The 132324-nt window shown below is 45.5% G+C and overlaps 5 protein-coding genes across 5 annotated transcripts; 2 read left to right on the top strand and 3 right to left on the bottom strand.

Moving 5' to 3' along the window:
- Positions 1-739: 739 nt before the first annotated feature.
- Positions 740-6768, bottom strand: LOC146058559 (arachidonate 12-lipoxygenase, 12R-type-like). Its single transcript, XM_083170843.1, has 5 exons — positions 6758-6768; positions 5371-5549; positions 1794-1999; positions 1385-1450; positions 740-842 (listed from the first exon to the last, which is right to left on the bottom strand). Exons 2-5 carry the CDS (start codon positions 5515-5517, stop codon positions 740-742), a joined length of 522 nt encoding a protein of 173 aa, XP_083026969.1. The 5' UTR covers positions 5518-5549; positions 6758-6768.
- Positions 6769-23232: 16464 nt separating this feature from the next.
- LOC146058053 (polyunsaturated fatty acid lipoxygenase ALOX15B-like) lies at positions 23233-52355 on the bottom strand. The gene is made up of 15 exons (XM_083170016.1): positions 52144-52355; positions 46086-46299; positions 44222-44426; positions 43804-43885; positions 42125-42247; positions 29754-29854; positions 28218-28390; positions 27964-28110; positions 27387-27590; positions 26499-26585; positions 26164-26333; positions 25592-25713; positions 24834-24934; positions 24000-24170; positions 23233-23540 (listed from the first exon to the last, which is right to left on the bottom strand). Exons 2-15 carry the CDS (start codon positions 46230-46232, stop codon positions 23361-23363), a joined length of 2013 nt encoding a protein of 670 aa, XP_083026142.1. The 5' UTR covers positions 46233-46299; positions 52144-52355; the 3' UTR covers positions 23233-23360.
- An 8665-nt stretch (positions 52356-61020) lies between these two features.
- LOC146058052 (hydroperoxide isomerase ALOXE3-like) lies at positions 61021-70182 on the top strand. Its single transcript, XM_083170015.1, has 14 exons — positions 61021-61199; positions 62161-62365; positions 62904-62985; positions 63533-63655; positions 64206-64306; positions 64502-64674; positions 64766-64912; positions 66976-67179; positions 67876-67962; positions 68109-68278; positions 68489-68610; positions 68801-68901; positions 69496-69666; positions 69847-70182. The coding sequence occupies exons 1-14, from the start codon at positions 61053-61055 to the stop codon at positions 70024-70026; spliced, it is 2013 nt and encodes a 670-aa protein (XP_083026141.1). The 5' UTR covers positions 61021-61052; the 3' UTR covers positions 70027-70182.
- An 18915-nt stretch (positions 70183-89097) lies between these two features.
- LOC146058054 (hydroperoxide isomerase ALOXE3-like) lies at positions 89098-102665 on the bottom strand. Its single transcript, XM_083170017.1, has 15 exons — positions 102562-102665; positions 99809-99987; positions 97684-97888; positions 97273-97354; positions 96606-96728; positions 95865-95965; positions 95487-95659; positions 95217-95363; positions 92081-92284; positions 91392-91478; positions 91053-91222; positions 90730-90851; positions 90439-90539; positions 89617-89787; positions 89098-89427 (listed from the first exon to the last, which is right to left on the bottom strand). Exons 2-15 carry the CDS (start codon positions 99953-99955, stop codon positions 89248-89250), a joined length of 2013 nt encoding a protein of 670 aa, XP_083026143.1. The 5' UTR covers positions 99956-99987; positions 102562-102665; the 3' UTR covers positions 89098-89247.
- Positions 102666-111322: 8657 nt separating this feature from the next.
- On the top strand, positions 111323-131531 carry LOC146058050 (polyunsaturated fatty acid lipoxygenase ALOX15B-like). Its single transcript, XM_083170013.1, has 15 exons — positions 111323-111340; positions 114205-114383; positions 117395-117599; positions 118225-118306; positions 120346-120468; positions 120839-120939; positions 121166-121338; positions 121581-121727; positions 125036-125239; positions 126053-126139; positions 126309-126478; positions 127089-127210; positions 127488-127588; positions 129455-129625; positions 131334-131531. Exons 2-15 carry the CDS (start codon positions 114237-114239, stop codon positions 131511-131513), a joined length of 2013 nt encoding a protein of 670 aa, XP_083026139.1. The 5' UTR covers positions 111323-111340; positions 114205-114236; the 3' UTR covers positions 131514-131531.
- The last annotated feature ends 793 nt before the right edge of the window (positions 131532-132324 follow it).

The raw sequence follows: 132324 nt of genomic DNA, 5'->3' as shown, positions 1-132324 counted from the left end.
CATTATCTTGGCAGACAGTGGTTGTTTTAGGGGGAGGGCAGTGCACCAACACCAACACATGCCCCCTGTCATTAAACACTAGTGAAAAACATAATAATGTGTATGGGTGGAGGCAGAAGCAGCCTGATCTGTGTCCCACACAGGGACGTAACTATCGGTGTGCCAGTTGTGCCTTGCCCACAGTGCATTTGCACTGTGGGCACACCATCTGGCAGCACCGTTTACCCACCACTGGCTTCTAGCAGCTGAACTACAATGATGAGCTGAGAGACAGGAGGAGAGCGCAGCGCTGAACGCACTCATACTCCATTCTCGGATGACATTTCAATTATGTATAATGGGCATCACGGTGTATGGCATATGTATAATGGGCATCACAGTGTGTGACCTATGTATAATGGACTCATTATACATAGGCCACACACCGTGATGCCCATTATACATTTGCCACACACAGTGATGCTCAATATACAGTACATATGTGGCTCTCTCTGTGTCCCCGCTGTCACTCTGTCTGTTGTCACTCTTTCTGTCCTTGCCGGGGACATAGTCAGCAGCTCAGAGCCACTAGCAATGCCCCACAGTGGCAAAACGGGGCGTGGCCTCATTGAAATAGGCCACACCCCCATATTGCTAGGCCACGCCTCCAAAAATTGGGCGCGCCTGCGGCGCGCAACAGCCCGTCACCCCGCTCCCCCCCCCCTACCAGGGCTGCCTCAAGATATTTCCCGGGCTGGTTTTAATTCCCAATCCGCCCCTGGGAGTACTGGTCATTACTGGGCAGTTCCTCAACCTTGTCTACAGCAATGCAGTGAGGGGCACCTTCTGCATAAGGTTTCCACCTGCAGGATACAGAGGTTAGTAGTATAAAATAAATGCATGATTTTACTACATTGACCATTCCTAGATGTAGGGATTATAGAAAAGTTTCTCTATGGATCAGATGTATTAAGCCTGGTGAAGAGATTAAGTGGAAGGGGATAAGCACACAGACCACTTTCTCTTCGCCAGGCTGAATACATCTGCCCCAATGTTTTAAAGCTAGTGGGATCTATTTAAATTAACGAGGCAGCTTAATGTAGAATAAGCGACCCAAAAGAAAGTTATTTTTGAAAGAACTGGCTCAATCTGCAAAGGCTTAAAGACTAAGTCTGAACTATCTCCTCCAGTCACATGACAGCATAGGCTGAAGACCTGAATATATTTTAGTTGGCAGTAACAGTAGAGTTAATGCTAATGAAAGATGTGCATAGGTAAAATGTAAGCTTAACCTGGCCCCAATTCCCTTGGCACCTCCCTAAAAGGGAATACTTTCCATCATATAATGAATGAATATCCTCAGAAACAGCAATAAAGCTGTACTCAATGTATTTTGACCACTCACTTGTGAGTCTCTCTTTCCTTCTCCAGTTCCTCTGTCCGTTGTTTCTTTAGTAGTGGGTGAGTATTGCTGGATAGTAGGATGCCTGAAACAGAACAGATACCAAGTGTACTGTAATGTACCATAGTCAGCCTGGTTTATGAATGGTGATTCCTACAGTATGCAAGATCAATAATGTGACTCCATAAGGGAAATGCCCATACATGGAAACTTTCCCATCTGTAGTGTTTCATGTGTGCTAACTATTCCTTAATCAATCTAAACAGTACTGGACACCAACCGGGAGATGAAGTTTTTGACAATGTCATACATAGGGGTAAGCCGGTTTACCTATCCCACAATGAGGACCACCCACATAGACCAGATGAGGAGATCCCCAGAGAGCACAATACAAGTCTGGATAGAATCTTACCCTTTTCCCTCTGGTATTGCCACAGTCATTCCCGTAGGTATCCATTGATGAAACGGGAACTGGTAGAGCCGACCATTAGGGCAGGGCACATTGACATAGCAGCAATACCAAGCAACTGTATTAAAGTTATTGTAGGTCTTTGTTGACAGCCGAACCAGCAGGAGCTCTCCAAGATCTTTCTCTGTGTCAACTTCAAAGTCAGTCACCTGGAAAAGCAGAGCGATGTCTGAGAAACATGCACCGAGGAACCACAGATCACCACTATGGATCAGGGGATTTGCAGACAGAATTCTGCATCAATTTACTGAATAAGTCTTCTATTGTTCATAAGTTTTGCAACATTTGAAGCAATGGAGTGATTTATCAAAGCTAAAACCAAGAATATATAAATTGTTTGTTCAGGTAAGTACTTACACTAAGGGCATCTATGTGCTTAGGGTTCTAGGCTACAGATCACTCAGCACACATGGCCAACGAGATTGCTTATACACCTGTAGTAATGTGTCTGTGCTAACAAATGTTCTCTGGTTAGAACACTGGCTATTTGGACAGATGTTCACTACATAAACTCAAGATATGAGCCGGTGAACACAACGCGTGGGACAGCACATCGCCATCAGGCATACACAGCGAGCAGTTAAAACTTATTTTCTAAGAGATTTATTCAGATTGCTTTGAATATGGGCTGTTATCACGGTGTATGCTCCTTAATAAAAAAGTTCTGCAAATATTTTAGACTGTTGAATTCAACCCTGGAGCTTTCTTAATGGAATTTCCAATAATTCAACTCCACTATGAACAGGCAACAGTCTGGTTTGGGGAATATGTAACTTATATAATATATTGGAACCAGCTGTAGAAATCTAATTTTTTCTGGCAGAAAATCAAAACAAGTCTGTTTAGGTATTCAATATGGTCACATAATGGTGCAGAAGCCTTTGAAAGCTGTGGAGACATCACTACTGCCTTTGTCCAGGGTCAGACTGGCCTACAGGGGAAATATTTAGTGAGCCCCACCCCCTTAGGTCCCAGCCTGTGCACTTGATTCTACATCTATTACATATTGCTGCACAGGACTATTAGGTCATTATTACAGTGCATTGCCGTTACTAATCTGGTTATTCTTCCATGCACTATGTACATATTTAGGCAGAAGCCAAGCCAGAACTGGGTCAAATAAATTGCAGGATAAATTATTTGGTACTTGTGTATTATCACGGCTCCCACGACTTCCATCTTATACAATTTAAAATTGTATATGGCATACGATGAGATGAGATTTTAAATTGAATAAGCACACTAATGGGTGCTTTCAAGGTCAATTGGCCCCCCTATAAGATTTTTAGGTACTTGTGGAGTATCACGGCTCCCACGATGGCCATCGCACAGGAAAAAAAAAATATCGCATTGCATGCGATTTTTAACAGAAAAGCATCCAAATGCATTGAAATTAGTATTAAACATGTTCAATGGACCCCAAATGTCATTTTTGAGGCTGTACCACCCCCACTAGCAACGTGAACCTGAAGCGTGGCGAGCGCAGCGAGCCTGCGGTACACGCCCTACGACCTTTTCATACCCCCACTATCCACGTTGGCGTGGAGAATAGAAAGTGTGGTGAGCGCAGCGAGCCACCGAGCCCGAAGCGTGGCGAGCCCCGCGAGGGGACACGGATACCTTCACAGGTGTCCGCGTCCCCTCGCCACGCTTCGGGCTCAGTGGCTCGCCACACTTTCTATTCTCAACTCCACGCCGACGTGGATAGTGGGGGTATGAAAAGGTCGTATTACGCGTACCGCCACCGCTCGCCACGCTTCGGGTTCACGTTGATAGTGGGGGTGGTACAGCCTCAAAAATGACATCGAGGCCATTGAACATGTTTCATACTAATTTCAATGCATTTGTATGCTTTTCAGTTAAAAAAATGCATGCGATTTTGTAAAAAAAAAAAAAAAAAAAAAAAAAAAAAAAAAAAAAAATCGCATGCCACTATATATGGCATGCGATGGGAGCCGTGATAATCCACAAGTACCGATTTTTAATTGTATAATCCATGTCAGCATGGAGTTGATTTTATATAGTGTGGCGAGCGCAGCGAGCCCCGCATAATACTTTACATGTATTACGCGTCCCCTCGCGGGGCTCGCCACGCTTCGGGTTGGCGTTGATAGTGGGGGTGCATTTAACATTGTAAGCACCCATTAGTGTGCGTATACAATTTTAAATTTCATCGTATGCCATATACAGATGAATCATGCCTTGTCCTTGCTGGCGGATCGCCAGCAACACGACGCCGCTATCTGACTGACGCGCGTGCGTCCCCCACGCACGCGCGTCACAGTATCCGGGCGAGGGGGACCCAAGGAGGCTACGGGGGAGTGCGGTCGCCCGGTGTGGGCACCGGGAGACCGAGGGCAGCACCGTCGGAAGGGGACGCTTCATGCACCCCCTTCCGGCATACAGATGGCGGCGGGGCAGGGGATGGTGACGCCATCGCCATCCCCTGCAAAGATGAATCCCGCTACATCTGTACAATGGTATACAATTTTAAATTGTATAAGATCGGGTCCCATCGCAGCACATCTCATTGCATACCATCTTAAGCCTTATGGTATGCAATGAGATGGGATGAGATGGGAGCCGTGATAGTACACAAGTACCAATAATTTAATGCCAGTTATGAAGGGTGCAATTATATTGTATGTGTAGGCCAAAGGAACAATTCAATATATTACAGTACTTCAAATAAGGGTCAAATAACTTGAAGGATAAATAATTGAATGGCAGTTATTTATCCTGCATCTGTATGTAGGCCAAAGGAACAATCCAGTTAATTACAGTACATAGGACACAAAATAGGTGCAGTACTGTAGCATATGATGAACTGTATTCATTTCACTAAAAAAAAAATATATATAGATATACTGTATTACACAGGTATAGTGCACCGTCTGCCACCTTATATTTATCACACTTGGGTGGGATGTACTAAACTGGAAATATGGTAAAAACCTTTTTAAACACACTTTCATATGCATTAAAGCCCCACCGCCAGGGCTTTGCCACGGGCGGGGTACGCCTAGGTGTTTCTTTTCACATCCCTCCCTCACCTGTGTCCGGGCAGCAACCCTCTTCTGGGTGCAGGGAGGAGCCTAGCAGTGGACTGAGCAGGAGTATTCTAGCCACAGCAGGAGGGGGAGAGCCACAGACCCGCGCACCTTCCCCACCACCAGTTTCACAAAAGGGCAGTTCTCATGGCAAGAATTACCCTTTGCAATACTAATCACATATGTTAGTACAGAACTGCGATGTGGCAGGATGTACTGCAGTTGCTTGGTACATCCCACCCCATTTCACAGTCTTAATCTAGACACACACAAAATGCCCTTACAGAAGACATCATGCCACTGGGCCAAGCCCTAATGTACAATGAGAAATGAAAGTGTAGGAGAACTCACATTTTAAGACTTTGTGAAATGTATACATTTTTTCCCTGAACAGTCCAATGATCAGATACAAAGCTCATACATCATGTAACAGCTTATATTACTGGTATTATGAGCATACTAATACTCACAGCTCCAGGTCTGAAGTTACTCCACTTATGATCCAGGTGATGTTTAGCACTTTCTCCCAGGGTGCCCAGAAGAACAATGGAGACTTGGTCACAGGTCCCAGCACTCAGGTCAGTCCCTGTAGCAATCTTTAGCTTGTAGGTCCCCATGTCTTCAGGTAACAATGCCCGATGGAGCAGCGCTGGAAGGAACAAGACCAGTCATAATTGGGCATAGATTACTAAAGGCGGTATTCAATCCGGGATGCCAACTATTGGAACATACTGACAGTTAGAATCCCAGGCTGTTCCCACCCAGCTTGAAAGATACGATAGGTTGAATTCAATGTTCTGCCTTTCGAGTGGTGAAAACGGCTGTGAAATAACAGCTGTGAATTATACAATCCACAGGAGTTTCCAACAAAACAGATCAGACTTGCTTTAAAGCTGGATCCGTTTTGCCTACGTCTGCCTTCAATGATATCAGAAATAACAGCATTGAATAGGTGGCAGGTGCTATTTCCCATTGGGGATAGTGGCTGACATTGAATACCCCCTAAGGGTCAGTTTTGTTTTGTGTATGACCCTCCATTGATTCTGCAAATGTACAAATGGCAATGCCAAAGAAATATCCTGAGTGCATTTTATAGCAGATAGAAGTCTCAGATTTAGTAACCATCAGTTTTGAATGATGTAGCATCTTTGGGCATAGCAGAGGTCATTATAGGTAAGGGCAGAGCAGGGGTTGTGTCTCCAAAATAGCATCATTACAGATCCACCCCTTATACAAGATTACAGACATTGTGAAGCCATGATTACTTCATTTTACAACTATTGCTCTACCACTGAGAGCCATGAGTTCCCCCATTACAGAACAGAAAGCACCCACTGGTCAGCCAATGAATGGAAGCCCACCTCCCCCCCCCCCCCCCCCCCCCCAAAAAAAAAAAAAAAAAAAAAAAAAAAAAAAGTTATGATAAGGACGGCCTATAATGTCCAGCAAGCCTGCCCTGAGCACACTTGGAGAACCACAAGTGCCAGCATTCCTGGACAATAAGAAAGCAACTGGTGTTTGTTGCCCACAACAACATCATCTCTCAATTGACCATTAACTTCTCATCCACTGCCACACGGGATTCATGGGAAATCCCACAGGACATCACGAGTTAAATTTACCAGTGAAGTGTTACAGAGCATTGTGTAAGGTGAAAGCAACTATTCAGTGTTTGAAGAAAATTAAAAATGTGGAAAAATAAAATATGGATGAAAGACATACAAAGAAAGTGTATAGAATGTGAATCTATGCGTTATGTAGTGATGCCCTGAATTGCCCCAGCCAGACAAGTTCCAGGGTCCCACACCCAAACATTCACCCCAAGAAACCTGCCACTATATAAGTATGAGAACTTACTTTGGATTGTGCCTGAGTCAGTAATGAGCAGTTAGTGCTCGGTCCCTGCTTATATACCGTGTGAGTGCAGTGGGGGAGGGGCACTAATCTAGACTGAGGCGATCTCCAACCTCAGGTGTGTAGATATCCCCATACCATAGAATATATAGGAACATAGGGCTCTAGTCTACACTGCACTCCCTAGCTGCTTGTAATGAGAGGTGCTACCTAGCTGAGATGGGATACGGTCATTGGGTCACCAGCATGATGGTCGACACCATTAGGTCAACATGCATTTAGGTCGACATGAATTAATGTCGACATGCAGGAAGGTCAACATGACTTAAGGTCGACATGGGTTAGGTCAACAGGGTCATTAGGTGGACAGGGTCATTAAGTCGACATGGGTAAGGTAGTCAGGGTCATTAGGTCGATGTTTTTTATAATCAACCTAGACTCATGTGGACATAATGACCTGTCGACCTAGACCAGTGGTTCCCAACCTTTTTTCTCTCCCGTACCCCTTGATTAAGCTTTTCATTTATAAGTATCCCCCTCCTCTCAATTTGAACTATCCACAGTACGTACAAGTGGAGTGGAAGTGAGCGGTATGTGTGTCCTTATGCATGTCATTATATTAAGGAATAGCTGAGGAGTAGTGTGTGGTCAGGAGTCCCTCTGTGTCTGGCCTCTGGCTGTGTACTGTCTCCGGGGTTCCTGCTAAGAATAATGCCACTGATTCCACCACCTGTGGAAGCGCAGGTAGCTCCCAATGGATTGCTGATCGGGCAAAAACATGAGAAGACGCTAATGACGATGCAGACAGAACCGGAAGTGATGTAACATGATTCATCTCCATGGCAATGGGAGACTTATCCTGGATACTTCTTCTTCTTCCGCCATTACCAATATTATTTTCAAGTACCCCCAACTGGTCTGCAAAGTACCCCCAGGGGTACTAGTACCCCAGGTTGGGAACCACTGACCTAGACCCATGTTGACCTTTCAGCATGTTGACCTAATGGTGCCGACCCATTGCTTGTCAGCATCCATGCTGTACACCAAATGACCATATCCCTTATACAGGGCCGAAACTAGGGTTTCCGGCGCCCGGGGCAAGGCAGTCTTTTGGTGCCCCCCCCCCCCCCTAGTGATGCTGCGCGCCGGAGGCGCGCCGAAATTTTCGGGGGGGGCGTGGTCTAATTTGGGGGGGCGTGGCCTATAATCGCTGCTCCCCGCGAGGCCACGCCCCCATTTTGCCGCTATGGGGGCATGACCCAGAGGCTCTGTGAGCCTCTAGCCATGCCCCCAGCCCCCATGCCCCCAGCCACACCGTAATGCCCATTACATACTATACAACACTGCAATGCCCATTACATACTATATAACACTACGCAATGCCCATGACATACTATATAACACCGCAATGCCCATTACAAATAAATACTCCGTAATGCCCATGTCATACTTTATAACACTAAGCAATGCCCATGTCATACTATATAACACGACGCAATGCCCATGACATACTGTATAACACACCATACACATTTGACACATAAGTGCCACTTACCTATATGCTCAATGCCAGGGGCTTCATGCCGATGCCAAGGTGGACTGAATTTGCTTGTTGCCGAGGGGGATAGATCTGTGCCTCTGTGCTCGTTGCCGAGGGGGATAGATCTGTGCCTCTGCTCGTTGCCAAGGGGGATAGATATGTGCCAGTGTGCTCGTTGCCGAGGGGGATTGATCTGTGCCAGTGTGCTCGTTGCCGAGGGGGATAGATCTGTGCCTCTGCTCGTTGCCAAGGGGGATAGATATGTGCCAGTGTGCTCGTTGCCGAGGGGGATTGATCTGTGCCAGTGTGCTCGTTGCCGAGGGGGATTGATCTGTGCCTCTGTGCTCGTTGCCGAGGGGGATTGATCTGTGCCTCTGTGCTCGTTGCCGAGGGGGATAGATCTGTGCTCGTTGCCAAGGGGGATTGATCTGTGCCAGTGTGCTCGTTGCCGAGGGGGATTGATCTGTGCCAGTGTGCTCGTTGCCAAGGGGGATAGAATGCCAGTGTGCTCGTTGCCAAGGGGGATAGAACCCCCCCTCCCCCGCCTGCGGGAGGCAGACAGGCTTGTCAGTGTGCCTGTGCCTGCCTGCCCGTCCCCTCACGTCTCCCCCGCTGTATTCGCGGGAGAGACGTGCTGCATGATTTTAATATTTCTAACTCCCGCTGCTGGACCGCTAGCCAATGGCCGTTCGCGGTCCAGCAGCCAATCAACTGGTGGCTGCTGGACCGCGAGCGGCCATTGGCTAGCGGTCCAGCAGCATATGCAGCACCGCAGCAGCACGTCTCTCCCGCATACACAGCGGGGGAGACGTGAGGGGACGGGAGCAGGGCAGCCAGCGGGGGAGCGGGGAGACGAGGGGGCGGCGGCGGGCGGCCATCTTTGATGTGGCAGCGGCTGCGGCGCTAGCTCCCCGCTGCTGCCGCTGGTCACACCAGCGTCCCCCTGCCTCCAGCGCCCCCTGCCTCCAGCGCCCGGTGCGCGTGCCCCCCCAGCCCCCCCCTAGTTACGGCCCTGCCTTATAAAGGTCCATGCTGAGCTTCATCTGTGGGATACATGGAGTTCTATAGAACTCCGTGTATCCCACATCCGGGTAGATCTCCATTCTGTTACAATGTGTATAACTGCGGTAGACCTGCTCCATAATTGATAAGTGAATTTTCCTCCACAAACAGACCTTACTATAAAGATACCTGCTGAGTACCACCTGAGGGACGCATGGTGTTTTATAAAGAGTCTTATTTTGTTACAGTGTCTACATTAACAATTTACATATTTCATTGAGGGCTACATTATCTCAACTTGAGCTACAGGACAAATGCTATGGGTGACATTCTATGGGATGCGATTTGCGTTTTTTGGCGTTAATTAGACCACAAAATGGCGATATCGCATTTTTCCTTAAAATCGCCAATTTAATGGGTACGTTAAGGGACTGAAATCGCATATTATGTGCGTTAAGGTATGCGGACCAAAAGTGCAAGATTAATTCGCATTTTTATCGCATCCAGATGTTTTCCAATACAAAAGTATAGAAATCGCTTATTTAATGCGATGCGCATTCGCAATTCGCACTTTTTAGGTGTCTAATTATCGCACTTATTTCAGACCAGGTTCTGTTTGGCGATTTGGCACAGAACTCATTTTGGTCAAGTGCACACATGGTTAATTTCACCACAGGTGCCCTCATTTTCACTCACAAACACCCCTACATAAACCCCAACATCAGTAAGGACACCTGTGAGGGTTTAAATGTAGATTTTGCTGACTATTTTGAAGTAGCTTATCTGAGATGTGTCCCATTTGGAGGAGCTACGCAGGAGGGAGTAAGCTGCGCAACAGATCCTGGTAGCCCCCCGACTACTGGGTACCCCACGTATGTATGGTGCTCGCCTGTACCTGGACTCCCTGTCGGATCAACAGGTTGTGGGGATGGTTACGCTGAACCCCATTAACCTGTTGGAGTTATATGAGCAGGTGAGAGATGATTTTTACCATTTTGTGGGAGCCAACTATGCAGTGTCTGCCCAGCACAAATTAATGTGGACTATTTGTCCACAGCCTCCACTCAGTCTGTGACCTCATGGGCCTTGGTGGTATCACAGGCCACTTTGTCTAAGCATTTTACTCAACTGTTACTTGCTATAAAGAAGTTGTTGCGGACATACATCAGCAGCCGTTACTTTTCTGGTAAGCACATGTGCCCTGTACTCCAAAATGTACCAGTGTTGTCAGTGTACTCCTAAACAAATTATTGACCAATGCCATCTGTTTCCACCCACATTTAACCTAATACAGTCCCCAACGAATGCACATGGTGGTGCTGACCTATCCCTTGCTGCTATCTAGCTTGTAAGTACTTTTGATACATGTATGAATGAAGTTTGCAGTCAAACATGGCTCACTGGTGTTGTGGAACTACATGTGCCAGCATGCCCAGACACACTACAACCATTACAGTCCAAACCATGAGTGTCAGAGCCTGCTGGAATATGTAGATCCACAACCTTTGCCAGCCAAGGAGTTATACCACACTACTTTAGTGCAATCCCATAGTCATATACCATTACAATATGTTATAATTCACACATTAATTTGTATTTAGAAAAAGACACAAACACAATGGTATGCGGGTAGCAATTTTTACTTCTGTCTTTTTTTTAGAAGCATTCTGCATTTTGACATGTGGAAAATAACAACTGTGGGGCCATGTAACAAGATGTTTGGCATTTCACAAACTGAACAAACATATATAGCAGCTACCTTCTCCCAGCATCAGGCAGCCCTACACCACTTCTAGACCCTGCACCAAGCCCACCACGGGTCCTCACACTCCGACGGGGTGGGGAAGTGGGGGAGCCACTTATTGGGGTGCTGGATACACTGCTGAGGGTTGATGCTGCGCCACCTCCCACATTGGCTTCCTGCTGCTGTATTTGGGCCTGCATAGCTAGTAAGGCATTGGTCTGCGCTGTGCATGATTGGGTTAGTGCTGTGATACTTTGCTCCAGGCTGCCAATATGCCTATTCTGTTCCCTTATTGCAGCAGTTAGTTCTGCAAAACGGGTGTCAATGCTGTTAGCAATGCGCACATGAGTGCCTACACCTACCCGTACACTACGTGCAATTTTGCGTAACTGAAGGAAGGTGTCACGCATGTACCCCTGTATATTACCTATTTGGAGGTTTTAGGAGGCCATGAATTCTAACTGTTTGTCCTTGAAATTAACCAAGGAGTTAGCTACTTGGGAAGCAGAAGCTGCTGTATGGGGTGTGGGGGTGGGTTGGGAGACACCCCACTTGGGGGAAGATCACTCTGTGACGAGGTCTGCATTTCTTCCTCTGTCGCTAGGGTTACCACCCGTCCGGGATTACTCCGGACAGTCCGGTAATTGGACCGGGTGTCCGGAGTCCGGACGGGTGCCGTTCCCGGACTATAGAATGTCCGGGAACTGGAGACCAGACTGGAGATCCTGCGCAGCGCTGCCGGGGACAGCCAGCTAGAGACCGGCAGCGCTGCGACTGTGAGGAGAAGGATGAGCAGTTCCGCCTGTGACTATTTCAAATATCGCGCCTGCCCTGCTCGCACTGCAGTCAGCCAGCCAATCGGGTGCGGCGGCTCCTGATTGACAGCTGGACTGCGAGCAGGGCAGGCGCGATTTTTTAAATAGCGCGACGGCCTCTGGGCGCAGCAGCTGCAGTCAGGTCAGGTGGCCGGCTGACCCTGCTGTGACAGGGAGCTGACGGCGGGCGGGGTGAAGCCTGGACAGATTGGCTATTACGTTTACCGGGGAAGGTCCCGGGGTGGCGATTGGTGTAAGGGGCCGCCTGTCATACGTGGCCCCGCCCTCGCCTCCTTCCGTGCACAACACGCTTGCTGACTTGACTGATGTATACCGCGCACACCCACCGGCCAGCATTAGGAGAACAAGCCCCGCTCACCTGGCTGTCAGGAATAGGAGGTCCGTGGTAGAGGTAAATATGAGTTAATTTTACACAGTCTGACCTTTTCCTGCTCTGCGCTATTTATGTGCTGTCCCTGGTAGGCATAATCTGTATCTGATGTTTCACTTGTGAGCCCTTAGTCCTTCCTGCTATTTAGGTTTAGGATGTCGCAGAGGTATAGTGTTAGGCTATAGGGGCGGGAGAGTAAGCATTAGAATGTGTGTGTGGGGGGTGTAGGGTCAGGACTCGGGACGGGCGGGTTAGGGATTAGGGTTATTTTAGGATTTTTAGAGGGGTCAGTATTTTCCGTTTTGGGATGCCGGGGGAGTTTAAGATTAGGTAGGGATAAAGTTAGGCTGTAGGGTAGGGGTTAGGTTTAGACTGCGGCGTGTGTAGGGTTACCACCCGTCCGGGATTATTCCGGACAGTCCGGTAATTTAGACCGGCATCCGGAGTCCGGACGGGTCGCTTCCCCGGACTATACATAGTCCGGGAATGAGTCCCCCGTCTGCCTGCCCCGGCCGCCCGGCTCCCTCCGCTTGTTTATGAGGTGGCAGTTGTGTCTGTGTTGTCCCTATCTTCGGAAAAAATTGAGTCCTGGCATAACAAGTAATAAGCATAATGTGTAATGGACATCATCATGTGTGGCATAACATGTAATGGGCATTATGGTATGTGGTATACTATGGCATTTTGTACACTATGCAATGGGTGTGTGACGTGTAATCGCCATTATGTTGAAATTTTTTGACGCGCGCCTACGGCGCGCACTGTCTCTTTTGTTCCTCCTTTACAAAAAAATGTTTTCAGTCCTATGGGCATCACGCTGTGTGGCATGTAATGGGCATTATGGCATGTGGTATATTATGGCATTTTGTACACTATGTAATAGGTATGTGACATGTAATCAGCATTATGTTGAAAATTTTTGGCGCGCGTCTACGGCGCGCACTGTCTGTATTGTTCCTCCTTACCAAAAAAAAACATTTTCAGTTCTGGCATATCGTGTAATGGGCATTACTGTGTATGATGTAACATGTAACTGGCATTATGGTATGCAAAATCAAGAATGAAATTGAAGCAAAGGTTAAAAAAAAATCAACATAAGGCGGGTCAAGGGGCGGAGCTGGGGCGGGACATGGGTGGGGCAGTGGGTGTGTCAAGGGGCGGGCCACTGTCCGGGAATCTCTCAACAAAAAGGTGGTAACCCTATCTGTCGCAAAGGTGTCGACCGGATCAAGAATGATGTCCATTTCGTCTAATACCAGTATTGAAGAATCTGTTTGGTTTGTCCCTAGTTGTATAGCACCTGTGGATACAGATGAAGAGGTAAGTATTGATGCATATATACTATATAGGCCACACTGTCGTCTATACTGTTTTACATAGGGCTATAGATGGCTGACGCACATACCTAGGGGTGTTATGTACTTACACATGTACCCCGATACAGCATGCAACATTGACATTAATAATATATCACATGCCTAGCTCTGATAACATTCATTTCCGTTGCAATGTAGCTGCTGGAGCTGAATGTAGTGTGAGATATTGTTGATGTGACATGGGTGTGTGTACTGTATGTGTAATGGCATGTTTTTTGTTCATTTACCTGCTTCCACAGATTCTGCAGCAATGGGCCTTCTGTTCTTGGATGCGTGAGCACTTCGGGATGGACAATCTGTGCAAGGAAAGATGGGCAGGCATTATGGACCTTGCTATGGCTAAGCTGTTTCTGAAAACATGCATTGAATTAACAATAAAGGACAATACCCAATGGATAAGGACTGCATTATTTCTTCACCACCTTTTTTTTTGTTTATAGGCAAAGATTTTATTTTAAGATTATTAGTAAACTAGTGTACACATGACAACTATTGGTTAATCGGTGGTATGTTGGCATGGCAGCTAAACCACCAGTACACCTCAGGGTTTTTGTACACATACATGTTAGCCTGCTAGAAAGCATGTTACAGTGTTAATCAATATGAGTAGTTGTGGAACTACAGGGCCCAGCATTATCAGCAATTTAAAAGTAGGAGCAGGAATTTTCTTGTGCATGCGATTGCTGGGCTATGTAGTTCCACAGCAGCACTTTACAAAGCATAACAATACAAGTGCACATTACAGCTATAATACATTGGCATGTATGTTAAAGTTTGCATGGGGTCACACTTACCAGCTCTGGATGGCGTTTGCGGCCTATCGGTATCCGCCACGTGCATGCCAGGCAGGACCTCAGGGGGTATGATGCGCTTCAGCTTCACCTCATACGCATTGTAGCACACAGTGGTGGGGCTTCCTCCTCCAGTCTTGGTGGCCTCCTCCATCTCCATTGCCATTTTATGTTTCAACTGCCTTTTGATGTCGTTAAATCTTTTTTTGACATTGCGGACCAGGCGCTTGTGCTGACTGACAGCGTTCACCGCCTGGGTGATGTCCTTCCACATAGCCCTTTTGCACTGTGCAGTGGTCTTGTAGTTAGATTTTCCAAGCAAACGCTCAAACACTGGCAGGATAGCAAGGACAAGTGCTACATTTTCTTCATATGAAAATCTGACCATCCGGCCACTTTTGGTGCGACCAGCTTCCTCCTCCTCATTTTCAACACCAGCCATGTCGCTCCTCCTCCTCCATGCCAGTGTCTTCCTCCTCCTCACCAGCATCTTCCTCCACCTCTGACATGTGGCCCTCCTGCAGCTGGTGTGGGGTATGGTCTAGGACTTGGCTGTAGGATGGGGATGCCAGTGGATCCTCAACCTCCTCCTGCTGGGGCTGGACGCCCAGGGTCTGGGCTGAGGCTGGCCTTGTTGTGGCCATGCTGCCTGCCACACTGCTGGCTCTCCCACTTGTCTGGCTGCTGCCACTGCTCCCTCTGCCACTGCTCCCTCTGCCACTCCTCACTCTGCCACTGCTTCCTCTGCCACTCCTCACTCTGCCACCAACACCTCTTCCTGAACTCAAACTGCCACTGCTCCTCTCCATGCTCCTTACTTCCTATCAAAGATTGAAATGGCGCCAATGCCCCTTTATATAGGGGGTATGATGCATAATGGAGGGGACACAGGTGGGCCAATAGGTTGGGGGGTTCTTAGTCATGCGGAGACAGTTTTGTAAATCGCACTCCGGTTGGTCCAAAACTCGCACATGACCGGCGGAAGAAATCACAGTTTTTTGTTACTTAAAATCGCACCACTTCTCCGCAAATCGCCCCTCTTCGCACTTTTCAACCTCCAATGCGCATCACATTAAATATGCGAATTTTTACTGAAAAGTGCGAATTGAAAAAGGGCGATTTGCGGCGATGTGGTGCGTGAAAAAAACATGCGCATTTAGCGCAAACCATAGAATGTCACCCTATGTGTTTGCAGGGCAGAAGGAAAATGCTCTTGTTGGTGGATAAGCTGCCCAAGTGATAGGCCGAGGTGTGGGGTATGTTAGGAACCACTGCAGCTTCTTAAAGTGCTTATGCTATGCTGTGACCTATATGCTGAAAATGCTGTAACCTTCATTACGATACTGATTACGGGTTGACTATCAGTTTAAATGGCCGACAGTCGGGATCCAGACTGACAGGGGCTATTCTCCCGCAAGGGGCTTCATTGCGCTTGTCCCCCTGTCAGAGCACCGGCAGTCGGGATACTGACCGTCAGGATACCGATTGTCGGACCGCCATACCACACCCACTGATTACGTGGTAAGCTGTTTACCTGCTATGAAAAATAAAGACCAAGACTATATGATCCATTGTATGGGCTCAATTAATCAAATATACTACACAGCGTGACAAAATCAACAATAGAATCTTCATCACTGCTCTAAATTAAATCAGAGCGAGGGCCGCATAGGCTGGAGGGAATATAAGAGCCTTTGAGTTTGGTGTCCATAAGTAGATCAGATCAGCAGCAGCGTCAAGCCTATGGAAATAGCAATGAGTGGCAGTTAGTTCTAGCCAATCAGGTAGCAGGAGAGGGCGGTAGCCAGTGAGGTTATATTAGTGGGCAAGAGACAGGAAATGAGCCTCTTTGAAGCTGGATCCAGTGGAAAGAAGTCGCGGTGCAGCTGAAGCTAAGTTACCTCTTACTTACTGTTTGTGCTTGCATCTAATATGTCTGGCCGCCCCAAGCGCTCAGCTCCCCCTCCCCGATGGTTGGCTGATGCTGCCCGTCCGCTGTCCAGCGCTGCCGCGCGCGGTGGCGGGCGGACGCCACGCGGCCGCAGCTACCACACCGCCCCTTCCTCCCCTGGATCCCCTGCCCGCCCCAGCACATCCTCGCTGGGAGCGGGCGTTGCCGCAACACGGAGCGCGGCCGGCGCGCAGCATAGTGCTGCCGCCGGCGCGCCCGTGATGTCACAGGCCGCAAGTCACGCGGCGGGGAGTGACGGGGGAACGCTGTTCCCCGATACACCTCCCAGCAGCGCGGCGGTGGTCGGGTTAGACCACGCTGCCGACGCGCTGACAGGCTCCGGCCTGCTGGCATCTGGCGCCCAGGCCAGGAGCCCGTTTGACACGCGGGGGATGCTGGCCCCCGTTTCTCCTCAGGGCAGGGGGCCTCTCCGCTCATCCACGCCGGCGGGGAGTCCCATGCAGCAGATCTCAGGGGGCCCCGCAGCGGGGGCTATCCCCATGGGGCAGGGCCCCGTTATCGCCATAGGTGGGGGTGGACTGGTGCCACCCAGGGGTGGTTTAGCAGCAGGTATGTTTCCCACGGCAGCTCTGTTGGTGCAGGTGACATGGGACCCTGGGGGGCAACCCGGCGCCCCAGCACCTTCACAGCCAGCTGCTCAGGGTTTTGCACAGCAACAACACTGGTTCCAGGGACCTGGCGCAGGTGTTGGTTTTCAGAGTGGTTTTCAAGGGCAGGGTTTTCATCAGCAGGGCGCACAAGGATATGGCGCCCCTGGCATGCCAGCAGGATACCCCCCTTTCCAACAGGCTGCTCCCCAACCACAGGCTCCACAGCCTTGGGCTTTTAATACCCCTCCTGCTCCAGCGCAGCAGGCTTTCACACGTGGACAGCAGTACTTTGGGCCTCAGGCCCAGTGGGCTCATGCACCGGGTTTCCCTTATTTTGCGGGGGCAAGCGGGGTGCCTGGGGGGCCTCACGGCCACAGCGGCGTGGGCTACCCACAGCACCCTGGGCAATACTGGCCGGCCGGCCAGCAGCAGGGTTACACTGGGACACCTTATTTTCACCCTTACGCTCAGCCGCAGTCTGGGGCTGCACAGCAACCCCACTATCCAGCCGCAGGGGGCGGGGCAGGACGGCGAGCGCGCAGGGGTGATGCAGGCGATTCATCACTGTTCCTTCCTACAGTTAATGCAGTGCCTTTGTCTCCCGGGTCCAATACAGGTACAGGGCGTGACTCTAAAGCTGGGGGATCCTTTGGCAGCAGTGAGCAGGTGACCGTACAGGATGGGACGCGGTCACCTAGACCGCCGACGCCAAACACCTCGGGCACGGGCAGACGTGGGAGCCCATCCAGTACTGCAGCTGGCGAGCTGCCCAGCACACCGCCGAGGGCCCCTTTGTTGGCATCAACCATCAGGGTCACGGATCCGGGGCCTCTAGCCTCCACTCCGGCTGAACAGGGAGACACATCTGCGGGTGTTGAGCATATTGACTCTTCTGGTTGTGAATCATCATCTGGTCAATCATCCGCTAGCAGCGATGGTTCAGGGTCCCCTAAGCGCCCGCGTAAATTTGCGAAAATGGTGGCCCGCGCTGTAGCCAAGAAAGTGGCGGGTAAGAAACGCACTAGGAAGGATGGCGCACAGGGGGAGGGTCCACCCGCAGGGGACATGGTTCATTGCTCAAACACCGCAATATCGCGGGGTTTGCGCAAGGGTATCAGGGATAAGATCAGGAAGGGCAAGTTTGTAGACCTGTTTTCCCTTACCACTGACATGAAGAAGGACTTGGACAAGGCCAAGAAAGCAGCCGGTAACAGCGAGCTTGCTTTCAAAAGTTTTCACAACTGGCTCAAAGGTTTCTTGGTCTTTGCCTCATGTTACATCAGCACCAGGCCAGAGGAACATGCTAATGTTCTGCGTTATCTTTACTTAGTGAACGAGACGTTCATTTCCTACAAGGGCTCCGCCTGGCGTGACTACGACGAAAAGTTTCGTCTTAACCACGATGGGGCCAGGATTATGCCAATGGGGTGCAAACACGTAGAGATCTGGTTGGAGGTTATTGGTAAGGGCCAGCCATCCTCTGATCCAGCCACTAAGAAGCCCTTTCCCGGGGGTAAACACGGGGCTAAGCCCGGCAGCAAAGGGAAGTGCTTTGCATTTAACGACGGCAAATGTGACCGAGGCGCTAAGTGCCGTTTCCGTCACGAGTGCCGTTATTGCGGGGCTGGCCACCCCGGTAAGTCCTGTCGGGCTCCAGGTCGCCAGGCCGACCAGGGTGGGCCCAGCACTAGCAGTAAGTAAGGCTCCTTCCCCCATCGTTGTCCCGGAATTGATACGCAGGCTAGACCGCTACCCAAATGGGGCTGACGCTAAATTTTTAAGTCTCGGTTTCTCCGAGGGTTTTCGCCTCCCCATTCCCCAGGCAGTCTCAGTGGTATCATACAAGAACCTCAAGTAAGCGAGGGATTTCCCCGAGGTGGTAAGGAACAAGGTGCAAGCTGAGATCCGCCTTGGGCGTATGGCGGGGCCTTTTCCAGCTGACCCGCTACCTGGGATGTGTTTCTCCCCTCTTGGGGTAGTTCCAAAGAAAACCCCAGGCAAATATAGACTGATTCAGCACCTGTCTTACCCCCACGGGGCGTCCATTAATGACGCCATACCCGAGCAGTTTTGTAGCGTTCACTATCAATTATTTGATGAGGTCCTTGTCATGGTCCGGGGTTTCGGCAACGGGGCACTTATGGCCAAATTAGATATAGAGTCGGCATTCAGGCTCCTTCCCCTACACCCCGAGTCTTTTAGGTTCATGGGGTTCCACCTAGACGGGGGTATATTTATTGATAAGTGTTTGCCCATGGGCTGCTCGGTCTCCTGCTCCTATTTTGAGAAATTCAGTTCATTTTTACACTGGTGCATTCAAGACGTCACAGGCTGTAGTGGCGTGGCGCATTATCTGGACGACTTTCTCTTTGTGGGACCCGGGGGGTGCGACACATGTGCAAACATTTTGGCCTCTGCAATGCAAGTTATGGAGTCTTTAGGAGTACCCATTGCTGCAGATAAGACAGAGGGCCCTACCACGGTTCTGTCCTACCTCGGCATCGAGATAGACACGGCGGCAGGTTGCTGCCGGCTCCCAGAGGACAAGGTATGCAAGCTGCAGGCCCTCATTAGGGAGTGCGGGCAGAGGAAGAGGGTCAAGTTACGGCAACTACAGTCCTTGCTAGGATCTTTTAATTTTGCTTGTCGCATCATCCCGATGGGTAGGGTGTTTTGCCGTAAGCTAGAGAGGTCTACGGCGGGGGTGAGGCAACCCCATCACACCGTTAGACTGTGCAGAGAGATTAGGGACGACCTTATGGTCTGGTCGGTTTTTCTCGACCAGTTCAATAGGGAACTCATCTGGTCTTCCGACCCCGCCTCTAACCTTGAACTTCAGCTGTTCACGGATGCGGCGGGGTCCACGGGTTTCGGCGCGTATTTCAATGGGGAATGGTGCGCGTCGGGGTGGCCTCAGTCGTGGGTTGATCGAGGTTTCACGGTCAACCTGCTGCTTCTGGAGCTGTTCCCGATTATAGTATCTGTGGAGCTGTGGTGCTCTAGGCTGGCCAACCAGAACATAGTGTTCTGGTGTGATAACCTGGGGGTGGTACACGCCATTAATAACCAGAGGGCAGCTTCTCCTGAGGCTCTGCGCCTGCTACGGCATTTGGTTCTGCTCTGCTTACGGCACAACATTCAGTTTAAAGCCAGGCATGTCCCGGGGGTGGAGAACAACATAGCAGATGCCCTCTCGAGGTTTCAATTCGCAAGGTTTCGCGAATTGGCCCCAGAGGCCTCCCCCATAGGGCTTATTTGTCCCCCTTTTGTGTGGCAGATCATAGAGCAGGCATGATGGACCTGGCTCTACTGTCTTTGGCCCCCTCCACTCGTAGAACTTATGGTGCCGCATGGCGAGATTGGGTGGACTTTCAGGGCTCCCCCGAAGCTAGCGGTAAGTCAGAGGAGGACAGGCTGCTGGCGTTTGTATGGGGTCATCATAGGCGGGGCAGGTCAAAGTCGGCTATGGCGGCGGCATTGGCGGGCATCGCTTTCTATTCGCGCTTGCGTGGCGAACCTGACCCCACAAAGTCATTTGTGTTGTCTAAGGCCATGAAGGGTTGGGCACTGGTGCGTCCGGTTCCCCCGGATTCCCGTAAACCCATAGACATAGGCATACTAAGGGACCTAGTCGGTTCTTTGGCCACAGTGGCGGAGAGCGTATACGAAATGTCATTGTTCAGGGTGGCTTTTACGTTTGCGTTTCACGGCGCTTTTCACATTAGTGAGCTAGTAGCAGCCAGCAAAAGCTCCGCCTCCGGGTTACTGGGGGACAATGTAGTATTCCGGGAAGGGCAGGTGCTATGCAAGATTAACAGGTCCAAAACGGATCAGAGGGGTAGGGGCCACTGGGTCACCCTTAACGCGCAGGCTGAAGCGGCCGTGTGTCCAGTGTCCTGGGCTAATGAGTATAACTCCCGCAGGCCAGAGGCTGCCTTGCAGTTTTTGTCGCACGTCGACGGGCTACCACTGACCCGATTCCAGTTTTCTGCTGTGTTTCGGAGATGCCTGGTTGAGCTGGGTCTGCGGGAGCAGGATTTCGGAACGCATTCCTTCCGAATTGGGGCTGCTACTTGCGCAGCGGCGGCAGGATGTTCACCTTCTGCCATTCAAGCAGTTGGTAGGTGGAAATCCTCCGCATACAAGAGTTATGTAAGATTAGATAAGTTGGATAAGTAGTAGTTAAGCGCCTGTTGCGCCGGCTCAAAAACGATTGTTTACAATCGGTTCTGGAACGATAAGCGTTCCGGAATCGACGGTGTGAAGGGAATTTTTTACTTTTTCCTGCATTGTGAACTAATTCAATTGGCTGTCCCCTAAAGTTCACAGGAGGTTTTTTAAGTTTTTCACCTTCACTTGGGCCGTAGTTAATGCATTTCGTTGTGTGTAAAGTTCCATATGTTAACCGCTAGGTTTTCTCTTTTTCAGCTCCCCCCCCTTCCCTTACGGCTCTGGGCAGGGTTTGGTTGGTAGGGCATTCTTTTATTTTTTGGGCTGCTAGGCATCCACTAGCCTCCAGTTCTCCAGTCCTGGAGAGGGCACTTAGTGTACAATGGTTTGGAATCAGGGGCCTACATTGGGACAGTTTATGGGAGCTTCTATCCGCCAAAGCCAGTAAAGGGGGCCGCCCGGATGTTCTGGTTGTGCATTTAAGAGGCAATGACCTGGTCAAAAGGACAGGCATTGAGCTCACCATCAAGATCAAGACGGATTTGGTACGCCTGGCAGACCTCTGGCCAGGTGTGAGGATTGTGTGGTCCGACATAGTTCCCCGCATTAATTGGCGGGGCTGCCGGAATGTGAAAGCAATCGAGAGGGCCAGGAGGAAGTTGAACCATGCGGTGTCTAGGCATGTGGTAGCTATGGGCGGCACGGCGGTTAGACATCCCACCATTGTTACAGATTCAGTAGAATTATACAGAACCGATGGTGTCCACCTTTCGGACGTAGGCATGGCCGTGTTCTTGCAGGACATTGTCCTTAGGTTAGTTTAGTACAGTTAGCGTAGGGGTATTTGTTTAGGATGGCGGGGCCTGGGTACACGAGGTAACCCTACCGGGTTGGCGTGACCAGGCTGTGGCGAGAAGGAGCTCTCGACCAGCAAACAGGTGGGTTGTCAGGTGGTCGCCCCCCCTTTGCCAAGAAGGCGGGCGAGTCCCCAGTTTCGGCTGGGGGCGTTGGTCCTTCCTGGAAGGCCACGTCATGCAATAGAAGGGGGCGGTATGTCCGTCACAGTGCAGGCTGTACCCACAAGAAGGGGTGTGGTCATTGGGGGCGCTAAGGTCGCTACCATGGCACACCCGTGAGTGGGCTGGTCTCAAGCGCTTTCTTTGCCATCCCTTATTACAAATAGGGGTCATACCACTTAAATAAACATATATGACCTTTTAACCTTACGCAGTTGGTGTCAGTGTCTTTATTTATAGATAAGGTGTTTGGTGTCAGTTATTTCTAGGCATAAGTGTTAGAAAGGTATGAATAACAACAACATAAGTCAATAGGCGCCTTAATCAGAGCGAGGGCCGCATAGGCTGGAGGGAATATAAGAGCCTTTGAGTTTGGTGTCCATAAGTAGATCAGATCAGCAGCAGCGTCAAGCCTATGGAAATAGCAGTGAGTGGCAGTTAGTTCTAGCCAATCAGGTAGCAGGAGAGGGCGGTAGCCAGTGAGGTTATATTAGTGGGCAAGAGACAGGAAATGAGCCTCTTTGAAGCTGGATCCCAACCCTCCCTACCCTTTTTCTCTGTGCTACCTGGCATACAGCCTTTTCACCAAATTTGGTTTGCTATTTTCATAGTTATAGTTAAAAATTGGCGAGAAGGCGCTCTCGACCAGCAAACAGGTGGGTTGTCAGGTGGTTGCTGTGCGGTATTGCCCCCCCTTTGCCAAGAAGGCGGGCGAGTCCCCAGTTCCGGCTGGGGGCGTTGGTCCTTCCTGGAAGGCCACGTCATGCAATAGAAGGGGGCGGTATGTCCGTCACAGTGCAGGCTGTACCCACAAGAAGGGGTGTGATCATTGGGGGCGCTAAGGTCGCTACCATGGCACACCCGTGAGTGGGCTGGTCTCAAGCGCTTTCTTTGCCATCCCTTATTACAAATAGGGGTCATACCACTTAAATAAACATATATGACCTTTTAACCTTACGCAGTTGGTGTCAGTGTCTTTATTTATAGATAAGGTGTTTGGTGTCAGTTATTTCTAGGCATAAGTGTTAGAAAGGTATGAATAACAACAACATAAGTCAATAGGCGCCTTATAATACATCATTTATTGTATTTCCCTGAAAGGACCTGTCCAATAGAATTCATATGGACAATACAATTCAAGACATGAGAATCTGGTAGCTAGGTCAGGCATAATCAGTAGATCACAGACACTAGTCATGTTATACAGAGACACTGTTCTCAACCACACTCGGGTTCAAGTAGGGATATGGCAAACGAATTTTCTCGTTCCTCTCTTTAATGGAGCGGGAGATCTCAGCCAGCTTCTCCTGGAAATTCTTTATAAATGTCTGGGGAACCTCCTCTGTAAAACGCACATCAGGGTACTGGCCCAGAGGTCTCTGCAAGGGAATGGGAAATCTTTTTAAATGGATGCCCTAAACACAATTGTTTTAAAAACTAGGTCCAAACATACATGTGAAGTTGTGTGTAATATTTGTGCTGGCAGTGTATCTGAGATCAGTGTTGCTATGTATCACAGCCACTGTGGAGAAACCAATCATCAGGCATTAGGATTCACTCTCCTAAGCCCGCCCCAGACTCTCATTGAATAGTTTCACAGGAGTCTGGAGGTGGGATTAGGAGAGTGAATCCTAATGCACGTCCCGGGTTCAGTACTGTGGCTCTCTCTGATACACAGCGCCGATGCCACTCCCGGATACTATACCAGCACATATATTGCATACATTTTCACATGTATGTTTATATGTACTGCGGATGCCTCTGCTTGTTAGAAGCAGTAGAGGAACATAAAAGTACTAAACCTTATTGCAATATTTATACTGGCCACCAGTACTTACCTGGTCCAGTGGCTCTCTACTGAGCAGCCACACAGTGGATATGCCCAAACTGGTAGTATTTACTTCAGGAAATGCAGCCAGAATACTCTGGGTTGTGCTGACCCCTTTTACTGTGGGAGGGGGGCTTCTCATTGATGGGGGACCATTAGGCATCCAGGTATAGAAGTCAACCTGCAATGAGAAAACAGATCTTAAGGGCTTCATACTCCAGCAGGGGGCAATCCTCGGCCCCACTGGAAGCCGCGATCCACCAACCATACAGTATATGCCGTTTCTGCGATCCCACTTGGGACCAGGGTATCCGGCTTTTTAACACGTTTATGATCCCAAATCCGCACACGCAACCATCAGGGATTGGGAGATTGTTCCAATACACCACTGGTGTATGGGCAGCTTTAGACAGGAACAATTTACCCCAGATAGAAACAAACATTTTCATAATACAATACAAGACCATTGGATGTGTTCCCAATGGAGAAGATGAGTGACCACTTTATACATCTGAAATTGTGGACCCAGATCTTGGCCAGTAACCAGATTCATCAGAGTGTAGTACTATGAAATACATAAGCAAATGGTTTGTATAAAATAGGCTTGCAACATGTATGTTATAGTTGTCAGTGTAAAGTGGTGAATGGTACCATAATAAAACATTCAAAGGTAAAAAAAAATGTTGGCATTGAGGATGTGCAGCACAGTTATTCGTTTCAGCAATCCTGTAGGCCAATGTCTCCCATGGTTGATCTCATTCAGATTAGTCAATTTGGTCTCCAATTCTCCAAATCAAAGAGAGTATGAAAGACACCACATATGACAGCATATTGCAAAGCTCACCTGACCACTGTTGACAGCTGCGTGCTGAGCAGAACAAGTGAAGATCACCATGGTCAGGTACTTGATCAGAGAGGCCTTGGTCTGCAATGATGATGGTATTCCTAGCAAAAGGAATAGTCCATTAGTCATCTACACCTCTCCTATACCCTGATGGACCATCACAACTTATATAAAGCACCATATACTGACAACCAAACAGAATAACAAGGTTGATAAAATTGGATTATAGTGGATTGGATTTTGTTATGTCCTTTGTAGCTGGTTTTAGATATTCAATGTTTACTGTATGTCAAAAAGCTGAAATTCTATCAAATACAATAGTCTATTAGTCATCTAGATCTCGCCAACGCACTGATGGAAAACCAGGATTACCAACATTTTAAAGATCAGGTTGGCTCATTGTGGACACCATTGGGGTTTCAGTTAGTATCGCGGCGGTCGGAATCCCGGCGGTCGAAATCCCGACGCCGGAATCCCGACCACCGAAATCCAGGCACTTTGTCCCTCTATGGGTGTCCACGACACCCATAGAGGGAGAATAAATGAGTGTGCCGAGTGTAGTGAGGCACCTGGCCCGCTGCGTGGCGAACCCAACAAGCCCGCAAGGGGGGGGCGATCCACATCCCCCCTTTGTCGGGATTTCGGAAGTCGGGATTCCGGTGTCGGGATTTTGACCGCCGGGATTCTGACCACCGGGATTTAATACCGCTCCCCACCATTGTTATCCGGCATCACAGAACAAGATGTAACTTACTTACCTGTAGATTTATACTCCAAGAATCCTTCTTTGAATATCTCGGCCACCCAGGCCTGAAGTTCAGGGTCTGTACTGACCACCGCATCACTCTCATAGTAGTAATTCACAATGTTGCACACAAAGCTGAAATGGATAAAGCAAGAGGGACAATCAGTGAAGTAATAAAGTCTTGGTGATGTACATAAGAGAAAATTGGGATGTACTGTAACTTTAAGGTTTTCTATATCCCACAGCATATTCACACTAAAGCCCTGTACACAAGGGATGACAGGTGCCTCGTGCTAAGTGAGCTGCCTTAGCACAGATCGCTCTGCACACATGCACTGTACCTACAATGTGTGCTGAGCCATCTGTGCAGAGCAGTGCAGATGGGATAGACAGTGCATGCAATTGTCATTGCTATAGGGTGTACACATGTAGCGACCAATGCTTCATTTCTACGCAATCTAGTCAGATCGCTTAAATCTGTGTATGCCCCTTAAGACCAGTGGAACACAGTTTTATTCAAAGGTGGAAAACTAGTTACTCCCTCTGGGTGGGCAGCTGGGACAGAATAATGTTTCTCAGAACTACCTCTCTACAGCCAACCAGATCTTCATCCCATCCTCCTTGTACAGGTAATTGGGAATGGTCTCCACTCCTCTTTCCTTGATGTCATCAGGGAGACAGAGGCTGCTGTAAGTGACCTTTTCCATTGCTTTTCTTATCAGTATCGGAACCCCTCCTTTTCCAGTTGCTATAGCCTGGGGAAAAGGAAGGTGGTGGATGTGTGTTCTGGTGCAATGCTGCAAGTTCTATATTCAGGCTAGATATTATGTGATTGTAACATTTGATATATCCCTAAAAAGTCTCCATTTCCTCTAAGCTGGAGCGCTTTTCTGTTGCCATTATATAGTACATGATCTTACCGTATCAAAGAGGCCCCCAGGACCAATAAGAACATCTCTAGCAAAGACATTGATCTCAAGGGTGTAACGAAGATGTGGAAGGATTAGCTGGGAAAGTAAAAAGATATTGTCATTATAATACTAATAAAAAAATATTAATAAAGACCTTCATAGTAGTAGTAGTAGTAGTACATGAGTAATTGATGCATTTTAAATAATGTAATATAACAAAAGGGCCAAATGTATTAGCCTCCGAGTTCAGCGGCCATGCAGGATGCTGGTCGAACTCAATTTATTTTAAAAGGAGCAATCATTTACAAGGCAAACCCATGCCTTGTAAATGATTGCCCCTTTAAAAAAATCAGAAGTATGCTGGGTCTGTTAAGTAAAGGGAGGTTAGGTTAATGCACTAGGTCAGTGGTTCCCAACCCTGGTCCTCAAATACCCCCAACAGTGCATGTTTTCCAGGTCTCCACACAGAATTACAGGTGACATAATTAGCTCCACCTGTGGATCTTTTAAAATCCTTCTGAATAATGAGTGCACCTGCTGGGTGACCTGGAAAACGTGCACTGTTGGGGGTACTTGAGCACCAGGGTTGGGAACCACTGCACTAGGTTTAAGCTGTGAGGGGAGGGGTTTGGGTTGGGCTGCAGGGAGGGAGGGTTAGGCTTTGGCAGAAGGTGGAGTTAGGGGTAGGCTGTGGGGGAGGGTAAGTTTTAGGCTGAGGGGGAGGAGGGTAATAATATGTCTGTTTGACCTTTATAAGCAGATTAGTGTCTTCTGCTGGTTGCAGTGAACTATGTCCAGTTGTCACCTCTCCAGCCTCCATTTTAAAATATACCATTAGCCTTTTTCTAGAGCCCCTTATGTGGTATTCCCTGACGATAATTTAATAACAGATCTCACCTTGTACACTGGGTGGCCCATTGGAAGTTGTCTGGTGGTTGCAATGTTGAAGACCTCAGCAAAGAGATGAGTACAGAGAAGGTGAGTCACCACTTCATGCACCTGGAACTCAGAATTGCGGACCCAGATCTTGGCAAATAACCAGTCACATTCAGAATCACTTGGCAGGAAGATTGGAACGTTCTCTCCCGGAGTTTGTGCCAACTATAATAGAGACGGAACTGTCACAACAGTGCCATCTTGTACCACATAATCATCCTCCACCAATTAGGCCATATAGCATATTATGTATCCCTGTATCTATGTACAGTATATACATACACAAGTTTTTTTTTTAATCTTTACCTGGTGGGTGGCAAATGGCATAGGAATAATATGCTACAGTAACTTTAGGAGATGGTTGTAACCTAAGAAGAATAAAACAGTAGCTCGCTGTTGACCCTGGATAGGTGCCATGAATTTGTTCTATAGGAACATACATTTAAGGTGTCATTGTACGCCAGATGAACACCACGTACTAACAACTATGTTTCCTAGAAATGTTTGAAATCAAGTAGACATAACAACAAAGACTTGCCTGGATGGCTATTGGGACAAGTTGGTCTTGAGGGTTCTTCCACAGTAAACACATAGGGGCAGTCATGTATGATTGCTTTCCATTTATGGAGTTATTGGCTGGGACCCCCTGCAGAATCTTGTAATCTGCCAAGAAAACGTTGCCTTTCTGCAAAACACAAGCACCAGTTTATTGCAGAGTTTCTGGGTTGTTAAAGAGGTGTTTTTTAGGCCAGTGCCCATATGAATAAATAGAATCTCATGGCCACATCTCACCTCTAGTTCTTTCTTAAGACTGGTGGTGGTCCCCAGAGATGCAGCCACCATGTCATCACTGACTGGGAAGTTCTCAGGAATTTTAGAGCATTTTCTGATTAGGGTAGGATTAATGCCATTGAGATATTGACTACCAAAGAAGTAGTCCTCTTTCCATAACTCAGCAACCACGTCTAGGGATTAAAGATGTAAGGGACATTTTATACAATCATCTGTTATGAACCTTCGGCACTAGGCATGTCACTTCTATCCCGCAGTCCCCACTGGTCGCTAGGCAATGGGAATGTTGGGTGACCACAGGGAATTCTAGGGCTGCTTCTGACAGCCTGGACTTGTCTACGTGCAGCACTGAAGCTGCACCAAGTTACTCATTAAGGGGGCCTGTCCACTCTGGCTCTACTGAACTGTCTTAATATCTCTTAAAAGGCATTCTTTCCTGCTATTCCTTGATGGTTATATTTTGTGCTTGGATGTAAACTGCTTGTCCATGTTCTAGGTCCCCACCACCCGTGCTTATCCTGTTGATACTCTGATGGATTCTCTGCCTGACAGAAGTTGAGCCCAACCTTGCCTCATTTTTGTTTTGTGCCTGTTAACCCTTTGAGGTCCTCGGTGCTTATCTCCAAGTACTCAGCCAACAAGTTACCATCTGCACAGTGTTCCTCCAACTCACTGCATCTAACAGTCTGTGAATATCCTGACCTACATCTACACCATTCCCAGAGAACTCTTGTCTGTAACTCTTGTCTTAAGTACTTCAGCTAATATTATTTTGTGTAAGCACCAACAGCTAGAGTTATAAGCCCCTGCAGCCACCTCAGTATCAGTGGGCAGATCAAGAACTAAGGGAACAGGAGGTGGCTGTTAATGACCAAGACCCTCTCATGGCCTCAGGGTTCTAACACAACTGAGCTGGAGTTCACTAATGCATTCATGTGCTCCTTAACCACTGGCGTAACTAGAGCTCAGCAGACCCCGCGGTGGCTTGGAGGCACTGGGCAAGTTTGGGCAAGCTATTGTTACCGCCGCCGCATCTGGTGCTGCCGTGCCAGGACCACCAGATCCTTCTTTCTGCTGCATTCCCGGCGCTCCTCCTGATAGAAAATCACTTGCCAAATGGCCGCCCCCCCCCTCAGAGCAGACGGTTAGTAAGGATGCTAGAGGAGGCGGCAACCTCCTCTTGCATCCTCAATAACGGTCTGCTGTAAAGTGGCGGCCATTTTGCATGTGACATTCTATCAGGAGGAGGGCCAGGACTGCAGACAGGAGGATCTGCTGGTCCCGGCGGCACGTGAATGGACCGGGCGGCTGAAGAAAGTAAGTAGTGAGTGGACGGATGGGGGCTCAAATTGTAGTGGTGGGGGGCGCTGAAATTGAAGTTACGCCACTGCTCCTCACACGGTAGTACTCTATTGTCATATGATACACACAGCTTACATGATAAAGAGGTGACGTATGCAAAACTAACTTCTGTTCTGAGATATTCACCTTACTTCAAAATGTAAACATAAGTTGATAAAAAAAGAGTAGACATACCCAAGCTATTAAAACCTCTCCTACAGAAGACCAGTTCTATATCATCTAGAGCAGTCCATGGTTCTGGACTCGTAAAGCCTTGTGCTGCCATTTCAGTTACCCTGCAAAAGCAAGTAGGATAAAGGTTTCAAATAACATATACCAGATTTACTGACACATACTGTACCCGAAATAGAATTTGGTCTTGGTCCTACAGGTCGCTTACCCAATTACAAGGGACCTGCAAATTAATTTGCAGATTTGTTCTTATGACCCAAGCCCGAGTATATCCCTGAGAACAATGTTATTACTATACCAAGACATTATCACTAAGCTAACACAGTTAATATAATGGCCAATAATATAATGGGGGAAATTTACTAATATGGATTCGTATTTTAAAGTAGAAAAAAGTCGTATTCGTAGGGAAATAATCGTGAATTTCTGTCGTATTCGTGAAATGTTCATTTATCAAGTGCAAAATTCGTAGATTCGTGAAATTTGTATTGTCGTAAACATGTCATATTGAGATCGTATTCGTATTTTTAAATACGATTACGAATGTTTACGAAAAGTCTACACCATCGATAGAATACGCCTGATTTTTGCATTGGCTAGGCGTATTTTCACCATTTACTAAAAATTCGTATTCGTGAATTCGTAAAACCGGATTCGTAAACACCTACGATTCGTAAACAAACTCGTGAAAAAAAATACACCTTCCTTTGCAAGGTGTATTTTGAAGTGTCTTTCGCCTGCTTCAATGGGACACATGTGTTATCATTTTAACAATACATCACAGACCATTGTAATCCCAAATGTGTGCCTTATAAAAGGCAAATCACTACCTACAAACACTTACTCACTTCTAGCATGGCAGACTATATGCTATATCAGGGTGCTTCAGTGTGGGCTTTGAGAGACCTGATGTCTTGGCAGTGCCAAGGAAGAAGACGACTCATGCGCTGTCCCAGGCCTGCACAAACTGCTGGCTGTGTTGTACTTTCTGGCATCAGGGCCGGTGCAAGGCACCGGAGCGCCCCAGGCGAGTCGGGGTGGGGGCGCCCCGGTGCCGGGGGAGGGGGGGTACCTGTCCTGCGGCGCTGTCCGGTGCCGGGGGGTACCTGTCCTGTGGCGCTGTCCAGTGCCGGGGGAGGGGGGTACCTGTCCTGCGGCGCTGTCCGGTGCCGGGGGAGGGGGGTACCTGTCCTGCGGCGCTGTGTATTTAAAGCTGGCGGCAGAGGCAGCGGGGGGCCCTGCAGTCCATTAGAAATAACGAGCGCTATCCGCCGGGCTATGCGGAAGCGCTTCTGTTGTGAAAACACTGGCAGCACGCTGATTGGCTGAGATCAGCCTGCGCTGTGCTGCCAGTGTTTTCACAACAGAAGCGCTTCCGCATAGCCCGGCGGATAGCGCTCGTTATTTCTAATGGACTGCAGGGACCCCCGCTGCCTCCGCCGCCAGCTTTAAATACACAGCGCCACAGGACAGGTACCCGGGCGGCAAGGGGGGGGGCAAAATGCCGCCCTCCAGTGGCCGGCGCCCTAGGCAAATGCCTAGATTTGCCTAGTGGTGGCGCCGGCCCTGTCTGGCATCTGGCAGTTTTCAACATGTCACTGGCCAAGGCATTGGCATATCTCAGCCCACACTGTCCAGGTACCTGACCCAGGTGCTTGAAGCCCTTCAGCCACATATAGATGCCTCAATCTGCTTCCCAAGCCAGGAGACAGAGTTCCATGATGTTAGGGTAGCATTCCATCGCATTGCATGCATGCCAAATGTGCTTGGTGCTATTGACTGCACACACATTCCGCTGAGACCACCTCGGGATACTGCCCGTTCCTATTATAACCGACATGGAAGCACAAGTACCAACGTGCAGGTGGTCTGTGATGCCAATCTTAAGATCATGAGTGTGTTTGCAGGCTACCCTGGCTCATGTCATGACTCCTATATCCTCGGCCAGTCAGTCCTCTTTGATGAGTTTGAAGCCGGATCAATGGCAGAGGGCTGGCTACTGGGTAAGTCTCTAATACTGTATAAACTGCTGTATGCGATACATAGGGAATTGATTACACATGTGTGTTTATCTCTCTGGCTTTTTGTGTGATTATGAATACATTATAATCTGTCTCTGTCTCCCTCTATAGGAGCAGATTTATTAAGCTTGGAGAAGAGATAAACTGGAGATAAAGCGGAGAAAAGGTAAAAGGAGATAAAGCACCAGCCAATCAGCTCCCAACTGTCTTTTTTCAAACACAGCTGATTGGCTGGTGCTTTATCTCCTTTTACCTTTTCTCCGCTTTATCTCCAGTTTATCTCTTCTCCAAGCTTAATAAATCTGCCCCATATCTCTCTCTCTATCTCTCTAAGGACCAGATGCACTAAGCTTCAAAAGTGATAGAATGGAGAGTGATAAACAACCTGCCAATCAGCTCCTACCTTCCATGTCACAGGCTGTGTTTGAAAATTGTCAGACAAGAGCTGATTGGCTGGTTGTTTATCACTCTCCATTTTATCACTTTTCAAGCTTAGTACATCTGGCCCAAAGACAGATGTCAGCGAGGCACCACTACACACAGCTGATCAAATACACCTGTTACTGTTGTAAAGTCAGCTGTAACCAGCAGTTATGGTGACTCATACATCAGCTAAGTTGATCAAAGACATGGCCAGCAACTGACATCCTGGTACCAGCCAGCCCAGGAGAACAAGCCCCATACACATGTGTGAGAAGAACACACACTCATGCAGGAAAACATGCTGTGCTGTGGCCTGAGTTCATGTAACATTTGTAGTGTACAAATTGACTTTGTGTTAGCGTTGCACTATGCCTATTATTCTGTTATGATGGTAGTTCAATGTTTTCAACAACGTGGGTCAGAGCATGTGCAGTGCAGGTGGGCCAGATGTAACATGTGCAGAGTCAGATACAATTGGCTTGGGCAGTGCCGGTGCAAGGCGCCGGAGCGCCCCAGGCGGGGGGGCGCCCCGGCGCTCACCCGCTCTACGGGGGGGTGGGGTGGGGGAGGAATACGGCCGCCATGCTGCTCCTGGGGGGGGGGGGACACCACTCACCCTTAAGGAGGACCTCGGGTGACGGTCCAGCGAGCGAGCGGGCGGGAGGGAGAGCTCAGTCCCGATGCATGTTAATTGACATTTTCCTCCACCCGCACCGCGTACAGCCACTCAGCCGGGCAGCACTGAGCACTTGGCTCACCCTCAGACGCTGAACAGCTGTACGCGTGGAGGAAAATGTCGTTAACATGCATCGGGACTGAACTGCGCACAGCGCAGTGAGCCCTCCCTCCTGCCCTGCTTCCAACCATTGCCTAGTGGTGGCGCCAGCCCTGGGCTTGGGTGTGTGGAAGCAGAAATGTAAAGTGCTGTGTTTTTACAAATAAGTACATTATTTAGGCTGCACAGGAATTAAAAATCATAGAAATATATAAAACTGTTTATATCCATGTTACATCTGCCCCACCTGCACTGCACAAGAGTTTGAAAATGTGGATTGTGAAATTTTGGTGTGTTGAGAGCAGAATAAATGTATGTCCACTAATAACCCTTGAGCAGCTAAAGCCCACCTGAAGCACTCACACAGTAAAACATACATGTATGTGATTGAACCTGTGATTTCCTAAACAAGATCAGTGACGCACAGCATTAATACACATTCAATTAGCAGGTCACATGATCAATAAAAACTGCAGTTAGTGGGTATAATGTTTACAACACTGTAATATTGCAAATGGCTAAAACCAGGATGAAAAGCAGTAACCTTCTGGACTTTCAGAGTAATGAAGAAATGATGTCAGCTGCTGCACTGATGAGCTGTGCAAACAAGGGTGTGTCAAATTAGGTGAGGAGAATCATTAATTTGTATTGAAGGTTATGAGCAGATATTATGTTATTGTCTGCATATATATATATATATATATATATATATAGTTCTGTACACACTTACAGATGTTATGTCTGATGTAAGTGTTGGGAACAAAAATCTGGAAAAGTAAGGTTGGGAATTACAAGGGCAGAAATGGTGGCAAACGCTTGTAAAGAGTGATGAGTATTGTGGTTTGCAGTGTTTCTGCAGACCTAACCTGTGCTATTGTGTTGTAATGCAAACAGTGTGTGCTATACATTAAACTGAAGTTTTGGCGCCTCCACGACTTATATATGGCTGTGAGAGACCTCCCAAGTGTAAAACAAATACACCAATCACGATTCTGGTTTCATTTTCATAGTGATGCATGTGGAATTAAATACAATTTTTTGTATTTCATTTCACGAAAATTCGTAAAATATCCTGGTTTTTAAACAAACTTCACTAGGACATTTGTATTTCAATTTACGATTCTACAAAAATACGAAACATTTGTAAAACAAAATACGAATGGCTACGACATCGAAAAATACGAATTTTTCAATTACGACTACATAGTAAATTAAAGCCCGGAACACGACTTTTTCTACAACAATACCATTCGTACACATTCGTAATCGGTCGTAGGTAAAATACGAATACGAATTTTTAGGTTTTCCATATTAGTAAATTTCCCCCAATATGTCTAAAGGATAGACTCTTTGAAACTGTTATGCTTGAACTCCTTTTATATCATCCTAAATACATAGTGGGGGAAATGTACGGTACTTGTGTAGTTTCACGGCGACATGCTACGTTATGGTGTCAGCATAGGCCAAGCTATGTTGTCAGCGTAGAACAATGGCAGCCCTACGTCGTCAGCGTAGTGTCCCCGTCAGGCAGCGTAGTCACCGTACTGTCCCCGTGAGCTGCAGCTCTGTCCCCGGCATCCTTGGCAAGCCTAGTGAGCGTCTCTCACACAGCGCCAGTAACCGCCAGATCCCTTGCGCTCCTGCAATCCTGCGGGCGCTGGCAGAGACGCGCTCCATCTGCCTGGGATGCACGAGTGTCTCATAGGCAAGTGCGTCTCAGTAATTTATGTGGCAGGGTACGGCAACCCTGCCCATGTCCGCTTCACGCAGAGGGTCAGGGTTAGGGGTTCGGTAGCGCGTGCGTCTTGTGCACAATAAAGGATGCATTTGCCAGGTTCATTTTCCCTGTGCCCTTGCAGAGCTCGGTGACTCGCTGCACTCGCCATACTTTATAAAATCAACTCCACGCCGACGTGGATAGTGGGGGTATGAACAGGTCGGGGGGGACGCATACTGCGCCCCATTGCGGGGCGCGCTTTACTCGCCACGCTTCAGGCTGACGTGGATAGTGGGGGTGTTTCAGAAACACATTCCCACCTGTCATGTCGGGCAGGTTAAAAATGGTCAATGGTTCCCACGCAATGTAATATGCTCTGATACAAAGCTGACTGACTACACTATCTGGATAACGCTGACTGACTACTCTTACTGCTTAAGCTCCGGTTAGGCGCGAATGTACACACAGTCACAGACACAAGCTGCCGACTATGCTGTCTGCGGAAACACAATGCTGTTGCTGACAGAGATGCTGACTTCGCTGACTACACTGGCTGCAAGAACATGACGCTGGTGCTAACAGGGACACTACGCTGACTACGTAAGTGGCGCCGTGAAACTACACAAGTACCAAATGTACTAAGATCACCAATTAAGGCCGATCCGCGATATGAAAGGGTACAACCGCGATTGGCCATAATCAGCCAAAAATACGAATGGAGAATACAGCAGATAGACTGTAATGTATAATATATCTGCCGTATTCTCCTGATTTGTATTTTACGATGGTGAAGCCAAATAAGTCCGATGCGGCTGCGATCCCTTCGATGCTGCCCTGTGTAAAAAATTTAATAAATAAATCATTCAAAAAGAGCCTACAGTACGTTCCCTCCATCCGGCATTTACCAGCCCCGGGCTCTTTGAGCCAGTCCTGGTTGCAGAAATACAAGGGGGGAAAAGTTGGGGACCCCTGTATTTCTATAACCAGCACCCAGGTTCATAGCCTGGTCCTGGTTCTCTATGGGGGAGAATATGAGAAGGGGTTCCCCTTATTTTGTCAACTAGCACCGGGCTCAAACAGCCAGCGCTGCCATGTCACAGCCAGGGAAGACTTTTGACACAAGCTCCCCAGGCCAAAACATGACAGCCGTGGCTGATCAGCCTGGGCCAGGCTAAAGCCCAAGGCTGTCCCCAGTGCCCCTGGGTGGTGGGCACCGGGTTGATGGCATAAAAGTGTGTAAAAAATAGAACAACCTATTGGGTTTTGTTGTGGAACTACAAGTCCCAGCAAGCCTCCCCACATGCAGGGACTTGGAGATCCACGAGTCCCAGCATGCAGGGTATTAATGGGCCCACTGGGTCTTGTAGTTCTACAACAGAACCAATAGCCCAATAAAACACAAACACACCAAGAAAAAGAGGGATTTTGTACTTACCGTAAATCCTTTTCTCCGAGTCCACAGGTGTCACTGGAGTTACACTGGGGAATAGAAGGCGACCACAGGGAGCATGGGCACTTTAAATAAAAGATTAGAGTGGCTAACTCCTCCCCTTCTACTTCCCCTCACAGGTCAGTCGTAAAGGTTGTGCCCGGAAGAGAGCAGGAAGATAAAACACACTTCTGAAGAGGAGGTTAACACCACATACATCATTCAATACAAGAAGTAAAGAAGAAAAACTGTGAGAAAAACACTGAAAGTTCAAACGTACATAGTCAACAGACATAATAACATAACCAACGTAACCCTAGCAGGGAAACTCCAAGGTAATGATCCTTGTAGGAACAAGCCCGAAGGCAACAGAAGAGAACAGCGCTGGATGGCCGTCCAGTGACACCTGTGGACTCGGAGAAAAGGATTTACGGTAAGTACAAAATCTCTCTTTCTCCTTCATCCACTAGATGTCACTGGAGTTACACTGGGGACGTCCCAGAGCCTTCAACCCAGGTGGGTGAGCGCTGAGAACCCCATAACACCCTGCGGCCAAACACTGAAGCAGGAGCTGCAAAGGTATCAAACCTGTAAAACTTAACAAAGGTTCTACAGCCTGACCAGGTGGCAGCTCGGCAGAGCTGCTGGAGAGAAACCCCTCGGGCAGCCGCCCAAGAAGAACCCACCGACCTGGTTGAGTGCGCCGTGATGTAAGCAGGAGGAGTCCAAGAAGAGGTGACATAGGCCTGACGGATAGTCAACCGAATCCACCTAGAAAGCGTTTGCTTTGAAGCTGGCCATCCACGACGTAAGGGGTCGTAGGTAACAAAAAGGGAGGCAGACTTCCTGATGGGGGCTGTGCGGGATACATAGATTCGCAGAGCCCTAACCACATCCAGGGATCTCGCTTCCGGCGAGTCCTCTGGAAGAGCTGGAACCACGATGGGCTGGTTCAAGTGAAAGGCAGATACTACCTTAGGAAGGAAAGCCAGACTAGTACGGAACTCCGCTCTGTCAGCATGGAACTGAAGAAAAGGGGAGCGACAAGAAAGAGCCCCCAGTTCAGATACCCATCTGGCAGATGCCAAAGCCAGCAGCAGCACAACCTTCCACGTGAGATAGCGAAGGTCCACCTCCTCCAAGGGCTCAAACACAGAAGTCTGTAAGTACTGAAGGACCAAGTCCAGGTCCCAGGGAGCCGTTGGAGGATGAATGGGTGGCTGTAAACGGAGCACCCCCTGGAAAAAGGTTTGCACCTCCGGAAGAAAAGCCAACTTCTCCTGAAAAAAGTTGGAGAGAGCTGAGACCTGTACCTTTAGGATATTCAGCCTCAGCCCCGAAGTCAAACCTTCCTGAAGAAAAAGGAGGAGTCTCGACTTCTTGAACAGGCATGTGGAAGCACCACGCCTCTCACACCAAACCACATATGAACGCCATATACGGTGATAGTGTGCTGTGTAACCTCTTTCCTGGCACGCAGCATAGTGGGTATAACCGCTCTAGGTATACCGGCCTTCCTCAGGATGGAATTTTCAGCAGCCACGCCGTCAAATGAAGACGACCTAAATCTGGGAATATGAAGGGTCCTTGGCTGAGAAGGTCGTCCTGAAGAGGCAGGGGCCACGGCTCGTCTATCAGCAGTGCTGTCAGATTGGTGTACCAAGACCGACGTGGCCAGTCTGGTGCTACCAACAGAACTGTGACTCCCTCTCTCCAGATTAGTTGAAGCACTCGAGGTATCAATGGGAACGGTGGAAAGAGGTACACATACTGGAAGGGCCAAGGAGCGACCAGCGCGCCCACCCCTTCTGCTTGAGGGTCTCGCGTTCTCACGAAGAACCGGGGGAGCTGAAAGTTGTGGCGGGACGCCATCAGGTCCACTTGGGGACAGTCCCAGCGATGGATCAACTTCTTAAAAACCTGAGGGTGTAAGCACCACTCTCCCTGATGTACGTCCCGCCAACTTAGAAAGTCGGCCTCCCAGTTTTCCACTCCAGGAAAACGGCCGACAGGGCCAGAGCGTGGACCTGGGCCTAAAGCAGGATCCTGCTGACCTCCTTCATGGCCGCGCAACTGAGGGTGCCTCCCTGCTTGTTGATATACACCACGGTCGTGGAGTTGTCGGACTGGACGCGTACGGCCTTGCCTTGGAGGAGAGGTCTGGCCTGGAGAAGAGCGTAATAGACTACTCGGAGTTCCAGAACATTGATCGAGAGGAGACTCTCCTGTCCATAACCCCTGGAACTGAGGGTCCAGGGTGACAGCTCCCCAACCACGGAGGCTGGCGTCTGTGGTGATGAGGGTCCAATCCCAAATCGCAATCCTTCTTCCTTGTTGAAGGTTGGAGGTGTTGAGCCACCAAAGCAAGGACAGGTGAGCACGAGGGGACAGGGTCACCATCTGCTGCAGGTGTAGGTAAGAGCCCTACCATTGATGGAGGAGCAACAGCTGGAGCGGCCGAGAGTGAAACTGGGTGTACTGTATCGCCTCGAATGTAGATACCATCTTCCCCAAAAGTCTGGTGCACAGGTGCACGGACACTTGCCTGCGACGCAGGACAAGCCTGACCAGGACCTGTAAGGACTGGATCTTGTCTGCTGGCAGAAACACCTGCATCTGGATGGTGTCCAGGATCATCCCTAGGAATAAGAGATGCTGAGTTGTGTGAAGCTGTGACTTGGCGAAGTTGAGAATCCACCCGTGGGATGTGAGGATCTTCTGTGTGAGAAGAATGTGCTCCAATAGGGTTTCCCGGGAACGACTCTTCAACAGAAGGTCGTCCAAGTAGGGGATGATAGTAACTCCCTGCGTGCAGAGAACCTCCATCATGACCGCCATCACCTTGGTGAAAATCCGAGGTGCTGGTGAGAGGCCAAACGAGAGAGCCTGAAACTGCCAATGCTGTTCCTGCACTGTGAACCGAAGGTATGCTTGGTGGGGGGCCAGATGGGAATGTGCAAGTAAGCGTCCTTGATATTGATAGAACCAAGAACTCTCCTTCTTCCAAACCTTGAATCACGGACTGCAGGGACTCTATCTTGAATCTGACCACGTGCAAGTACGGGTTCAGATCCTTTAATTGAGATTAGGACGTACCGAGCCATCCGGCTTTGGCACGAGGAACAGACTGGCGTAGTAGGCCCGGGTACGCTGTTTTACAGGAACTGGAACCACCACTTCCATTTCTTGTAATTTGGCAATGGCTGCCAATAACTGTTGTCCTTTCTCTGGAGGAAGAGGAAGTCCAGTTGTGAAGAACCTGTTTGGGGAAGACAGACTGAAGCGAATCTTGTAACCTAGGGTCACAAGATCTCTTTCCCAGGCGTCCTGACAGGACTGGAGCCATAAGGGACCGAAATTCCGCAGGCGAGCTCCCACCCTGGGATCCCCCAGATGGGACGGAGGACCATCATGCAGTAGGCTTGGTTGCCTTGGGTCCAGTGTGGTTGTAGAGGCGCCTCTGCCGCGACCTCTGGAACCCCGGTGAGATGGAGCACCCCCTCTGGATCGACCTCTGAACCTGCTTGAAGGACGAAAGGCCCGAACAGAAGACATCTGGGCGGTTCTTCGAGACGGGGGTGGAGCTGCCGAAGGGAGGAAGTGTGACTTCCCGCCTGTAGCCCGGGATATCCATCTATCCAGTTCTGGTCCGAACAGGAGCTCACCATTGAAGGCCATGGATTCCACTGCCCACTTTGATTCAGCATCCGCTTGCCACTGGCAAAGAACTACAATTCTCAGCGGACCCATTAATGCCATGCATGCTGGGACTTGTGATTTTCCAATTCCCTGCATGCGGGCGAGGCTTGCTGGGACCTATAGTTCCAAATCACAACCTAATAGTTTATTATTCTATTTTTTTTACACACTTTTATGCCATCAGCTCAATGTCCACCTCCCAGGGGCACTGGGGACAGCCCTGGGCTTCAGCCCAGGCTGGGGGTGCCCTGGACGGGGAAACCCCTTTATTGGGGGGGTCCCCACTCCCTCAAGGATCCAACCTAGGCTAACCAGCCACAGCTGTCTTGTTTTGGCCGGGGGAGCTTGTGTCAAAAGTCTCCCCTGGTTGTGTCTTGACAGCGCTGCCTGTTTGAGCCCATTGCTGGTTGCCAAAATATGGGGAACCCCTACTTATTTTTTCCCCTGTATTTTGGGAACCAGGACTGGGCTATGAGCCTGACTATGGTTACAGAAATGCAGGGGAACCACAGCTGTTTTTCCCCCTGTATTTCTGCAACCAGGACCGGCTCAATGAGGGTGGACCGCACGTGTTTATTTATTTATTTCTACACATGGAAGCAGGGGCGTAGCTAGGGCGGAGCCGGTGGAGCTCAAGCTCCAGGCGCAGAATGTCACTTGGCGCCGGAGCTGTGCTCACTGCCGCCGGTTCCCCCGCCCTGTGCCTGGCATTGCGCGGAGACAGAGTGCACCGTCGGGCCACCCGCTCACCCCATGAGTCCTGCTGCCGCCCGCCCACCCGCGTATCGCATAACGAGCCTGCCTGCGAGACTCCGGCGGGATTAAGAGGGATTCCTGGTGTGTATGTGATACATGCCCAGTGACCGCTGTCTCTGTCTTCCAGCTGTGCGGTCCTAGTGCTGTACTGGGGCAGCAGCCGTCATGGACACTGCGTACATTTGTGAGTGGGACAGGAGACCCCGTTCCAGCCACTGCCCCTCCATCCCCCTGGCGTGTGCCTGGTCCTGCCGCAACCTCATCGCCTTCACCACAGACCAGCGCAATAAGGAGAGAGGTAACAGCGCAGCAACACCAGCTGTCATCCAGCCAGCCACCTGTCCCAGCATCTTTTTATCACACAGTTATCAATGATTCTCAAATTGTAGCACTGATGTCACACAGGAATTCAATGAGAGTCAGGGACAGCATGACATCACAGGGCTCAGGGCGTGCTAGTATTCTAGCTTGTATCCTAGTGGGAGAAAGGACCACTGACTTCAGATGGACAGTGTCCGGGAAGCGCTGAGTGAGCGTCGGACACTGCGGAGAGTGGCGACAGAATTTGATAATTCAAAAGATAGGCCGGCCACTGACTGGCCGCTCTCTCAATCAGCGGCCATCCTATCTTTTGAATTATCAAATTCTGCTGCCACTGTCCGCACTCCACAGTGTCCGCCGCTCACTCAGCGCTTCTCGGACACTGCGGTCTGCAGACTACTACAACCTTCCCTCCGCCGCTGCCCAGATCCTTGCTACGGCGCTGACCGGATCCCCACCACCCTCCACTGCAGCTCCCAGGGGAGATATAGCTACACACTGCTGGGTGGGCTACTGCGGACTACTACAAGCTCCAAGCCACCATCGCTGCCCCGATCCTTGCTGCGGCACTGACCCTTATCCCCGCTGTGGTGCTGCTCATCACCCGCCGCTGCAGCTCCCAAGGGAGATATGCCTGCACAGTGCAGGGCGGGTGTATAGGGTAACTACAGCCCAGACTGTCCTCACCTGCTACCCGGCTCAACTGCCACCAGCCACGTCCTCCCAGCCACTGCCCCCAGTGCTGTCTTTCCAATTGGGGTGGGCCCCTAGAACACTTGGGCCCCAAGGCAACTGCCCATTATGCCCAATGGGTAAGACGGCACTGAGGCTGCACCCCCTTTTTTCCGCGCAAGAGCCCCGCCTACCACAAATCGGGGGGGGGGGGGGCGCGAAACATGCCCTTGCTCCGGGCACCGTGGCACCTAGCTACACCACTGCATGGAAGCCTGCACATATCTAACTGATCCATGCAGGCTACAGCCCAATACATCTGGAAAATAAGGGTATTTTCCAGGCATATTTCCTGCTGATTTACCGGCCGTGTTCAGCATAGTCCTGATAGTAAATTTGGATTCAGCCGATGGTGTATTCATTCATAAAAATAAATAAAAATTAATACACCGGTCGTAAAACAGATTACACACAAATATTTTCGGTTTAGTAAATTATCAAAAGCTAATTTACAGATGTTAAATGACATTGATTTTGGATTTACTAACACTAAATACATACGTAGCCGTCTTGTAGACGTTGAAGCTGCTATGTTTTACAAAAGAGAACTGGTCGTCAATGGGCAGATCCTCAACCTTGTCTACCGCAATGCAGTGAGGGGCGCCTTCTGCATAAGATTTCCACCTGCAGGAAACAAAGGTTAAGGCTATAGAAAATCTTCAAATATATTATTCTTACATGTACCATGTCTATCTATTCATACTCCTATTGATTACAGAGACATTAACTTTCTAAGGGATGGCCATTGGTGCATTCACCATCGATTGCCATTGATGGCTATACTGCTATACTGATAGTCCACACACTTAGGTTTGATCCGGACAAGCTCTAAGGTTTGAACCAGTCAGTCTCTCTGCAGCTCTTACCTTGAATCCTTCCTTAGGGTTAAAAAAATGACAAGAGCCTCAAATCGACATGTTTCGGGACATCAAGTCCCTTTTTCAAGAATTGAAAAAGGGACTTGATGTCCCGAAACATGTCGATTTGTAGACTATCAGCCACCTCAGAACCCTGCCTTATCCTCCTTTGTATCTTAATGTAATCCATTTTTAAACCACCCGTATTTGTCAATAAACGTGATTTTTAACAAGAGGACTCTTAAAGATACCTTGATGAGAGCAGAAAACGACAGCACATCATGAGTACGGGTATGCCACCCATATTTCAGTAAAGAAACCATTATATGTATGACCGCATCTCACATGTGCAAGCGAGGTGCGCATTTACTGGCTACGTACCACAATTTAGAAAAAATAATATTTTTACAGATACCATTGCCATTTTTTTGCTTATATTTCATATCCACACATTGGAAAATCGACTCCATGAGAATTTTTCATCTGATCTTGAAGGGAATTTGACATCGCAGATCGTAGAAAGGAAGTATAACACCGTACCTTTCACTTATATTCTTATGGTGCCTGTACAAGGGAAGCGCTAAGCTTGGTTTACCACCCTCCTTTTTTCAAACCATGGCTTAGTGTAGACCGATTGATCCCACAGGAATGTGTTACTTCTTGAAAGAATTAGCTATTTTTCAGAATAAGGTCTACTTACTTTAGGAATGGAGTTTAGATAATATTTCAGACCTATTCAATGGAAATATAGATATTCGGCAAGAGTGTCTTTGGTCTTTTCCTGGTAGTTTAACAGTCAAGATAAATAGCTATGAAATTTGCCATTTGCTAATCATAAACATACGTTCATAAGGAAATGAAAGATATCCTGGCCACTAGGAAGACATTATTCCACAAGGAAATTACCAAATTAACTAAAAGGCAATACTTTCTGTCCCCTAGAACAGGGGTTCCCAATCTTTTTCAAATCACGGCACCCTAGAGTATCCACGGGGTATCCACGGCACCCCTAGGCCCAATAAAATAAATATAAAATTAAGTAGATTGTGTTTAAATGTGCTTCTTAGGTTCAGTTATGTGGTAAAGGGCACACATTTTATGATTGGCAGCCACCAGCACTGGTTTTGTCCATAAATAATTGACCATAAATAATTTGAGTTGGTCCTGGTCCACCAAACCGTGGCACCCCTGCAAGTGTCCCGAGGCACCCCAGGGAGCCACGGCACACAGTTTGGGAACCACTGCCCTAGAAGAAACAATATATTCCTTAGAGACACAACGGCAAAAAAGTTGTACTAGATGTACAGTATATTGCCCACTCACTTGTGATTTTCTCTCTTTTTCTTCAGTTCCGCTGTCCGTTGTTCCTTTAGAAGAGGGTTAGTAGCCACAGATAATATGATGCCTGAAACAGAACAGAGTACTGCATTGTAGTTAGCTTGGTTATTATTGATGGTTATTGATCATGGACACAGAAGAATCAGGTGTCTCCATAAGGTGAAGGAAGGTCCATTAGTGGAAACCTTGCCACATACTGTATAAAGATATGTATGCTGGTTCTCTTCACTAATCCCAGCTATAGTTCTGTACACCAACATGGAGATGAAGCTCATGTTGTGGTTTATGACAATGTGATGTATTGGAGTGAGAACATTTATCTATCCCACAATGATGACCACCCACTTAGACCAGGTGATAAGATCCCCCAGGGAGCACAATACAAGTCTGGATAGAATCTCACCCTTGCCCTCTGGTATTTCCACAGTTATTCCAGTAGGTAGCCATTGATAAAAAGGGAACTGGTAGAGCCGACCATTAGGGCAGGTCACATTGACATATCGGCAATACCAAGCTAGTGACTTAAAAACCTTGTAGGTCACTGTGGACAACCGAACCAGCAGGAGCTCTCCAAGATCTTTCTTTGTGTCAACTTCAAACTCAGTCACCTGGAAAAGCAGAGCGATGTCTGAGAAAAATGCACCAAGGAACCACAGAATGTTACTGGGACACATACTGTACTATGGATCGGGGAAATTGTAGACAGATAATACTTTATCAATGTACATAGCATTTTACAGAAAAATATAGCTTTTTATTGACCACACGTTTTGCATTATTTTTTGGGGAATACAAGGAACCCCATTGCTTTAAAGTTAAATACCAAAAAATTCTCATTTGTTCATATACGTAGTGTTACACTGAGAAAAAGTCTAGTGGAATTTTTAAACTGACGAATGAAAACCAGAGGTTATAGGCTTTCACTTTTGGTTGGATCCACCACTAAATGCTAGTGAAGCTCTACTTTGACCAGGCAACAGTCCATGGATGAAAGATTATGCGTCACTGACGAATTTCCATGGTAATGCCCAGCGTTTTCATGTGAACACCCATGAAAAGCTGGGTGTTCCCATGGGCGCGTCCACCCACTGCCACCCCACACCCCACCCCGCCTGCACTGGTGGGTGCGAATGGGACGGTGAATTTGCAGAAGACCAATCTCACGAAGACCAAGTTTCACAGCGGACTCTATGAAGACATCTTGCTGCTGGGGATTTAATCAAGCAGAAGCTACTTATTATCTAGGTTATATCAATTGCAGGGTAAGGAATTCTAATCCAGATAATGAGAGGTATAGTTAGTGTATATTGTCTATATACTGTAGGCCAAAGGAACAAATCAGACCACTACTTTTTACTGTATAACCAGTATCAATTATTTTGTTGTTACACAATAAACTGTATGTACATTTTTATTATTCAGAACATGTTAAGGCTCCCATTTAAAGAAACATTCAGTAGGTTATTCACATTGACTAGAAGATTACTACTAGCGGTGGCTCCTACCTGTTTTGGGTAGGGTGTCTACCACTATTCATTCATGGAGAGGAGGAGAAGAGAAGACGGTTGGGTCCAAGCACCTGTGCAATAGTTCGGGCAGGTGCTTGTCTACAAATTTTTTATACCCCAGCTTCTATGAAATGCATCGGCTGCAGCCCATAGAAGCCGGATCTGGCTGCCGGGAAAGCAGGAAGTGGCTTCCCATAGGTAGCATACTCTCTGATAAATGCAGCCTGATCTTTCAGTAGCAGAGTGCCTCCCACAGGGACTGGCTGACAGTGGTTGGATAGAAGGTAGCACTTCCAATAGGAATTCACTGCCAGTCATGGTGAAGCCAGTGCAGCCATGGACTACAACAAGTTTACTGCAGTGCTGTCTTTTACTGGGGCGACTGCAGTCCTGCAGTTTTTTCTATAAACGAGAATGCTACGCTCAGTATTTGCTGATAAAACATGATACAGTACCTATGCCCTGTAATTTAGAATGTAAAGTATATTATCTCTGGAATATTGTGTAATGTGTTATCAACCAATCCAGTTACCAGCTCTAAGAAGTCCGCCAAGCAACTGTGTTACTACAATAGGAGTATCAGGGCAGTTTAGTGCATACCCAACCAACACTGTTACTTCTGTGCACAGTACATTTCCTGTAGGTCTAAAGATGATACCTATCTGAAATATCCATCCATAGTATACATACACAGCTTCTACTTCCTATAATGATTAGCCTGCAATACTGATAATATTGTTCATTCCATTAGACACCTACTGCTCCAGGTCTGAAGTTACTCCACTTATGATTCAGTTGATGCTCATCACTTTCTGCCAGGGTGCCCACAAGGACAATGGAGACTTGATCACAGGTCCCAGCACCCAGGTCAATCCCTGTTGAAATCTTTAGCTTGTAGGTCCTCATGTCTTCCGGTAACTATGCCTGATGGAGCAGTGCTGGATGAAGTGGACCAGTTAGAAATGTCTCAGACCTGAGGGTTAAGCATCAACTTAGATAAGTTCATTATTTTGTGTGATTATCTATCAATACTGCAAATTTACTAAAGGCAAATTCAAAGGAAACATCCACATACATTCAGACTTAGCAGTAGACCATTGGAATCAAACCAGCCATTTTTATAAGTAGACAGCAAAAGCAACCTCGAGATTTAGGGGGAAATTTACTAAAGGAAATTTGTAAAAAAATAGGTGTATTTGTATCCAGAAATACTCTTATTTTTGACATTTACTATCCCGCAAATACGCCAATTCGTATTCGTATAGATAGCACATCAATACGAATACGAATTGCCGTATTTTCGGGATAGCAAATGTCAAAAATAAGTGTATTTCTGGATACAAATAAACCTATTTTTTTACAAATTTCCTTTAGTAAATTCCCCCCTTAGTGACCATTGGGTTCATAAACCCAATAGCACCCTCAGAATAGTGCAAACAAATGTACCTGCATGTGGGCGGCGTATTTGACTAAAACACTACACGACCCGGTATGATCTGTATGATGTTGTCCTCTCAGCCTGGACTGGTTTTGAAAAATAGTGGAAAAACTCGACTTGAGGCTTCTTATATTTTTTAAAAACCAACAATGGACTGAGCCAGCAGGGGGATGTGGTGATGGTGGGGTAACACTATAGCAGGGAGGGGTGTGTATCGTATTATCGACCCGACTTAGGTCGACAGTCATTAGGTCAACACTGTTGGGTCGACAGGCAACAAGGTCGACAGGGTTCTAGGTTGACATGGATGAAGGTCAACATGTGTCTAGGTCAACATCTGACAAGGTCGACATGGTTTTAGGTCGACAAATGTGTTAGGTCGACATGGGTTAGGTCGCCAGGTCGACATGGGTTTTTTCACTGGTTTTTGACCCGAATGTTGACACAGTCGACATGGACACAGTTGGAAGTTAACCACAGCTCCTCACATCACTCGCTTCGCTCGCAATGCTTCGGGCACGGTGCCTCGCTGCGCTATTTTATTCTCCCACCATGCCCTAGTGGAGGGTAGGCCATGAAATACCACCTGTCAGCACATATCGGCTCAAAAAACTGTGAAAAAAACCCATGTCGACCTCGCGACCTGTAGATCTAACGCAGACATGAAGAGGCTGCTGGTGCTTGTAGTACACCTTTAAAAACAATATTAGGAACGCTTTAATAATGATTAACACCATTCCGGGAGTTGTCAAGATCTGGTTATCTCTTGTCCATTTTTCCAAATGATTCCAGCACTGGGCTGAGCAGTTTGGGACTGGTTTACATTTTCAGGGAGACTCCATGTTTCAGTCTCCCTGCTACAGCTTTACACACTCCCTGCCTCTCAGCAGTTTTTTGGAAAATAAGGGGAACCTTATGTTGTTTTGTCCCCCTATTTTCCTATACCTGGACTGGTTATTGAATTGGAGAGGGGCTGAATACATTTAGTTTTTACAAAATTAACCAATTGTGTCCTTGCTCCCCCCCCGTGTATCTTCTACCTATTTTCACTTTCAGCAAATTCAGTTATTTATTTTGCACAGAACATATTTGATGCCAGTCCCATTGGTGATGTTTGGTGGCAGAGCCTCCAATAGCTGCCCCAAATGTAGACCAGCCTTCTGGTACCTTTTGGCACTTACTTTGCGAATGTCTGAAGGTACAATACTTTGGGTCCTTCAAGTAGGGATTGGTATGCAATCCCGGCGGTCGGAATCCCGGCGTTCAAAATCCCGACGCCGGAATCCCGACCTCCGAAATCCCAACAGGGGGGGGGGGGGGCATGGATCGCCCCCCCCCCCCCTTGCGGGCTCGCTGCGCTCGCGAGGCAGTGGGCCCGGTGCCTCGCTACGCTCGGCACACTAATTTATTCTCCCTCTATGGGTGTTGTGGACATCCACGGTGGGAGAAAGTGTCGGGATTTCGGCGGTCGGGATTCCGGCGTCGGGATTTTGAACGCTGGGATTCCGACCACCAGGATTTCAACTGCATCCCCTTCAAGTATTATCTGACTCAACGCTATTCCCAACGCTATTTCCGACTGGGGAAATAGCGGTGGGCGTCTATTCAATTCTGTCTTGTCTGACAGCATTGAAGAAGAAGATGGACAGAACGGGCCCGACTTTGAAAACTGTCTGGCCCGTTTTGTTGATTACGGCCGTGAATTGTTGTGATCACGTCTGAATCTCGACAAACCACAGGCGATTACGCAGACTTGACCCCTTTTCACCGATCACGAAGCGGGACATTGAATCCCCCCTGGCAACATGCTGTCGAGCAAAACAAAAATGGGCCAGTTGTGACCCAGGATTGAATACCCCCTTACTCTGAAAATCTGTTATCTTGGGGCATAGCTGAGGATGCTCTAGATAACTACAGTTTGCAATTTGCTGTAAATATGTATTTATTGGCCAAGGTCTGCATAGCAGGACTTTGAACGGCTGCAGAATGTCCTGATTTTCATGCTTGGCTGTCTTTGATGAATGTAATGGTGGAGTATGGCCCTCATTCTGGTTGATTCGCAGCAGCCGCTTGTCTGCACAGGGACCGATATTTTGCGTATGCACATTCACAGCAGCATTTCTGCACATGTGTATACGCTGGGTTCTTGTGAATTCTGCGAAAAGTCTGTTCGCCGGGTGCACGCACCCAGCCTTGTGAGTGTGTGGTGGAGAGAGGCATGGGGTGCCGGGCTGGTCATTAGCATATGTGAATGCGTTCTCATGAAAACGCAGGGTGTACACATGCTAATGCCTCCAGGACGCACGTGCGGGGCACGGAGAGCTGACACAATGATGTCTGGACCACCATTACATATGCCATCATTCAATGGTTGCCAACCATGGAAAGATGGGGGAGGATGTTCATGTAAAACATCCATTCGCAAGCCTAGCGAATAAATCCTGCTTGTGAATAGGTGGCGCCGACTTACCATTTGCAAGGTGGGGTTAGGGTGACTTGCAGGATGCAAATTTGCATCTGAGCGAGTCAACCAGAATAAGGGCCAATGAACATTATTTGTGTATCTCTCGAAAAGCAGAATCTAAATACGATCATGTATGGTGTAGGTAGCGCTCCTCCTCCTGAACAATTTAATTAATATTTTATTTGTCTTAAAATAAATCCCTAATACTTCTGTTCCTCATACACCCTGCTGCAGTATGCGTGACTCAGGGCCTTATTCTGATCTGTGCGGCCGGATCCGAATATGCGGCCAGGACCGTGCGTGCGAAACCCCGCCTTCCATACGGATCGCCAACTTCGTCCGTACGCGGTAAGAAGCTGGCCGAACGGACCGCACGTGTATTTTTCATGGAATACGCCTCCTCCATCTCAGGGAACCTCCCCCATCTTTCGATGGTCGCAGACCATCAAATGCAGGACCAAATGGTCCACCAGCTCCCGCAACCTCAGACCACACGGACATTTTTCTGTGCAAAAGCAGGGATCTAGGCGGGCAGCTGACATCCGGCGATGTCATATGTCCGCCCCCTACACGTGTGTCACGACTGCATTACCATACGTACGCCCAGCGTTTGCATGGGAACGCCCATGAAACGCGGGGCGTATGCATATGGTAATGAGCCCAAATAGCCCTTCACGCCCCTCTCCACCCCCTGTTCGGAGTGTTCACATTTCATGCGGGATTTGGCCGTACGCCCCACTCGCACATGCGCAGAGACGCCTCTGCACATGCGCAGACACAAAACATCGGCGACACGAATGCACGCGGATATTACCGCACCAACCAGAATAAGGGCCTCAGTCTGGAGTTGTTTTATATATGTAGTTGCTCTAAGTCGTCTCCACTGAAAAATGTACTTTATGTTTTGGGATGTGTGACTTTAATATATATGTGCACTATTTTAGTTATAATTACAATTACAATCATTTGGGGCCTATTCTGACCAATTTGGTCAGGTCCAAATTCAGCGCCTACTCCGATGTTTGGGACATGCGCATGCTCGTGTCTGTGCATGTGCAAACTCAGGGAGCTAACAGCTTTGGCGAATTTCACACTAGCCGGGTCATTCGCTCCAGAGGGGGCGAGCTGGGTATGGAGCAGGGGAATGCGATGCCTGCTTGGGGCGGGCGGCTAATGTCACATGACGTTAGCGCCCGCCCCCGTTTCTGCGATCTTCGTCAGTTCAGACTGACTTTTATTACCGAATTGGAGAGTCTGAATCAGGCCCTTTATGTACCCATCAGTGACTGCTAAATCCTGTAATGATGGCCACCAAACCTCACCAATGACCAGCTTTTTGTAATAGAAATCCACACAAATCCCCCTCAGTAAATGTACCACTAGGGAAAGATTTAGAGGTGAATTATCTAAGTTAAACAGCAATGCCCCATCGGAATAAATATTGATTAAATTAAGACCATTTTAATCATCTATAAAGGCAAGGGAAGCTGTTTTCTCTTCTCAATCCCATTACAACAACAAGGGCCACGGAAATACCATGAGTAATACCATGGCCGGATTATGCCTTTGGGGGGCCCAGGTCACTTTAGACAGGTGCCCCCCTCCCACTTGTCTGTACTGGCTGCAAAGTGCATGGGAGAATATTACACTGTCAAAACACATATTAAAGATAGTATAAACTTGGTCAATGGGTAACTGCAGAGGGGGGGGGGGGGGATTAACCGCTTCGGTGGTATGCCCAGAAGTTCTCCGGTCTCTGCTGTGCTGTCACAGCGGGCTGTCCCGGAAAATTTCCGGGCATACCACAATACAGTATGTAGATGTGCGCCAGTGCTGCCTCCAGTACGGGCGCACTATGCGCCTACATAATGTCCATTCGTCTTTCCCCCGGGCACTCCTCATCGCCGCTGCTGCAGATCAGTCCCCTCTGCGCCACCACAGATTACTCCCATCCCCTCACTTGTCCATCCGTCGGTCCCCGGGCACTCCTCACCGCCACTGCTGAAGGTCACTCCATGCCACCGCAGGTCACTCCCCTCTGCGCCGCCACAGATCACTCCCCTCCACCCCCATCCATCATCGCTCTGCACTCGAGCCAAACACCGGAGCACACTCCATGCTGATGCCAGGCACTCCTCCTCCTCCTCCCTGAGTGGCTGCTTGGGGCCGCTGCTACTGCTGCTGCTTCTAGATGCAGCGCACTACAGTTGAGTGGTGGGTTTTCTTGGGGCAGGACAAACCTGCCCTGTTAGGTTTGTCCTGTCCCATGAAAACCCACCACTCAAGGGGTTAATATAAACATAAACTTATATATATATAAAATACCATATGAAAAGCCTGTGTTTGTCCCTCTGTACCTTACTCTGTAGGAGCCCTGACAGGCTCAGCACTGCCTCTGATTAAAAACCCTCCCATGCCTCCCATGATGAGGCCGCTGCTGCTGTTCTCCATGGGCATGAGAAGCATATGATGAGCTCCACCAAGCAGAGCTAAGCACAAACCTCTCAGCCTCTGACCTCTTGTGCAAAATGTCATGGAACATGTCAACTCGCAGTAATGCACTGCACACTTGTGACGTTGGTGTGCCTTGGCTCCCGATGCTCAGCACCATTAATCATTGTCACATTGGCAGATCGACGAAGCTGCAGCACTTCCCCACCCCATGCACAAAAACTTTAGCTTAAAAAAAAAAAAAACTTTTAAACAACATGCAAATCACAGGGCACCCCTACATAGAGGGGTACTGATCCCCTGAGTAATATACATGCAGTTAATTCCGGCCCTGAGTAATATGCATACAGTTAAATTTTGCTCCTTATCCACTAGGTCAGTGTAGCATCACAATCACCAATAAATGAACAACAAATGTATTTCGCCGTTACATACTTAAAGGTAAGTTACAAGCAGCACCTTACTTTTGTTGTTGTGCCCACTGGCCATCAGTAGAGAGACACCTGGTTTTTCTTTTTCGACACCTCTGGATCGGGTGATAAAAGCCACAGCACCAACTGATTTGGAAATATCTATTTAACCAATTACAACTGTCGGTGCGAAAAGTAAAGTATTATTAAAAAGATTTGCAATTACAGTGCATGCAAGGATGGCAGCAGGCAGGGATGGCAGCAGGCAGGGATGGCAGTTCAAAAAGACTGACACACCCAATGGCTGTTACACTAACTTTTATACTGAAGCATACCTGTCACATGACAACCTTCTCATCATGGCTTTATGCCAAGTATTACGATAATAGATATGGTTAGGTGACAAGTCATTGCTGCATCATACATTGGGTAACATTTTCTCTGTAAGTACAGATTCTGCTTTAATATATGAATCATTTTTTTTGACTATAGTGAAGTCACTTTGCTACTCTGTAAAAACTGTATAAAATGTATCAATTCTCTCACACTCTCTCTGCACATGTTACATTTGCCCCCCCCCTCCCCCCGCAGTGCACATGGTATTGCCCATTTTGAGAACAAACTTAACCTGTGATCAGGTCTTAATTGGGCTCTGTATCCAGACCACATTGTATCCTGCACTGTATCCCAATTTGTGTCCAACCCACAATGTATCCTGAACTGTATCTAATATGTACTGTACCCGACACACACTCTATCCTGCACGGTATCTGACGTGCATTGTAACCGACACTGTATCTGACCCACACTGTATCTTGCACTGTATCTGATACATCCTGTATCCTGCACTGTATCTGTCCTACACTGTATCCTGCACTGTATCTGTCCTACGCTGTATCCTGCACTGTATCTGACACACACTATATCCTGCACGGTATCTGACGTGCACTGTAACCGACACTGTATCTGACCTACACTGTATCTTGCACTGTATCTGATGCATCCTGTATCCTGCACTGTATCTGTCCTACACTGTATCTGACACACACTATACCCTGCATGGTATCTGACGTGCACTGTAACCGACACTGTATCTGACCCACACTGTATCTTGCACTGTATCTGATGCATCCTATATCCTGCACTGTATCTGACCCACACTGTATCCTGCACTGTATCTGTCCTGCACTGTAACCCACACTGTATCTGATGCATTCTGTATCCTGCAATGTATCTGTCCTGCACTGTAACCCACACTGTGGCCCTGATTCTTGTTGACTCACTGCCCGTCACCCAGCGAATAGACGCGCCGTGCTGTGAATGGATGATTTCCATATACATCCATTTGCAGGCTAGAGTGCAGGCCCGAAATCATTCGATGGTCGCCAACCATCGAATGATTTCTACAGTGCTCGCAAATCTAAGTCAGTCTCTTTGGACTTAGACTCTCGGCGTCCTGCTCCAAGAACTGGGCGGGCGGTTGACGTCAGACGGCCGCCCACGGAAGGCAGGTACGCATGAGAACTCCCAGCGGTTTCCTGGGCACACACAGTATTTTCGGTTGGCCTGTAAATATTCCCTTTAAAGTATAATTATGACAATTACTTAATTATACTAAGTGTACTGTAATAGTTGATTTCTATTAACTAAATTGTCTACCTTAATAAACACCCTAATAAAACAACATTTTAACCCTCATTACATGTATATTTATTATGTTCTAATGTGACACTTTGTTGGTGTTAGACGTGATAGATGTTTTTAAAAAATAAATGAGACTTGTATGTTTGTGTTGCAGTGAAAAAGTTAGTCCACAGCAACACTGCTAAGTTCACAGTCCCCTATGTTAGATACACTTCAGATCACTTTAAAGCTTATTCCGGCTAGTTCTCATCAAGAAATGGCTTACACAATGTTACATACTGTAGAGCAGGGGTCCTCAAACTTTTTAAACAGGGGGCCAGTTCAATGTCCCTCAGACCGTTGGAGGGCCGGACTACAGTAAAAACAAAAACTATGAACAAATTCCTATGCACACTGCATATATCTTATTATCTGCCTGTACAGGGTGTTTACATGCTTGTACCCCAAGGGTTAAATGCTCATTGCATTCCCAGCAGAAACAGCACTGCTGCCTCCTTCAGTCTCCCACCCCAGCGCTTGCTCATGTCTAGGATCACAAGCGGTGGCCGGGAGCTGCGTGTACCATCTCTAGTTAGTTACACAGCTCCCCCACCGCAGCCGCAGACCTTTCTGCCTCACCTGCCCACAGCACGGAGAAATACACGCCCAGGGCCGGTGCAAGGCACCGGAGCGCCCCAGGCGAGTCGGGGTGGGGGCGCCCCGGTGCCGGGGGGAGGGAGGGGGGGGGGGGGGGGGGTTGGTACCTGTGTAAAAAAATTGCTGCCCCGGCGTCCCTGCAGTGCTGGGGCGGTCAGGGGTGTCCGTGCCGTAGGGGTACCTGCGGTGCCGTCATGTGTATAAAGCTGGCTGCGGCTGGCGGGGTCCCTGTAGTGAATAGCAAATAACTAGCGCTTCCCGCCGCCAGCACTGCAGGGACGCCGGGGCAGCAATTTTTTTATACAGTTCGCTGGGGGTGAGGGGCGAACTGCCGCCCTCCAGGTGCCGGCGCCCTAGGCAAATGCCTAGAGCTGCCTAGTGGTGGCACCGGCCCTGTACATGCCAGCACAGACTACCAGCCTGGCACTGTTCTGCCAAGGCTACCCAGGCCAGCAGCAGCCAGTGGCCACCGCAAAACATGAGGGAGGGGTTGCGCCGATGCACTGAGGTAGTGGTGTGCGTTTTTTTTATGTGGCCTTGCACCATTCCTCGACTTCTATATATCAGCGCATCTTCATGTTGGAGGGAGGGGTCAGGGAGCAGGGAGCTTTCTCCCTTCTTACCTCCTGCTGCAGGTCACTAGACATACAGCCCAGCATCGGGGCTGCTTGGCCGCGGAGCCTGGTGTATGGCAGGAACGGAAGCAGGAGCTGTTTCCCTGCCTCCTGCTGCAGCCCGACACACCGCACGTAGGTTGGCGTTCCTGCCCATGGATGGTAAAAAAGGTCCATGGGAGGAGCTGCGTGCAGTCGGGCATGCGCGCAGCCCTCTCTTGGCCTTCTTTTTGGTGGAATAAAAACGGGCAGCGGCTGTGTTTGCATTTAAAGGCGCAGGAAGTCCGGCGGGCCATATAAATGTCCTCAACGGGCCGCATGTGGCCCGCAGGCCGTAATTTGAGGACCCCTGCTGTAGAGTATATCTGTCAACCAAAACAGCTCCATCTGATGGTTATAGCTGAGGATACAAGTTTTTCTAAATGCGCACACACAGAAGCAGACCTTCTACACTGCGTTTGGGGCTGTCACCATATCCATACATTTTGTAATCACCTCCACCACTATCAGTGGCGGTTTTTACCTATGGGCTGCAGGGCTGCAGCCCCCCCAGGTAAAATCCGCCACTGTCTTTGCCTAAAGTGAAGTCAAATGCAGTCTGTGAGACTGCTCTGGCTTCAATGTGCCTGGCAGTGACTTCCTATTGGAAGTCCGACCTGCCAGTCACTCAAGGCAGTCCCTTTGGGAGGTGTTCCCTCCCTCCGGGATGCCTCTCTGTGCGCAAATGCATGGCAGCCCCCAAAACGGGTTCTGTGCATGCGCAGTACCGCAGACCATACTGTGCATGCGCCGGACCCGGGAATCTGATTAAGCGTCCGGGGGCTGCTGCAAAGGCGCAGTATGTATGTAGTTACTGTGCATGCACTGGCCCTGTGCAGAGAACCAGCGCCCGGGGAGCACGGAGAACGTGGTAGTGGCAGTAGCAGCGGCATCAGAGGGGGGCCCTGCATTGCGGCAGCCCCCCCATCTCAAGAACGGTAAGAGCCGCCACTGACCACTATGCTACGGTAAACCTTGGTATGCCATTTCAATGTACTATGCCTTTGGCTCTTTTTTTGCATTTAGCAGACCAGCCTGACATCCCCAAACATGACAAAAAGCTTTTTATATTGCTGTTAGCGGTAGGTGAAAAGCCATCATACAACAATGGATTCATGACTCTGCTCCTACATGGGTCCATATGGCCACCTCTAGACTACTTTTTTTTACTTACTATGATTTGCCTGGAGACGACATTACACAAAGAATATTTAACCCCTATTTTGTTTCAATGTAAAGCAATGCTGGACTGATATGGCACACATGGGGCAACCCTGGAATTATACAACACACATGGCAGCACCCAGGGAATTATACACGACACATAGCAGCATCCCTGGAATTATACACAACACATGGCAGCACCCCTGGAATTATACAGGACACATACAGTAGCAGCACCCCTGGACTAATATGACACACATGGGGCACTCCTGGGATTATACAGCATACATGGCAGCATGCCTGAACTGATATGGCACACATGGCTGCACCTCTGTAATTATATGGCACAGATGGCGGCAACCCTGTACTTATACAGCATACATGGCGCACCCCTGTCCTGATACAGCACAGGTGGTGGCACCCCTGGAATTATACGGCACAGATGGCAGCAGCCCTGGAATTATACGGCACAGATGGCAGCAGCCCTGAAATTATACGGCACAGATGGCAGCACCTCTGGATTTATACAGACGAGCCACAAGGCAGCTAAACCCCATGGACTTACTAGTGTAAGTAGATAAGCATGTATCCAGTAACATGGCTAGTATTGGCAATGGCACAAAGGGGGGGGGGGGGGCTTCCCGCGTTAGCTATTTTCTATTCACTGTAGGGACCCCGCCGGCCGTGGCCAGCTTACACACAATAACAGCGCCGCAGGTTCCCCCGGCGGCACGGACACCCCTGCACGCACCAGCGCTCAGCAGGGACGCCGGGGACGCACGTTTTTTCACAGGTACCGTTCGCTAAATGCTGGGGGTGAGGGCGAACTGCCGCCCTCCAGGTGCCGGCGCCCTAGGCAAATGCCTAGAGCTGCCTAGTGGTGGCACCGGCCCTGCCTACCTCCCTGGAAGTCATTTACAAGGGACCCTTCATTCAGCTCAGTGTTCACCTTCCCACCACCTCTGCAGTAAAGGAGTAATTAGCAGAAGTTACTGCTCCAGGTCCTACATGTTGAGTGGAAGATGGGTAAGGGCCCCAGTGCATTGCTTTGCCCAGGGGCCCACACTGCTGTTAAGACGGCCCTGAGAGTATGTTGCAGCGGTAGCCTGTCCTCTGTCTCTCCATGAACAGGAGTGTAATGCCACCTGCAGCCCAATGGCGCCTGCAAAGTTTTTATTTTCTGTTTTACAGGGGTGTGGCCACGCCTCCTCATTTTACCAGGGCCCAGTAGAGCTGTCCCTGTTCTTGAGTATTGGGCACAGCAATATAGAGATTTACATGAGTAAATTTGACGTGAGACAAAATGACTGCAAACCACTGACAGCTGCCACCCAAAAACCCTCATACTATTTTAACTTACATCATCTTCAGATATTGAATCACTGACTATGCTGTTTACATGTGTTACAGATTTGCTTTGCTGCCTGTGGTGCGTCCTTTGAAAAGTTATCTTTATTGCACTGTAAAGTAGTTACTTTCAAACACCTGAAGGTGCATACACATGGTGAGATTTTACTTTCTATTAAGGTGCATACACACTCTACAATTCTTTTGACCAACTTTTTGACCAATTTCGTTCATTTCGGCCATTCTGAACGAAATTGGTCAAAATATCTTTCAGTGCGTTTGCGACGAACGACGAATGATGATGCGCATACCCGACAGTTGTTCATCAAGGTTCATCAAGGTTGTTCGTCAACTGTGCATGCAGCTCAATTTGGATATCTCTCAAAAAGAGCCTATAAACTGTAGCTAGATCTTTCGTCTTTCATCTGTTGTCAATATCTTTCGTCCAGGACACTGGGTTCAAGGGAAATTCTTTCAGCAAAATTGGTCAGAAAAATTGTACAGTGTGTATGCACCTTTAGACCACTATTAGATCTGGGTCTGTGTCTGGATCTGGGTTCACATTCGATTTGACTATATAGTACAGATCTGTATTATATAGTCTTGCCTGCCAAGACTATTTATCTAATCGATTTCTATAAAATTTTGCTTCTATAAACAAAATCAAATAGAAAAAAAAGGGCATAGCCATCAACTCTCAGAGCGGGGGAAACAGGGGCATGGCCTCACAGGAGTACTGCATTCATAGGTACTTTGCGTGCACACAAGTGTCCCTACTCCACTGCCACCAATGTTGGGAGGTAGTCCAGAGTGTTAGGTATCTGCTCAAAAGAGGTGACTTCAATATTGGTGTGCAGGTTCATATATTTGACAAAAGATTTGATTAAAGCCTTTAATATTATAATATAAGTATAATAATAAGCAATATACAGTATATGTTAGGAGTAATGATTAGTGCACCTGCATCTCCCTGTCTCTTGCATTTAACTATAAATCTCAGCAAGGTAGCACCTCTCATTACAAGCAGCTAGGGAGTGCAGTCTAGACTAGAGCCCTATGTTACTATATATTCTATGGTATGGGGATATCTACACACCTGAGGTTGGAGATTGCCTCAGTCTAGATTAGTGCCCCTCCCCCACTGCACTCACACGGTATATAAGCAGGGACCTAGCACTGACTGCTCATTACGGATTCAGGCACAATCCAAAGTAAGTTCTCCTCTATAGTGGCAGGTTTCTTGGGGTGAATGTTTGGGTGTGGGACCCCTGAAGTTGTCACTTTAGGGCATCACTACTTAACGTGTAGATTCACATTCTATACCACTTGCTTTGTATGTCTTTCATCCATGTTTTTTTTTTTTTCCAACGTTTTTTAAATTTTCTTCAAACATTGAGTAGTTGCTTTCACCTTACACAATGCTCTGTAACACTTCACAGCTATATTTAACTCATAATGTCCTGTGGCTTTTATTTTAGCTATGATTATTTTAGGGTAGTATGTTCCCACAAATGTGACCCCCCTCCCCCCCCCCCCCCCCCCTTGCATATAACTATAAAGCTCAATAAGGTAGCACCTCCCATTACAAGCAGTTGGTGTGTAGTCTAGAGACCCTTTTCCTATACAGTGTCATGCCTCCCAACATGACCTCCTCCAGGAGGGACATAATGCTGTTACTGGTCTTCTTTTACTTTATGACTACCCTCACCTGTGGTGGAACACCTTTCTTAGCAATTATCCTGTTCAAAGCAGGTGATGGCAGTCATGAATTAATAGGGAAGTCCAAGAATAGAGCATTGTGTCCCTACTGGAATGGGTTATGTTGGCAAGTATGCCGTGTGTGTGGTCTATATGCAAACACACTAACCATCCACAAGCTGCTCAGCTAAGGGCTGGAATTGCAGTCAGGCTCTCCCCAAGAATGCTGTCATCCCACCTACTCCCAAGGTAGAATACGAAATGGGATTTTTCATGTATCCTGGTGGCAGTGGATGAGACTAATGGTCAATTGAGAGTTGATAATGCTGTTGTGGACAACAAACACCAGTTGCCTCCTTATTGTCCAGGAATGCTGGCATTTGTGGTTCTCCAAGTGTGATCATGCCCATGCAGGTTTGCTGGACATTATAGTCCATCTTTATTCCTCCCCTGCTCTGCCCTTACCCATTATCACCTCTGCTAAGATGTTACACCATGCCCCAACTTTCCCTAGCATACAGAGCTGCCTGCAGGGATAGTCGTGTTGTTGGGTCAACATGGTTTTAGGTCGACAAATGCATTGGGTTGACATGGGTTAGGTCATGAGGTCAACATGGGTTCTTCACTGTTTTTTTTTTTTTTTGAGCTGACATGTGCCGACAGGCGGTATTTCATGCCCTACCATCCACTAAGGCGTGGTGAAAAAAACCCTGTCGGGTTGACAATAGGATCCACACCTCTTCCTGCAGGGGGCCATCAGAACATCAGTAAATATGGATTGTTCTTGGCTTTGCAGTGCTTCAGCCAATCACTACACCCACAGGCAGGGCTATATATTATTTATGTTGTACATTTTGCTCAGCTGTTTGTGGTTTCTATCTGGCTTACAAAACTGATGGTTACTAAATCTGAGCTTTCTCTGATATGAAATGATGGCTGTTTGTTTCTGATGGTTCATTCAGATAAGATATTTTTTTGACATTGCAGAATCAATGGAGGGTCATACACAAAACAAAATTGAACCCTTAGGGGGGTATTCAATGTCAGCCACTATTCCCAATGGGAAATAACGCCTGCCACCTATTCAATGCTGCTATTTCTGATAGCATTAAAGGGGGATTTCGGGAAAACAGATCCGACTTGTGTTAACCCTTTAGGTGGTATGCCTGGAAAATTTCCGGGTATACCACTAATATGCAATAGGTGTGCACCCTCTAGAGCCCCCCTTATCACCTCCTACTCTGCCAGCCGCCATTCACTTTACAGCAGTGACGTAGGCGGCAGGCTCGAGGATGTTCGGGTGGACTTGGGAGCGCTTAGGAGTCCAGGCACCGGAGTCCTCCTGAGCCACAGCGACCATCCTTGAGCCTACCGCCTGTGGTCACTGTTATGACTAGCGGCTGGGGCAGGGGAGCTCAGCCTATGGTGTACATATGCCAGAGCGAAGGTGAGGGGGGGTGGGCTCTTATGATCTGTGGTGGGTTTTGCTGGGGCAGGACAAACCTGCCATGGTAGGTTTGTCCTGCCCCAGCAAAACCCAACACTCAAGGGGTTAAAGATGGATCTGTTTTTTTGGAAACGGCCATGGGTTGCCAAATTCACTGCTGTTACTCCACATTTCATGGCTGTTTTTTTACAACTCAAAAGGCGGAAGGTTTAATTAAACCTATCGAGTATCTCTCAAGCTGGGTGGAAACAGCCTGGGATTCCAACTGTCAGTTTGTTCCAACTATTGGAACCCCGCCCTTAGTAATTTATCCCTAATTCTGACTGGTCTCGTTCCTTCCAGCACTGCTCCATCTGGTACTGTTACCTGAAGACATGGGGACCTACAAGCTAAAGATTGCTACAGGGACTGACCTGAGTGCTGGGACCTGTGACCAAGTCTCCATTGTTCTTCTGGGCACCCTGGGAGAAAGTGCTAAACATCACCTGGATCATAAGTGGAGTAACTTCAGACCTGGAGCTGTGAGTATTAGTATGCTCATAATACAGTAATATAAGCTGTTATATGATGTATGAGCTTTGTATCTGATCATTGGACTGTTCAGAGAAAAAAATATAACATCCCGCCCTATTTTTGTGTAATTAATATAACATCCGCAGCCCTCTATCGCCCCCCTTCAGCGGCCACCGCATTCTTAATGACCACATATTCTTTAACATTTGCGGTCATTAAAGCAAGGGACAGCTCTTACGATAAGAGCTGTCCCTTGCGATGCAGCGCCGGTGCTGGACTTCCGGGTCTGTGACCCGGGAGTCCATCTGCGCATGTGCAGAGTGCAGGGCTTGCTGGGAGGGATCCGTGATGGATCCCTCGCACAGCGCTGTGGGAAAGAAGCCCATATGCTTCTGCAGGGAATCGCCAGCTTTTTACTGCATTTCTGTGTTAGAGAATCTCCCCCATAGTCTTAAAATGTGAGTTCTCCTACACTTTCATTTCTCAAATGTACATGAGGGGTTGGCCCACTGCCTTGATGTGTTTTCTGTAAGGGCATTTCCTGGAGAGTGGTCGGCCTGTGCCTGCATGATGGGGGCCCACACCCCATCCCCAGTATTGGGGACCCCTGGTGTTCAACCACTGTCCAAATTGCCAGTGTTCTAACCAGAGAACATTTGTTAGCACAGACACATTACTACAGGTGTATAAGCAATCTCGCTAGCCATGTGTGCTGAGTGATCTGTAGCCTGGAACCCTAAATACACAAAGATGTCCTTAGTGTAAGTACTTACCTGAACAAACAATTTATATATTCTTCGGTTTTTAGCTTTGAATAAATCACAACCCCATTGCTTCAAACGTTGCAAAACTTATGAACAATAGAAGAAAATCAGTAAATGCGGAATTCTGTCTGCAAATCCCCTGATCCATAGTGATGTTCTGTGGTTCCTCGGTGCATGTTTCTCAGACATCGCTCTGCTTTTCCAGGTGACTGACTTTGAAGTTGACACGGTGAAAGATCTTGGAGAGCTCCTGCTGGTTCGGCTGTCAACAATGACCTACAATAACTTTAATACAGTTGCTTGGTATTGCCGCTATGTCAATGTGACCTGCCCTAATGGTCGGCTCTACCAGTTCCCGTTTCATCAATGGATACCTACAGGAATGACTGTGGAAATACCAGAGGGAAAGGGTGAGATTCTATCCAGACTTGTATTGTGCTCCCTGGGGATCTCCTCATCTGGTCTATGTGGGTGGTCCTCATTGTGGGATAGGTAAATTTGCTTAAACCTGGAGTAGCCAACCCTAGTTCTCGAGAGCTACCAACAGTGCTTGTTTTGCAGGTCTCCTCACAGAATCACAAGTGAGCTAATTAGCTCCATCTGTATCTTTTAAACTGTCAGTGATTAATGAGTGCAGCAGCTAGGTTGTCTGGAAAATGTGAACTGTTGGTAGCTCTCGAGGGCTAAGGTTGGCTACCACTGGCTTAAACCAATGTATGACCACAAAGAGCTTCATCTCCCTGTTGGTGTACAGTACTGTCTAATATACAGCTGGGATTGCTTTAAAACTAGCTAGCACACATGTAACACTACAGATGGGAAGGTTTCCATGTATGGGCACTTGACTTATGGAGTCACAGTATTGATCTTGCATACAGAGGAATCGCCATCCATAAACAAGGCTGACTATGGTACATTACAGTACACTTGGTATCTGTTCTGTTTCAGGCATCATACTATCCAGCAATACTCACCCAGTACTAAAGAAACAACGTAAGGAGGAACTGGAGAAGGAGAGAGAAACTCACAAGTGAGTGGCTGATATATATTTAGTACAGATTTATTGCTGTTTCTCTGTGAAATGCATTGAAATTCTATGATGGCGCCTCCCTAAAAGGGAATACTTTTCAAGGGAGTTGCGGCCAGGATAGGCTTACATGTTTGCTATGCGTGGCTTTCATTCGAATGAACTCTACTGCTACTGCCAACTAAGATATATTCATGTCTTCAGCCTATGCTGTCATGTGACTAGGTCTGAACTATCTCCTCCAGTCTTTAAACCTTTGCAGATTGAGCCAGTTCTTTCAAAAATAACTTTCTTTTGGGTCGCTTATTTTAAATTAAGCGGCCTCGTTAATTTAAATAGATCCCACTGGCTGTAAAACATTGGGGCAGATGTGTTCAGCCTGGTGAAGAGAAAGTGGTCTGTGTGGGATCCCCTTCCACTTTATCTCTTCACCAGGCTTAATACATCTGCCCCCATATTGAGAAACTGTTCTATAATCCCTACATCTAGGAATGGTCCATGTAGTAAAATCATGCATTTCTTCTATACTACTAACCTCTGTATCCTGCAGGTGGAAACGTTATGCAGAAGGTGCCCCTCACTGCATTGCTGTAGACAAGGTTGAGGAACTGCCCAGTAATGACCAGTACTCCTTCCTAAAACTGAGAAGCTTCCAGCATTCCAAGTCAGCCGTGTATGTATCTAGTCTGAGTAGGAAGTTCTGTATATCCATTATTTCTTTATATGACATAACAACCCCTGTAACCTGTTAGTATTCTATTTCTTTTATTTGCTTTAGTGATTGCTTGGCTATAGTTTTGTCAGGAATGTAATGGGCATGGCTTCCAAAGCCCCATACACATTAAACCAAGTGCCTTTCCAGGAACAATCTCTGATTATGCCAATATTTGTTGGGTGCCAGCATCAGCAAGTGCTTACACACTTGCTGATGCTGGCCGTGAGTGATATTGCATTTTAAAACATGCTGCATTCATTCCTACTATAGATCCACAGGTTGCCTGGAAAACATGCACCATTGGTAGATCTTGGACAGGTTTGTCCCACCCCTGGTTTGGTGTGTATGGGGCTTTAGGTCACAATTTACAAATCCCCTTTTTTATAACTGGAAATTGAAATTAGTTTGTCCCCAAATCAGTGTATGTATTTGTAGGACTATGGGACATATTAATTATATTTCATGTTAGTACATCTCTGTACTTTATTTGAATCAATTTCTTTCATAGGGGACTTGCAATGATGCTGGAAGGCTTCACAAGTGCGGAATCATGGCCTGATCTAGATGAGATCAAACGGGTCTTCTGTCTGAGAGGGTTTGATAACTCAGGTACTCTTTTTGGCAGTTTCCTTGTAAGGTGAATATCTTGGATGAGGGAGTAACAGAAGCTCATCTAGCCTGTCACCTCTTTAGTCATAGGACGCACTCAGCTTATATGGTGAAGTGCTCAAGATCAGAGCTATCCCAGCAGTCCCTCTATCTGCAATAAATGATATCAAATGTTCCTTCGTCTTTTATCCCCAGATGTGGTAGCTGAGATGTGGAAGGAGGATACCTTTTTTGGTAGCCAATACCTGAATGGCATAAACCCTATACTCATCAGGAAATGCTCCCACATTCCTGAGAACTTCCCAGTTACTTGCAACATGGTGGCTGCATCTCTGGGGACCACCACCAGTCTTGAGACAGAGCTAAAGGTGAGGGGTCTATTTATTCCTATGAAACAAGGCAGCCCAAAAGCATGGCTACTGACCCAGATGCACTGCAATAAACATGTTTGTCTTGCAGAAAGGTAATATCTACTTGGCAGATTACAAGCTGCTGCATGGGGTCCCTGCCAATAACTCTGTAAATGGAAAGCAACAATATATCGCTGCCCCTGTGTGTCTACTGTGGAGAACTCCTGAAGACCAACTTATCCCAATAGCCATCCAGGCAAGTCTTCTAATGTCTGCTTTCATTTATATTTGAGGAAACATCGTAGTTGTAGGATTATTGTTAATGTGGAGTATAGAAACATGTATTTCAGGTGTCCATATACAACAGACCCATTATTTACACCATTCCAGTCATGGTCAACTTAAAGATTTAACTGGAACCATGTTTTATCCTTCTGAGGTCACAACAATTTCTAATAAGAGCTTATTAGTATGTCACTGCAATATGATGACATGGAAGGGTAATGTTCAGATAAAGGTTATGTTCATATGTAAACATTAACGAATGTGTCATTTTACTCCTGGACCCAAATTTTCTATAGAATCTGGACTAAGCAGGGATGCTGCCTTTTGCCTGTGTTTGCACTATGCATAGAACCTTTGGTGGCAATTTTATTCTCTTTTTTATGTGGACTATCCATTAGTGTAACTGTTACCCTTGCATAGCTTGCCTCACTCACAATGCTTCAGACACTATTTTACATTCCCTCTATCCTAACATGGATGGTGACCTAAAAGCGCCTTGAGTCCTCTTGGAGAAAGTCCGCTATATAAATTAAACTTACTAAAAGTCCCAAAAAATAAAAAATTCTGGGAATGACAATTTTTACACAATTGACTTACTGTCTAGACACTGTAGCTCTATTAACTGCATACAAAACCTCCTCTGCCACCACAGGACTTCAAGGTCTTCAAGTGGAAATATTAATGTGTGAAAATACTTTGATTGTAGCTATGGCTCTATATCTCACGTGTGGGTACCACAAGGGATGACTACTTTGCTAGAGCAGAGTATTTTAATCCATAACTTCTTACAAGGTTGTTATAGATAATGCTATAAATGTGGACAAACTGTATTAGTTTCAATAAAAACTAAGCCTGGGAAATTGAAGTAAAATAGGAGCTATTGCCATGAACGAGACCCATCAGTATCGTACATTAAACAACCAGTTGCAGGGCTCTCATTAAGATTATACAGTTGTCTGTAGCTCCCACGTATGCTCACTGCTTCTAGTGCCCCAGTCACTGGGTATTTTGTTGCTGGAGGTTAATGGATCAGTTAATCATAAATAACTGTCAGATAGAGATGGTGGGTGGTCCAGATGGACACAAGTCCTCACAGAGGTGATTCTCCTATATGCTTCCATTTTCATTCTTCCTAAAAAAAGGTTTGGTTAATTGTTACTGGGCAGAATTGTTTGGCCTTTATTACCAGTTATTTATAAAGTTCACATTCTGCAGTGCTTTGCAGAGTATATTTGGCCACTTACATCAGTCCCTGTTCCAGTGGAGTTTACATGTGGTAGGGAATCTAGCTTATAAACACTAGTTACATTTTGCTCCGGGCTAACTAACCATCCTACCTCTAGAGGAAACCCATGCAAAAGATAAAAAAAAAAAAAACTCAGTTAGGGGGGCCATGGTGGGAATCCAATCCATGATCTCTGTGCTGTGAGGCAGTAATGCTAACATTACACTTGCTGCATACATCCTTCGTGGAACTGGTACAGTATTGTTAGTTTTTTTTTTTTTTTCCTCCCACTTTTAAAAACCCATAGTCGGTTCTTCTCTCAGGCATGTAAGACAAGTCACACACAGGACCCAGCATTTCTGGGGTTTGTTATCTAAGATCTGCGCTCACCTAGGTCCATAAAATAGTTCTTCTATAAAGTAGATGCAATATCCTATTTTAGTAGTAACTACGTCCAGGAACTTCAGATCTGGGGGTGGATCAATGAAACAAAAAATTATATATATATATATATATTTTTTTTTTTAAAGAGGGAGAGATCTATATATTTTATTTAGAATCAATGGTACTCACAGGTGACTTTAAAATAAAACTTCTTATGAAAAGTACATTTTTAGTTACTGATGTCATATTTAATTAGAGGTCCTGCTGGTTCTTGCTGAAAAATAGCACTGGTGAAACTTGAACACGTTCTGTAGGGATATAGATAAATCTTATGCATTAAAGCTTAATTATGAAATAGGCTCATGTGCAGATTTGCTGCCCACTTCTAAACCTCTAATACCATATAATCATCCTGTCTCTTACAGTTGTCTCAAACCCCAGGAGAGCACTCTCCAATCTTCCTGCCCAGTGACTCTGAATGTGACTGGTTATTGGCCAAGATCTGGGTGCGCAATTCTGACTACCAGGTGCATCAAGTGGCTACTCACCTTCTCCGTACTCATCTCTTTGCTGAGGTCTTCAACATTGCAACCACCAGACAACTTCCAATGGGCCACCCAGTGTACAAGGTGAGATCTGGCTTCCCAATATTGATATGGAGTGGCAGTCTCCTCATTGGCATATCTGTGGAGCCCCTGTTGTCCTGTTAATGTGGAGGCTTAGGAAGTGTCACCAGTGGTGGTTTATAAGGATGTGTGCAGGCACTAAGCAGGCCTCCTTAGGTCTGGCAGTGCTGTATATTCTAAATCAGGCATGTCCAACCTGCAGCCCTCCAGCTGTTGTGAAATTACACATCCCAGCATGCCTTGCCACAGTATTAGCATTCCCTAATAGCAAAACTGTGGCAAGGCATGCTGTGATGTGTAGTTTCACAACAGCTGCAGGTTGGACATAGAGGGGGTAAGAATAATTTTATGGCTGAAGGGAATATGTAAACCCTGTGCACTGCACACCTTGCACCCATTCAATAGGTCAGTGTGAGTCAACTAAAATAGTACTGTCATATTATCTTCTGTTGTAGGCAGTGAACCATTGTACTGCATTAACTTTCAGAATAAATACCTGTACTAGTCATTGGTTTGATATTATTTTGCATTGATGTCCATAACATAGTCTGGTTTTACTTAAGGATGACGCGACTGCTAATGCTAGAGCAATAATTTAATTTAAAAAGTATTCTGGTGTGTTCTGTATTTCAAATATATTGGTTACTCCATAAAGGTCTATATCGGATGGGATCCTAATGGCAATCTTTCTCTTTCCAGCTAATAATTCCACATCTTCGTTATACCCTTGAGATCAATATCATTGCCAGATCTACTCTCATTGGTCATGATGGGGTCTTTGATAAGGTGAAATCCTTTCTTGTACAATGGTAACAGAAAATCTAACATTTTTATATGCAAGTTAAACCCTAAATCACACACCTGGCCTAAATATATCAGCTGCAGTATTGCACCAGAACACACATCCACCCTCTTGTATTTATTTTTTCCAGATAATAGTAACTGGGAAAGGAGGGATTCCAGTACTGCTGAAAAAAGCAATGGAAGAGGTCACTTACAGCAGCCTCTGTCTACCTGATGACATCCCGGCAAGAGGATTGGAGGCCATTCCCAATTACCTCTACAGGGAGGATGGGATGAAGATCTGGTTGGCTGTGGAGAGGTAGGTCTAAAAAACCTTCTAGCTGACCATCCAGAGGGAGATTAACATTGGAACATGTGGTCGATGATTTGTCACCACCTGGTCAGTGAATAGGATGTAGAAACCCGAATGTTGCCAACATATCTGGTCAGCTAAAATTCCACACCCTCTAATCCCTTATGTACATCACCCATACTTTATTCACTCATTGTACATCTTTATCAATTTCAGCTTTGTATCCAATATTGTTAATTACTATTATAAGAGTGATGCGGTGGTCAGTACAGACCCAGAACTTCAGGCCTGGGTGGCTGAGATCTACAAAGAGGGATTCTTGGAGTATAAATCTACAGGTTAGTGACTTGTTCTGTGCTGTCAGATCATAAAGATGTACACACTGAACCAACCTGATCTTTAAAATGATGGTAATTCTGGTGTTATCAAGTCATACAGCACCAAATGTGATGGTCCAGATCTTACCTTGAATGTTCCATCAGTGTATAGGAAAGGTCTAGATGACTAATGGCTTATTCCATTTGCTAGGAATTCCCTCCTCCTTGAAGACCAAGGCCTGTTTGATCAAGTACCTGACCATGGTGATCTTCACTTGTTCTGCTCAGCATGCAGCTGTCAACAATGGTCAGGTGAGTGACTGAATATAACCATTTTGCAGTATACTCCCATGAGGTGCATTTCATACTGTCCTTGATTTGGAGAATTGTAGACCATGTTGACAAATCTGAGATCAACCATTGGAGACATTGACCTACAGGGTTGCTGACGCTAATCTGTGCTGTGCGATATTTCTCTACATTAGGCATCCATAGTATAAATATACTGTATGCATTCACCACTCTAAACTGTAACATACATGTCACAAGCCTAAGTGTATATTTTATGAACCACTTGTGTATATGTTTCATGGGACAATGTGTACTAGATAATGTGGTAAGCCTACAGTAGATCCGGAAACACAATGCGTTTCCCATACTGTCAAAGCATTCCAGGTTTTAAAGGAAATTGCTTTTTAAATCCAGATGGATAATCAAACTGACTGAGGTACTAATGAAGTCACCTTTGCATAACCATTGAGATCATCCTAAAAACCTGAATATTTGTTAACCAACCCAATTTTGTTTGGGAAATGCTGCACTACACTGTAGCGTGGCCTGTAATGGATTATGATGTGTTGTCTATCCTTTCCTGGTGTAAAGCATTCCTGTCTGGTTTCATTGCAGTCTGACTTCTATACTTTAATGCCTAATGGTCCCACGTCGATGAGAAGCCCGCCTCCCTCAGTAAAAGGGGTCAGCACAACCCAGAGTATCCTGGCTGCATTGCCTGAAGTAAACACTACCAGTTTGGGCATATCCACTGTGTGGCTGCTCAGTAAAGAGCCAATGGACCGGGTGAGTACTGGAGCCAGTATGAATACTGTCATATGCTCAGAGGAGGAAGTACTAGATCAGCTTATGTAACCAGTGCAATCCCACCATCTATGCATGTGCATATCACTGTTATTTGGTGGTGAATGGACTTATTCATTGAAATTTTGAGGCTTTTATTCAACATTTACTGTTCCCCTGTAGAGACGTCTGGGGGATTACCCCAATGTGCGCTTTACGGAGGCGGTTCCACAGACCTTCATAAAGACTTTCCAGGAGAAGCTGGCTGAGATCTCCCACTCCATTAAAGAGAGGAACAAGAACATGCGTTTGCCATATCCCTACTTGGACCCGAGTGTGATTGAGAACAGTGTCTCTGTATAACATGAGTAGTGGCTGTGATCTTCTGACTAAACTGGACTTTTCCACAAGATTCTCATGTCCTGATTTGCACTGGCCATCTGTGTTGGCAGAGGACTGGACAGTTGTAGTGTTTTTCAAGCTGTTGTCAAATAATTATGATTAAATATTTCAGTACAACTTGTGAATTAAATTTCTTACATGGTATGTACAGTACCTCTGATGTGAAAAGTGTCTTAGAGTGACATTCCGCCCCAAAACTTTGACACTCACAAGATCTGGACACCGTCCCTATATAATTAGGGTTGAGTGCTGGGGCCAAAGATTTGGATTTGGCTTAGTCGAGCGGTGGTGAAAAGCTTTGGATCTGGATTTTTTTTTTTTTTTTTTTTTTTTTTGCCCCTAGAGTAATATTCACCTCTAATAATAACATTAATTTCCAGACCATTTTAACCACTTTACACTACACTATTTATTGGGCAAAAGGTTGCACCAAGGTAGCTGGATAACTATGCTAAGCCACACAAGTGTGCGGCAGAAACGCGTGGCACTGCAACGGCAGACAGGATTGCTGTCTGAAAAACTAGGCCCCGATTATTGAGATCCGTGCAGGCTTCAGTGAAATTTAAAAAATATTTTCCTTCAAGGTTATTCATGGTGAAGGCCTCGGGAGGTTTTCGGACCATCTTGGACCTGAGACGCCTGAACAGGTTCGTACATGTAAGGCTGTTCAAGATGGAGTCGATAAGATCTATACTTCCAAACCTAAAAAAAGGGGCATGCGTGACATCCATAGATTTAAAGGATGCCTATCTGCATGTCCCAATTTTTCCAGGTCACCAAAGGTTTATTTATTTTTTTTGTGGCAGGGCAAGATTACCAATTTGTGGCTCTACCATTCGGCCTCTCCGAGGACTTTCTCCAAGATCCTTATCATAGTAATAGCAATTCCCTCCTGTCTTAATTTTGCTATCTGGACGGCCTCCTAGTAGTAGCGGACACCGAGGAACAGGTCAAAAGGCATACCGACAGAGTAATAGATTGTCTAAAACATCACGGGTGGCTGGTCAACATTGGCAAAAGTCATCTGACTCCCACAAGACCGATAAAGTATCTGGGGTGCATGATAGATTCTCAGAAAATGAGATTGAGTTTAACCAGCGAGAGCAATGTCCCGGAAGACAGTGGTGTCGTCAGACAACTGCATGAATATGCTGGGACTGATGGCAGCCGCGTTAGACATGGCACCCTGGGCCAGGTTTCATACCAGGAAACTACAAAGGTGCTTTCTTGAACAATGGAACGGGGATTCCAAGGACTTGTTCCAGAAAATAATGCTGTCAAAAAGAGACTTTGTGTGGTGGCAAAACAGAAAAAGACTGGTGGAAGGGAAGTCTTTTTCGCCAGGTGAGCAGATAACAAGAACCACAGACGCAAGCAGCTGGGGAGCGGTATGTGGCTCTCGAACCACCCAAGGCACGTCAGAAGGGTGGAGCAAAAAACTCAAACATAAGGGAAATGGCGGCAGTGGTGTTGGCATGCCAACATTTCCAGGAAATACTGTGCAGAAAAGAGATACAGTAGGAGCAAGTTTCATCTTTGCCCCTTTGTCCATGGCTATTCTATTGTTCTCAGCTGCAATACAATACGTATTGCAGCTGAGAACAATAGAATAGCCATGGCTAAAGGAGCAAAGATGAAACCACTACTCCTACTGTAGTGATACGATTGGACAATCGTTCAGTCGTGTCCTATGTAAATCGACAAGGAGGAACAAAAAGCCGGACTCTGATGGAAGAGGCAACAAAGCTGTTCAATTGGGCCAAACAGTGCATCACAAGCATCAGAGCAGTGTTCTTGGCCAGGAAAGACAATCAATGGGCAGATGGACTCAGCCGAGGAGCTTGCATTCCAACCGAATGTGGTCTCAACAAACAGGTATTTATGGAGCTGGTGCAAAGATGGGGCATGCCACAAGTAGACCTCCATGGCCACCTCAAGAAACAATCAGGTGCCGTATTCTTCTCAAGGTACCGGGATTGCAGAGCAGCTCAGGTGGATGCACTGTCAACTCCATGGGACATGCAACTGGCATATGTGTTCCCTCCTTTCATGGTGATTCCAAAGGTTCTGCTGAAAAGGCTCTAGTCATAGCAGTGTTGCCATATTGGCCAAGGAGGGCCTGGTTCACAAAAGTTCTGCAAATGGCGATAGATGGAACAATTAAACTTCCCGACTTACCAGATCTACTGTTCCAAGGGAAAGTCTGGCAGCCTCAGCCAGAATCCTGGAACCTGACGGCATGGCTGCTGAGTCCAGGAATCTGAAAGATCAAGGGTTTTCAGATAAGTTAGTAGAAACATTATTGAGGGCAAGGAAAGTGTCAACGTCTAACTCATACTACAGTATTTGGAAGAAATTCAGTTTCTGGTGCAAGGAGGAAGGAAGCAATACGGAGGAAATATCTACCATATTGTCTTTTTTACAAGCAGGGTTGGACAAGGGTCTGGCTTCATTAAAGGTACAGATCTCAGCAATAGGAGCCATCTTAGATAGAGACTTGGCTAATCGATATGTGAGAAGATTCGTACAGGTGGCTGGGAAGATCAGGCCCAGGACTAGGCAACCATTCACCCCATGGGATCTAAATCTAGTACTCAAAGCATTGACAGAACCTCCTTTTGAACCATTGCAGGAAGTTCCAGTTAATTTTTGATAAGGAAAGTGGTATTTTTAGTTGCGGTGACCTCAGCAAGAAGAGTTTCAGAACTGCAGGCGCTGCGGGTGGAAGAACCCTTCCTTAATTTTTTTGAGGACAAAGTAGTAATGTGTGCAAATCCTCTTTTTCTTCCGAAAGTAGTGTCCACTTTCCATATCAATCAAGAGATAGTTTTACCTTCCCTGTGTGCAAAGCCGAGAAATGGGAAGGAGAGGCTACATACACCATCAAAGGTCACAGGAAGACAAAAAGCTTGTTTGACCTATATTTCTACCCTCATTTAACACAGAGGGCCTCAAAGGATACCATTGCAAGATGGATAAGAAGTTGTATCTAAAAAGCCTACGAACTGAAAGGCGAAGAGCACCCGAAAGGTTTGAAAGCTCATTCGACGAGCAATAGCTACGTCGTGGGCAGAGAAAGGATCTGTCACGGTGGAAGAACTGTGCAAAGCAGCAGGATGGGCGTTGGTACATACTTTTACAAGGCATTATCGAGTAGACTTCTGGTCCTCGGCAGATGCAAGTTTCGGGAGACGGGTGCTCAGAGCATTTATCTGAGGCATCGCTCAAGAGGAGCAAGATTTGTTTTTTTTTAAATGGGAAATCTTTTTCGTTGTTGAAACATCGTTATTTTTCATGGTTTGTATGAATTATCCCTCCCCATATTATTACTGCTGGGGTAACACCCAGTGTGTTGCTGCCATGGGGGGGAGGTAGAGGAAATATCAGATTACCTGATAATATGTTTTCCTCTACTCCTCCATGGCAGCATATATTCCCGGCCCTTATATATATGTAATAGGAGAAGACTGCGTCACTCGGGACTGGTTCAATAACAAGTAACAATAACAAACAACTCATAGCCAGCTTTGGAACTCCTGAACTGCACATCCTGTTATTGTGGTCCATTACACTCTGGCAAAGTTTCTGATTGTTCTATTGACTGTCTGTGGAACCCTTATACTATCGCTGGGCCATCTTTACCACTTGTGTTCTCTATATATGCTTATTGGATGTTATATCTGAATGGTGGCAATATTCCACTCTGGAGGAACAATTTTAGGATTCCTTGATTTAAAAAGGGGAAAAAATTTCTCTGTACTTTCCTGTTACAGAATATGTGTGAACTGTTCATATAATATGCTGCTTCCACTGCCCCTGAGGAAGTCTTTTTGACGAAATACGTTGGGCATCTCTTCGACGATCGGAAGTCCAATCAACAGTTCTTTTGATAACAAATTGTGCCAAAATACATTTTTATTGTGTATTTTATTATTACTCATTGAGCATCTTTTAACATTAAATAAGATTGTTACTTTTAAATGTGTTAATTCATGTCTGGAAGCGCACCCTGATCTTTTTCCCTTTTCTTCATCTCTAAAAAAACTGGGTCTCGTCTAACAGGAGACCTTTCAGTGGTGCTGCTTTTACTTTACCCGGGCGCAGATTGGGGTTTTCCATATATATATATATATATATATATATATATATATATATATATATATATATGCCATAATAAAAAAAACACACCAGTACTCAATGCTGGTGTTGGAAACACAATAATTAGCTCTGGTAAACAGAGGCACACACTTTTAACATGACTATTTGGTGGCACTTACTGTTAATAGAAGGGATACATACAGTTAACTGTCTGCTCCTGACACATTCCTCTCCGTGCAGCATGAAGAGGGAGAATACACACTAGCAGGTAACCGTTTTTTCACAGCCTGTGTGGACGGACTCCCTCGGAGTTTCAGGCTGTCAGTGTGAGCAGGCATGAACTGCTGGGAAGGAGGGAGGGACGGGACTCTAGCTTCAGGGTGCTGGCTTTAACACAGGCAGTGCAGGCACAGCTGTGGAGATGTCCTCCCTGCACTGAGGAGCGGCGGCTCTGTAAAAGCTTCCCTGGCAGCTGCTGCGCTTCTCTGTACAGGTACTACAGGACAGTCTCCTGTCTGACGCGCCAGCATTGCAGCAAGTGTGTGTCCTGTGCACGGGCTGGAAGTGACCGTGGGGTGTGTGTGTGTGGGGATCCCGGGACCCGGCGCACAAGGCAGGGTCTTCTGTGCCTGGCGTTGGAGTGTGTCCTGTTCCCCAGGGTCGGAAGTGGTGGCGGGGGCACTCCGGCGCAGCAAGAAATAAAGTGTCTGGGCGGGGGAGCCGGTGGCAGAGTGCACAGCTCAGGCGCCAGGTGACATCTCTGCGCCTGGAGCGTGTGCTCCACCGGCTCTGCCCTAGCTACGCCTCTGCCAATGAAGGGCCCCCACCCCTGCCCGCACTGAAGCCCGGGGCTGTTCCCGGTGCTCTAGTGTGACAGGCAGTACGCTGATGGAAATGGTGTAAAAAAAAAAAAAAATAGATCAAATGTATTGTTGAACTAGTCTGCACCGCATGCAGGGACTTGGAAAACCACAAGTCCCAGCATGCGGGGCATTAAAAGGCATGCTAGAACTTGTAGTTCCACAACAGTACAAATCGTTAAACACACACTGACACCCCAGAAATGTTTAACTTTATTACAAACACCATGTCAATAAATAATCAATCCATACATACATACATACATACATACATACATACATATGCTTACCTATCTTGAAAAGTAGGTATCAGTCTCCTTCTCAGTAGATATTCCATATAGGCAAGCTGTTGAAGGAAATTATACTTACCAGCTGCTTCACATGAATCACATCTTCGTCGTTCCATGTGGGATCCAGGAACAAATCAAGCACCCGTACCATGCCGAACAGTGGCAAGAGCTGAATGTAATTGTTTACACTGAGCACTTATCACTCCAAACGCTCCATAATGCTTGGAAAAAGTATACACAGATGACCATGTAGCTGCCTGGCATATATCTTTAATTGAAACATTCACCTCTCTCGCCCAGGAAACTGCCATCGCTCTAGCCGAGTGCCTTTATATCTTATGGAACTTGGCATCCCACTTCCTTGTAAGTAAAGCTGATCACTTCCTTGGGCCACCTTGAAATTATTTGTTTTGATGGAGCAAATACTTTCTTTCCCTTGAGGAATCACAAACAAGGACTTAGTTTTACTGAAACGGTTAGTCCTATCTAAATACATTTTAACGACCCTAACTACATCCAGTGCATGGAGGTTCTCCTCCCTTTGTGCTGGAAGAATAAGGAAAGAAAAAAGGAAGAATAAGGAAAGAAAAAAGGTAACACAATCTCCTGATTGATATGGAACGATGATACAATTTTAGGCAAAAAAGATGGTTTGGTTCTGAGAACCACTCTGTCCGAAAACAACTTTAGATATGGCTCCTGTATCCATAAAGCATGTAGCTCACCTATACTTCTAGCAGAAGTAATGTCCACAAGAATTATTATCTTGCATGTTAGGAATTTTAACTTAGCCCTGTCCAACGGCTCAAAAGGGAGAGGACATTAAACCATTCAAAACTAAATTGAGATTCCACTGTGGAATCACTGACCTAATCTTCGGTCATTCTTTTAATGGCTTGACAAAACCTTTTAATCAAACTATGTTCAGCCAGCTTTTCATCCTGTAAAGCACCTTCAGCCTTGCCTCTGCCAGACCTTTGTTAAAACCTTCACAAAGAAACTGTAGTACATGTGAAATGTCGACCTTTGGAAACTCATACTTGTCCTTTAGAATTTGGAAAAGAGTCGAATTATACTCACCGATAATTCCTTTTTCTTCCTAGAGATCCCATGGCAGCCATACACTGGGATATTCCCTTCCCCCACTAGAGCAGACAGGATTGATTTCTCTTGGGACCGCCCACCTTGGGTATAATAGACCCCTCCTTCACCTCTCCTGTATCTTTTGAGTGTCTCCGTACCATGGTCCCTAGAGAAAACACATCAGAATACAAGGGAGGGTAATCAGTGGCTGCCATGGGATCTCTAGGAAGAAAAAGGAATTATCGTTAAGTATAATTCGACTCTTTCTTCTACGATACCCATGGCAGCCATACACTGGGACATACCCAAGACGATAAACGGGAGGGTAATATGATGCATGAAAATATATTTATTTCATTTATTTCATTTTTATGTTCTTCGCCTCCTGAAGAACATGCTTCCCAAAGGGGGCAAGAGAAACATCAAGTGCATAATGGTTAACAAAGGTGTGTACTGACGACCAGGTAGCTGCTTTGCAGATTTCGGTCACCGACGCTTTGGCCTTGTTCGCCCATGATGTAGAGACTGCCCGTGTGGAATGTGCCTGTACTATAGGAGGTACTTTCTTGCCTTCCTGCTTGTAAGCTGCCACAATCGTCTCTCTTATCCATCTGGATATAGTTTGTTTCCCAGGTTCCTTTCCTTTTCTGACTCCATTCGGAATGACAAACAAATGTTTAGTTGATCTAAAGTCCTTAGTTCTTTCCAGGTATATGGAGATGACCCGGACCAGATCCAATGTATGCCAGCTTTGTTGTTCCTCATTTTCAGGTTTCGGGTAGTAACTAGGAAGAATAATTTCTTGATTGAGGTGAAATGATGATACCACCTTTGGCACAAATTCAGGATGTGTCCTTAATACCACTCTGTCCGGGAAGACAACGAGATAAGGTTCCTCTATCCACAGAGCTTGAAGCTCACTTACTCTTCTGGCCGAGGTAACCGTGACCAAGAATACCGTCTTCCAGGTTAAGTATTTTAAAGGACATTCTGTTAAAGGTTCAAAGGGCTGTTTAGCCAGGACCGCTAGCATTAGGTTCAAATCCCATGGTGCCACTAGAGCTTTGACTGGTGGCCGGATCCTCTTCATGGCTCTGTTAAACCTTTTTATCAGTCTTTCCTCTGCCAAAGGTCTATCTAATAGTACCCCTAGGGCCGAGATTTGAGATTTAATAGTGGCTGGAGCCAGACCCATTTGAAAGCCTTCATAGAGAAACTGCAGGACTTTATTAGTTGATATGGAAGAAAAGTCACCACTGAAATGACCCCACTCAATAAACTTGATCCATGTCCTGTAATAGGCTTGGGAAGAAATGTTCTTTCTGGCCTTCAACATCATTTCCATCACTTGGGATGTCAAATTATGTCTCCTTAGTATGCTCCGTTCAATCTCCATGCCTTTAGTTATAACTTTGTTGGCTCTGGATGATAAACTGGACCCTGATGTAGCAGGTCCGCTCTGTTGGTCAGAGACCAAGGTTCCTGAACTGCCATCTTTAGAACACTGACGAACCAGGGCCTCCTCGGCCAGTAGGGTAGTATTGCTACTACTTCTACTTGATCTTCCATCAGTTTTTTTAGAACTTTCCCTATCATCGGGAAGGGGGGAATACGTAGCCCAGCCTGAAGTTCCATCTCACTGAAAGGGAGTCTATAGCTAGAGCTTGCGGATGAAATGACTTTGAGAAAAAGTTGTTCACCTTTCTGTTCCCAAAACTGGCCATCAGGTCTACTTCTGGGTGGGGTACCGAATATCTTCTCTATTTGAGAGAAAACTTCTGTGTTCAACTCCCATTCTCCTGGAGATATTACTTCTCGACTCTGCCAGGGTATTCCTCTTGCCTGGAATGTAAACTGCTGACAAAGATCTTAGATTGTCTTCCGCCCAGCTCAATATCTTCTCTGACATATGCATCAGCTTCACACTTCTTGTGCCTCCCTGATGATTTATATGGGAAACTACAGTCACATTGTCTGACATTATTCTTAGATGTGAATAGCAAATGTCTTCTTTTAGATGACATATGGCCTCCCAAACCGCCTGCAATTCTCTCATGTTTGACGAGTTCTTTGCTTCTTCTCTCGTCCATGTGCCCTGGATGGATTTCTCTTCTATATGGGCTCCCCAACCGAACAGGCTGGCATCCGTGGTCAGTATCTGAAATGCTGGGTCCTTTAAACTGGTGTTCTTTTCTTCCAGACCCTGTTGCCACCATTTTAGGTCTTTTTTCACCTCCTGATTTAGCGAGATCAGGTGATGATCGCCATAACCCTTCTTCTGTAACGGAATCAGGAACCACTGAAGTTTCCTTATTCTCCACTGGGCCCAAGGGATGATCTTGATGCAAGATGCCATCATACCTAGCAGCTGGGTGGCCACAATCAGAGGGTACCTCTTCTTTTGTAATAGCATATTTATTAGTTCTTGAATCTTCCTGCATCTTTCTGATGATAGGGAAATTGAAAACAGCCTCGTGTCTATCATAGCACCTAGGAACTGTATCCTTTGTGTCGGAATCATCTGGCTTTTTTCTATGTTTATTATCCAACCTAGAAATTGTAGCAGATCTATCGTCTTCTTCACGTTGTCCTCTGTTTCTATTAGCGATTCTCCTGCAATCAACAGGTCGTAGGGCCAAACTTGAATTTTTTGGAGTCTCAGAGCTGCGATTACTGTAACTAACACCTTGGTAAAGATTCTCGGAGAAGTCTTCAGCCCAAATGGAAGACAGGTAAATTGAAAATGTTGGTCGGCCACCGAAAACCTTAGGAATTTTCTGTGTTTCTGACTTATTGGTATATGATAATACGCATCTTTTAAGTCTATTGACGCAAGGTAATCTCCCCTTTTTATTCCCATCACAATGGAACTCAGGGTCTCCATCTTGAATTTTATCTGTTTTATGTATAGATTCAGTTCTCTGAGGTCCAGAATAGTTCTGAATGTCCCATTTGTTTTTTTCACCAGAAACAGGTTCGAATAAAAGCCCTTTCTGTGTTCCTTCTCTGGCACCACTTCTATGGCTTCTGTCTGTAGGAGTTGATCTATCTTCAAAAACAGTGCTTTCCTTTCTTCGGATATCCCTGGTATCCTTGATTTTACGAATCTGTGATGGAGGGGAGTTTTCTCGAATTCGATGCAGTACCCCTGTCGAATTATGTTCAACAGCCAGGTGTCCTTTATTATCTCTTCCCAATTTACCGCAAATCTTAGTAGTCTGGCGCCAATCATCTTCTCCTGTAGATAGTCATAATTTTCCTTTCTGGCTCCAATCTTTATCTGGTTGGTATTGGCCACGAAAATTCTGTCAAAATGACTGTCTAGAGGTATTAGGGTTTCCTCTTTTGTAATATGTCTTCCCAGGTCGATACGTCTTCGCATCTCTGTATGCCTGCTTCGTGGAAGTAGGAAAATTGAATCGATTTCTCTTCTCTTGGGGTAAGCGGACAGATTTTCCCCCTAAAATTCTCTGTATCATTGTATCAAGTCTGGATCCAAATAAGAATTTTCCTTCAAAGGGTAAATTGGTTAGCTTATTTTTAGAATTAGCATCTGCATTCCAGGGTTTTAGCCATAGAGCTCTACGCCCCGTTACCCCTGCTGCCATTGCTTTAGCCGCAAAGTAAACCCCATCAAGAGAAGCCTCACATAGAAAGTCAATAGCCTTCTGTATAACATCTAGATTTCTGAGAAGATACTGCTTCGATACTTTTTCTTCCACATCTGTTCTTAGATTAGAGGTCCACAGTTTAACAGCCCTGGCTACTGACGCCATCGCCACATTAGTTTTCAGGGAGCCTGCGGACGCTGAATGAACCTTATGCAAGGAATTCTCAATTTTTCTGTCCATGGCATCTTTAAATGCCGCCGCATCCTCCACTGGTATAGTAGACTTAGATATGATTTCGGCTACCGCCGCATCCACTTTAGGTGTTGTGCACCAACCTAGGAATTCTTCGTCTTTAAACGGATACATTCTTTCCACCCTATTTCCTAGGGTAAACCTTTTATCAATGTTGGCCCATTCTTTATTTATCATATCTCTTACAACCTTGTTTACAGGAAAGGTCCTTCCTTTTTTTATTCCTCCTTTGAAAAAGCCACAAGCCAGTGGCGAAACGCGTCAGGTGTAGCCCCTCACATCTGTGTCATTGGATCGTTTTATGACCTCCACCATCTGCCGTTTGGGATTACCACCTCCACCTGCCTCTGGAACCCTTCATAGATACAGAACTCCAGGTGAGCCCTGCCATCTTAGCCACCTGTAGAGACTGTGTTCCATCCTAAACAGAATCGACCATTGGGTCCCCACCACCTTCTCCACCCACCAGAGTGACCGGGGTGAACAGCCATCCATACCTTAGCCAACAACACCATAGCCACCTGTTTTGAGGTCCAGGATCCCCATAATAGGGTCACATTTGGAGAATTAACACCTCTTCCTCCATTCGTGTGTGCTAAAATTACCGTGACTCTCATCCATCCAAGTCACACAAAGGAGCTTTTCCACCGTATGGGTACAGAGTGCCCCACCGTTCATAAAAACATCTTTGAAGGGCCCAGGATATAGGGACATATCCGGAACCCCCCCCACTGACCCCTCCAGCGGCATCAAGCAGCTCTCCGTGTTATAGTGAGGACCAGTGAACCGGCATCCCATCAACCTTCATCTATTCCCATTTGGCAGATCACCTACCAAAAAGCGCACCTACAAATTGGACAGACAATATCCGGGCAGTGTCCCAGGTGCCTTTCTCGATCCAACCACAGAGTGAGATCCATTTTAATACCTTATCAATGTTTTTTTATTTTAATGTATGTATTGTATATGTAATTGTGATATTTTAATTGATTTATAAACATTTTTCATATACCTACCCTAATTGTGTTCATTGTAACTCCAGCGCTGCTTCTTTGTATATTTTGCTTGTCCTTCCAATTGACAGGGACTGACTACCCCTGTACCCCAGCAGCCGCTTGGGAAGGCACCTCATACACTAAGCGCCCATTCATTGCTTTCCAGTAGAGTAATCTTTTTTTTCCTTCCTTTTTTATCCCTGTCTTCATACAGGGGATCCTTAGTCTCAGAGGTAGATGCCGCCTCCTTATAATTCATAGCCTTGTATATGTTTTTTAACATGCTTTCCACCAGCTCCAAGTTAAATGACCTGACATCCTCCAGCTCCCCTGACTCCTCTGATGAGCCTTTATCATCACATTCAAATTCATCTGAGGAATCTTCCTCTGGAGTAAATTCAGCCTGTACTCTAGACCTTTTAACGGATTGACTCTGAGTAAATTCATCTTTAGAGACAAAGTTTTGTTTCATCCAGGACATTAACTCTTTAATGACCTCAGTATGTTCTGACTTTTTAGGCACCTTAGATTGTGCCATTTCACATAATTCACATAACGCCTTCTTCTGTGCTGAGGCAAACGTTTGATCACATGTCATGCACACAGATTCTATGAACTTCTTCTCTGCAGTCCTTTTCTTATGCACAGGAGAGAAAGGCACACTAAAAAGATAGAAAACTACACTCAATATCTAACTAAAAAATAAACAACTGATGCCCAAAATCAAAGGGCTTACCTCACTGGGGCATCATCTGGCTTCTGGGGAGAAGGCGCTTCCATGGTAGGAAAACAGCAGTAAGTGTAGTACTCCACGCTGCAAACACGTTTGAATGGCACTGAGAACGCCATTCTCCGCCTTTTAACTCCTGCACTACAGCCCTCTGTATTCAGGATAGCCAAGCGGAACAGAACATACAGCCCGGAGTTGTCAGGGGACTGATTTCCAAGATGCACCCCCGGTGTCTGTGGGCGGAAGTGACGCGTTCCCGGCACTTCCGCCCCTTCTGCCTTAGCTTCTGTAGCGTGTAGCCGCGGCTTCCAGCGGGGCTGACGCTGCGGGATGAACTCCAGTTAGTAGGAGTCTGTCTGCCGGACGACGCCAGTTACCACCCCGGTCTCCAAGCAAACGGCAGGGTATGTACATGCAGAGAGACGAGTCAGACTGGTCTCCTGCACCATCCTCTCCCCGGGGAGCCACCCCATTCAGCTGTCCATGCTGCCGAGGTAACCCTGCTTAAACAAAATAAAACTGTCCTACTCTGTCTACTCTAAAACAGAGACAGGAAAAAAGATACAGGAGAGGTGAAGGAGGGGTCTATTATACCCAAGGTGGGCGGTCCCAAGAGAAATCAATCCTGTCTGCTCTAGTGGGGGAAGGGAATATCCCAGTGTATGGCTGCCATGGGGATCGTAGAAGAAATTTTAGCAGAATGGTCAATGATAAATGTCTGAGGAAACCACCTTCCTTGCCTGAAGAAGAATATCAATCAATACTGGAGAGAGCCCTTTTATGTTTCAATTGCTGCCTTTCAACTTCCAGGCTGCTAATTGTAACTTTTGTAGGTCTTGACACAATACAAGGCCTTGACTCAGCAGATTGGGAGATACAGGAAGAAACCATGGCTCTGCCACCGCCATGCTCTCCACCATAGGGAACATTCTGGGCAAGTATGGAAGAATGAATATCACTTGTACTTGCTCGGTCCTTATTTTCCACAACACCTTGTGAATGAGAGCGAATGGTGGAAAAATGTACACTAGGGAGAAGTACCAGCTCTGGGACAGGGCATCCACTCCTGAGAAGCCTTGGGCCGGATACCTGGAAAATAACCAAGGAATCTTTTTTTTGACTGCCATCGCCATCAGATCTATCTCTGGCTGGCTGAACCGCTGTACTATCAGACAAAACACTGAATCCTCCAGCTCCCACTCTCCTAGCACAAAACAGTTCAGACAGGAATGCTGCCACATGGTTGTCTACTCTGGTACATGGAGCACTGATATTGACAGCAGATGTTTCTCGGCCAAAATCATTATGGGGGAAATATACTAAAGGAAATTTGTAAAAAATAGGTGTATTTGCATCCAGAAATACACTTATTTTTGACATTTACTATTCCGAAAATACGGCAATTCGTATTCGTATTGATAGCACATCAATACGAATATGAATTGCCGTATTTTCGGGATAGTAAATGTCAAAAATAAGTGTATTTCTGAATACAAATACACCTATTTTTTACAAATTTCCTTTAGTAAATTTCCCCCTATATTCCGTACTTCTTCCAACAGTGGCCGACTTCTTGTTCCACCTTCTTGGTTTATGTAGGAAACTGGAGTAACGTTGTCCGAAAACACACGACGGTGAGAACCATTGATATCTATGCTGAAGATCTCTATAGCTAACCGTACTGCCCTTAGCACTTTGTGGTTTGAAGAGAACTCTGCTTCTTGAGGAGACCAGATGCCTTGACAAGTCTTGCCCAGACCCCCCAACCTAGGGCTCGGTTTATACTGCAGGCTTAACAGGGTTAGAGTTCTTAATGCTAGACGATCACTTTCCCACTAAAGCAGGGACTGTTTTACAGACTTGGTATTCTGATTTGATGATCCAAAGACACCTGGATCTTGACATATTTGAGGAGGCACCACTGCAAAGTTATCATATTCTACCTTGCCCATGGAACGATATACACTGTGAATGCCACCATCCCCAACAGACTTACAGCCACCCTTAGCGGTACCCAGATATTTTCAGGAATTATGCAAACTAATTGCTGAATTTTTTGCACCTCTTCTCGGCCAGTGAGATTTCGAAGTCTGCTGTAATGATTACTATCCCTAAAAATGTAATCTTCTGCGAGGGAACGAAGTGATTTTTCTCCCAATTGACCAGCCATCCATGGTTTTGTAGAAACTGAATGACGAACTCTGCTGTAAAGACTGGCTTGTTTTCTGACCCGGCAGAAATCAGCAAATTGTCCAGGTATGACCATATTGAAATTTTCTGATTTCTAAGAACCACTAGGACTTTTGTAAAAATTCTCGGTGAGGATGTGAGACCGAACGGCAGGCATGTGAACTGATAATGGCTTCATCCTATGCAGAATCTTAAATACTTTCTGTCTTGTACCCTAATAGGGACATGACAATAAGCGTCTTTGAGGTCTATGGACACTTACTAGTCGTTTTTCCGAATTGACTTGGCTGTTTCCATGTGGAACTTCTTTTTCCACATTTTGTCATTTAAGTTTCTTAAATCTAGAATGGTTCTGAGTTCTCCAGAACTCTTCTTTATGAAAAAAAAGGCGATAGTAGAAACCTAGACCTCTTTCCACCTCTGGGACTTCGACTGCTCCTGAGTCTACTAGGTCCTTTAAACTCTCACTTAGAGCTTCCCTCTCTGCAGCTGGAAGCTTTGAACTCAAAGATGTTCCCAATCTGGGCTTTGAAATAAATTCTAGGTGATATCCCGTGGAGACTACTTCTAGTACCCACTTGTCCAAAACAGTCTGCCTCCAAACTTGAGCAAACTTTAGTAGCCTTCCTGCTACTGGGACCTTTACTACAGGACATGGTACATCACTGCTTTTGAACACCTCTTCGGACTGTCAAAAAAAATGCCCTGGATGTACCAGATGCATATCTTTCATGGAACGGCCTCTCAGGCCTATATGATCTAGCTTGCATGAAGGTCTGTCTAGGGAAATAATTCTCAAACCTTCCTCTTCTGTCTTGCGGCAACCTCTCAGATTTGCCCCCAGACATCCTCTGGATCATTTGATCCAATTTACTCCCAAAACAAAAAAAGCACCTTCATACGGGAGAGTCGTAAGTTTGTTTTTAGAGTGGGAATCTTCCGTCCAAGACCTGAGCCACAGAGCCCTTGTGGCTACCACTCTTGAGGTTATAGACTTAGCTGAGAAGTCCAATACATCTAGAGAAGCTTCACAAATATAATCCACTGCCAGCTGGATCTGTGCAAGACACTTGCTAATGTGTTATTTAGATATTTTCCCATGCAAATCTGATTGCACCGAGGCTCACCATATTGTTAGGGCCCTGGCCGAGGAAGCTATGGCTACCTCATACAGCAACTTTTGGAATGCTACACCACTTTAAAAATCCTCATCAATGGGGTCCGTACGATCAATCCGTTTGAATTAACCTATCCGTTTATCTGCATTAAACCATTCCTTGGTTAGAATATCCTTAACTACTTTATGCACCAGGAAACACCTTCCCTTCCTGGACCTGTCTTCAACAGGGAGTCATACGCAGATTTCGCCAGCTACGTATAACATACGTATCAACAAGCTCCAAATTAAATAGGCGTTCATACTTAACTTGTTCACCAGACTCTGCACTAGAGACAAAAGAACCTTCATTCTCAGAACAAACATCCCTAGGCCCGAACTCCAAGTCATAATCCAGTCTAGTCTGATCTGGACCTTTTGCTACCCAGAATTCCTCCTTAGAAACAAAGTTTCTCTTCATCCAAATCATAAGGTCATTTAACTGCGAAGTAGTACTAGCACCAGCCGCGGTATCTTTAACACAGTCCTGACACAAAGAATCTTCACCCACAAAAGATCTAGCACATGAAGGGAATATTTTAGCAATCTATCTAGCAAAAAATAATTAAAATAAAAATAATAGTAGAAACCAGTCCTCAGAGAGAACCTACCTGGGCAGCGACACAGTTGCTTTTTGAGGCCTCCTCCATGTTACTGTAGGAAGTGGCCATGTTGAGATAAAAGCTAGCACCAGCTTATTTGGAGCCCTAGCGCCTATAACACCGGCCAGGCACTTCCACCTCTTGGAATGCACACCAGCTCTCCTGGAATGCAGAAACCCCACCCCTTCTGCCACGATAGCTGGAAAGAGTGAGGAGCGGCGATGACACAGCACCACCCTGCTCCCCTGGCCACTGTGGGAGGCATGCAGCACACAGCAGGGACCAGACACATTTCCTAGGGGAAAAACCACCTGTCTAGTGTACAAGCGAGAGAGGGGTAAACCCATTGTGTGGCTGCCATGAAGTAAGAAGAAGAAATCATGTCATTTTTGGAGGTTTGGCCGCAGCTCCTATATGCATCAAGCCTAGAATGGGGTAAATGAGATTTTAAAGTCAGCATTGCCCATAGAAGCTTCTATTGCAGTTTTCAACTGTGAATGATACAACTGGATCCCTTCCTGCATCCCAGGCAGCGCACATCACCCAGTGCATGCGCAGATAGGACTTCCAAGTTTTAGACCCTGAATCCCATCACCATAAAGAGCCATCCTTCGCAAAGTACTCCATGCATATGGAAAACGCCTGAATGCATTGCAAGATTTTTCCTGCATTACATTCCTTATATACCTGCACATTTATCCAGCTTGACCCTTTAATAAAACATAGCATGCATACCCCAAGTAGCACCCTAATATGCAGCACATCAAACTCTGAGTGATCAGGGTTGGCTAGATGGCAGGCATTCAGTTCCTCTGCCACAGCTGCCAGTACCGCCTTCATCCCCGTCATTTGCCTGCTGTGTAGCAGTGCGCATTCACAACCTGATGACTGACTTCGGTCATACATCCCCACTACCTGCTTGCACTATATCCAACAAGTAAAATGCATGCAGCTGCCAGGATGCCGCATCGGGACACTGGCCAGGGGACCCCTGTTACAGCCCTGCAGCATGCCAGGGAGCCGCAACACAGTTTTGGAATCACAGTACTAAGAATTTCGTGGACTGTGACACCACCACCTACTTTTCCAGGGGTGTAGATGACCACCCAAAAATCTGCTACACCTTCCAGGACAGTTGGCAGGTATGATTTAACCATATTTACTGACTCTCTCCTCTCCAGGCTGAAATCATTGCAAGTTTGAAGCTGCGCCAAAAACCAATGATTCTAGTTTTAGAACTTTAACAAGGCAGAATAAAAAAACGGAGAGGAGAGGAAAGTCCATTCATGCACAATAACTATTAAATGCAAAAGAACTAGGAAGTGCTCCCCATGGTCATTCTACATCCAAGCCCAATAGTTGGCATGTTTCAGTTCATGTCAGCTGGCGACTGCAGAAGTTACTGTATGATCCAGATATGAGCACTATAAAAAGACTAAGAATCACATTTATCAAAGAATATTTACCTCAAATATTAATTACCCCCTGAATGTACTAAAGGGGTACCACAGCATGAATCTGCATTCCCCCCTGCATTGCTGCTAGCTGCATTCCCCATAGGTTTCTATGGGGGATGCAAAGCAGCCGATGTAGCAAAATCTGGCAGCAGCAGTTCGCATTCCTGGGCTATTGCCATTCTGAGATGGCGATAGCCCATTGTAGCCTAAGGGATACACATCCAACTGCTTCTGGTCAACGCTAACTGTACACGTGCAGACAGACCCGCCCTGCTTCTTGCATTGCAGGGACGGGCTTCTTTCAGAGCCCTGACCCTGCGCTTGTGGGATGACACATCCCTGCGTGGTAGCATTCTGCCCAGATTGCATTATAAATGGGCCCTAAATAGTTCCAGTAATAGGCATTTAGTAAACTTGGTACGTCATCAACTCAAGTTAAACAAACCACCACTATCAACGCAAAACCGAAGCGTGGCGAGCCCGTGAGGGGCGTTGGTACGCATCCTCCGACCTTTTCATTCCCCCACTATCCATGTCGGCGTGGAGTTCATTTTAGATAGTGGCGAGCGCACACGTATTTCTTTACATGTATTCTGCGTCCCCTCACAGGGCTCAGTGGCTCGCCACACTATCTAAAAATCAACGCCACACATCTAAAAATCAACTCCACACCGACGTGGATAGTGGGGGGTATGAAAAGGTCGGAGGACACGTACCGCCACGCTTCGGGTTGGTGTTTACTATGGGGGGCCATTTAACATTGTAAGGACCCATCAGGGTGCTTGTACAATCAAAAATCGTATGGTATACAATGCAATATTTTATTGTACAATATCGCATACCTTATTTAGTATAATGGTATTCAATGTGATGGGCCTGTGCTAGGAATCAAGTACCCAGAAGTCTACCACTTCGTGGCATAGCCCATGCAAACCCCCCGCAGCCTTACCTATCGCGCTGGTCCCGGCGGCTCTGTTCTTCTGCTGAGGACCACCACAAAATGGCCTCCATACAGCAGACAGTTTAAGAACAGTGTGCTATATGGGGGCGGCCATATAGCCGCCAGGACCAGCGAGATAGGTGAGTCTGCGGAGGATTGGAGGGGGGGGGGGGGGTAACTATAGCACCGCAGCCCCCACATGCACAGCGCCCCCCCCCCCCCCGTGGCTGCGGTGCTATAGTTACACCGCTGCACTTACATTAGCTCCAGGGAGACCTATAATTACCTGCATTAATCCCCCCCCTCCCCCAAACAATATAAAAAACCTTCCTGCATGTCTACACCACAACCCCATCACCACACTCACTGTCTGGATAGTTGACCAACATTAAGCACCACACCATTTACTCATATGGTGAGGAGTGGATAAAGCCGCACTTGGGTTTTTACAAAAGCTTTTAAAAACTGGGCTTTTTCTTAGATCAAGGCATTCCCTGGTGTGTACAGAAACTCTGCTACAAACTGTACACACACATCCAAATGTCCTCAGAGCTCCTGTATACACTGGCCAAAATATATTGTACAGTTACCGAATGGTCCAATGCTCCATGTTTGTTTGGGTTGAGCTCCCATAGCAGAAGATATTTAGTTATAACCATTCCCTATACTGATCCTCTGGACACCCCTATGATATATGTGCATTCTAAGAGCCACCACTTTTCCCATCAGAGGTACATACTACAGTATGTAAGAAATGAGATTCACAAGTTGTACTGAAATATTTAATTATAAATAGTATCTGACAATGGCTTGAAAAACCCAAACTATCCACCCAACACAGATGGTCAGTGCAAATCAGGACATTATACACTGGTAGCTAGGTCAGGCATAATCAGTAGATCACAGACACTGGTCATGTTATACAGAGACACTGTTCTCAATCACACTCGGGTCTAAGTAGGGATATGGCAAACGCATGCTCTTGTTCCTCTCTTTAATGGAATGGGAGATCTCGGCCAGCTTCTCCTGGAAATTCTTTATGAAGGTCTGTGGAACCGCCTCTGTAAAACGCACATTGGGATAGTCCCCCAGACGTCTCTACAAGGGGGAACGGGAAATAATGTTAAATGAAAGCCTCAAAATTATTCCAATGAATAAGTCCATTCACCACCAAATAACAGTGATATGCACATGCATAGATGGTGGGATTGCACTGGTTAGATCAGCTGATCTTGTACTTCCTCTTCTGCGCATATTGCAATATTCATACTGGCCACCAGTACTCACCCGGTCCATTGGTTCTTTACTGAGCAGCCACACAGTGGATATGCCCAAACTGGAAGTGTTTACTTCAGGCAATGCAGCCAGGATACTCTGGGTTGTGCTGACCCCTTTTACTGAGGGAGGGGGGCTTCTCATCGACGTGGGACCATTAGGCATTAAAGTATAGAAGTCAGACTGCAATGAAATCCAGACAGGAATGCTTTACACCAGGAAAGCATTGAGAACACATTCTCATAATTACAGGCCAAGCTACAGTGTAGTGCAGCATTTCCCAAACAAAATTGGGTTGGCTAACAAATATTGGGAATGTATTGGCAGAGTATGGGAAACTGCTGTAGTGCATTGCGTTTCAGGATCTACTGTATATAGGCTTACCACATTATCTAGTAAACATTGTCCCATGAAACATACACAAGTGGTTCATAGAATATACAATTAGGCTTGTGACATGTATGTTACAGTTTAGAGTGGTGAATGCATACAGTACAGATTCCTAATGTAGAGAAATGTTGCACAGCACCATTTAGGGTCAGCAACCCTGTAGGTCAATGTCTCCAATGGTTGATCTCAGATTTGTCAATTTGGTCTACAATTCTCCAAATCAAGGACTAAGGGCCAGATGCACTAAGCTTCAAAAGTGGTAAGATGGAGTGATAAACTACTAACAAATCAGCTCCTGTCTGACATTTTTCAAACAGTCTGTCACATTGCAGGAAGGAGCTGATTGTATCACTTTTGAGGCTTGGTGCATCTGGCCCAGAATACGAAATAAACCACATGGGATAAGAAAAGTTTACTGCAAAGTGGTTATAGTCGGTCACTCACCTGACCACTGTTGACAGCTGCATGCTGAGCAGAACAAGTGAAGATCACCATGGTCAGGTACTTAATCAAACAGGCCTTGGTCTTCAAGGAGGAGGGCATTCCTAGCAAATGGAATAAACCATTAGTCATTTAGACTTTTCCTATACACTGCTGGAACATTCAAGGTAAGATCTGGACCATCACATTTGGTGCTGTATGACTTGATAACACCATGATTACCATCATTTCAAAGATCAGGTTGGTTCAGTGTGGACATCATTATGATCCGACAGCACAGAACAAGTCACTAACCTGTAGATTTATACTCCAAGAATCCCTCTTTGTAGATCTCAGCCACCCAGGCCTGAAGTTCTGGGTCTGTACTGACCACCACATCACTCTCATAATAGTAATTAACAATATTGGATACAAAGCTGAAATGGATAAAGAGGTACAATGAGTAAATAAAGTATGGGTGATTACAGGGTGTTGAATTTTAGCTGACCAGATATGTTGGCAACATTAAGGTTTTCTACATCCTCTTAACACTGACCAGAAGGTGACAAAATCATTAAACAGTGGAACATGTGGTCATCTCCCTCTGGGAGGGCAGCTAGAAGGTTTTACAATACTACCTCTCCACAGCCAACCAGATCTTCATCCCATCCTCCCTGTACAAGTAATTGGGAATGGCCTCCAATCCTCTTGCCTTGATGTCATCAGGGAGACAGAGGCTGCTGTAAGTGACCTCGTCCATTGCTTTTTTCAGCAGTATTGGAATCCCACCTTTCCCAGTTACTATAATCTGGAAAAAAATAAAAGGATGGTGGATGTTTGTTATTGTGCAATACTGCAGCTTCTATATTCAGGCCAGGCGTGTGATTTAGGGTTTATTTTTCATATAAAAGGTTACAGATTCTAAACCTTGTGGATGGCACAATTTCCTGTTACGATTGTACAAGAAAGAATTTCACCTTATCAAAGACCCCATCATGACCAATGAGAGTAGATCTGGCAATGATATTGATCTCAAGGGTATAACGAAGATGTGGAGTTATTAGCTGAAAGAGAAAGATTGCCATTAGGATCCCATCCGATATAGACCTTCATGGAGTAACCAATATATTTGAAATACAGAACACACCAGAATACTTTTTAAATTGCTCTAGCATTAGCCTTACGTTAAACCGGACTAGGTTCTGGATATTAATTTAAAACAAACCGATGACTTACAGGTTTTTAGTCTGAATGTAAATGTACGCGGTAAACCATACTGCAACAGAAGATAATGTGGCAGCAAATGTTCAGCCACAACATTATTCTTACACCTCTGGATGTCCCATGTCCAACCTGCGGCTCTCTAGCTGTTGTGAAGTTACACATTCCCAGCATGCCTTGTCAGTTTTGCTATTATGGAATGCTAAAACTGTGGCAAGGCATGCTGGGATGTGTAATTTCACAACAGCTGGAGGGCTGCAGGTTGGACATGCCTGATCTAGAATATACATAACTGCGAGACCCAAGGAGGCCTGCATACATATCCTTATAACCACCACTAGTGACCCTTCCTAAGCCTCCATATTAACCGCCCTAACAGGGGCTCTACAGATATGCCAATAAAGAGACTGCCACGCCATGACAATATTGGGAAGCAAAATCTCACCTTGTACACTGGGTGGCCCATTGGAAGTTGTCTGGTGGTTGCAATGTTGAAGACCTCAGCAAAGAGATGAGTACGGAGAAGGTGAGTGGCCACTTGATGCACCTGGTAGTCAGAATTGCGCACCCAGATCTTCGCCAATAACCAGTCACATTCAGAGTCACTGGGCAGGAAGACTGGAGAGTGCTCTCCTGGGGTTTGAGACAACTGTAAGACAGGATGATTATATGGTATTAGAGGTTAAGTGGGCAGCATATCTGCACATGAGCTTATTTAATAATTAAGCTTTAATGCATAAGATTTATCTATATCCCTACCGAAAGTGTTCTAGTCTCACCTATAAACTAGTAAGACATATGCCATCTGATATCCATCAAAAGGTTGAAGTAATTACCAAATAGGATATTGCATGTACTTTATAGAAAAACTGTATTTTATGGACCCAAGTGTGTGCAGATTTGGGATAAAAAGCAGAAATGCTGGGTCTGGTGTGTGACTTCAGGCATGTAGAGAACAGATTATGGGTTCTTAAAGTGAATAAAGCAAGCTAACAATCTTGTACCAGTTCTATGAATGTATGCAGCTAATGTAATGTTAGCATTACTGCCTCACAGCACAGAGACCATGGAATGGATTCCCACCATGCCCCCCCCCCCCCCAGCAAAAAACAGTATTAACATGTGGTTGGGAATCTACATTATAAGCTCCACTGGGACAGGGACTGACCGCCAAATATACTCTGTAAAGCACTGCAGAATGTGAGCTCTATAGATAACTGGTAATGAAGGTCAAACAATTTTGCCCAGTAAAAATTAACCAAACCATTTTAGGAAGTATAAAAATTTATGAAGTCTATAGGAGAACACATCTGGACCACCCACCTCCTCTATATACTGACATGGGTATTTGACTCTTGTTAATCCTAAATAACTAAGGATTGGGGGTACTAAAAACTGTGAGGATACATGGGAGCTACAGACAACTCCAACTGTATTACCTTAATCAGAGTCCTATAACTGATTATACAATATAGGATACTGACGGGACTCGTTCATGGCAAGATCTCCTATTTTACGTCATATTAGGACTCTGGGTTGGTTTGTTTTTTACTTCTATTTCCCAGGCTTCGTTTTTATTGAAACTAATACAATATATTCAGTTTGTCCACATTTATAGCATTATCTGTAACAACCCTGTAAAAAGTTATGGATTGAAAGGTTTTGCTCTAGCAAAGTAGTCATCCCTTGTGGTACCCACACACCTGTGGTTTTGTAGCCAAGGACCATTATGTAAGTATTTTCACACATTTTAATATTTCCAACTTCAAGACATTGAAGTCTTGTGTTGGCAGAGGTCTTGTATCCAGGTGAGAGCTACAGTGTCTAGATAGACAGTAAGTCAACAGGGTCAAAGGTAGACATTTCTCCACAATTTTTTTTTTTTACCTTAAGTTCACCATCCACATTAGCGTTGAGGGAAAATATAAAACAGTGCCTTAAGCATTGTGAGCGAGACAAGCTATGCAAGGATAAGGGTTATACTAATTGATGGTCCACGCCAAAAAAAAAAAAAAAAAAACTGTCCATGTCAACCTTTTACTGTTGACGACACTGTAGATACATCCACAACCTTGTATTTATCCTACGCGACTCACCCATTGTGAACCATCTCCATTTAAAAGTGGTATCTGAGTAAAGGCTATTATTGTAACACCAAGTAATTCTTTGCCTGTCAATCAAGGTTTGGATCACTTTCAGCCTTTCATTCAAACAGCTTCATAAAACAGTAGTAGAAAAATATAAGGCAAAAAAGGTCCTTGAGGGTTGGTGGAACTATTAGTCTGCCACCGACAACCTCCACCCCCATTAGGCGGAGCACATGCCAGTGCTAGGGTTTTTGGCAAATTAATGAGAGGACCTCACATTTTACAAAAAAGGGCAGTGGTATGAAGACATGGTTACGCAACCCCATTCAAGTTATGCCATAGTAACACAGTATTCACATACCAATTGTAGTGCCCCCAATTGGTATTACACCACATAGCATCCCTTATGCATGCTGCGACACACCAGTGACCTTTTAAACAGTGCTACTCCTTGTACATGTAGGCCACATAGTAGTGTCACTCAAACCCTGTCCGTATTAGTGCCGCCTATACACATATCTGTATGTCAGTCCAGTACTCACCACCCATGTCCCATCATCAGATCCATTCAGTAGCTTCCCGACCACCCTGTCAACTAGTCTTCAGCACGCACAGAGACTAATTTTTAGTGGAGTCGCTGGAACAGGCTTTTCTGTTGGAATTATTGTGCAGGGCTATGTTGGAGGTGAAACTAGTACCTTTTATCTTTAGAGGTGACAGAATTCCATTCCACACTGTCTCCCTCCCCCTTCTTTAACCCCAAGGTTTAAACCAAGGATCATACAAAATATACACAATACATACCTCTGAAAACAGAATAAGAATTGTCAAATATTTTTTAAGTAAGGCACAAAATCAGAAATATCCCAATTGTATATCCAACAACTATTAAGGAGGTAAATATAAACATGGCTAACAAGACATAAAGTACAGACAAATAGCCAGTGAGAAATTAGTAGGGAACAGTAGGAATGGAAATTGAACCATGGGCCCAAGATCTATTGATCTTGAAAAAAAAAAAAAAGGAATATATTCCTTGAAGGATATATACCACAACCTGTTCATACATTTGAGATGGAGTTTGTGTGGATTTCCAGTGCTTGGCTATGAAGAGCCCTGCAGGTTACACATGCATAAAGCAATTTGTTCTGCCTAATGCCAAACACAAGTGGCCATGAAGCAAATTAATGCATGGATCCAACAAGGGGATTCAGGCCACCATTGTCGGTAGGTTTAGGTAGAAGCAAACTGCTCAGCCGAGGGGTTTTTGCTTGCCCAGGTAAAAATTTGCCAAATAAAGTTTACAATGATTGTAAACTATGTATTGGTACCCAGACAAGGATTGCTTGGAATACAAGTATGGGTATGGTATACATTTTTACTGCCTTAAGCCTGCCTATCAATGATCAACACAGATGGAACCACACTTGTTCAGCCCACTGGAGCGTTCACCTCAAATATATTTGAAATTTAAGCAGACATTAGAAGACTTGCCTGGATGGCTATTGGGACAAGCTGGTCTTCAGGAGTTCTCCACAGTAGACACACAGGGGCAGCGATATATTGTTGCTTTCCATTTACAGAGTTATTGGCAGGGACCCCATGCAGCAGCTTGTAATCTGCCAAGTAGATATTACCTTTCTGCAAGACAAACGTGTTTATTGCAGTGCATCTGGGTCAGTAGCCATGCTTTTGGGCTACCTTTGTTCATTGGAATAGATACAAAGTTCATTAGCCCCTAGTTTCCAAAACTAGACCCCTCACCTTTAGTTCTGTCTCAAGAGTGGTGGTGGTCCCCAGAGATGCAGCCACCATGTGGCAAGTAACTGGGAAGTTCTCAGGAATGTGGGAGCATTTCCTGATGAGTATAGGGTTTATGCCATTCAGGTATTGGCTACCAAAAAAGGTATCCTCCTTCCACATCTCAGCTACCACATCTGGGAATAAAAGACATGAAGGAACATTTGATATCATTTATTGCAGACAAGAGGGACTACTGGGATAGCTCTGATCTTGCTTCTTCTACAAGAGCACTTTAGTCATATGACGCACTCAGTTTATATGGTAAAGAGGTGACAGACAAGCTTCTGTTACTCCCTCATCCAAGATATTCACCTTACAAGGAAACTGGCAAAAAAGTACCTGAGTTATCAAACCCTCTCAGACAGAAGACTCGTTTGATCTCATCTAGATCAGGCCATGATTCCGCACTTGTGAAACCTTCCAGCATCATTGCAAGTCCCCTAAGAAATGGAGGATTCAAATAAACTACAGAGATGTACTAACATGAAACATAATTAATATGTCCCATAGTCCTACAAATACATACACTGACTTGGGGACAAACTAATTTAAATTTCCACAGATATGAAAAAGGGGATTTGCAAATTGTGATCTAAAGCCTCATACACCCTAAGCAATATAGTAAAAGATTTCTCAGATGGGCCCTACTTAACAAAATGGTGTCATATCGCCTAGTGTGTACAGATAAACAATATCTGCTACGGTACATTGCCCAGCCCTTCCTTGGACATGTACAGATAAGGGAGGTCCTTGTAAATGACAGCCATGTTGCTGCTCCCCCCCCTAACCATCACTCACGGCCAGCATCAGCAAGTGTGTAAGCACTTGCTGATGTTGGCACCCAACAAATATTGGCACAAACCAAGATTGTTCCTGGAAAGGCACTTGGGCATGGGTTCCAAAGCCCCATACACATTAAAACATTATATTCCTGACAAAACTATACCAAAGCAATCACTAAGCAAATAAAACAAAATACTAACAGGTTACAGGGGTTGTAAAAACAAAGGACTATTTGGCCAGTCACGTAAAATATACATTATGGATATACAGAACTTCCTACTCAGACTAGATACATACACGGCTGACTTGGAATGCTGGAAGCTGCTCAGTTTTAGGAAGGAGTACTGGTCATTACTGGGCAGTTCCTCAACCTTGTCTACAGCAATGCAGTGAGGGGCACCTTCTGCATAACGTTTCCACCTGCAGGATACAGAGGTTAGTAGTATAGAAGAAATGCATGATTTTACTACATGGACCATTCCTAGATGTAGGGATTATAGAACAGTTTCTCTCAATGGGGCAGATGTATTAAGCCTTTTGAAGAGATTAAGTGGAAGGGGATAAACATAGACCACTTTCTCTTCACCAGGCTGAATACATCTGCCCCAATGTTTTAAAGCTAGTGGGATCTATTTAAATTAACGAGGCAGCTTAATGTAGAATAAGCGACCCAAAAGAAAGTTATTTTTTAAATAACTGGCTCAATCTGCAAAGGCTCAGAGACTGGAGGAGATAGTTCAGACCTGGTCACATGACAGCATAGGCTGAAGACCTGAATATATCTTAGTTGGCAGTAACAGTAGAGTTAATGCTAATGAAAGATGTACATAAGTAAAATGTAAGCTTAACCTGGCCGCAATTCCCTTGGCACCTCCCTAAAAGGGAACACTTTTCATCATATAATGAATGAATTTCCTCATAGAAACAGCAATAAAGCTGTACTCAATGTATTTTGACCACTCACTTGTGAGTTTCTCTCTCCTTCTCCAGTTCCTCTGTCCGTTGTTTCTTTAGTAGTGGGTGAGTATTGCTGGATAGTATGATGCCTGAAACAGAACCCAAGTGTATTGTAATGTACCATAGTCAGCCTGGTTTATGAATGGCGATTCCTACAGTATGTACATACAGTATGCAAGATCAATAATGTGACTCCATAAGGGAAATGCCCATACATGGAAACCTTCCCATCTGTAGTGTTTCATGTGTGCTAACTATTTCTTAATCTAAACAGTACTGGACACCAACCGGGAGATGAAGTTTTTGACAATGTCATACATAGGGGTAAGCAGGTTTACCTATCCCACAATGAGGACCACCCACAGACCAGATGAGGAAATCCCCAGAGAGCACAATACAAGTCTGGATAGAATCTCACCCTTGCCCTCTGGTATGGCCACAGTCATTCCCGTAGGTATCCATTGATGAAACGGGAACTGGTAGAGCCGACCATTAGGGCAGGTCACATTGACATAGCAGCAATACCAAGCAACTGTATTAAAGTTATTGTAGGTCATTGTTGACAGCTGAACCAGCAGGAGCTCTCCAAGATCTTTCACTGTGTCAACTTCAAAGTCAGTCACCTGGAAAAGCAGAGCGATGTCTGAGAAACATGCACCGAGGAACCACAGAACATCTCTATGGATCAGGGGATTTGCAGACAGAATTCTGCATCAATTTACGGAATAAGTCTTCTATTGTTCATAAGTTTTGCAACGTTTGAAGCAATGGGGTTGCGATTTATCAAAGCTAAAACCAAGAATATATAAATTGTTTGTTCAGGTAAGTACTTACACTAAGGGCATCTATTTGCTTAGGGTTCTAGGCTACAGATCACTCAGCACACATGGCTAACGAGATTGCTTATACACCTGTAGTAATGTGTCTGTGCTAACAAATATTCTCTGGTTAGAACACTGGCAATTTGGACAGATGTTCACTACATAAACTCAAGATATGAGCCGGCGAACACAACGCGTGGGACAGCACATCGCCAACAGGCATACACAGTGAGCAGTTATTTTCTAAGAGATTTATTCAGATTGCTTAGAATATGGGCTGTTATCATGGTGTATGCTCCTTAATAAAAAAGTTCTGCAAATATTTTAGACTGTTGAATTCAACCCTGGAGGTTTCCACTTTCTTGTTGGAATTACCAATAATTAAACTCCACTATGACCAGGCAACAGTCTGGTTTGGGGAATATGTAACTTATATAATATATTGGAACCAGCTGTAGAAATCTAATTTTTTCTGGCAGAAAATCAAAACAAGTCTGTTTAGGTATTCGATATGGTCACATACTGGTGCAGAAGCCTTTGAAAGCTGTGGAGACATCACTACTGCCTTTGTCCAGGGTCAGACTGGCCCACAGGGGAAATATTTAGTGAGCCCCACCCCCTCAGGTCCCAGCCTGTGCACTTGAATCTACATCTATTACATATTGCTGCACAGGACTATTAGGTCATTATTACAGTGCATTGCCATTACTAATCTGGTTATTCTTGCATGCACTATGTACATATTTAGGCAGAAGCCAATCCGGAACTGGGTCAAATAAGTTGCAGGATAAATAATTTAATGCCAGTTATGAAGGGTGCAATTATATTGTATGTGTAGGCCAAAGGAACAATCCAGTCTATTACAGTACATAGGGCACAAAATAGGTGCAGTACTATAGTATATGATAAACAGTATTCATCTCACTAAAAAAAAAAAAAAAACATATATACTGTATTATACAGGTATAGTGCACCATCTGCCACCTTATATTTATCACACTTGGGCGGGATGTACTAAACTGGAAATATGGTAAAAAATTTTAAACACTTTCATATGCATTAAAGCCCCACCGCCAGGGTACGCCTATGTTTCTTTTCACATCCCTCCCTTACCTGTGTCCGGGCAGCAACCCTCTTCTGGGTGCAGGGAGGAGCCTAGCAGTGGACTGAGCAGGAGGGGGGGGGGGGGGGGCTCACCTTCCCCACCACCAGTTTCACAAAAGGGCAGCTCTCATGGCAAGAATTACCCTTGGCAATACTAATCACATATGTTAGCACAGAACTGCGATGTGGCGGGATGTACTGCAGTTGCTTGGTACATCCCACCCCATTTCACAGTCTTAATCTAGATTAATAAAAGTTTTATATTTTAAAATGACTAGGTACACCATGTATACCGCAGCCTTCCCTTTCTGTGTTCTTGTACGTCATAGATGTTATTGTATTAAAAAAAAAGTGTCAGTTTCTTATCCATCTATGACTTTCCACCATGTAGCATAGCCAGGAAATGCCCTTACAGAAGACCTCATGCCACTGGGCCAAGCCCTAATGTACAATGAGAAATGAAAGTGTAGGAGAACTCACATTTTAAGACTATTGTTGTGAAATGTATACATTTTATTCTCTGAACAGTCTAATGATCAGATACAAAGCTCATACATCATGTAACATCATGTAACAGCTTATATTACTGGTATTATGAGCATACTAATAAGTACTCACAGCTCCAGGTCTGAAGTTACTCCACTTATGATCCAGGTGATGTTTAACACTTTCTCCCAGGGTGCCCAGAAGAACAATGGAGACTTGGTCACAGGTCCCAGCACTCAGGTCAGTCCCTGTAGCAATCTTTAGCTTGTAGGTCCCCATGTCTTCAGGTAACAATGCCTGACGGAGCAGCGCTGGAAGGAACAAGACCAGTCAGAATTGGGCATAAATTACTAAGGGCGGTTTTAAATACAGGATTCTAACTACTGGAACATACTGACAGTTAGAATCCCAGGCTGTTCCCACCCAGCTTGAAAGATACGATAGGTTGAATTCAATGTTCCGCCTTTCGAGTGGTGAAAACTGTCATGACATGTGGAGTAACAGTTGTGAATTATACAATCCACAGGAGTTTCCAATAAAACAGATCCAGCTTACTTTAAAGTCTGCCTTCAATGCTATCAGAAATAACAGCATTGAATAGGTGGCAGGCGCTATTTCCCATTGGGAATAGTGGCTGACATTGAATACCCACCCTAAGGGTCAGTTTTGTTTTGTGTATGACCCTCCATTGATTCTGCAAATGTACAAATGGCAATGCCAAAGAAATATCCTGAGTGAATGAACCAGAAACAAACAGCCATCATTTTATATCAGATAGAAGTCTCAGATTTAGTAACCATCAGTTTCGTAAGCAGATAGAAACTACAAACAGCTGAGCAAAATGCACAACATAAATATTATATAGCCCTGTCTGTGGGAGTAGCGATTGGCTGATGCACTGCAAAGCCAAGAACAATCCATATTTACTGATGTTCTGATGGCCCCAGCAGGAAGTTACAGGCAGTGTGGCATGCTGGGGGAATTTGGGGAATGATGTAGCATCTTTGGGCATAGCAGATGTGATTATTGGTAAGGGCAGAGCAGGGGTTGTGTCTCCAAAATAGCATCATTACAGATACTGTATGATAAAGACGGCCTATAATGTCCAGCAAGCCTTCCCTGAGCACACTTGGAGAACCACAAGTGCCAGCATTCCTGGACAATAAGAAAGCAACTGGTGTTTGTTGCCCACAACAACATCATCTCTCAATTGACCATTAACCTCTCATCCACTGCCACCCGGGATACATAGGAAATCCCACAGGACATCACATGAGTTAAATTTGGCAGTGAAGTGTTACAGAGTATTGTGTAAGATGAAAGCAACTATTCAGTGTTTGAAGAAAATAAAAAATGTGGAAAAAAATATGGATGAAAGACATACAAAGAAAGTGGTATAGAATGTAAATCTATTTGTTATGTAGTGATGCCCTGAATTGGCCCAGCCAGACAAGTTCCAGGGTCCCACACCCAAACATTCACCCCAGAGCCGGCCCTAGCCTAAATGATGCCCTAGGCAAGATTTTGGCTGGTGCCCCCTAGCACCGCCACTAGTTCCGCCTCTGACACTGCTCCCCTTTCCCAGCACCATCAACCCTCATCATAGCAGTCATCATTTTGGTGCTCCTACCTGCAATATTTTAAATAGAAACAGTGCACACATTTGGTGCGCAGCCCAAATAGGGGTGCGTTCTTGCTGGGAAGGGGCATGGCCACACAATTTTACCCCAAATTCAAATTATGCCACACAGTAGTGCAACTTTATTCACATTATATCATGAGAGTGTCCCTTATTCATGTTACATCACATTGTAGTACCACTTTACCTTATATACATTACTCATCAAATTATACCCTTAGAAAAAAATCCTGAGAAAATATTGTATTTTAACCACCTCCATGGCCACACTGCAACCCAGCACAAAGCAGTGTGTGCTGGGCAGAGGAGAAGAGCTGCAGCTGCTGCTGTCACTTAAGGGGAGGGGGCCCAGGGCCCCCACTGGGCCCTCCCATCAGGCTTTGGCCTGGGTAATTTGTACCCCCTACCCCTTTCTCTCGGCACCCCTGATAATACCACACAGTAATGCCCCTTACACGAGACACATTATTTATGTCCTTATAACCGTAATGCCCCTTACACATTATGGCAACCTTTATTAATGCCCTTCATACACATGACACACATAATGCCCCTTACACATATGTTTCACATTATTAATGCCCTTATACACATGACACACAAAATGCCCATTACACATGTCGCACATTATTAATGCCCTTATACACATGACACACATAATGCTTGTTACACATATGTCGCACATTATTAATGCATTTATACATGACACACATAATGCCCCTTACACATATGCCGAACAATATTGCACAACCAACCCACCCGCAGACCGCACTCGCACAGCCGCTAATACTGTGACCTCTGCCTCTGCTTGGATTCAGATGTTTCCTCATACATCTTGTCTCAATAGGCCATGCAGCTCCTGGCCCTTCTGCTAACGTTGGGTGCCTTTTTTGCTGCCTTTTTTGCTGAAAATTCGTCTTATTTGCATTGTTATGACCAGCACACACAAGGAGCTTCCGATGATTAAAATGATATGCGGCATGCCTATATTTAGTGTGCGACTGTGGCTGTACCTGCATACGGAATGCTATGTTACAGTGATTTCCATGAATACACTATTTCATATGCAGATACAGCCTCACTCACACACAGAATATAGGCATGCTGCATATCATTTTAATCAGCAGAAGCTGCTGATGCCCCTAGGAATTCCAAATGCCCTAGGCAATTGCCTAGTGTGCCTATGCCTAAGGCCGGCCCTGATTCACCCCAAGAAATCTGCCACTATATAAGTATGAGAACTTACTTTGGATTGTGCCTGAGTCAGTAATGAGCAGTCAGTGCTAGGTCCCTGCTTATATACCGTGTGAGTGCAGTGGGGGAGGGGCACTAATCTAGACTGAGGCAATCTCCAACCTCAGGTGTGTAGATATCCCCATACCATAGAATATATAGGAAAATAGGGCTCTAGTCTACACTGCACTCCCTAGCTGCTTGTAATGAGAGGTGCTACATAGTTGAGATGGGATACGGTCATTGGGTCACCAGCATGATGGTCGACACCATTAGGTCAACATGCATTTAGGTCGACATGAATTAATGTCGACATGAATTAATGTCGACATGCAGGAAGGTCAACATGGGTTAGGTCAACAGGGTCATTAGGTGGACAGGGTCATTAAGTCGACATGGGTAAGGTAGACAGGGTCATTAGGTCAACATGTTTTTTTTTCACTGTTGTTTGAGCCGACATGTGCCGACAGGCGGTATTTCATACCCTACCATCCACTAGGGCGTGGTGGGAGAATAACGTAGTGTGCTGAGCGCAGCGAGGTACTGTGCCCGAAGCATGGCGAGCGCAGCGAGTGTCTATATTAACAATTGACACATATTTTATTGAGGACTACATTGTCTCAACTAGAGCTACAGGACAAATGCTATGTCTCTGCGGGTATGGATCATTAGGTCACCAGCATTAGGTTGACATGCTTTTAGGTCGACATGAGTTAAGGTAGACATGCAGGAAGGTCGACATGACTGTAGGATGACAGGGTCATTAGGTCAACATGGGTATGGTCGACATTGAAAAAGTCAACTTTTTTTTTTTACCGGAATGTCAACACAGTCAACATAAACACTAAAACGTAGCACCATGTCCCCTTGCATGGCTCCTCATGCTTCGGGCACGGTGCCTCGCTACACTCGGCACACTATTTTATTCTCCCACCACGCCCTAGAGCAGGGCTGGGCAACTCTGGCCCTCCAGATGTTGATGAACTACACATCCCAGCATGCCTTGCATCAGTTTCAGCATGGCCACATAGCAAAACTAATGCAAAGCATCCTGGGATGTGTAGTTCATTAACATCGGGAGGGCCGGTGTTGCCCAGCCCTACCCTAGAGGATGGTAGGGCATGAAATACCGCCTGTCGGCTCATGCCAGCTAGAAAAACAACAAAAAAAACAAGTTGACCTTTTGACTGTCGACTTTGGCCATGTCGACCTAATGTATGTGTCGACCTAATGGCCTGTTGACCTAAAGCCATGTCAACCTAGACTCATGTTGACATAGTGACCTGTCAACCTAGACTCATGTCGACATAGTGACCTGTCGACCTAGACCAATGTCAACATAGACCCATGTCGACCTAGTCCCATGTTGACCTAGACCCATGTCAACCTTTCAGCATTTCAACCTAATGGTGTTGACCCATTGCTTGTCAGCATCCATGCTGTTCACCAAATGACCATATCCATTATAAAGGTCCATGCTGAGCTTCTTCTGTGGGATACATGGAGTTCTATAGAACTCCATGTATCCCACATACGGGTAGAACTCCATTCTGTTACAATGTTTATAACTGCGGTAGACCTGCTCCATAAATGATAAGTGAATTTTCCTCCACAAACAGACCTTACTATAAAGATATGTAGGAGCTTTTGGTGATCAATTGCACAGGAAGGGAGATAGATATCAGAATAGTTTTTTAATTTATTTAATTGGCCCCCTCTGGTCAAGTTTATTCAGTTTCTATTAGATCCAGGGGTGTGCTCCCACCGACAATTTATTTAATGAGATTTTTACAAAAAAGAGAATGGATTGTCATATGGCGGTGCACCATTTATAGAAAAGAGTCATAAAATTTACCTTTTATTATTTATATTTTAAAAGTGAAGAACACGAAATATGACAAATAACATTAACACAAGTGAAAACAGTGTGCTATTAAAAGGCACGTGCAAGTTCCCGGAGCAAATTCCCTCTATTCAATATTATCAATTACACTACTAGCTTTCTCCTTCTTGACCTTTAAACAATTGTTTGAGGAGAGAAGTGTGTCAATCTTAAATAGGTTTGTGTTCTATATACAAATGTAACAGCCTGTCTGTTAGCTACTTGGATGTGGTATTTGGTACTTAAGTTGATTGAGATTGAATTAATTAGCTCAATTAATTACCAGTTTATCTGGCGTGGTGCTGTTTGTATTATTTGTATATTGATAATACAATTGAGCTGTGTGTTATCACAGAAATGCAGTAATATCACTAATCGGTTACCCCTTTCCGTCTGAGGTCACTATAAAATCAGTGCTTACAGAGCGGGTTTTTAGGGTGATGCAGCACCTCTATTATATATATGGGTTACTGCTAGTGAATCAATTCAATGCCCGGATAAACATTGCTACCTGGGCTAGGGTTATTAATTAAGCTGATGGTGTGGAGTTATTTCCTTACGCCGTTTATTGAGAATATAGCTTATAGTTACGGTCGCAGGGAGACTCTTTAACCAGTACAGCTTAAATCTGCCCTATATGGACGGTATGCAATGATTCCCCCAAAAGGAGAGGCTGGTGGTAACGGTAACAATAGTATCACAGGTACTAGGTAGAACCCCGTGCTGTCGACCTGAAACTATGGTCGCGTACAGCTAGCGGGGAGCCGTCCGTTCTCCGTATAACAGGTAGCTATCGGCGTGCACTCCCTGTCCTAGGGACAAGTGCCGCAAACAGGATTTCAGTTGCCGTATGTCTTTGAGTCCAACCCTGTGCCACTGTCAGCTCGTACTGCTGCTGGCGTGGTCTTAGGGTGACTAGTGACAAGAGGCTGCTAATACATTAGAGTCCTGAAAAGGACTAATAAATACATTTCATAGAGCACAAAAAAAGGGGGTAGGGAATTGCTGGAGGAACGTGCGCACGGCTGGGTCGGCACTCTTCCCAAGCAGCCCACAGCTCTGGTGTGTGTGGTGGGTACTTGTGCAAAGTTATGCAGGGGGGTTTGCTGCTTTGTGCAGGCTGTGTCAGTGTACTGGTTGTGTTAGGCAGGCTTTGTCAGTCAGTGTGCAGAGGGTAGTGGCTGTCAGTGTAGTGGAGTACAGTAGGCAGGTTGTCAGTCATCTTTTTTTTTTTTTTACATTGTGGTGTACTGTACACCATACTGATACTGCCAGTTACGTGTGTGATTGTTCTGCCTCCACGCAGTGTTAGACAAGCACAACACAAAAAAAAAATTGTGTTTTGTCTGTACTGCACCCCAATACACCATTCTGATACTGTCAGAAGTTCTGTGTGTTAATAACCATCCAGCTTGCTGCAGACCTTGGCCTAAATTGAATGAAAACAACATTGTGAGCTATAAAGTGGTCAAAATTGTTTGGAAATGTTATTGAGGTTAATATTACTCCATGGCCAAAGTGCAAAAATCACGTGGTTTGGTTATTTTTTTTTTTTTTACCATTTAAAAAAAAAATCCAAAGCCTTTCAGTCGCTTGATAAAGCCAAATCTTTGGCCCCGGCGCCCATCTCTACTATGTATATCACTCTGTAATGTGAATGGACAGTTACAGTATTAAAGTGATTTGGTCTTTGAGGCTTCCATTTAATAAGATTTCCCATTCCTCCTGTAGAGACGTCTTGGGGATTATCCCAATGTGCGTTTTACAGAGGCGGTTCCACAGACTTCCATAAAGAATTTCCAGAAGAAGCTGGCTGAGATCTCCCATTCCATTAAAGAGAGGAACAAGAACATGCGTTTGCCATATCCCTACTTGGACCCGAGTGTGATTGAGAACAGTGTATCTGTATAATCGTACTAGTGGCTGTGATCTACTGACTATGCCTGACCTTGCCACCAGCATATAATACCCTGATGTGCACTGTCCATCTGTGTTGGCAGAGGAGTCGACATTGAAATCTTCAAGCCATTGTCTGATCATATTTGATGTGATTAAATATTTCATTACAATTTGCGTAGTTCCTTTCTTACGTGATATGTACCTCTGATGCGAAGGGTTGGCTTAGGGCTTATTTCAGATCTGATTGCATTGCTGCATATTCACAGGCTGCAGGACTGACAACACATGCACACCGCCTGTGGTATGGTTGCGTGAGGCCATCCTGTAATTACACTTTTTTTTTGCTGGTCATACAGAAGTTGATTGACAGGGAGTGGTAACCAGTCATTTCCTGGGCGTGTCAAGGAAAATAACCGTTTCCCAGTTTTAGAGAAAGATGTATGGTGTCTGCTTTCTCTCTTAGCTGGTGACTAATGCCACATACACTATGCGATAAAGGCAGCTAATGCGATCAATTGTTTCCTTTGAGCTACAGAATAAAGGATATAGAACCTCGATGGCTAACATTGACACTCCAGCTGTTTAACTATCCATCCCAGCATGTTCGGCTTCAGTTTTCCTGTATGGCCATGCTAAATCTGATGCAGAGCATGCTGGGATGTGTAGTTCAACAGCTGGAGTGTCAAGGTTAGCGATCAAAGATATAGAACATACTTGCTGAACAATTTCAAAAGAATAGGTTTGCTCTACCATTTTCAATGTGATATGAAAAATCATCAGAACAGAAGTACACCAAGAAATATATTAAATATGAAATTTTTTATACAATTAAATAGTAATCAGTGGAAATTGATTTTATATATTTTTTTTTGTTTTCAGAACTCGCGCTAAAATTAAATCAACACAAATAAAACACATAACAGTTGGGCAGTACAGATGGTGTAACGGTTAGCATTACTGCCTCGCAGCACTGAGGTCAAGGGTTCTATTCCCACCATGTCCTTTAACTGTGCAGAGTTTGTATATTCTCCCTGTGCTTGGGTGGGTTTCCTCCAGGTACTCCGGTTTCCTCCCACAATCCAAAAATATACTGGTAGGTTATGTGGCTCTTAACAAAGAATGTGTGTGTACATGTGGTAGGGAATATAAATTGTAAGCGCCACTGGGGCAGGAAAAAAACTAGTAACCAACCCTGGATAGGAGGAAACTAGGGGGGAATACTTGGTATGAAAAGCTCTCAGCAGCTGCTAAACTAAAAGGTTAGTGAAGCCTGTATAATTGGGTACACAAGAAAAAAAGAAATGGATATTTCCTGTGGGATATTGGCCAGGATGCATGATCTGTACAAATATTTATTAACACATTAAAGTTAATATATTCTAAAACCATAACCTGCTGAAACCATTGAATGTAAACAATGCTCATGTCCACAATAAAGCAGCAAATATGAAGGGAGAGTCCGTTCCTAGTATTCCCACATTTTGTAAACAGAATGGGATAGTTACCACTCCTGGCAAGATGATGAAATGCTGGTAGAGACGCTGTCCCAAGGTTGGCACAAATAACTGAAGTCCACTGGCAAATTGAAGGATGGGTCTTGTATGGTAAGAGGGAGATACACTGGTGCACCAGAGGATGAATTCAAAGGCCTCCCAGATGGAAAGAAATGGTCAGGAAGAGCCATTGCTGTAGGGCTGGTCCGGACTGCAATCCCAAGTAAGTGGGTGGAGTTTGGGCAAACACTATCTGACGCGTTTTGCCGATCTTGGCAGCTTTATCAAAGGTATAGTGCTTGTGGGCATGTGTCGGTATATATACAGCTCTAACCGGGGCTGACATGAGCTGGGCAACTTTTCGAGGGCTATACCCCTTTATCAAGCCACTTTTTGTAGTGGCTTAATGAAGGGGTATAGCCCCAAAACATTGCCCATTAAATCCACTTTTTGGATTACTATTTGGATTTTTCGTCTGAGTGCCGCCTTACCATTTCTGCACAATTACACACAAGTGCTTTTTCAAGGTGGAGAACACAATAACACGGATCACATATTGCTCCTCCATGGAGGTGTCATTCACTTTATTATAGCCAGTGACCTAAATGCAGTGCATGTGCACGAGAGGGACAGAGGCCATCCATAGGCTCCAGTGAGTCCTTTAATTTCCTGCATTAGAAAACTATTCCAGCATTCCAACACCACTACCTACATCCACATACACTGGGGAGATGTACTACTCCCTGCTCTGCTCACGTTCTGCGCCCCCTACAGGTATGTGTAACAGAGGGAAAAGCTATACATATTATTTCCAATAAATTGCCACCCCTTTAGCAACTGGACCGTCTGTCATGTCAAGACATCTACTAGTGTGAAACCCTGCTACATTAATCTGTACATGCGTTTCCAAAAATCTCTGAAGCTCCTATATACACTGACCCAGTACTATTTTTCTGGAAAAATAGGTTCAGGAACTCCTGGTCTGTGGGTGGATCAATTAAATAAAAAAAAACATATATAATAGAGAGTGGGACTGAGAGATAGATGTAGATATTGTATTTAGAAACAAAGGCACTCACAGGTGAGTTTAAAATAAAACTTATCTTATAAAAAGTACATTTTCAGTACCTGATGATGTCATATTTAATTAGAGGTTCAGGAACTGAGTTCCTGCTGGTTCCTGCTGAAAAATAGCACTGCACTGACCACAAGCTATTGTACAGTTACTGAATGGTCCAATGCTCCATGTTAGGTTTGGTTGCAGTTCCCATAGTAAGAAATAGTTATTTAGTTTTGACCATTCCCTAAAGTGACCCTTTGGATGCCCCTATGATATTTTAGGGGTGTGTTCAGTCTAAGAGCCAACACTTTTCCCGTCAGAGGAACATACTATGTAATAGTTTTAATGCGCAGCTTGTATTGATATGTTTAATCACATCAAATATCTGACAATGGCTTGAAAACAATACAGGGTCTATAGACTCCACACAACACAGATGGTCAGTGCAAATCAGGACGTTATACACTGGTAGCTAGGTCAGGCATAATCAGTAGATCACAGCCACTAGTCATGTTATACAGAGACACTGTTCTCAATCACACTCGGGTCCAAGTAGGGATATGACAGTCATGTTCTTGTTCCTCTCTCTTCTCCTTCAGCTTCTCCTGGAAATTCTTTATGAAGGTCTGCGGAACCGCCTCCGTAAGGCGCACATTGGGGTAATCCCCCAGACATCTCTACAGGGGAATGGGAAATCTTATTAACAGAGGCGTACCTAGAGATTCGTAGGCCCCATAGCAAAAGTTTGTAAGGGCCCCCTAATTGGCAACTGATGTTGATAAATGTATGTAAAACATATTAATTACACAGCAAAGATGGGCCCCCTTCAGCTCTGGGCCCCATAGCAGCTGCACCCCTTGCACCTATGGTAGTTACGCCCTTGCTTATTAATATGAAAGCCTCAAAGGCAAAATCATATTAATAACTAGGTCCGTTCCCCACCAAATTACAGAGTGATACACACATGAACTCCATGTATCCCACATCCGGGTAGATCTCCATTCTGTTACAATGTTTATAATTGCGGTAGACCTGCTCCATAAATGATAAGTGAATTGTCATCCACAAACAGACCTTACTATAAAGATACCTGCTGAGTACCACCTGAGGGATGCATGGTATTTTATAAAGAGTCTTATTAAGTTACAGTGTCTACATTAACAATTGACATTTCATTGAGGGCTACATTATCTCAACTAGAGCTCCAGGACAAATGCTATGTCTCTGCAGTTAGCAATCAGTGCCTTATACAGTCTGGGACATTGTTTAAGAGCCCACATTAGGAACAAGCTTTTGAAAAGCATCTATCGTGTATTTTTTAATCAGCAATAATAATAAGTGTATGAGCTTGGTTGATTTTTGTACATCGCATATATTGCCTAAAAACATTGGGGATAATGGTGTGTAAGATCAGCAGCTGGACTTATAGTTACTAAGGCTCTACCTGAATTATTAACCAATCAGGCCAACTGGCACATACTGTATATGAAAATTCCTTTGATCTGTGAATACTAATAGAAAGTTGGTTGTCTGCTCTTTCTATATACAGCTACCTTTGATTGAGGTGCTTGTGTAGCTAATTATACCCCTTTTACACCGCCGCAAAAACCCAGGTCAGTGGCGGGTCAGCGGCAGTGTAAATGGGTCAAGCCGTGTCCCTTTACACAGCATGCTCCTCCGACCAGTGACCATTAGGGGCTGAACACCGGTGCGTGCACCCGGTGATTTATCGCCCACTGCACATACAAATCACTGGCAATATGGTCGCTCGGTGACCTTATAGCCAGCGATATGTGCTTAATATTATATGTGCCAACATCACCAAGCCGTGCCCCATGTCAGGGGGAGACCAGTTTTTTGGGATCCTCCCAGCCATTCCCGGAGGGTAGGCAAGTATGGGCTAGGGGCATAGCCGCCAGCTCTCAGAGTGCAGGCCATACCCCCACAATGGGTGGAAAGGGGGCATGGCTTTACAGGAGTGCTGCATTCATAGGTCCCTTGGATGCATACAAGTGTCCCTACTCCACTGCCACCAATGTAGGGAGGTAGTCCAGAGTGTTAGGTATCTGCTCAAAAGAGGTGACCTCAATATTGGTGTGCAGGTTCATATATTTGACAAAAGATTTGATTACAGCCTTTAATATTACAATGTAAATATAATAAGCAATATATATGTGAGGAGTAATGATTAGTGCACCTGCGTCTCCCTGTCTCTTGCATATACTGTAGATATAAATCTCAGCAAGGTAGCACCTCTCAGACTCATTACCAGCAGCTATGGCGAGCAGTCAAGAGCCCATTTCCTATATTGTCTATATTATGGGGAAAGCTATAGCAACACACCTGAGGTTGGAGATTGCCTCAGTCTAGATTAGTTCCCCTCCCCCACTGCCCTCACATGGTATATAAGCAGGGACCTAGCAGTGACTGCTCATTACTGATTCAGGCATCATCCAAAGTAAGTGCGCTTATACTTATATGGTGTCAGTTTTTTTGGGGGGTGTGGGGCCCCTGAGATTGTCTGGCTGGGCCACTTCAGGCCATCACTGATTAACACAAAGGGTGATATTTAATAGGGTGAGAGAATCAGAAAGTGAGGTTTGGTAAGAAATCTCCAGGTTTTTTTAAAGCGGCAATCATTTCCGTTTCAGAAGCAAACTGGTTTGCAGTGTAAATGACTGGCGATTTAAAAAATCTGGACCCCCCCCCCCTTTTTTTTTTTTTTTTTTTTTTTTTTTTTTTTTTTTTTTTTTTTTTGTCTTTGGACTGGTTTGGGGGTGCTCTGTCCCCCTAGAGCAGGGGTTCCCATTCTTTTTTGAATCCTGGCACTCTAGAGTATCAGGGTTTTTTTTTTTTTTTTTTTTTTTTTACTTCACCCCCAAGGCCAAAAAAAAAGTTTATAAAATTTGAGCTCCAGTAGATTGTTTGTTTTATATGTGATCCTTAGGTTCAGTTCCAGTATGTGGTAAACGGGCGTATTTTATTCTGTTTGTACACATTTTATTATTGGCAGTATCAGAACTGGTTTTGTCAATAAATAAATAATTACCCATACATAATTTGAATGTGTCCTGGACCACCAACCTGTGGCACCCCTGCAAGTGTCCCCAGGGTGCCATGGCACATAGTTTGGGAACCACTGCCCTAGAGTGTTAGGAACCTGCTTGAAAGAGGTGACAGCAATGCTTGTGGACAGGTTCTTATATTGGGCCTAATATATGGTGACAACCACTTATGACTTAATTAGAAGATCTGTATTATATTATGCAACTGCACCCCTCCCCATCTTGCATATAACTATAAATCTCAGCTAGGTAACTCCTCCTATAACAAGCAGCTGGGGTGGTGTGCAGTCTAGAGTCCCTCTTCCTATACAGTGTGGGGTCTGCCTAAAAACATGCTAAGCAACCCCAAACTGCTTAGCTAAGGGGTGGGATTAGGGTGGCCAATCCCGGGATCGGGATCCCGGGATTTGGCTCCAAAAAGACCGGGATTTCAATCCCGGGATTGGAGTATCCAATCCCGGGATTTCGGGATTAGACTTCGCATGCGCAGTCTAATGCCGGGCAGCGTCTGAGCACTCGCTCAGACGCTGTCCCCGTCCCGGCGTGCGGCCTGCGCAGCGTGATTAGGTCACAGGTCATGCTGCGCAGGCAGTAGCGCTACATCCCCACCGTCAGATCTGCTAGCTGCCTCCCGCAGTTGCCTGCCTCTTCACCGAAGCCGCCTGCTTCCCCCGCTTGGCACTCCCCAAAAGTAAGTGTGTGGCCCCGGCACCTGCTTGCCGCCAGGCCACCCGCATCACGCACCGCTGCCACCTGCCCCCCTCCCCAAGAGTCAGTTAGTGTGGGGGGCACAGGGGAATTTTTTTTTTAGGCATGCCAATCCCGGAATCCCGGGATTGAGCATTTTTCAATCCCGATTCCCGGGATTGAAAAAATGCCCCGGGATTGGCATCCCTAGGTGGGATTTCAGACGTTGGGGTCTCCACTGGACTGCTATCCTCCTACATACTCCTGTGGTAGAACTGGCACTGGGCTATTCCATGTATTGACAGTGAAACAAAGTTAGTGGTCACTTGAGTTTGTTTTTTTTCAAGCAGACCACAAGCTCCAGCAGGCCCTCATTGTCCTGGAATGCCAGCACTTCTCCTACCAGGGCAGGTTTGCTGGACACTGTAGGCCAATTCAATTGGGGTACCCTCTTTTGTAGGGGTGTAAGCTTTCTGAGGGATTCTACTCATGGACTGACTAGTGTAGAGGTGGCTTATGTTATGTCAAGGGGAACTTGAAGTAACCATATTTTTTTTTTATTTGAAAAATGAACAAAGCTTGCATTCCTCACAATATATTTGCCTAATTACAGGAATGTGGAGTATCAGTCGGGATATGGTCGATAGCTCGACCTAAAGATGGTCGACATGGGTTTTTTCACTTTTTTTTTTTTGGGCCGACGTGTGCCGACATGTGGTATTTCATGCCCTACCATCCACTAGGGCGTGGTGGGAGAATAAAATAGTGTGACTTGCATAGCAAGGCACCGTGCCCAAAGAATGACGAGGGCAGCGGCGCACTTAAAACTGTCAACATTCTGGTGAAAACCCCACTGTTGATTAACGCATGTGTCGGCCTTCTACTGTGTTGACCTTCCAGTATGTTGGCCCAACAGTGTTGACCTAATGACTGTCGACCCAATGAACCCATTCCTATCAGTCATCATGTACCTGACCCCTGCCTCACAATGCCAGTAATCTCAGCATTGTGGATCTGATATTATGCTATTATGAAGACACAACCTCTGCTCTGCCCCTATCCATCACCACCTCTGCTAAGCCCAGATATTGCACCATGCCAAGCTGCTTGCCACCTCCTGGAGGATGATTTCAGAAATTGCAGCGGCAACCCTTTTGTTTCAAAAACTGTGCAGGAAATGGAAAAACTGACTGAATTATCTTCAAGATCGAGCCCATGTTCGGTACATACCCTACAATATAGCCCACCTCGCCATACCTTACTGGAGTACTCCCGTTTTCCTGTTTCTTGCATGTTTTTTTAAACTGATGGATGATTCTGCTGAGATGTTTCTATAATGTCTATCTGGTTTACAAACCAGACGGTTATTAAACTGGAAGTCCTGTATTGCTGTCATTTAAAATGATTAATATGATTCTGATCGTCCATTGCTATCTACAGACAGGATTTTCCTTTGCATTTACCTTTATTAAATTTTCAGAACCAATGGAAATGTAAAAAAAAAAAAATTGATGCTTGGATAACTTCTGCTCAGGTCTGAGACCATTCTGACTAGTCTAGTTCCTTCCAGCACTGCTCCATCAGGCATTGTTACCTGAAGACATGGGGACCTACAAGCTAAAGATTGCTACAGGGACTGACCTGAGTGCTGGGACCTGTGACCAAGTCTCCATTGTTCTTCTGGGCACCCTGGGAGAAAGTGTTAAACATCACCTGGATCATAAGTGGAGTAACTTCAGACCTGGAGCTGTAAGTATCTTATTAGTATGCTCATAATGCCATTAATACAAGCTGTTTATTACAGGAAATACAGACACCATATCAATGTACAGTTCAAAAATGTTATATATATATATTTTTTTTTATTAGGGGGGTATTCAATCTTGGGTCATGGTTGTCGAGCTGGGCCAACAGCCATGACAGGGCCGTAACTAGGGGGGGGCTGGGGGGTCACGCGCACCGGGCGCTGGAGGTGAGGGGCGCTGTGAGGTCCGGTGACAGGGCAGGTGTGTGGCCGTCCATCTCCTACTAGCGCGGCTGCAGGAAGCGCTGATGACTTCGAAAAGACTTGCCGGACGCTGATTGGCTGAATTCAGCCAATCAGCGTCCGGCAAGTCTTTTTGCAGTCATCAGCGCTTCCTGCAGCCGCGCTAGTAGGAGTCGAGATGGACGAAGTCAGTAAGATGCGGCTTCAACGCAACGGTGAGAGGACTGTGCGGGGAGGGGGGGGGTCTCCGGCGCCAGGGACAAGGCGTCATTTGGTCGGTCCCCCCTGTCAGCTGCTAACTAAGCAGCGGGGAATAAACACTGTGCGCATGCGCACAGCGTCTATTCCCGCAGCCAGGGGGCTGGGGGCATGGCTAGAGGCTCACAGAGCCTCTGGGTCATGCCCCCATAGCGGCAAATGGGGGCGTGGCCTCGTGGGGAGCAGCGATTATAGGCCACGCCCCCCCCCCTGAAAATGTCGGCGCACCTACGGCGCGCAGCAGCATGACAAGGGGGGGGGGGCACCAAAAGACTGCCTTGCCCCGGGCGCCGGAAACCCTTGTTTCGGCCCTGGCCATGACCCTGTCCTGTTCTCAGTCTGCTCGACCCAGAATTTGCAGGCACATTTCAATGTCCCGCCTGCAGCGGGACAAGTTGGGGCTGTGGCCGGGAGCTTGTCATTCCAAGCCATTCTTGGAAGAACGAGCCTTACTGCTTGTAAAGTTGGGCTTGTTCTGCCGAGATCCCCTGTTCAATGCTGTCGGGGAAGAGAGCATTGAATAGGGCCCCGTAGCAATGTCCTGGAGAGATTGTACATGTTGGCAAGTTTGCCTTGCATGTTCTGTATAATAACCTACTTTAAATTAAGTTTTATTACCAAAAATAAATTCTGGTTAATGGACACCGATTATACAATAAGATGTGCGAAGTACAGTAATAGACAGGCTTCTTTGGCCTACACATACAGTACAATATAGTTGTACCCTTCTTAATTGGCATTACACTTATGTACCTTATTTGACCCAGTTCAGGACTGGCTTCTGCCTAAACAAATTTCACTGCTCTGTATAGTACATGCAATACCAGCGATGCCCTGTAATTATTAAGTCATAGTCCTGTGCAGCATCATATAATGTATCACTAAATGTGCAGTCTATATCCTGAGGAGCAAGTGGGGCTCACTGCTGTTTCCCCTGTGGGCCAGTCTGTCCCTGGACAAGGAGTTCAGGCAGTAGTGGGTTCTCCATTGTGATACTCGGCCTTCATGAGTTGGCGCCAAGCATTCTGCATCAGTGTCTACTACCTGAACAGTGCAGAAGACTTGGCTTGGATTCGTTACCAGACTGAATCCCTGGTGGCTGTTGCCAGAAGCCTAAACGGGTCCTATGCATGTAGCGATACTTCTGAGCTGACGCTAGATTGTTTAGCACAGCACTGGAACATCGCTGTGTGCCGAACAATCTGGGGCAAACACAGGATTTGTAAGGGGGGTTGATTTCCAGAATATATAAAATTTATTTTTTTCACATGAAAACCGACTTTTTGAGGCAGGAACCTCTTTACACACCTTCATAAAGAGGCTTCTGCTTTCAAATTTTATCAAATAGATTTTCACAAATCCTCGTGCCGCTGCCTTTTTCCATAAGATGTATGGCGGTGCTCCAAGACTGGTAATTTGGTATAGTGCTTTATTCTTTGTCTTTCGGGGCTGTACCTGTCAGCAGGGTGATGACAGATACAATCCCAACATGTTGAAAGACTAAAGCACTTTAACAAAGTACTGCCATCATGCCACATAGAATAGATGTCCAAAAATTGCAGCTAATAACAGTGACTTATGTATCTGGAAACCCCCCAACCACCTGCATATATGATGTATAAGAAGTGTTTATGTTTATAACATACGTACATTGAATATCATCTGAACCTCCTGCTTCAGTTGTAGTGAGTCTAGCCAATGTCATAGCAAGTCTGTGTCTCTCCCGCTGGTCATCTCATTTCCACTCGATGGAAGGAGGCGAGCGGGGTAAGCTGTGTGCTGCTGCCACATTCCTTCATCCTGCTGAAGCTCTCCTTGGCCACCTTGCCGCATATCATTGCTCTGCCTGCAACAATGTCCCCGGCATCTTCGCATAGAGCTGCCCAGCAGCGGTCACTAGAGACAGTCTCCGTCTCAAACTAAATAAAAAAAACTTGGTCTGGCTGTCAGGAGGGTTTCTGGGCACTTGGACCCCCCCCCCCCCCCCAAATCCGGCATGCACTACACATGGAGCGATGTAGAGGCAATTTACATGTCTAGGCCCCGTTACTCCCCAAAGTAAGTCCTGGAACAAAGATGTCTACAACTCTGCCAAGTCCAGTATAGGGAAATGCAGGACAATTGCACCTTATATAGTCTTGAGTCCAGACTGTTGCCTGGTCTGTGGCTCACGATCAGCAAAATCCAACAGGAACGTCAACCAACCCTGCGTTTTATAGGTTTTCCCGGTTTAAAATATCTGCATACTTTCATTAGACTATTCTTGTGTTTCAGTTTTCTTGATCTTGAACTTTAACACTATTCATATGAACAAATTATGCATTTAAATATTTGGCGTTGAAGCAGTTGGGTTCTCCAATCTTCAGACTATTTAAAATGTATGGCTAATAAAAGGCTATTCAGTAATTATCTACATTAATAAAGTATTCTGTCTATCCATCCCCCTAATTCCCTAGTATGTGTCTTTCTGTGGTTCCTCGGTGCATGTTTCTCAGACATAGCTCTGCTTTTCCAGGTGACTGACTTTGAAGTTGACACAAAGAAAGATCTTGGAGAGCTCCTGCTGGTTCGGCTGTCCACCGTGACCTACAATAACTTTAATACAGTTGCTTGGTATTGCCGCTATGTCAATGTGACCTGCCCTAATGGTCGGCTCTACCAGTTCCCGTTTCATCAATGGATTCCTACGGGAATGACTGTGACCATACCAGAGGGAAAGGGTGAGATTCTATCCAGATTTGTATTGTGCTCCCTGGAGATCTCCTCCTCTGGTCTATGTGGGTGGTTGTCATTGTGGGAGTGGTGCTCACCCCAATGTATTATATTGTCACATTCCACAGTGCTTCATCTCCACGCTGGTGTACAGCAGTGCTCCTGGAGAGGTCGGGGAACTCCTTTCCCTATGCCACCTAATTACCCCACTCCTCTCCCCCAGTAGGTAGTCAGGGCCAGTGGTAGGGTTTTTGTTACAACCCCCCCTCCCTGCAAACTATAATGCTTCTGTTAGCATTACTGTGCGGGGCCAATGTGGACAATGACCTAGTTTCACCTCACCATTAGAGCTGGTGGAATTCTGTTCCATCCTGTCACCCCCCCCCCCCCCCCACACACACACACACACACACACACACACATGCACACTTTAACCCCTGGTGTACAGTACTATCTATTATACAGCTGGGATTGATGTAGAATTAGCGCACATGTAACACTACAGATGGGAAGGTTTCCATGTATGGGCACTTTTCTTGTCTCATGATTCCTCTGTATGCAAGATCAATAACCATCCATAAACCAGACTGACTATGGTACATTACAGTACTCTTGGTATCTGTTCTGTTTCAGGCATCATATTATCCGGCAATACTCACCCACTGCTCAAGCAACAACGGACAGAGGAATTGGAGAAGGAGAGGGAAACTCACAAGTAAGATGCCGCTATACATGGAATACAGCATTAGGGCTCTCCTACCTCCCAGTCTGTTGTTACCCAGTTTGTTTTATCACTGTCTACTATTGTAAAGCGCAACGGAATCTGCTGCGCTATATAAGAAACTATAAATTAGTGTGTCTGAGGAAGTGTCCTTTGCCCTAGAGCTGGGGTAGCCAACCCTAGTCCTCGAGAGCTACCAACAGTGCATGTTCTGCAGTTCTCCTCACAGAATCACAACTGAGCTAATTAGCTCCACCTGTGTATCTTTTAAAATGTCAGTGATTAATGAGTGCAGCAGCTAGGTTGTCTGGAAAATGTGAACTGTTGGTAGCTCTCAAAGGCTAGGGTTGGCTACCACTGCCCTAGAGGGATAGAACTTCCCTTCCCTTTTTGGTTATTTTAGTAATCCCCCTTGCTGCCTCCTACCCAGTGGTTTAACTTCATCCTAGTCGCCTGTATGCAAGATAGATCTTTGCACCCTCTGGTCAACCTGTTATTGCTCACTTTCACCATGGATGCAGTGCCATGCGACTTTGGACTGCAAATTTGACACCTGCATCTGAGCCAATGATGACTGAGCAGTAGTGGAAATCTTTAACTTAATCTGCAAATTTTAATCACTAGACAATACAGAGAGCGATTTAATGATGAGCAAACAATACAGATAGCATTTTGGTGACTGTTACAAACCACGTAAAGCACGTTCCACCAGACAGTATGAAAGCAATTTTGTGACAAGCATGTAATAGACCAATCCATAACCACCTTTATAATGCAGTGACCGCCCATAATTTAATGTTGCAGAACCCCACCCATGCTACATCCAGGAGTTCAGTGTATGTATTAAAACACCTATAGTTGCTCACACATATGATTACATGTATACACTCGATACTGTATATTGTTGCTCATACCTTACACACTGGCAGATTTATCTTAGAGGGACTGTGGCAACTCCATAACACTCCTATGTTATAGTGCAAGGCTGGTAGCTCCACTCCCTTCTGGGACACTGACCCCCTTCCCCTGTCCCTTATTTTTAGCAAGGATGGCCTTTTCAAGGAGCAGGACCCTGGACACTTGCCCCCAGAGACTCACATTGTTAGCCCCATTATCACTGACTGCAAGCAGCAGGTTCCTCCTCATTTGGGAGGAGGGAGCTTATGCCTGGGTGGGAGGAGAGGGACTAATAGCAACAAGAGCCAAGGCAGAGCTTCCCTGCCTGACCGCACAGGAAGCTCAGTATATAGCTGGAATGCTTCTAATAACTGGAGTACATCAGGCCTGGAAGCTGCCTGTGTCAACTGAGTACAGGTGCCTCCAGCAGTTCCACCCCTGTCTCTACGAAACGTCTTCTGAGTGGCTATGACAGACTTATATTTATCCTATGCATAACTTGGCATTAACTAGACCAGCGGTTCTCAAACTGTGGGTCCTTACCACCTCAGCATGGGGTCACAACTTTGTTGCTGATCATCAGGCTAATGTGTCTGTGGTGGGGGGGGACAGGGTATAACGCATTAAGTAAACGCCCACGGTTTCCCTTTTCCACCCCCCTGTCACCTTTTACCATTACCCACTGCATCCCTCTCACAAAAGCGGTCTCTTCACTATACTGACCATACCTGTGGCGTCCATTCAGTAGTAACTTGCTGGGGTCCTGTAAAAAAAATGTTGTCTGACAGGGTCCCAGAGCAAAATAGTTTGCGGACCCCTGAACTAGACTATTAAAATACAAACTAAGCATAGACTGAAGACAATAAGAATGTATGTATTTCTGGTGTTGAGGTCTGAAATATCCCTGCTCCAGTATTTAAGCCTTTGCTGATTGACCCAGTTCTTTCAAGATCAACTGACTTTTTTTTTTTTTGTCACTTATTTTGGATTAAGCTGCCTCATTTATTTAAACCAATCCCACTGGCTTTAAAACATTGAGCGAAAAAACATTGACTTCTATAATCGGTATGCTTAGGAATGGTCCATGTAGGGAAAGCATAACTGATCACTTTAGTACTAACCTATGTATCCTGCAGGTGGAAACGTTATGCAGAAGGTGCCCCTCACTGCATTGCTGTAGACAAGGTTGAGGAACTGCCCAGTAATGACCAGTACTCCTTCCAAAAACTGAGCAGCTTCCAGCATTCCAAGTCAGCCGTGTATGTATCTAGTCTGAGAAGAAACTGGAGAAACCTCAGTATATCCTTCATGTCTAGTTCTCTAAATGATTGGCCAAAGAGTCCTTCATTGATTTGCTAAGCTCCTGTTTTTTTTTGTTTTTTTTTGTGTGTTCTTTACTTAAGTGTATATACTGTAGTTGGCTTTCCACAATCTAACATTGTGCCTGGAAATGTACTTGAGCATTGGTACTAAGATCTCCTTTTCAGTCACTTGCAAATCCCTTTTTGTAGTTGTGGAAGGGAAATGTAAATTGGCCTTTCTCTACATCACTGTATGGATTTGTTGGGCTATAAAACCTCTTGGTTCTTAGGTGCATGTTTGAATCCTTAATAATACATTCTTTCTTAGGGGACTTGTAATGATGCTGGAAGGTTTCACAAGTGCAGAATCGTGGACCAGTCTAGATGATATCAAACGGGTCTTCTGCCTGAGAGGGTTTGATAACTCAGGTACTTTTTTTTTTTTTTTTTTTTTTAATCTTTCTTATTCACGGAGGTGAATATCTCAGATGAAGGCGTAACAGCTGCTAGTCTTCTGTCCCCTCTTTAGTGAAATGATACACCTATCTCATATGGTAAAGTGGTCTTTTGAAATGAGCAAGATCGGTAATATCCCAGGAGTACTGCAGTTTGTGATGAATCCGATCTAATGTTCCTTCATGTCTTTTATCCCCAGATGTGGTAGCTGAGATGTGGAAGGAGGATACCTTTTTTGGTAACCAATACCTGAATGGCATTAACCCTATACTCATCAGGAAATGCTCCCACATTCCTGAGAACTTCCCAGTTACTTGCAACATGGTGGCTGCATCTCTGGGGACCACCACCAGTCTTGAGACAGAACTAAAGGTGAGGGATCTATTTCTGGAAATTAGGAATAAACAGCAAGTCCATTGGCTCCTATGTTCCCCCACCTGTTTATGTTGTATACGGTTTACTTGTTACCCTCCTGGCTGTTGCACCGCAAACCCGAAAACAAATTTCTAGTATACGCAATTATACCTGGCCAATAAAGCTGATTCTGATAAGGCCGTTAGCCCAAAACTAAGAACCCAGATACCCAGCAATAAACTGGTGTTTGCATCTTTCAGAAAGGCCATATCTTCCTGGCCGATTACAAGATTCTGCAGGGGGTCCCAGCCAATAACTCCATTAATGGAAAGCAACAATACATGACTGCTCCTATGTGTCTACTGTGGAGAACTCCTAAAGATCAACTTATTCCAATAGCCATCCAGGCAAGTATTTTCTCTAATGTCTACTTAATTCAAATATGTTATGTGGAATCATAGTTGTAAGATTAGTTTAAATACAATTAGAGGGCTTGTTTAAGCAAAGGCCATGATCATATAAAAAATTTTTTTTTTAAATAAATAAATGCATGGCTTTCCTCCTGGACCAAAATGTTGTGGACTACCATTGTATGAGACAGTTGAAGCATTACTTGGGGGTCACCATACCAGACTGTACTCAGGTACCACTATTTAATACAGCTGGGTAGCGAGAGGTGCACGCGTTATCCTCTGCCAGTACAAAAGACTTATACGGGGTCTTGACATCCCCAAATATTCCAGGCCTTTTTACATATAGGTCCATAGCTATAACCACACAGGCTTTTGAGTTCCATAAGAGTTTTAGTAAAAAAGAGAAAGAAAAGTAGTCATGGCGGATGCACACCACATGTATTTTGTAATTATTGGGTCTTGATGAGTACAAATTTTTATATCTTATGTGGGGAATCCTTTTAATCTTTATTATGAACTGGATTCAGGATATACCCACAGTAGTTAGGCGAAATACAAGAGGTTAAAATTACTTACATACAACAAGTACAGACATTTGGTGAAAAAGATGAGAGTAAGTGTATAATAGTATTAAAATATAGGTAGACCGGATCTGTATGGTGTGGTGCCTGTCTTTTTAAGCTTGGGATTTCTATCCCCTGATACACTCGCTGATACAATGCAAATCCTTGTGGGTATCAATAATTTATATATTGCCTATACTGGCACATCAAATTATGGAGTTTAAATATCAGTACTGGACCTTCGTTGCCCTTATTGGTGGGTGATTATTTGTGTTCTGTGCAAGACCTGTAGCATGTAGCCAACACCTCAGATACAAATGAACTCTCTCACGTGAGATTTAGTGTTTGACTTTATTACACATTCGGTGGATGCTGCTCTAATTTATTGTGGAGAGATAATACTCTCTACAGTAATTTTTCACTTTAGTTGTTAATTCTGACCAGGTTTGATTTTTAACCAACTAGAAAGTGTCTGGATGTATTATATCACCACAGTATCTTTAATTAGTTTGTTGCACCAGAATATAATTCACTACAATGTAGCTAACTAGGTTGGACTGCTAATAGGCGTTTACTGGTTTGTTATTTAATGTTGCTGAACCAGTATGCAGTGAAATGCTGCCACCTACTGGTGGGAAACAGGTTATGCGCCCAAGAAATCACAAAAAAAAATTTTCAGTCACACAGTACAAGCTTAGAGATTATTTTGACAGTTTAACTAAGGTATAATTCCTACTTCACACACATACAGTCCTGTGTCTACACTATAAACACAGGTTAGAACACGTGTTTCGCACTAGCTTCTTCAAGCTAACCAGCTTGAAGAAGCTAGTGCGAAACACGTGTTCTAACCTGTGTTTATAGTGTAGACACAGGACTGTATGTGTGTGAAGTAGGAATTATACCTTAGTTAAACTGTCAAAATAATCTCTAAGCTTGTACTGTGTGACTGAAATTTTTTTTTTGTGATTTCTTGGGCGCATAACCTGTTTCCCACCAGTAGGTGGCAGCATTTCACTGCATACTGGTTCAGCAACATTAAATAACAAACCAGTAAACTCCTATTAGCAGTCCAACCTAGTTAGCTACATTGTAGTGAATTATATTCTGGTGCAACAAACTAATTAAAGATACTGTGGTGATATAATACATCCAGACACTTTCTAGTTGGTTAAAAATCAAACCTGGTCAGAATTAACAACTAAAGTGAAAAATTACTGTAGAGAGTATTATCTCTCCACAATAAATTAGAGCAGCATCCACCGAATGTGTAATAAAGTCAAACACTAAATCTCACGTGAGAGAGTTCATTTGTATCTGAGGTGTTGGCTACATGCTACAGGTCTTGCACAGAACACAAATAATCACCCACCAATAAGGGCAACGAAGGTCCAGTACTGATATTTAAACTCCATAATTTGATGTGCCAGTATAGGCAATATATAAATTATTGATACACTCGCTGATACAATGCAAATCCTTGTGGGTATCAGGGGATAGAAATCCCAAGCTTAAAAAGACAGGCACCACACCATACAGATCCGGTCTACCTATATTTTAATACTATTATACACTTATTCTCATCTTTTTCACCAAATGTCTGTACTTGTTGTATGTAAGTAATTTTAACCTCTTGTATTTCGCCTAACTACTGTGGGTATATCCTGAATCCAGTTCATAATAAAGATTAAAAGGATTCCCCACATAAGATATAAAAATTTGTACTCATCAAGACCCAATAATTACAAAATACATGTGGTGTGCATCCGCCATGACTACTTTTCTTTCTCTTTTTTACTAAAACCATTATACTTAGTCGATAGGATAGCACCCCCCGCTTGTAGAAAATAATATAGCGGCCAAATATCCTGAGCTTACAGGACAAATATTTCTTTTTGTGTGCAGATCTCAACCCCACCCCCCTCCTAAACGAGTTCCATAAGAGACACTAAAGAAAATGCTAGATTTAAAGTATTTTTAATCTGAAAAAAGGGGTTGGTGGTTTTTTTTTTTTTTTTTTGTTGTTTTTTAACAGACAAATTACAAATGTGGACAGTTATTTAAAACTAATGCAATATAAATAACCTGGAAACAAAAGTGATACAAAAAAAATAAAATAAACCTTGTGTCCTAATATCTTCAAAAATAGGTTTGTGCATGAAGGAATTGCTTCAGTAGCATGTCAAACATAACCAGTTGGGAGTCGGGACATATGGGTGGTCCTAAATGGGTTTGGTTATTTGGGACTGGGGTACACAGTTTGAACACTACTACAGTATTACTCTTGGTGGTTTAATTAGCTTACACATTCTGCAGTGATTTTACAGTGAATATTTGGCCAATCGCATCACTCCCAGTGGAGTAGATTTATATTCCCTACCACATGTAAACACTAGTTAGTTTTTTTTCTAGGAGCTGATTAACCATCCTACCCCTGTAGGCAACCAAAGTACTGTATCTACCTAGCACAGCCCAGGGAGTATACACAAACTGCTCAGTTAGGGCCATGCCACAGGGCCGGTGCAAGGGTGTTTGGCACCTACCTGTAAACTATAAACCTGCGTCCTCTTTCATAATTCATAAAAGGACAGAAGTTGCATCGGAAAAGATGTGTTGACAAGTGCAGCAGTCGGCAGAGCAGCGAGAGCATGCCGTGCAGATACTGCCCACTTCTAAACAACATATAAAGGATATTTGTGGTTCTAGATGGTGTTGTAGTGACGGTTCTGTCTATTACAGTTGGCACAAACCCCAGGAGAGCACTCTCCAATCTTCCTGCCGAGTGACTCTGAATGTGACTGGTTACTGGCCAAGACCTGGGTGCGCAATTCTGACTACCAGGTGCATCAAATGGTCACTCACCTTCTCCGTACGCATCTCTTTGCTGAAGTCTTCAACATTGCAACCACCAGACAACTTCCAATGGGCCACCCGGTGTATAAGGTGATCTGGTTTTACAATATTTTATTTACAGTTTCTTATATAGCGCACACATATTCCGTCGCGCTTTACAGATCATATTTGAAGATTCATATCAGTCCCTGTCCCAGTGGAGCTTACAATCTATTCCCTACCACATGTACACGCGCACACAGACCTTCTAGGGTTCATTTTGTTGGGAGTCAATTGGCCTACCAGTATATTTTTGGGATTGTGGGAGGAAACGAGTACCTGGAGGAAACCTGTGCAAGAACGGGGAGAATATTCAAACTCTGCACAGTTAGTCATGTGGGAATCTTACCCATGATGTCAGTGCTGTGGGGCAGTAATGCTAACCATTACACCATCCGTATTGGCATGGAGTGGCAGTCTCTGCAGGGGCTTTATAAATTGGCTAAAGCGTTCATTTAATATGGAGGCTTTGAGAGGTGTTATCGGAACATAGGATTTGTGTGCAGGTTCTTAGCAGGCCCACATAGTGGTAGCAGTACTGTAGATACTAGATTGTCATGGGACACCAGAGGGATACATATAATGTTATGGGTGCATTATGTGGCCCCTGTGCACTACCTTGCACCAATCATAGATCGGTCTGTTACCTGAAATGGTGGAACATAACATTTTGCTGCCTACTGCAGAATGATCTGCATTTATATGGCATTACAATGACATAACTTGTACAAGTCCTACTTGGGTTTTACAGAAGGGTGATTTGACGGCTGATGCTGGAGTATTAATAATGTGGTTATTTCCTGTATTTAAAATCAGTTTCTCATGGTCTAGATCAGATGCTGATGATTTATTCTATTTCCCCAGCTAATAATTCCACATCTTCGTTACACCCTTGAAATCAATGTCATTGCCAGATCTACTCTCATTGGTCCTGGGGGTCTCTTTGATAAGGTGAGATCCTTTCTTATATAGTGGTTAAAGAAAACTGTCCTAGTTCACGTGGTATTGAGTTTAAGGTAGAACATTCATATTAAATGTTTTAAACTATCATTTATTTGTCCTGAATCTAAAAAGACCGTATTACACCAGAACAGACATCCAGCACATTGTATTTTTCCAGGGTATGGTAACTGGGAAAGGAGGGATTCCAATACTGCTGAAAAAAGCAATGGATGAGGTCACTTACAGCAGCCTCTGTCTCCCTGATGACATCCAGGCAAGAGGATTGGAGACCATTCCCAATTACCTGTACAGGGAGGATGGGATGAAGATCTGGTTGGCTGTGGAGAGGTAGTTCTGAAAAACATTATCCTGACGGGCTGCCCACCAAGAGGGGGAGAACCCGGTAGATGTATGAAGGAGTAATAAATTTAGAAGTGAGACAGAAGAGAACTGTCCCATGGCAACCAATCTGCTGCTCTGTATAATTTTATATTATGCAAATTATAGATGTTACTTCAGTGCTGATTGGTTGCCATGGGCCATTTCTCCTCTGGCTCCCTTCTCCTCCCTTATTACTCCTTCATACATCTACCCCATTGCCACCTACTAATCATAGAGTGACTATGCTGTAGGACAGGCATTCCCAACCACGGTCCTCAAGGCACATCAACAGTGCAGGTTTTGAAGATATCCAGGCTTGAGCACAGATGACTTAATTAGTATCTGAGAGATTCTGATTAAACAATCTGCGCTGAAGCTTGGATATCGCTAAAACCTGCACTGTTGGTGTGCCTTGAGGACCGTGGTTGGGAAAGCCTGCTGTAGGATAAAAATCTTAATGTTGCCCCCACACGATCAGACATCCTCTGGTCATTTACAGAAAATAACTGGGTGTGGAATTCTATATATCACCCCTCCCCCGTAATTCACTGATTATCCCTCTTGCTTTATCCAACAGCTTTGTATCCAACATTGTGAATTACTACTATGAGAACGATGTGGTGGTCAGTACAGACCCTGAACTTCAGGCCTGGGTGGCCGAGATCTACAAAGAAGGATTCTTGGAGTATAAATCTACAGGTTAGTGACTTCACAATGGTGTCCTGAAGGAGCCAACCTGGTCTCTGAAATGTTAGTAAAGTTGGTATTTGCCAAAGGTTGAAGAGCACCAAATGTGGTGCTCCAGATATTACTTTGGATTTTCAGTGTGTAGGTAAGGTCTAGTTCAGTGGTTCTCAACCTTGGTCCTTAAGTACCTCCAACAGTGCATGTTTTCCATGTGCCCTGTGTGGGGTTTTTAAGGACCGGGGTTGAGAACCACTGGTCTAGATGACTAATGGTTTATTCCGTATGTTAGGAATACCTTCCTGCTTTAAGACCAAGGCCTGTTTGATCAAGTACCTAACCATGGTGATCTTCACTTGTTCTGCTCAGCATGCAGCTGTCAACAGTGGTCAGGTGAGTGACAAAACATCTTATTTATCAACAGTTTCTTATACAGTGCACACATATTCCGCATTGCTTTACAGTGAATATTTGAACAGTCACATCAGTCCCTGCCCCAGTGGCGCTTACAATCTATATAACCTACCACAGGTACACACAGACGTTCTAGGGTTAATTTTTGTTGGGAGCCAATTAGCCTACCAGTATATTTTTGGCTTGTGGGAGGAAACCGGAGTACCTGGAGGAAACTTACATTGGTACGGGGAGAATATACAAACTCTGCACCGGTATGGCCATGGTGGGAATCTAACTCCTGCTGTGAGGCAGTAAGGCTAACCATTACACCATCTGTACTGACCAAGTTTTACATGCTGTTCTCATTAAGGAAAGAAACATGGTATGTGGAGCGCTATATAAATGACTAGTTAGATCAATTGGGTATCACAAAAATAAATGATTTATCATTATAATAAAACAAACTATAATCTATAATTTAAACAATAAAAAAAAGATAAAGTAAGAAAAATGAATATAAATAGTAATAATAAAAAATAATTGGAAGTGTATATATGAGAATATTATGGCTCAAGATTAAACCGTACAACAAATTAAAATGCACTGAGCTACTTTGATGTCTTTGGGTGAGCTATGGACCTGAAGAGTTAAAGAAGTAAATGGTATACTTTTTGGTCAATCCCCAAAGTTTCAGTCCAGAAATGGGGTCCAGTATGGTTAAAGGGTGTCCATAAACCTGACGTAGCTTGTGTTATTGTAATCCAATTGGAAAAAGCTTGCCTTTTTGGTTTTCCCAGGAATAGACAGGTGGTGGCTACCCAATTGATCGGATCCAAGTATGCCACATGGACTGGAGGGGGGAAATATAGTAAAGTGGAAGCTGGTCCAAGTCGGGTAAAGTGCAGATGGTCCCAATAGCTCAGTAAACAGGAGTGCTCTAACGCATTTTCAAAGGTATACCTTTTGACTCCTGTTGAGTTGGCTATTGGGACCATCTGCACTTGACCCGACTTGGACAAGGTTCCACTTTCACTATTTCCCCCCCTCCAGTCCATGGGGTGTACTTGGATCCAAACAATTGGGTAACCACCACCACTTTCTTCTTTTTATGCTGTTCTTATTATCCGGGTTTTTTTTTTTTTTTTTTTTTTATCTTTCTGATTATACAAGTTATTTTGGATTTGGAGCATTGTGGACATCAACATTGGAAGACGTTGATTTACAGGATTACTGACACTAACTGTGCTGAACATCATATTGTCCAACATTTCTCTACCTTTTGTATTGTGCAGTATGTTATTATAGATGGCCTTTACCACTTTAATCTGACATCTGTGAACTACATATTGCAAGCCTCATTTTATATTCTGCAAAACACTTTATGGGACAATATCTACTAGGTCCTGAAACACCATGCAATACACCTGTTCCCTAAACTCTGCCAGTATAGTCCAGGTTTTAAGGTATCCCTGTTTGAATCCAGATGATAAATCAAATTGAGAGCGGGACCGATTTATTAAGATCGGTGAAATGATAGTGTCTGGATTTTATCACCGGCCAATCTGCTCCTACCATGAAGCTACAGGCTTGGTTTGAAAAATGACAGGTAGGAGATGATTGGCCGGTGATAAAAACCAGACACTATCACTTCACTGAGCTTATTAAATCTGCTGCTGAGTTACTAATGAAGTCACCTGTGCATAAGCATTGGTATCCTTAACCTGGAATGTGGAAATTGTTCCTGAAATCATCAAAGAAAAAACTGGGCACTTCTACATTACTCCGTAACTTACCTTGTAATGTATTCTGACCATTCCTCTGCTTTCCTGGTGTAAAGCATTCCTGTCTGGGTTTCCATTGCAGTCTGACATCTATACTTGGATGCCTAATGGCCCCACATCAATGAGAAGCCCCCCACCCACAGTAAAAGGGGTCAGCACAACCCAGAGTATCCTTTCTACATTGCCTGAAGTAAATACTACCAGTTTGGGCATATCCGCTGCGTGGCTGCTCAGTAAAGAGCCAATGGACCGGGTGAGTACTGGGGCAATTATGAATATTGCAATCTGTTCTAGTACTCTCATATTGGTACTTGTTTCCTAGCACGGCGCCAGCAATTTTATCTTATGCATCGGGACCAAAAAAAGGCGTCGATCGCATGCCATGTGGTGTTTTTTTTTTTTTTTTTTTTTTTTACATTGGAATAAATGTAAAATAGTCCCTGAGACCATTTTACCATTGGGCCCAATGTTAAAAGCCCACGAAACCCCAAGTTTAATTGCATACCCCCCTCATGGGTGAACTGGTCCCCCATTGTTAACGCCACCCCACGATGAACTCCAACCTGCAGCGTGGCGAGCGGCGGTACGCGTCCTCCGACTTTTTCATAACCCCACTATCCACGTCGGTGTGGAGTTGATTTTATAAAGTGTTGGGAGAGCAGCGAGCCACCGAGCCCAAATCGTGGCGATACCCGCGAGGGGACGCGCATAACTTCAAAGGTATTACGCGGGGCTCGCTGCGCTCGCCACACTTTATAAAATAAACTCCACGCCGACGTGGATAGTGGGGTTATGAAAAAGTCGAAAGATGCGTACAGCCGCTCACCACACTTCGGGTTGGTGCCAATAGTGGGCTGGCGTTAACAATGGGGGACCATTTACCATACTTAATACCCATAAGGGGGCATATACAATCAAACGGGCACATTGGCCCATTTCACATTGTTTCCTATGTTAAATTGCGTACCTTAAGGTATGCGATTAACCCTGACGGGCGCCGTGCTAGGAAACAAGTACCCTCATATTCCTGTTAGGATTGCACTGATTAGACATCCAATCATCTATGTATTAGAGATGAGCAGTCTGGATTCTGGGGAATCCGAACAGAGCCTGCCTCGCTTGCGTGTTTCCGACTTTGCTCGGAAACCTGAACATTGTAATCTCGCATTAGATTCTGGCGAGACGTGAAGTCTTTATAGGCTCGGCATCTCGAATTCGGTGAATTTCTCCCCACTCTTTCCAAGCAGCGCACAGCTCTGTGTGTGTGTGTGTGTGTGTGCTTGTGCAAAGTTATGCAGGGGGTCTGCTGCTTTGTGCAGGCTGTGTCAGTGTACTGGTTGTGTTAGGCAGGCTGTGTTAAGTCAGTGTGCAGAGGGCAGTGGCTGTCAGTGTAGTGGAGTACAGTACACAGGCAGGATGTCGGTCAGCTATATATAATTTTTTTTTTAACATTGTGGTGTACTGCACCCCAGTACACCATACTGATACTACCAGTTACGTGTGATTGTTCTGCCTCCACGCAGTGTTGGACAAGCCCAACACAAAAAAAAAATATTTTGCGCTTTGTGTACTGCACCCCAATACATCATACTGATACTTTCAGAAGTTCTGTGTTAATAACCATCCAGCTTGCTGCAGACCTTGGCCTAAATTGAATGAAAACAACATTGTGTGAGCTATAAAGTGGTCAAAATTGTCTGGAAAGGGCTGGAAATGTTATTGAGGCTAATATTACTCCATGGCCAAAGTGCAAAAAATGATGTGCTTTGGTTTTTTTTTTATTTTTTTTACCAATTTTGAAAAATCCAAAGCCTTTCAGTCGCTTGACAAAGCCAAATCTTTGGCCACGGCGCCTATCTCTACTATGTATATCACTCTGTAATGTGAATAGACAGTTACAGTATTAAAGTGATTTGGTCTTTGAGGCTTCCATTTAATAAGATTTCCCATTCCTCCTGTAGAGACGTCTTGGGGATTATCCCAATGTGCGTTTTACAGAGGCGGTTCCACAGACTTCCATAAAGAATTTCCAGAAGAAGCTGGCTGAGATCTCCCATTCCATTAAAGAGAGGAACAAGAACATGCGTTTGCCATATCCCTACTTGGACCCGAGTGTGATTGAGAACAGTGTCTCTGTATAATCGGACTAGTGGCTGATTTATTGATTATGCCTGACCTTGCCACCAGCATATAATGTCCTGATGTGCACTGTCCATCTGTGTTGGCAGAGGAGTCGACATTGAAATCTTCAAGCCATTGTCTGATCATATTTGATGTGATTAAATATTTCATTACAATTTGCGTAGTTCCTTTCTTGCGTGATATGCACCTCTGATGCGAAGTGTTGGCTTAGGGCTTATTTCAGATCTGATTGCAATGCTGCATATTCACAGGCTGCGCGACTGACTACACATGCACACCGCCTGTGGTATGCTTGCATGAGGCCGTCCTGTAATTACTTTTTTTTTTTTTTTTTTTTGCTGGCCATACAGAAGTTGATTGACAGGGAGTGGTAACCAGTCATTTCCTGAGCGTATCAAGGAAAATGACAGTTTCCAGTTATAGAGGAAGATGTATGGTGTCTGCTTTCTCTATCTTAGCTGGTGACTAATGCCACATACACACTATGCGATAAAGGCAGCTAATGCGATCAATTGTTTCCTTTCAGCTACAGAATAAAGGATATAGAACAGGCATGTCCAACGTTGGCCCTCCAGATGTTGTGAAACTACACATCCCAGCATGCTTTGCCACAGTTTTGCTATTAGAGAATGCTAAAACTATTGCAAAGCATGCTGGGATGTGTAGTTGGCCAACGTTGGACATGCCTGATAGAACCTTGATGGCTAACATTGACACTCCAGCTGTTTAACTATCCATCCCAGCATGCTCTGCTTTAGTTTTCCTGTATGGCCATGCTAAATCTGATGCAGAGCATGCTGGGATGTGTAG

Source organism: Crinia signifera, chromosome 2 (assembly GCF_055691185.1).
Source record: "Crinia signifera chromosome 2, ASM5569118v1, whole genome shotgun sequence".
In the NCBI taxonomy this organism is placed as follows: Eukaryota; Metazoa; Chordata; class Amphibia; order Anura; family Myobatrachidae; genus Crinia; species Crinia signifera.
Note: the sequence above shows the minus strand (reverse complement) of the source record. Positions and strands in the feature narration are given on the sequence as shown.

Bases quoted from the DNA above. Each gene is read 5' to 3' on its own strand.
- LOC146058559 (XM_083170843.1), bottom strand. From the start codon at position 5,517: ATGGGGACCTACAAGCTAAAGATTGCTACAGGGACTGACCTGAGTGCT. The intron at 1,451-1,793 runs GTAAGATTCTAT...CCTACTATCCAG, and splicing joins GCAATACCAGAGGGAAAAGG to CAATACTCACCCACTACTAA. The intron at 843-1,384 runs GTGAGTGGTCAA...TGTATCCTGCAG, and splicing joins AAGGAAAGAGAGACTCACAA to GTGGAAACCTTATGCAGAAG.
- LOC146058053 (XM_083170016.1), bottom strand. From the start codon at position 46,232: ATGAGGACCTACAAGCTAAAGATTTCAACAGGGATTGACCTGGGTGCT. The intron at 44,427-46,085 runs GTAGGTGTCTAA...CTGCTTTTCCAG, and splicing joins GTAACTTCAGACCTGGAGCA to GTGACTGAGTTTGAAGTTGA. The intron at 26,586-27,386 runs GTGAGATCTGTT...TTACTTTCCCAG, and splicing joins TGGGCCACCCAGTGTACAAG to CTAATCCTTCCACATCTTCG.
- LOC146058052 (XM_083170015.1), top strand. From the start codon at position 61,053: ATGGGGACCTACAAGCTAAAGATTGCTACAGGGACTGACCTGAGTGCT. The intron at 63,656-64,205 runs GTATGTATCTAG...TTTCTTTCATAG, and splicing joins CAGCATTCCAAGTCAGCCGT to GGGACTTGCAATGATGCTGG. The intron at 68,279-68,488 runs GTAGGTCTAAAA...TATCAATTTCAG, and splicing joins ATCTGGTTGGCTGTGGAGAG to CTTTGTATCCAATATTGTTA.
- LOC146058054 (XM_083170017.1), bottom strand. From the start codon at position 99,955: ATGGGGACCTACAAGCTAAAGATTGCTACAGGGACTGACCTGAGTGCT. The intron at 95,660-95,864 runs GTACTTTTTTGC...TTTTATTCCCAG, and splicing joins GAGAGGGTTTGATAACTCAG to ATGTGGTAGCTGAGATGTGG. The intron at 95,364-95,486 runs GTGAGGGGTCTA...TTTGTCTTGCAG, and splicing joins CTCTTGAGACAGAACTAAAG to AAAGGTAATATCTACTTGGC.
- LOC146058050 (XM_083170013.1), top strand. From the start codon at position 114,237: ATGGGGACCTACAAGCTAAAGATTGCTACAGGGACTGACCTGAGTGCT. The intron at 121,339-121,580 runs GTGAGGGATCTA...TGCATCTTTCAG, and splicing joins GTCTTGAGACAGAACTAAAG to AAAGGCCATATCTTCCTGGC. The intron at 121,728-125,035 runs GCAAGTATTTTC...TGTCTATTACAG, and splicing joins TTATTCCAATAGCCATCCAG to TTGGCACAAACCCCAGGAGA.